Raw genomic sequence first — 144,179 nt, 5'->3', positions numbered from 1 at the left:
CCAAACAAAAACATTTTTTCACTCTTTACCAATGTGTCTGAAATTTCTTTGATGGTTACAGCTCCAAGCCTAAAGGATTTGTGGGCTTGGTACTTGTAGAACATAAGATGGGTAGACATGCTGCTTTGTTTTCTTCCCCAGCTACTCAGATGTTGAAAAAATCCTTTTATCTACCCTACACCTCTATCACTGGCTTCTATTGGACATATTTCATGGTGACATTTACATATTACTTGGAGGATCCAAGAGAAGGCCAAAATGCCCAGAATATGGCACATCTCTGTACTTCCTGGGAAACATGCAAAGGAAAAATAAAATGTGCTTCTCTGTCCACTTGTCATGCTACAGCCAGCTTGTATTTTCTGTGCACCTGATTAGCTTCTAATTTAGCTTCATTAATAAGCATCCCAATACCTGAGTTGGGGCGCTTATTAATGAAGCTAAATTAGAAGTTGATGAGCCTAATTTGGCCTGTGAATGAAAGCACAAAAAAATGCAAAACTGTACAAGTAATTTTATAAGTGCATTTGTAATCTAAACTGAACTAGATCATCACTAGTTGTAGCTTTAGTCACAATTCCAACCTTCAGATAATGAATTCTAAAGAGTTTATTGACAATTCGTTGATGCAGAGAAGGTCCTAAATGGGAAAGCAAATCAATACAAATCTAGGTCTGCTTCTGAAGGATTTAAGGATACTCCTGACTTCATGTCATAGTTTAAGCCCAGATTGAAATAAATCACACAGTGTGGGTGTTAACGTACATGAGAAATCATTGTCACTATCTGAGCAGCCAGCACATCATAAAAATCCAAATTTCACTTTCTGATTCCCCTGGGTGGTACAGGTGAATATTTAGACTGTTACACAAAAATAATATATCTCAAATATCAAATCTACAAACAGCTGCTAAAAGCTAAAAGCTGGCTATCTGAGAAAAAAATCAGCATTTTTATACAAAGAAGAAATTCAGTAACGTTTAAACTCTCCAAGATAAAACCATTTGCTCTGTGTGAGCATATACAGAAAAGGATGCCTCTAAATTAGAAAATATAGAGGGCCTCTGGAATCAGACATGTATTTGCAACAGCAATATGGTCATATTTCTGTAACAGAAAATTAACCTGAACATAGAACTAGAAGTAGCTTTATTCTATAAACCTGGAAATATACTGTGATTCTTTTTTCCTCAAATGACATTTAAAAGAGAGGATCACTGGGGTTACCTGAGTGCTGCTCTTTCAGAACTGCTTATCTGTTCTGTCTTTAAAGGTCACCAGTAAAGGGTAAAGTTCCTGGCTTTTTGCTTTTAAGAGTATTTTTTCCTTTATTTTTACTTAATGGAGGATATTTCAAGTTTCTGTATGCCAACATAATGGCATAATGCCTTACCATGGCCAGGTAAATGGCTGTCAGGTTTGCCACGTGTTTCATAGAGAGACCATGTTATCAGTGTATCATATAATTGTTGTCAGTTTCCCAAAAAGGACATATCACTGAATGCATATTTTTTTGGTTCAGCACTGGTATGTTCCATCTGTGCATCAAGCATCTCTATGGCTAGGTTGAATTAATTATCCTTTCAGGAACAAGCTTATAGAAGGGAATATTACTGAATTCCTGTGAGGCCATATGAGAACCACATTTACTTTTCAAGTAAACCTTTTCTCTAAATTTTGTTGATTTGGAATAGGAATCTAGCCTGGATAGAGAGAGAAGACAGAGTTCTTAAAACATTGCAGTGCAGTATGCAGCCATATCTGGGTATGCAAGAATGGCAATCAATTTGGGAGTATCCCAGGAAAAAGGCAAAACATGAAATGGTTCCAATAGATATTCCAAAAATTTAGGACAAGGCAATAATCTATGGCTTGAAATGAACTGGGATCATTCTGGAGGTTTATCAAGGGCAGAAACCCTCCATGTCTGTACACTTCACTCCAGTTCTTCTCTGCATGGAATCACTGCTTCCTGACCAATTAAAGCAGCTGCTTGTGACTCAAAGTTACTTTTTATTAGGACCTAGAGACTGTTGAGGTGAGAAAATACTTTGCTATCTGAGAAAAAATTAGTTGACCTCTCGGAGACCTGGGAAGGTAAATAGGAGATTTCCAAATTTTCCTTTGAAATCAAACACAACTGGAATAAATTTTGTCACTGCCACTCTCGTATCACCATCATTGCAGGCAAATGACGCAATTAGAATTTTAAAATAACAAATGATAAATTAAGTCATAAAACAACCACTAACACCTCTGCCGGTTCCTTGATCCATGGAAAATTATTCTTTTGACCATCTAGTCTATCAAGAAAGGCTGATTGATAACAGTCATTTGGTAGTTTTCCTTTTTGGAGATAGCTCACACCCAGTGAGGCCCAGATTAGCAAATGCTTATACAAAAATATAATACGTTTGTCCATTAATGAAGCAAGTAATTAATGAGCACACAACAAAGGTTCAACAGCTGTTTACTTTTTGGATGTTTTCAACATTCCAACCACAAGACACCAACAGATTCACTGAACATGTTGTATTTCAGCAATTTGCACATGTACAGCTTTAATAACTTTGCAATTTAAGGGTCATATTAAGAAGCCATTAAAAATCCAAATTCTGAATAGTAATGGTTATAACCATATAGCATGCACAAACCTTTAAAGGTACATGGAATATACACCACCAACCTTATTCATTAGGCTCAGGCACTAAGAGTCTCTGACCTGTGAACACGTAACTTGAAATTCTGTGACAAGTGGCTTTTACAGGAGCTTTGCTAGTCTGCTTCATACTTACTGGTCAAAAATTTGAAATAAAAAGGATAAAAAGTAGATGTATGTGTGGAAAGAAAAACATTATCATGGGATTCATACAATGAAGCTGCGTAGATGGTTCATGACACTTCCATTTTGTAGCTCTATTCCATTATGGTTTTCCAGAACAAAATTAACATGTCTAGAACCACAGCCTTCCCAACCTTCTAATGCAGTTGTTTAGTATGTAAGCTCATCTACTTTTCTCATAAATTCAGTATTAATGACTGCTGTTATGGAGGTCTTCTACATTCTATTGACTGCATTTTAACTTGTGTAACATTAGTAAGAAAATCTCTGTAAAAAGTGATTATCTAGAACAACACAGCAAGTCCCTCATTGTGAATATACCTTGATGCCTATATTCAAAAAGAGAACATAAAAAAAGAAAAGGAAGGAAAAATAATCCTGTGCCTGAAAGTTATTTGGACAGATTTTTGAGAGATTTATTGGAAGTCTACATAAAAGCCCAAGAATCATGTCTGCAGGAAATTAGCTATGCATTCCAAGAGACATTTTAAGTGGAAATTCGGAACTAACTCCTCTCTAATCTACTGTATGAAAATATAAGACTAGAGAAACTTCCTGTCATTCATCCTATCCACTTAAACAGAAAAGAAAAAACTTGACAAAGAACATCTTATCTAATCTTCATATGCAGTAAATGTTCTTTCAGTGTCTGTCAAAGGTCTAATCAGCAGTCTGACTGCATCTCTGTGTCTTTAAGGCAGACTTATAAAGACACTTCCTAAAGTGGTGTTACCCACCCATCAGAGATCTTTTTCTGTTTCTGAGGACAACATGAAGTGCAAAGGCTCCTGTAATGCTCAGCTGGTGTTGCAGTTCTTTGCAATAAAATCCACAAATATGTATTCTGCTTGTGTGTGTATAATGAATTGAAGGGGGCAAAACAAAATGAGAATGCAGTATGTTTAGTGAAATGCCAGCATTTGGAATATTGAAAAGGGAAAAATTTAAGGTGCCAGTTCTACCACAATTGTCCCACCATGGAACTCACTGGTACCAGCTCTCCAGGTGATTCAGAAAATCCCTGACTTGAGTCCCAGCAGCCTGCATGCTCCAGCACAGAGTAATAACAGGACACACATTGCTCACCACTTCGAGGCAGACCTCACTCCCCACTGCCTCCCTCCTTTCCCTGCCCATCCAAGTGCTGGAGAGCACCAGCTCTCTACAGCTGGGATCTCCGCTGTCTCTGGGTCAGGGAAGGGCAGTGTGTGAGGAGGGGGAGTTGTCAAAGGCAGGAAATTGTGTCTGCTGCCATGCAGCTTGGAAAAGATTTGTGGAGCAGGGCTGAACAGATTTGTAAAGGTGATTGGCAGAAAATAGCATTCTATCTGTAGCCTTCTGAAGCATCTCTCCTTCTGAAACCTCTCTCCTCTCCAGGCTATTTTCCAAAAGACTTGATATTATTGTAACAGATTATGATACTGGGATGCTTTTTTGACAATTCTGTACTGGAGAAGGCTCATTTGACACTGCATATTAATTTTGTTTATTGTCCTGCTTTAGGACAAATTAGGGGAAATCTCCAAAAGGGAGCCCCCCAAAACAAAACAAACCTCCAACCACCCCTCCCCCAACACCGGGTTCGGGAAGGAATTTCTCAGAGGAGCAAAGTGGAAAACAAAACCTATTTATTTACAAGTAACAAAAGAACACTCCCCAACACAAGAAAAGAAAAGAAAACAAAAAAACAGACTGTGTGTTGAGAGGGTGCGGCGCTTCTCTGCAAGCTTCGGATGTCCTGGACGTCTCAGGTCACGTCCGGAGCCGGTCCAGTATCTTCAGGGGAGGGTAAGAAAGAGGGAGCAAGAGAAAAGAAAAAAAACAGCACAAAAAGCAGAAAGCAAGCAAGCAAAGCGGCTAGCCAAGCCAAGCAGCAAAAGCCAAAAAGCAAAAAGTCCTGGTCAAACACTCCCCCCTCTCTTCCCCGCCCCGCCGCAGCAAGACGGCCGGGGGGGGGGGGAAGAGAGAAAAGGCACAGCTGCCAGACACAACACACGATATTGGGATAAAGGCTGTCAACCCACGACACTCCACCCCTTATCCCATATCGTGAATATACAATAAAAACTTTCATTTCACTTACTCACACCTTTGACACTTACGCATTCCTCTCATCTTACTTGCTCAGACCTTTGACACTTACAGTTTCCTTCTGTCTCACATTCAACAAACAATGACATTCATATATGAGTCTCATCCCACAATCAGGTCTCCCTGAGGTACACACCGTGTTGTTCCATCTTTCTGCATTATCCACCATGTATAACCTGGTCCTTGAGCAAAGACAATCCCACGGATGGGTTTGTCTGTACTCGAGGCAGGGTTGATCCATACTGTCTTTCCCAACAAACCTCTGACATGGGCCACTGGGGCTTTATCCCCATCTACTATATTAAGGAGCTCACACTGAGCAGGACCTGCTCGGTTGGTGGAACCTCGAGTGTTAACTAACCAGGTAGCCTTTGCCAAATGCTGCTCCCAGTTTTTAAAAGACCCCCCACCCAATGCTTTTAAGGTGGTTTTTAACAATCCATTATACCTTTCCACTTTCCCTGCAGCTGGTGCATGATAGGGGATATGGTATATCCACTCGATGCCATGTTCCCTAGCCCAAGTATTAATAAGATTGTTTTTAAAATGAGTTCCATTATCCGACTCAATTCTCTCGGGAGTACCGTGCCTCCAAAGGACCTGCTTTTCAAGGCCCAAGATAGTGTTACGGGCTGTGGCATGAGACACAGGGTAGGTTTCCAACCATCCTGTGGTGGCTTCTACCATGGTTAGTACATAGCGCTTGCCCTGGCGGGTTTGAGGCAGTGTGATGTAATCAATCTGCCAGGCCTCCCCGTATTTGTACTTAGACCACCGCCTCCCATACCAGAGGGGCTTCACCCGCTTGGCCTGCTTGATGGCAGCGCACGTCTCACAGTCACGAATAACCTGAGAGATACTGTCCATGGTTAGATCCACCCCTCGGTCTCGTGCCCACTTATAGGTGGCATCTCTACCCTGGTGGCCTGAGGCATCATGGGCCCATCGTGCTAAGAATAACTCTCCCTTATGCTCCCAGTCGAGATCTATCTTCAACTCCCCTATCTTTGCAGCCTGATGTACTTGCTGGTTGTTTTGCTGCTCTTCATTAGCTCTACTTCTGGGGACATGGGCATCTACATGGCGAATCTTCACAGGTAACTTCTCTACCCGAGTAGCGATATCTTTCCACTCTTCCGCAGCCCAAATTGGTTTTCCTCTTCGCTGCCAGTTCACCTCTTTCCATCTCTTCAGCCATCCCCATAGAGCATTGGCTGCCATCCAGGAATCGGTATACAAATAGAGCCTTGGCCACCTCTCTCTCTCTGCAATACCTAGGGCCAGTTGAATAGCTTTGATTTCAGCAAATTGACTGGATTCACCCTCTCCTTCAGTAGCCTCTGCAACCCGTCGAGTGGGACTCCACACAGCTGCTTTCCACCTCCGTTTCATCCCTATGACACGACAAGAACCATCGGTGAATAGAGCATAACGTGTTTCTTCTACTGGTAACTGATTGTATGGCGGAGCTTCCTCAGCCCGGGTCACTGGCTCTTGTTCCTCATCTGCGACACTAAAGCTTTCACCTTCAGGCCAATTTGTAATTATCTCCAGGATCCCAGGGCGATTTAACTTCCCAATTCGAGCGCGCTGCGTAATGAGGGCAATCCACTTACTCCAAGTAGCACTGGTGGCATGGTGGGTAGAGGGAACCTTTCCTCTGAACATCCATCCCAACACCGGTAGTCGGGGTGCCAAAAAGAGTTGTGCCTCTGTACCAATCACCTCCGAGGCGGCTTGGACTCCTTCATAGGCGGCCAAGATTTCCTTTTCTGTTGGAGTATAGTTATCTTCAGACCCCCTGTAGCTCCGACTCCAAAATCCCAATGGTCGGCCTCGGGTCTCGCCAGGCACCTTCTGCCAAAGGCTCCAGGACAGAGCCTGCCAAAGGCTCCCGGCTGCACAGTAGAGCACGTTCTTCACATCTGGTCCCGTCCTGACTGGACCAAGGGCTACAGCATGAGCGATCTCCTGCTTGATTTGGACAAAAGCTTGCTGCTGCTCAGGGCCCCAATGGAAGTCGTTCTTCTTGCGGGTAACCAGATAAAGGGGTCTCACAATCTGACTATACTCAGGGATGTGCATCCTCCAGAAACCTATAGCGCCTAAGAAAGCTTGTGTTTCCTTTTTATCAGTTGGTGGGGACATGGCAGTGATTTTATTAATAACATCCACAGGAATCTGACGCCGTCCGTCTTGCCACTTCACCCCCAAGAACTGAATTTCTCGGGCAGGTCCCTTGACTTTGCTCTTCTTAATGGCAAATCCAGCTTCCAAGAGAATATGAATTATCTTCTCTCCTTTCTCGAACATTTCTATTGCTGTGCTCCCCCAAACAATGATATCATCAATATATTGCAGATGTTCTGGAGCCTCACCCTCTTCTAGTGCAGCCTGGATCAGTCCATGACAGATGGTAGGACTGTGTTTCCACCCCTGGGGCAGTCGGTTCCAGGTATACTGCACTCCCCTCCATGTAAAAGCAAACTGAGGCCTGCATTCTGCTGCCAGAGGGATGGAGAAAAACGCGTTAGCAATATCGATGGTCGCGTACCACTTTGCTGCCTTAGACTCCAGCTCGTACTGCAGTTCCAGTATGTCCGGTACAGCCGCACTCAGTGGTGGAGTCACTTCATTCAAGGCACGATAGTCCACAGTCAGTCTCCATTCTCCGTCAGATTTTCACACAGGCCAGATAGGGCTGTTAAAGGGTGAGTGGGTTTTACTGACCACCCCTTGGCTCTCCAGCTCTCGGATCATTTTGTGGATGGGGATCACGGCATCTCGATTCGTCCGGTACTGCCTGCGGTGCACTATTGAGGTGGCAATTGGCACTCGCTGCTCCTCTACCTTCAGGAGTCCTACTGCAGATGGGTTCTCTGATAGTCCAGACAAGGTGTTCAATTGTTTAATACCCTCTATCTCCACTGCAGCTATTCCAAAAGCCCACCTGAATCCCTTAGGATCTTTGTAATAGCCATTCCGGAGGAAGTCTATGCCCAAAATACACGGAGCCTCTGGACCAGTCACAATCGGGTGTTCCTGCCATTCCTTCCCAGTCAAGCTCACCTCAGCTTCCAACAAAGTCAACTGTTGTGATCCTCCCGTCACTCCAGCAATGGAAACAGGTTCTGTCCCCACGTGTTCCGATGGCATTAAGGTACACTGTGATCCAGTGTCAACCAATGCTTCATAGTCTTGTGGCTCTGATGTGCCAGGCCATCTGATCCACACCTTCCAAAAAACCCGGTTCTCCCGTGCCTCTTCCTGGCTGGAGGCAGGGCTCCTCTAAGCCAGATTGTCCTTCTTTCCTTGGGCATATGCCTTAGAAGTTCCTTCAAGGGGATCGGACATGTCATCGTCATCATTATACTTAACATCTCGGCTACGAGCGACCGGAGCTGCTATCCTTTTGGTGATACTTTCTCTTTTCTTCAAATCACGCACCCGTTGTGCCAAAGCAGCGGTGGGTTTTCCATCCCATCTCCTCATGTCTTCTCCAGACTCACGCAGAAAAGCCCATAACTCAGTCCGTGGGGTGTACCTTCTCTCCCCATCAAAGGAGCGCCAGCGTTGGACACCAGGACCTCTAATTTGTACAGCTGAGATTTGAATAAGGTCCTCCTTAATCTCTTCCTGGAGTTTCTTATGATTCTTCTCAATTTTATCCTCTAGTTTCTGCAGTCGGGTTTCCACTGCTGCAATTCTGGCATGAGTTGGGCCATGCACAGCATCTGCATACGCTCGAAGCTTCTTTGCCATATCGAGCACAGTCTCATATGTATCATCCCGCTTCATTATTGCTAGGGCAGAAGCGTATTCAGGTGGCCCAAGTCGCACAAGTTTCCTCCACATTACAGGTGTGCATGGTACCAGGTCCGGATTTCTAGTTGTTGTATCATCTGAGAAAATGAGCTCTGCCACTGCCATCTCTCTCAGGCGTTGGATCCCCTGTTCTATGGTCTTCCACCGTGTCTGCTGCATATAGAGATCATCCGTACACAGGTATCTTTCTGCTACGCTTCTTAGGACCCGTTCCCAGAGGCTGTGAGGGTTAGCCCCCCTCATCATACCTTGATCGATGACAGGATCATGTGACAGGGATCCCAAATGCCTCGCTTCAGTACCATCCAAAATCGTAACCTCCCCTGCAGCATCCCAAAGGCGGACTAACCAACTAATTATAGATTCGTCAGGTTGTCGTCTGTAATCCTTTCTTAGGCCTCTGAGGTCCTTCAGAGAAAAGGAGTCAATATTAGCTCCAGATTCTGTGCCCCTTGATGTGGCCTCTGATTGTGGTGAGGGTCCTTCTCCTGCATCATCATCCTCATCATCCTCCACATTTCGATCGGTCTTGCCTTTACACTTTCCACCTCTTGTATTAGCTGCAACAGCCATGGTTTGGGGCCCACTGTCTGATGCAGCTGCTAGCCTGGAGCCTGGGATGTTAGCTGCAGCCTGGGTCACTGGGGTAGTAACTAACTTGTCTCCCTGTTCCCTTTCTGCTATCTGCTGCTCCACAGTATCTACCAGAGTACGGTAAACAAATGCCAAGGCCCAGCTCACTGCAGTAATCCTTTCTTCCTTAGTATTACCATGGCACTTCTCCCTCAAATACTTTGCCACCTCGACTGGATTCTGAATTTGATCAGATGGAAAGTCCCAGTCTATAGGATCAGAAAATTCCTTTAAAATCTGGCCCATGTCCTCCCATTTCCCACTCCAGTCAAGATTTTTCCTGCTTTGTTTTACTCCTAAGTCAGGAGTGTCTCTAACCCCTCTAGAAATCTCAGTCTTCATTTTATACACACTCCAGACAGTATAGAAAAGGCTTAATAAATTAAATGCCAGAAAGATGGTTTCTTTCAAACTCAGGGGAAATTCAGTATTTTCTAATAGAGATGTCAACAATTTGGAGGACAAGAAGGAAGACAAAGGCTGAAAAGCCCCTTCCCCTTCTTCTCCCCAAACAAACTGAGTAAACAACCATAATAACAGTCCATACATTCCTGAAATAAAGTCCAGCATTTTTATCCGACACATCATCACACATAAGACCAGCACAATGACTATTCTGGTTAGTGCCCCCCGCTTACAAAAGTTACTTATTAGGGCCAACATCGGAGCTATTTTTGGGTAAGGAAATAACCCCAGGGACCACAAAAGTATTAAAACTTCAAAAACCCCTAGGGACCAGAACGACCGGCAAGCTTCCACTCCAAATGACATTATGAATCACCGATATGCCCACAAAATAGCCAAAACCAAAATATTATTGTTATAGGTTTTTTTTCCACTGTTTTTTGGCCTCCGTCTTCCCGGCCAACGCACCAAAAAGTATATTGTCCTGGTTTAGGACAAATTAGGGGAAATCTCCAAAAGGGAGCCCCCCAAAACAAAACAAACCTCCAACCACCCCTCCCCCAACACCGGGTTCGGGAAGGAATTTCTCAGAGGAGCAAAGTGGAAAACAAAACCTATTTATTTACAAGTAACAAAAGAACACTCCCCAACACAAGAAAAGAAAAGAAAACAAAAAAACAGACTGTGTGTTGAGAGGGTGCGGCGCTTCTCTGCAAGCTTCGGATGTCCTGGACGTCTCAGGTCACGTCCGGAGCCGGTCCAGTATCTTCAGGGGAGGGTAAGAAAGAGGGAGCAAGAGAAAAGAAAAAAAACAGCACAAAAAGCAGAAAGCAAGCAAGCAAAGCGGCTAGCCAAGCCAAGCAGCAAAAGCCAAAAAGCAAAAAGTCCTGGTCAAACACTCCCCCCTCTCTTCCCCGCCCCGCCGCAGCAAGACGGCCGGGGTGGGGGGGGAAGAGAGAAAAGGCACAGCTGCCAGACACAACACACGATATTGGGATAAAGGCTGTCAACCCACGACATTTACAGACTTAACTTGGCTGCCCCTCTATAAAGTCAAATGATAACTCCAAATTATAACTGTAAGGATCAATTCAGGCTCTTACCTTGAGGACTGAGTTTTATTTCCCATAAATTTGTAAGTTTGTAAAATCTTTCTGGATTTTATTTCCCTCTTTCTCTGGGGGCAGATGCATCTTTACATCAAGTCTAGAATCATAACCCATGGATTTGGGAAGGACATTACATCTTCATGTCAACCCTATACAGGCAGTTCAGTTCCTTGGCTTACCCTGAAATCAGGGACAGGCTTGTGGCACCTCAGGTTGTACTCAGAAACAGGCATGTAGGAGATAAAAACCACTTTTTCTCTGTTTTCACATATACAAGATCTAAATACATTTGTCATGTACTATCTTGTTAATACTTCACTAACTGCTAATGGCTTTGTGTGGCACTCCTCCTAAATCCTCATTAAATAATGCACATGAAAGCACAATTGTATTACAACTAGTTTTTGAGATCCCTAGGAGATGAGAGGAATTTAGAGGAATTTAAAATCAAGTAAAGATTGTATCCAGTATATGATAATCAGACGAGTTAGTGAGTTACATTTACATTCACTGCAATTGAACTTCTCTTTATTGCATTCAAATAAACATTTTATCTGCTTTAATACTTCCCTGTTACCAGTCCCCATTAGTGCAATGGCACTGCTATAACTGAAATAAGATCAATCAAACAGCTTGCAAAGATGGTTCAGACCATTGTCCAGAACCTGTGTTCCTGTAGCAGTGCATTGGAAGCAAAAACAGTCTTTAATAAAGAAAATGTAAACTGATTGCTGCATCTGTATGAATTAAATTTTGCATCTTCCATGAGTTACTTAAGCTGGTTCGGTGTGATTTCAAGCAACTTTTATGTTCTTTTTGGCTTAATATATGTCTTGTTGAGACAGATTTTTAGTTTGTTGTAGTCATTGTCACCAGCCTTGAGAGAGGACCACAAAAGAATTAATGTAGGCTCTACAACACTCTTGGCATGACTTATTTGCCAGGGTGATGTGTGGCAGGTTAAAATCAGAAGGTTTATATTTGCTACTGAGCAAACTGACAAGTCAATTACTACTAATGAAGACCATTCCTGTTAGCAGTGAGATTCCACAGATATGTCCTGGGACACTCTGGGTGAGCTGGATGGATCCATACCTAAATGGAGCCACTAAATGGTGCTCTGGGACCTTCTCTGCAGAGCTGGCTCTTAAATGCTCACAGCACACCTGCAGTGGTGGTGTGTTATGAAGCACTAGCAGAGATGGGAAAAGGTTGGATCAGAAGGTTTATGATATAAGGCATGATTAAGTAGAGCTGGCCACCCTCCAGCTTTGTGTGTGACAGTCAGGAGCAGGCTGGAATGGCTGAGGAACAGATGGCTGGTACGGATGTTAGAAAGGTTTGTGTTTAGGCACCCCATGATAAGCCAGCTAATCTACTTCACAGATGTCCTTGCTTTTGCAGCTGTTTTCTTTAGATGTCCTTGAAAATTCAAACTCTGATCTAGGGCTACTCCTAGATACACCTGATTTGATTAGTATTTCATGCTTCTTTCAAAGAGTGATAAAGCCAGTGTTCAATTAAGTACTGCCAAGTTGTAGCATGATGATTGTCTTTGGCTGTAATCTATCACTGGTCCCATTACCTCTGCAATCAAAATTGCATCTAAGGCTATCTGACAGAGCACTTATAGGAAGTGGATTTTTTTCCTATATAAATTTAGAGAAACTGATATAATTAATTAGACTGTGAGCCTAGGAGATTTCTCGGTTCAGGCAATTGTCATGAAGTTCAGCATCCCATCAGGATGTCAGGGTTTCTGGGGGAAATGTGTGTGTTAAAGTAAGTTTATAAGGAATAAAGCAAAAATAGCTAACAGACAGATCAGCTGGCTGTTTTATGTGACAAATTGAAAATAGATAACCTTGATAGAATGGCTCTAAAACATTTCAATATTTCTAGATAAATAAAACCTTGTCCTCAAAAAGGAAAAATACAGGTTGGGATTAGCTCAGTTAGTTAGAGCGCAGTGCTGATAACACCAAGGTTGTGGGTTCAATCCTTGAATGGGCCATTCATCTGAGAGCTGGACTCAGTGATCATGTGGGTCCCCACCAACTCAGGATATTCTGTGATATCTATAGTGTCTGAAGCCTACAGGTCCAGCTAGAGCTTTAGGTGCAGGAAGGGTTGTTGTACCTGTGTTGCCAGGGACAGAGTGGTTTAGGGGAGGAGAGCCCATATAAAGTGCCATTTTAAGTTTTATTGCAACATGTGGCTGTCAAAGTGCAAAGGTATTTTTGAGAAGGGGCATGCTGGACTGCAGCTACATGCAAATATTGGCTGCTACTTATCCATATAGATACCAAAAGGCTATGGGATTGGAATTGGCACTAGTGAGTGAAATCTGCAGAGATTGTCATGTCTATTAAATTTAAGCACAGATCTGAAAACTGTGAGATTTTATGGATCCTGGATTTTCAAGGCTTTGCTTGAATAGTGGAAATATTAGACATCATCATAGTTTTTACTGTCTATTAAGTGTTATGCTGTTTTTTTCCTAGATAATCTATAGAAAGCAGGCATTTATTATATGAAATGTAGTCCAGTACTTACATCTGGGCATATCCTAAAAATATCCATCTCATTTTTCCTTTTGGAAAATCTCTAAAGAAAAAAAATCCCAAATTTTAGAATCTTGTAGGATGTGATGTCTTGACGTCCCTTTTTTTACTTCTTCTCCATGGAAAGTTGGAAATATTCATGCAGGATTTTCTAGTAAAGATAAAAAGTGTAATAAACCAGTGAATGATAGGGAAAAAATACCTTCCAGCCTGCAATTTTTACAGAAACTCCAGTGTTTCATCAGGGCTATGTGAGTGTGGCCTGCCCTGGACACCTCAAACAAAACTACCATGGGGCTTGGAATGCATTCGAGAAAGTGATTTGGACAGGAATTGAATTTTGACAAAGTGAAACACTTCCAAAAAAGACTGCATATATATATATATATATATATATATATATATATATATATATATTAGGAGGGTTCTTTTCGAGCATTGATAGTCTGTCAAATTATTTCTCTCTCTTTTTGTCTGGATAGATGATCTAGGTGAGTCCCATTTAGGACTACTGGAACAAAAGTATGTGACTGTGCTGGATTTATCTCTCACCAGAACTAAGGAACTCTGCCTGTTTTTGAGGTAGCTGAGAGAGCTACGGCTGTGCTTCCATAAATAAAAACCCAAATAAAATTCAGATTATGTGGCAAGATGTGGCTTAGAATTGTTTTGCTAAACTGTGTGCTAAGCAGAAAAGAAGCTTCTCAGCTGGAGAATAGAGAAGTAGATAAAGAAAGGACCTTCGGAAAACTACAAAGGTCTGGAGATGGTGGGTTTTGGGGTGGAGGTGCTGGCTTCAGACTAAGTGTTTGTTTCATTGTATATCCAAGAGAGAAGGATTTTCTACATTTTTTTGGCATATGTGTCAGCTCAGAACTTGGTAGGAGGCAAGGACTTCTTTTGCTGTTCCAACCACATTAGAGGTGAAACACTTCCATTACATTTGTGCTTTTCATTGCTGGAATTCAGCAGTATTGTTTCTGTTCTAACTAGAACTCCTTCAAAGATACTAGCACTGCTTCAAGTCTATTATTTTTTTCTCTTAATTGAAATATCCCAGGAATACCAGCTATTGGTTAAACACTGACTAGAAAAGCTACTGCTTCTAGCTTTATAATAAGATTTCTGCATAACCTCTTTCACCATGGGCCTAGGAAACTGCACATATCCTTGAAACACTGAGAAAAATGGGAATTATCTGAGTGTCTTTGAGTGTTTTCTTCTGTATGACTGGAGAAGGTAAATTATATTAACTTCTTATTATGAGAAATTTGGATGGAAAAATAAACTAAGTTCTAGTTTTCTGAGCCAAACCAGAAGTTATAAAAAGTAACTATTTAGCTGCTGGTCAAGATGTAGTCTTTAGCCTTAGCTTAGAAAGAGGTAGATAATAGAGTTTTGACAACTGATAAATCTTTTCCTTTCATGCGTTTATATTGTCTGTCTCACTAAACTCTTTGAAAACTCAGATGTCTTTTCTAGTCCTGCTCCCTGTTCTCAATATGGTCTCTGCAAAGAGAATTTCCTCAAAGATTTCAAGGAGCCTGGAGTGTCTTGTGATGATTCACAGTACTGTGAGCTGTAAATAAGCCAAATGAACAAATTACACCACTTATTCTGTAGAAGAATTGCATAAAATTTCTAAAATCAAGATTTATCAGAGTGACAGCTTAAAATCTTCTCTGAAAAAAGATAGTAACTATATAAGACAATCTGGAGAGATACGAAGGAACTCCTTGGGAGGAGTGACACTCAATAGTCCTCAAAAATTAATTTTGCACAGCTTTTATTTTTGCATATTTTTACCAGGGAATGATAATGTGAGTGAAGTCTTTTCACCAGGGAATAATAATGTGAGTGAGGTCTTTTCTTCAAGAAGAGATAAAAGGTCTAACGTCAAGATGAAAGGAATCTTTTCTTTCATGTTTTGTATCCAGGACCTTCATATGGCAGAAGAAGAGGATGAATGCAGCTTTCCTACCTGCTGTCTAAGGCCTCCAGCCCAAATCCATCTATTCACTCCTACATTTTTCTTGAAAGCATGGCCCTGCCAGATGCTGCTCCTTGATGCAGAGCATCACAGGCAGAGGTGGTATGGGTATTCTCACAACCTGCATAAACAGGCTGCAGACCAGGGTGAGTGGGCTTAGCCTAAAATCTCTGGAATTTTAGGGGTACACCAGAGAGAGCACAGCAAGAACAGCACTACTGGGACTTACTGACATGATGCACTGTTAACCTGCCAGGCATGAAATCCAGTTTCTTGTTAGGTGTACGTAATTCCACAAAATCCACAACAATTTTTGGTTTTAAGATCTGGAGGGACTTTGATGTTTGCAGCACAGGTTTGCTTATGATGCGCTGTGAAATTCTCCCCCCTGAGATATGTTGCTGGCAGGTATGACCTTTTGGGGAAGCTGGTAGTCTGGTTTAATGCTTTGTTTATATCTTCTTCAAAGCTAACAAGTAAGTGACACAGAAAGCTGTTTGCCTTTTCTGATGTTGGAAAAAGTTATTTTGTTTCTTCCGTATGGAGATTTATTGCAATTCTCTCAGCATTGCTCTTACCAGCAGAGATTTCATAAGGTAGGGTGGCTTGGTTTGGGTTTGTTTTTTTCTCAGTATGTGCAAACTGTGATATTTACACAGTAATTTTTTACTCACGTTAAGAATATTGAAGCCAATCTCCAGATTGCTCCCTCTTGCTGTACTTTGATGAACAATAATTCTAGGACTTCTGAAACTGGACACTTTTTGGATGAAACTAAACAATGATATGGCCCAGGAGCAGAGCTGATGAGATCCAGCCATCACTGGGGATTCAATCCACTGAAACAAACTAGAGATAGGCTGAAATAAAAGGTGTCAAAACATTTAACATGGACATCAGGTCCTCGTCACCAGATGAGGGGATCAGCTACTCAGCAGACCCACAGACCCACTCCTACCAGTCTGTGCTCTTTCCTAATGCCTGATGAGTCAATCAGTCCCTTACAAGACTCTGATGTTTCTTGAACTCACGTAAAAAACCTCAAATTCGTAACTTTTACAGAAAGAGTGGCTTGTATTTTAGTCAGATATAAGAGTGCATTTAGGACACAGAATTTGGAGTTTTGCTGAAGAATTTCACATAAAAGAAGCACAGATAAATAAATACTGAGTAACAGTACCTGATAAAAACTGTACATTAGATAGATAGGCTATAGAACACTAGAAGGGATTACACATGTATTTAACAATAAAATTTAGTTCAGATATTTCCATTGTCACTTAAGTACCTTAGGAAAGCTGTTGCACCATCAATAGAAATGGAAACACGCCGAATACCAACCTGAATTTAAAAGAGACCCTCTCCATTCCCCTGTGACTGTCATAACATTTCTGGATTAAATTACCCTAAAATATGATAAAATAGCCACACTTCTCTTTTTCCAAGACAAAACTGCATGTCTGTTAAATAATTTTGCATACTTCAAACAATAAACTTAATATTTTATCAAAAACAGTTTGTCACAGACAATAGAGATACAGAAATACAATATTTGGAACAATTATTAAATAAAAATTGGGGACTGGTATTATCATACATTTTAGTTTACACAAATGTTTCCTTGGGATCTTAGTACCTATGCAAATGTTTTCTCATTTTCCAACAAGTGTGTAAGGCTTAAAACTTCACACTATCTCAGAACTTGTCTGAAATTACAAGGCTAACATCTGTAAAGAAAAGGCCATGCTTACAAAAAATACCAACATCCTTATCCTGTCTTTAGAAAATGGCAGAGCAATAGCTGACATGAACACTACATGTAATGTATTTCCTCAACTACATGTTATGAAAAGCTAAATATATTAAAATCTAATTTGCCTTTCTTTACAGAAAAAGGTGCTTTTTATCAGCTAAGTTGTGCTTTGTGCAGAGACTATATAGGGTACTGTAATTCCTGGAGTTCCAGTAGAAATCAGGACTTCATGATTAAATAATTCCTCTCTCAGAGCCTTCAGTATAAATTCAATCTTGAAGAAAGAAATCAGTGAGCTGAAGAGATGTGCACAGGGTAACACAGAAGATCTCTTCAAGTGCCAGCTGGAATCCTGATAGTATTCTGATACACTGCAATCTTTGCTATGCATGGAGGGATTGTGGGACTATCAAAGTATTTTGACAGTAGTATGTTTTTAAAAAAGCAAGATGGCATGAAATACTATCTGTCTTAGTTTTATTTCAGGGATAGAGCTTTTACAAAGCCAACACTGCCTTCTGAAAAAAAAAAGATAAATCATTATTGAGTACCACCACTCATTCAAGATGTCCACAACTGAATTTCTGAGAACTCTTTGAGAACTGTTGGTTTTCTTCAGATCACAAAGTTTTGCTTTGAACCATATTAAAGCTAACAGAATGTAAATGAAAGCATTTATTCTAATACCTTTGGATTGACTTGGAAAACTGTTTAATTAACTCAGTGTAACTGTCTGCATAGTAGCAGCTGGAATGAACAATAATGATGTAATAACAGTAACCAGCTGAACATGGTCTAGCATTTGTCTCTCAGACACCACAACCCTATGCCCCATAAATATCTGCCTCAGTTCAATGCTCCTTAGATGTAAAAACTGTATTAAATATTCTTTAGATCTGCATTTATACTCTTCGATGTTTTTTAACATGGCAGAATTGCACTCTTTGTGTATAAAGATGAGTATTTTTCTTCTTACAGAGAGAGATTGCACTATTTGAGGTGTATCAATTGTCTCTGATGTTCTCTGAGGACAAATGATAAATTTTTCATTACTCTTGACCTCCCAAACTACTCCAGGTTATACATCCCTCTTTTTTGCCACCTTAAATAGGTTTGCTGCCTCAAAGAATTCATGTTCAGACTTGTGGGGGAATTCTATGTATACTGAGTGAGTGTTTGTGTGAATTTTTTCTGGGTACTCCGACAGAGCTGTGTCTAATCACTCAAACCACCAACAATCTACTTATCTATGTACCTATACTTTTGTCAGTGATTACCAGGCAATTTGGAAGCTGATCCTTAACTAGAAATTTATTATGATAGTATCTTCTCAGATGCTATCATAATATACACAACCATGAAATTTGTGTTTATGCGTTATCCAAGCCCAGCCAGCAATACGTGCAAAGCAAGGGATAAACTCCTAGAGCAGGGAGAACTATTCTTACTACGCAATTGACTCAGCAAATGTATCTATTTTCTCTTTTTTGAGTTACCTATTGGCCCTGCTGGATGCCTCCCAAACCCACAGAAGTGTTTCTAATAACTACTGCATACCTCTGGCATGAGAATTTCTGTAAGCACGTAATCATGACAGCTTCTCATCTCCAAAATAACTTTGCAGAAAAAATGAACATAAAGTTTTAGAGGAAATGAATATAAAGTGACTTTCAGTGCAACGGACTCCATTGCAGCCTGTATCTAACCAACTTTCCTTCCACAGATATTTATGATGTTTATTACCTACAGAATACTAAAATAGTTATACAAGGATCATCCAAAACTTACTCAAGTCTACAAGAGTAAATGGGATGTTGTGGAGTTGCAAATGTCCATGTCTACACACAGCACAGGAGAGTGCATTGGTTAATGTCTCTTGTATTGAAGTAATGCAATTAAATGTTCTTATTGTGGCCAAATCTTGCAAACCAAATTTTAAAAACAGACTTCAGAGTGGTTCTTTGACTTTTAAACCACAAAGTCTTGTTTCAATGTCACTGTCTTTATCTCAGAAGTAACACTGAACACAGTGGGCATATTTCAAAGATGTTTTAATCTTTGCCACAGTGGAAAGCTTTTTGTTTGTTGACTGAGCTAAATTCGTTACTTTGCTCACACAGTAAAAAAAGATCTGTTTTCAGGATATGGCACTAGTTTGGAGCTTAAGCTGTGACATCAAGGTGCCAGGATTTCTGCAATATGATATTGTCTTTTTTGTCTGTCTCTCCCCCATAACACCCTCTCCTTCTCTCCCCACCCTCCAGTCCCCAGAATTTCTCTCTTGTGTGAGGGGACAAGAATAATAAAAATAAATGGTAGCACATGGAAACAGTTCAACTAACCACAAATGTGGCTGATTAGAAGATTAGGGAAAAGTGTCCTACTCTCAGGGGCTTCTGTTCTTGGAAAACAGTGGGGAAGCAGGAGACTGTAGTATGTTTGTTATTCACTTATTACATTAAAATAACTGTCCCATTTTTGTTTGTGCCTCAAGTCCAAACGGATAGCAGAGTACAGAGAATGAAACATGCAACATACAATTAAATATACAAGCCAAGTTGGCCATTAATAGTTCACTCTCAAGCATCTGGATCCTGAATATACAGTTATACAAGTTGAATTAATATGGTTGTTTACTCACATGCTTCCGGAGCATTTGCAGCCATCAGCCCTTTGCAATAATATTATGCCCAGCCAGGCTGGAGTCTGGTGACTGGTTATTCCTAACCAGATCCCTGAGCAAAGTCCTGAATAAAAAGATTAAAATACAGTATTATTCCTTTTCACTTCTATCTCAGATGTAAGTAATGTAACTTAAATTCCATTTAACCTTGAGTTATCTGTGTCCTTAATAGGTATATTAAGTATACTAAAAAGTTGCCTAGCACAGCAATGATTTGAAGGTATTTTGATATTCCTTCAATTTTTAACCCCATGGACTTTTCTAAATACAGCCTGTGTTTCAAATGTTAATTTTACTTGGAAGCAAAACTGAAGCTTATTCTCCACATGTAGAACTTAATTATTTTTAACTTTCCTGGATCTTTAGAAAGTACTACTCTTATGGGGGGAATTCAGTCAAGGCAGCTTTGTCCAGCCTGAGGATTATATTTGAAAGCCCTCCACGTGCAAATTCAGCCACTGATACAGTCTGTTTTGATTCTACTGTCCATTTTTATTCCACATTTGAGAGTTTTCTCCAGGGCTGTGTTCAAGCTCTTGTTTCACTGGGCTTTTCAGCTACCATTAAAATTCCAGTTTCTGTGCTAGGAAGCCCTTACATTAAAATGTTTCACATTTCCCTGGAAGGTCCTATCATCAGAAATGAGTGCTACAATTATTTTCAAACTCAAAAGCCTCAAAATTTTCTGATTTTCTTCCAAGTGGAATTTAAATCTGAGATCCATAGAGATCATCTGAAGACCATCTATTTAAAATGTCCAAATGCCACACTATGTCATATACTGTGTCACAGTATATGCTTTGATCTATAAAAGGAGATAAAATGTTTCAATCAGCACTAAATAACAGCTGTCTTTAATGGTTTTAAAGATAGAATAGACTATTTCAGCTATTACATAGTGTCATCTTTAACATCTCAGTATGGAGGTGGTGAGCTGTGACTGTAAGATACATAGTATGGTGTGAGGTGAAGTTAAAATATTTCTCTCAATACAGAAACAAAAATAGTATTTGAGATGAAGTTTGGAGATTCTGAAAAGAATTTTTATTCTAAAATATTATTTGTGAAAACATTTTTTTAAATTTTCTCATGAAATTTCAATTTTCGAACAAAAATTATGGAAACTTCAAATTTTCTCATTACATAAAAATTCCAAACTTTGACATTATGTACTAGGAAATGTGAAAAAAGACAGCTGCATGTCAACTTTCACTCCAACATTGTATGTAAGAGAGAAGACAAAGATGTGTGGACAAAAGAATCCCAAGTTGCTATGGTGTTAGTAAGATTAGGACTACAGTGCTATAACCTTTGAGTTTATATTGGGAGACAGAGTTCAGAAAAGTTCTTCTTGTGAGGACCATAATCATAGCAATCTATCAATTTAGTTCAGAGCAGAGGTTAACAGATAAATTAGTCACATGAATCTGTGAAAATCAGGTTTTTTACATGAAGGGGATCTCCAGTACAGCTGATGAAAGCTTATCAAGGTCACATGACTGCAAGGAGAAGCACAAACAATTCAAAGATAAGGTGAAGAAACTTGTAGTTAAGACTGATTATTAGACTGGCACAATTTTGTTTTGGTGCAGTCCCAGAAATATTTAAAAATGAATTTGGAACTTGTCCTGAAAGACATTCTGCACCTTCTTGGTGCATCCTCAAACTGTACCCAAAGAACCCTGGGTACTTTGCAGGCACACTGAGAAAAGCTGAGGACAGCCTTTGCTGTTCTGCTAATCCAAAATTGTCAGGGTATTTCAGATCACTCTGGGGATACTGGAGTGATCACAGAAGGAATTTGTTTTCACAGGGGACTGGTTTGCACTATAGTTAGTCAGTGACAGCAGAAATATCATGCTCTCCCCTTGCTTTTTTCTTCAACTTTTTCTCCTAAGGAAGGGAATTTTTTTTCTCACCAGATTTGTTCACTGCTTTCTATGTCATTTATGATGAGATTAAAATTTCAGATTTTTCTCTTGAAAGCTCCCTCACACATTCCTTCACACTACACATTTTTTACAGCCCAAACACTTGCTCCCACCTTCCCTTTCTCCTGTTTCAGCTCTCCCCTTTTCTGTATGTTTTCCTTTGTACTTGAAGAACAAAACACCCCACAAAACACAAGCCTTCTTCCTGTTTGCAGCACCTTCTCCAAAGTGAAGATTATGCCAATTTCTTTTTTTCATTAATTTTTTCATGAATTGCTGCAGCTCTGCACAGCGTAATGCATTTGCTACCGAGGACAATTTCCTGAACAGAGACATACAGCAGGATTTTTTTTATGATACAGAGCATCATCCTAATGACATTTCTTCCCAGAGGGAGAGAGAGACAGAGGGAGAGAGGGAGAATTTTCTGTTTTCCTGCTTCCAGCTTTATCTACTTTGGGATCAACCATTCAATCCAAGCTTAATAAAGTAATTAGGTCAGTGCGAGGCGGTTTCCCAAGGGCAGAGCCTTTTAGAATTTTTTGTTCTTTCTTAAATGCAGAGATGTTATCCAATATAGCATGGTTCCTACAAACAATGTTGTGTAATGTACATTTAATTTGTATATATAGCACAGCACTGCAGCAAGTCATGATTACTCAAATAGAACCTGGCGACATTTCAACTCCAATTTCTCTTTCCCATTTTCTTTTTTTCTCTTATTTTTCAGGAGCCAAAGAACTTATTTTTCTTGAAAATATTTTTTTTCTGTATTGCTACCAGCAATCCATGGAATTTCTCTCAGCCCTGAAGAGACTGTATTTGAGCTCAGCTAAGTGCTTTATCACTGTCTAAATGAGCACCTTGTGGCAGCAAGTGACCATCCTCCCTACACTGTGCACAAAGTTGTATCTGTACAGGATATGACAAAGAGCTCCATATTTAACTCACAGTGCCTTTAATATGTCCTCCTGTTACTAAATCCTATACTTGTCCCATGACATTCTCACACTGCATTTTTGTTTCAACTCTGTTTTTGTTTTCTTGATATGATTAACAGTCAGCCACTGTTTCTGTACTGTTTTCTGCACAAAGTAGAAATGCTACAGTGAAAAGGATACTCCCACGTCAGTTTAGCTATAAAGATTAATTGCTGGAAAGCCATAAAATACGTCTGTGCTAGCTAATCAGTTTAAGTAGCAATAATCTCTCTGAAACTAGAAATTCATTAATCAATCATCCCAACTGTAAATGCAGTCTTGGCAGAAAAATCAATGGAAACCCCAGCTACTCTTTTAAGGTCAGATGTTATCAACCAAAACCCTGCTGTTTTACTTATGCAAGACTGCACATTTAGTTAGAGATAAGGCAACCGCTGCTAAAAAACTCTGCATATGTGATGAAGAATTTTCATAAAGACCTGGGAAAAAACATCTTAAATTTTACTGAACTTGCTTTTTACCTCACCTTCTCACACTACTGGTGTTGCATTTTGAACACACCACCAATAGCAGAGAAGTGAGTAGGATTTTCACTTAGCATAAGGGAAAAGGGCAGTTTTGATCAGTAGGGAATTTGTAGTTCTGATAGTTACTATTCTTTGGAAGGACCTGGGAGATTTTCCTAAGTATGAATATAAATTCTACTTGGTGAAAAGTTTTACATATGTTCTGAAAATTCATGAATGATTGAGCAACAAATTATTAACAGTTTTTCATAAGAAAGGATGGGGTGGGGATACTCAAAGATAATAGATGTAAAATTAGCTAAAGACATTATTTTTCACACATATGATTACAGTGTGGTACTCTGTAAGACAAGATGCACTCAGTGCTGAATCCTAAATTGCTACCAGACTTAGCTAAATCATAAAGATTTATTTTACATGAGTATTTTGAAAGAAAAATCTATCAAGGATTATGAAACATATTAAGTGTCTCAAAGACAGACATTTTACAGATACATTAGACATATATTCTTACAGTTTTCATGCATCCTTTTCATAAATATCAGCTTCAGACCTTGACAGAGGCAGGTTCTTTGACCATTAGTCTTTCTTTAGCATAAGTATTTCTTATCTCCTGCCCTAGCTTTTGTGCTGTGTGACTCACTCATCCATATTTCTGTCAGCAGATGGCATTACTCAACACAACCCATGAATGTAAACAGAACAAAAGAAGGTTGATTGCTTCAGAAAAGGAAGTCTTCATCAGAGTAAAATAACAAAGTTACCTGATATATTTTCATTTTGGAAGTTCCACTTCAAAAGTTAAGCAAAAGAGAATTAAATGGTTCTGAAATTTATTATGTTATGTAAAGCAGGAAACTAATTTTTCAGGAAAGTATGTGAATTGGAATTGCAGGATTTAAGTCAAGTCTTTCCTATAAGAGTAAATGTAACAAACCTTCTCAAATTCTATCTCTCAGGTCTGTAATAAAAGTTTCTTCGTGAAACTAATATGTATTACCAACTTAAACAATTTATTCCATTAAAAAGGTAATTTTAAAGAATCCACTTTAGCAAATTAATGACTCATTTACCACTCATTTCACAAATGCCTTTCTGTATGAATACACCAGATGAAATGCATGTGACTGCTTTTCCTTATAGTGATGTGTGTAGACTTCATTCCTTCGAAAATTCCCAAAATAACTCTGATTATAAATGGGGAATGGCCATGTGAGGTGGAGTAAATAATCTTTTGGAGGCTTTTGGTTTTTTTCAGCAATATTGACAGAGGTTTTATGAATATGTTGATTCCCAAAAAACAGACTAACTCAAAGTCCAGAAACACAATGGGAGCTGAACTGCATGAAGGATTGTGTTCAAAGCAGTGCTAAACCAGTGTGGCTCACCTCTGCCTAGACTGGCACAACAGCTTGTGGACTTTGAAAGAGAGACAAGGAAAACTGACAACCAGCCAACACCCTTTTATATAATGACCAAGTGAAGTCAGTACTCTGTTTGTGAATCATTCCCAGACATTCTGATCTCCTCTGATATGTCAGAAACCTTCTCAACAAATGTGCAAGCCACCTGCAAGTTTACAGGTTTGCATAAACTGCTTTTTTTGGAGCATAATATGTTCATAATAAGCTTAAATTTGCTTTCAATCTGTGTTTCATCTTTAGTATTGCTTTCTTGGGATATTTGCATTTGGCTGTGTTGAACACTGTCAGTGGTTAAACCATTTCAAACACCTAACAGGTACCACTGCTCATCCTGCCCCTTTTCCTCTCCCTGCCCTTTGAAAGCTTTCACACTTTTCCCTTTCACTATGAGGAGAAGAAAATCTTCTGTTTTCTGAAACACACCTAAGCTGCACACTTAAAATGAGATAATGATCATTTGCTATGAAAATATTCTCCTTTTTGTAAACAACCAGTACAGAAAAAAGCATAGCAATTGCTTTTGAAAAATACACCATTAAGAACTGACAAATCTCTCTCATATCTCAACTCTCTCTCTCTCTCTCTCTCTGGTCCCCTAAAAGAGAATTCTTTCATAGTGACAATTTTTCCAAGCAGCTTTTTTTTCCTCATAAAAAGACCTCACTGAAAATTTAATGGAAAACTTTCAAAAGGATTTACTTATTTATGTCTTTTCAAACGTTTTCGGAGAATGAGCATGTTCAACAGCACAATGCCTACAAGAATGATTTTAAAATTCCTGGGAAAAACTTTATGTGACAAATCATTAATGTGCTGTCATGTTTAAAAGCAGGAAAACTCTGATACCTTATCTTTGCTTCAAGCTGGAGTTCTGCATCTACAGATGTTATGCTGTTCATAATGCAATTTACTTTGTTGTTAAAGTACTCCTTGCACAACTGAATGCATTTAAGGCTCCAGCTGGGCAGGATAATTTCAGTCTTCATTTAAACTTCATAAAAATTTGCATAAAAATTGCATCCTTACTTTGAGAATTTCTTTTTGAAAAAGTTTTTTCATTGACTTTGTGTCTAAGAGTGAGATATATTTTTTTAGATTAGTAGAACGAAAAGAATTGCTGCTCTGCTTTTACATTTCTTAAAAAAGGGCAATTCATTCAGATGATAATTTTATGTATGTTTTGTTAAAACTGGAAACACATTGAGAACTTTTATTGCACCTACTTCTGTGCAGTTTAAGGGAAATAATTTTATAGAAATCTTTCTCATCAAGAAATAACAAAAAAAATTAATTCCATTGAAACATCTGCAGCATTTCTGCGTATTCCTAATTTGGCAGTTCTTGCAGGGGTGATTTTCATAATGTGCTTAGCACCACCCTCAGGAAATCTTTTAAGATCTCCCACATAAAACTGGAGAAATATCATATCATTACTTCCTAAAATATTTGCTTATTTCTTTCAGGGAAAGATAATTATATGTGACATATGAACGAGCATGAGAACTCATGCATATTCCAAGTTAAAAGAAATCTATAGCCTAAAAAATATATTTCCACAGTGGGTAAGATGAGCAGCAGGTGAGAAAAAGATGTATGAGGGAGAATCACATATTATAGTTACCCATAGCTAAGTGCTGTTTAGATGAAACATGTGCATCTGTTTTCAGCAATTAGTGTGGAGATCAATAGAAAACATATATATTTAATTAGACATATGGTTCATTTTACTATAATTGGAACCCCATGTCACTTCTGGCTCTCCATATTCAGTATGGTCTAAAATGTTTTCTGGGGTGTGTTTCCATCATATGGAAGGTGAAACTCAGACACTAGCTGATACTCAGACCTCATTGTCTTGTGGTGCTGTTAAATGTAGGCATTTACGGTGATTTAACCAGAGCAGAAACCAATAAAACTTCGATTTTGAATGTCATTTAACCCTTTCCCTGATGACTGACCACACTGCATGTCTTGTAACAATCACAACTGTTAACACCACATCTGTTCGCCTGTATTTTGAATTAGGCTATTTCACAAATCACCAAAAATTAAAGAAACTTTATAACTTCTGACAAACAGATGCATTCAGAATAAGGAATAACGGTCGTGGAATGATGAAATTTTACTCACCGAATATCCTTTATTCAGTGATTTCAGTCTAAACCTCAAATCAAACCAAAAGAAAAAAAATCACAAAGATCTTCAAGTAAATTTTGAATTGACAAACCTACCCCAGCTCCCCAAATATATGTATTTATATAATACTTGTTACTGTATGTCAGTCTCATATATATTAAACTGTAGATGAGGGGAAGCTTCCTCTGCAGATACAAACAGCAAACAGGAGGGAATTAGTAAAGCTTATTCTCAATGCCCATACTTCCTGTAAATGTGTGATATCATAAAATGTGTTCATAAGCATTTTGAGTGTTTAACTTGTGTTTATCCTAGACTATTTTATATGCTTAGTTAAATATTCCAGTATTGCTTACCAGATTTCTTTAATAATTTAGCAGATATAAAATGAATTAAATGGGAACAATTTAGTGAAAATCAGAGCTTTCATGTAGTTCTTGCTCAGAATGCCTCACATTGTAAACATCTGCCTGGCACAGGCTAATGGATCTATTTTAAGCAGAACTAACTAACAGACAGAGCAAGAAAACTCCCTTGGAGGGGGTAAGGGAAATGGCAAACAGAAAGTTGCATCAACAGTAGTTGACTTACATGTTAAAATTCTGTGTTAAGTCTAATAAGAGATGCAGACACCAAAAAATGCAGCAGTGAAAGTACTCTTTGAAAGACAAATGGGTATGTATGACCTGTTTAATGACCCCATATCTAAAGCATACAAACAGAAACTAAGAGCTGAAGTAAATCAGATCTTTCATCTGGATGAAAGATTTCAAAACCACATTTCAATCGAGCAATTTTGCAACCAGATATGGGATATTCTGGGTGAGGGAACTTCCTGTTTTATGCTCTGATAAAGTCAGGAAAGGATTGCAGTTTCATGTGCAGAGAAGATGAACAAAAGCATTAAAGTACTGAATCTTAACTTTGGATCCCTTATGTCTGCATTTTCTAAAGTGAAAAATTCAATATGCATAAACCACCTTTGTTTCCAAGATTATGTTTCAGGAATGAGTATCTTTGAACCCAATGTTATAAACACAGGAGTCAAAAATTAGTATTTCCACCCAATGCACTTCACTAGAATTTGACCATACGCACTAAAAATGTTACTTTTCAGTATAGCATGAGTATTAACAAACAAAGGCTTCACTTTTCCTTAATGTATTTGCCTAAAAACCTCAGCAGTTGCTATGCAGCCTTTTTATATGAGGTAGAAGATACAGATTTCACTCGCCTCAAGCTGAGGAAAAATGTTAACCTTTCTTTCCATTTTTCAGGGAAACATTCTAAACTAGTATTAGGCAACATCACCACTATTTCTGAAGTGAAATCCGGTTTTGCCAGAGGAGGTGTGGAAAATTGTTACTCTCAGGAAAATTAAATTAAAAGATCTCCCTAATTAATTTGGGGAGAAATTAGACAAAACACTCTTCAAAGCAGAGCAAGGTTGGGTTTCGAGTACCTGAAGAATGTTAAAGAGCAAAGCAGTTGTGGATGTAGAACAAGTTTATCACAAGCTTCTAGGCTTGTGCAATCTTGGGTACAGATCCTGAAACTCTGTCTATATCTCCTTTAAAAATTTAATTCCTTTTCTTTTCCTTATACACATCCCTCTTCAACTATACAAGCTCCCTAAGATATTTTTGGGCTCCCTCTTCCCTGTCTTTATTCACTCCATATTGTTAGAGGAGTCCATTTACCCAAGAAAACTTTCTTCCTAAGGCAATAGCTGTATAAATACATATTTCCAGCTAACAAAGGAGTTGCATTTTTTTTGTCAGAAAGTTGTTCTTTATCTTAATTATATAAATGGATTCAGAATAGGACAGCCAGAGAACAAGTGCTAGAAAAGCCAAGGAATATAATGTAGTTTCTTTCTCATGCATCGCTTCAAAGATCCACTTTGTCCTGCTTAATACTTTTTTCCTTCTTGACCCTTAAAAGTGAAAGTGTCCAGAACAAAAGTATTACTCTTGGAGTGATGCCTATGTATATTGCCAGTAACTGCAGGAATTAATGGGAATTTCTAAGTATTGTTGCCATTGAATAAATTGACATCATTGTCTTTGTTATATAGGGGGAAATTTCTCTCATCAGTATCTGAGTTCTTGCTTACCTCATGCTGCCTCGGATATTGGTACTGGACAGAGGCCTGGGCATGGAGTGCACCGAAGGCCAAAATAAAAAGAAAAACAAAAGAAGCAAAAAACCCACCCTGGTCCCTCTAGAAATGCATTGAAATTGAAACAGATTATGAAGTTTTGTTTTTGCAGAGTTGGCAGAAGTGTGGCTGGTTCAGCCAGGGAGCAAAGGGAGCTGTGCTGGACTCTGGTGTGATTTCTTGTCTGCAAGGGGAGGAAGGGGAGAGCTTGCATGACAGTACCAGTCCACTTTGTGAGAGATGCTAACAGCTGATTTCATCCTTCCCTGCTTTGTTCAAACTGGTTGAGTAACTCAGGACAGCATCAGACATTTTGGCTGACAAGGCCAGGTTTATTGCAGGGGACACTTGGGATGCCTTTGCACCAAGGGCATGTCCCCATGCCCAGTATTTGCTGGGCTGCCCAGCTGCATCTTGGCTGCACAGCAGAATATATCCCACAGCTGGTAGATATTATAAAAAAACATAATCAGGCCAAGATACATGAGCAAGAGTGTTCTTCCCAGACCTCAGGTGGTGACTAGCTCAGTGGATTTGATGAAAGCACTGCACTATTTTGGAAGTTGTTTCCATAGCAAGCCATTTGGCAAGGCAGAAGGGCAGTTTCTGTGTGAGCAGCACTGCCAGTGTCTCTCTGTTTTTGCCAGGAGCCTGGGCCCTCCAAAGACTGGTTCAACACCTTCTGTAGGTTACCACTCACACAGAGGTTAAGCCTCTATTCAGACTAAAGTGATTATGTTTTATCCCACACTCTGCCACAGAGTAGGTGTTGGCAATTAACTGATTTTTGTGCCTAGCCTTACTCTTAAGAATCAAAGAGAAAATAAGTCTAAATAAAAGTTTGTAACACAGTCATGATTTTTCACATTTTATGTGTGAATTATAAACTTTATAAGGAGTAATGAGCTTATCATCTTCTTTAGACTGATTTTCAAGTAATTTTGTCATCAGGAGAGTAGGTCAAGGCCAGGTGCATGTTTATGGACAGAGCTGCATTGCCTGGAGATCAGAAATCAGTGCCAGGGAATGCAAAACCCCTGCTGGCAGCTCAGTGAAAAGCCCACTGCTTGTAGCCATCTCACTAGCATCTTCTTAGCTGCTCAGTAAAGTCTTAACTGCTCCAGGGAAATGGGAAAATGCCATCCCCTCCCAGCCTGCAGTTGTTTAAATGTTCCAGTGTCAAGCAATATTATACTGCTTTTATATTTTCTCCATTAGACAGCTGCTGGATCTGCCTTTATGGGAAAGCCACCCTTGAAGTCACTTGACCTCTTGGTGCCTCAGTCAACACAGATGGAATATTGAATAACACCAGGATGTTGCTAGAAATCATATGACTCATGTGAACCAGGGAGGGAGGCATTTTTGGGAATTGTTTTTTTTTTTTCCTCCTTGGGCAAATAAGAGTTTGGCTTATCTAATTATATGCAAAGGTACACAGATTCTGTTTTGCAAGAATGTATTTTCACAGTCCAGCAGTCATCTTTAAAAGGTCAGCAGTTGTATAAGGAAAAGCAGCACACATTTTACTTTGAAGCAATATCCTGTACTTCTATTCAGATCACTGGGTCACAGGATCACTGCATGGGAAGTATTAGCATATAGATGATATCTGCTTTATGTATCAAGACTTATTTTATAAGTCTATTTAGAAGCTGAATTATTGTTACATATAAAACAATTTAAAAAATTGAAAATACAATTTTTTCTCAGAGTCAAGATGCCACAATCTACAGTGATGACTTTTTTGCTATCATGATCCAGCAGCCTCCCCAAAGAGCTGCCAGCAATTGCCTGAAGGTCATGAGCTTGTTTCCTTCCCTTTTTTTCTGGCCTTCTGCCAAAGCAGATTTGTTCAGACATCAAAACCAGCTCTACTTGCTGCTTCAATATACCAACAATACCTAATAATCATTCTGCTCTGCCAAATCATGGAGTGGATTTACTAAAGTACCATGGGAAGTAGGACTAAAGATACCATGTTGTAATGATAGTCATTCAAATCAAAAGCCCTGGCAACACAGGTGGAAGCAGTAAAGCTTGAAACCTCAAACTGGAAAAATGAGTACATTATCTATTAATCCATCAGAAGGACAGTTTATAACTGTTTTTCTCTCATCTTTTTGATTTATATCACTTAGGCATTTCATTATAAAGTACCTTACTGCAAAGCAGAGGCATTTGAATATTCAATTTATACGAAGCTGTCAAAAAGCGAGCAATCCCAGGAGGCTGAGTCTTGCATTTAGTTGTTTGCAATGCAGACTGAGAAATTTTGGAGGAGTATAACAGGAATTCTAGTACAACCTCAGTTTTATGTATCTGGAAACACAATATCTCTGCTTGCAAGCAAAGATCAAAGTGGTTTTGACTGGAATGCAACACTCTACCATTCTTCATTATTTAGACACACTGCAAGGCAGTGCATGGTCAGAAGTTTCCCTCTCAGGATGCTAAAAGTTCTTTCTTTAACTTTGGTGAAGGGAGCCTTTTCCTCACCACTCCTGATATTTTTATTTAGCTTTCACATTTAATTTCAAGATCAGCAAAGGTTACATTGAAACCGTGACATTTTTACAGCTGCACATGTCTTTTAGGACTACAAATACATTATGAAAGGTTTGTGAGCTTAATGGGTCAGTTGATGGCCCAAGTCTGTACTAACTTTTGAACAGGAATAGATCAAATGAGGATGATCTCAGGATACCAAAATATCTCTGATGCCATGGGCCTCTTAAAATTCTGACATCCATTTATTGGGAGAAATAAACTCCCTAAGAATGGTAGTAAAATAAATGTCCGCACACATACTATGAAAAAACTACATATACTGTATAACTTGAAAGTTCACAAAAGCAGCACAGAAGAAACAGATGCATCAGTAAATCAGGAAATAAAGGGCAACAGTCAATTCTAGAGGATGGGATACAAAGGCAGTTGAAAGACATGGCTGGAAGCCCAAATTATAAGAGAAAGCCTTTGTAGAAAGAGTGACATTAGTTAGCATAGCTATAAAGAAAGTAGGAGCTGTGTTTAGTCTTGGGGTCTACTGGCTTCTGCTCACAGAAGGTGTTGATGGTGTCACTGAGAAGGGACCACCCCACTAAGAGGGACAAAGAACAGGCTTGCAGCTGGTGCACACTCCAAGTTCACACCACAAGCTCTGGAGTATTGGGAAGCATTTTAATCTTGCCAAACTCCTTCAGGGAAGGTATAACTCAAGATGGAGTTGTGCCTAAGCGCAACAATTAATCTCTGTCTGAACATGACAGATAGTCTTTAAGTTAGACATGCAACACAAATTGTATGGATAAGGCTGCTTGTTATTTACAGTGTACTCCTCTGAATCCCAGCTTGTCTCAGTTAGTGATGTGTCCTGCTAAGTACCCTATTCATAAGGCAAATAAAGTTATATTGACTATGACCACGTGTTTGTTTCATAACCCATTGCCTATTGTGTAGCACTGGTAGAGCTGTGTAATCCAGAGACCTCCCTCTTGACCTACTTCAGTGATAGCTGCTTTTTGTTCCATCCTTTGATAAACATTATTTCACATCTGGAAGACAGTCCCAGATATTTTAGTATCTGTAACAGATGTTTTGTATATAATTTAAAAATAGTGCTTAAGTGAAAGTTTAAAGAGCTGCTGCATATCAGTTTTATTGTTGCTCTTATTTAAAACAAATAATTTGTAAGTTTGCTTCCTCCATCATTACAGCAATAGAAAAGTACAATGAAATTAATTTAAGTACAATAGAGTTTACCAGCCAGCAAAAGTAATTTAAATTAATTTTTTTAAATAACACTATTATTAATTAGCAATGCAAAGTCCTGCTGCAAAACTGTACCCCACACACATATTAGAAGTAACTATCTCACAATGAATCTCCTTGTAAGTTATTAAAAGCATTTGTACTGCTCACAATCTGTAGGTAACCAAAAGCAATTGTTTATTTACAAATTTCAAAAGCTGCTTAAACTCTGATGTTAATACTGTTCAGGGGTATTTTGTGTGCAGACATACACTCTGTATGTATAAAACCCTCAGTAGATTTCACCCTCCATTCTCTTTCATTTATATTGTCTCTCAATAACTTTTAAGCCCTTTTTTTGTGATTTTGCTTCAATTTGTACGAAGGTATAACAGAAATCATGCAGCAGATGATGCCAGTAGGCCTTTCTGTTTGAAATCTCGAGGATGGGGTAAGTGTGGGAACAGCAGTACTATGACAGACCTATTTGGTCTCCATAAACCACAGCTGGATCACACTAATCAGTGGCTCTGTTGCATCTGCTCTGGCTTTCGAAAAGAGTTTCAATCCTCAGTGTGCTATAGGTGACAGACATTTTGAGTGAACTTTTTAGGAAACTCATTCTCACCCAACAGTGTAAGAGTAAGAAAAAATCCTCTCTCCATGTTAGAAGCTGTTAAAATTTGTTACCAAAACACCAAATAGGTTTGTTCCCTTTATCTGCATCTCTGTCTCCACCCAAACATATGTCTGCAGAAATTTCTGCTTCATAAAGTTGCTGCATTGTTCATTGAATTAGTCAAAGTGATTCTGAACTTTATTGCTAATGGGACTGAAATATTCACAATCCAAATATTCACTTCCTCAAAAACAATGAGAAGAATAATAAAGAAAGAAATCTTAATTTTGCAACAATAACAGCATGAATATATGCTGGGAATTTTATTACACCATAAATTGCTGTTATAAAAGAGTTTTCTTTGGAACAGTTATAAAATAATTTAAAAAGATAAACAGAGTGATTCATATGTTCATGTGAACTCTGCTAAGCTACTTATGAAGTGAATGAGGATTAGTGGTTTGTAAAAAGTCTCTGCTTTCTTAGCTACGAAATTTTGGTGTTTGACAGAAGACTCTGATTGAAAATAATGACCTCATCCACTGATTTACAATTGTCCATTCTGTTATTAGGGGTATAAAGAGGCTTTCTGGTAATTATAGCTTATTTGGCCTCATTAGGTAGAGACTGACATTTCTCATACAATAAGAGGGTATGCTGGAGGCTTGTATGTCTCAGCTATAGTCTGGAATTCTGGTATCATTTGAGGACTGCAATTTTGAAAAATAACTGGAGACCTCATGGGCTGCAAAGAGGAGGAAGCAGACAGTATAAAGGCTGGGCACTGTGCCACAGTAAATACAGAAGTGTTTGCCATCCATCACACCACTGGTCTGGGCAGTACCCAGAGAAATGTCTATAGGCCAAACTCAAAATCAGGTTTTGTGGCTCTCAAAAATAGTTAACTGAAATAGGTATATTTTAACAGTTTATTGCTTATGGATCTTATATGAAATGTGTCCATACTTGAACAAAATCCCATGTACTGACTGATATTCATGTAAACTAAAGAAATTGGAGTGCAGAAAATGTTCAGATTAAGAGCTGTAGTGCTGAAAAATGGTTTTTCCTACATGTGGGAAGACAGAGTTAAAAAAGCAGAATTTGATCCTGAAATATTGCAAAGAGCCTCCTATAATCTATTACAAAAATGGTGTGAGGTTTTCATTTAATCTTCTGATTTCATAGGCTTTTTGACACACTTCCAAAAGTTCTGCAAGCCTGGTGAAGTCAGTGAAGTTTCTCAGTTAGTTAACTGCTTTTGAAATGAAATCTTTTTGAGCTTGGTCATGATTTCTCTTTTGAGAATAAACATAGACAACCATGATTATAAAAAAATTCTTGTCAAACTATTTCTATATTCAAATGTTTTTGTAATAGTTGCAAACAACTCTGTGAAGTTTTGGGCCTTCTTTACTTCTGATGTTGAGGAATGGTGCATACATAAGGTACAAATGTATCTCTCCTTCCTTGCTTCTGAGTAAAACAATGATTAACTATACATTCCTTTTCCTAACTGTGTAGAAAGAAAATCTTGGCAGATTTCCCACGTTCAAGAATTTGTATGTCTCAGAGGAGGCATGTGGTCTGAGAGCACCTTTTAATATTAATATAAGCCTTGCCATAGCAACGTGAGCGTTGCCACAAAAAGGTCACTGCAATCACTTAGAAAAATAATTTGAATTACTGTGGGGAAAATTACAGATTAAAACCAGCTTCCCAAAACTGTTGTAACACACAATTGTTGTAGTCTCACACTCTGGCTTGGTTTTGCATTCTCTGTCCATTTACAAGGAAACATGACTTGATTTTCATTAGATATAAATAGCAAGAAGTAAAATATACAGGACTCTAGATTTAGTTGTCAGTAATTCGCAGCACTAAGCAGTGATTTATACTGAACACAGATAATCAACAAGCTTTCTAGTCCCAGACCCTCAGAAGATGTTCTTTCCTGTCATGGCAGCTCTCAGGAAAGCGTCTGTAAGTGTGATTAACTTCCTCCAAGTGTTCAGGACTTTGGTGAAGGAAGGAAGGAACTCATCCCTCAGAGTGACTTCAGTCAGATGCAGAAATCAACTTGTTGCAATTGTCAGTGCATTAGGCTGATCCATCTGATCCACTGTAGGACACAGAAGACAGAATTCATAATGAATGGAAATTTATTGGGCACCAACAAATCTACCAGTGCAAAGCTGAGATTTGTGGCAGGCAACAGACAGTTTTTGAACCCTCTAAGTGTACCTGATTTTCTCCTCACATGAAAGCAGGGCACTGATCTTCTGCTATGTGAGTCTGGCCACATTTCCATTACAAAAGCAGTAATTATAGTGGAAAAGGATAGCACAGGTAGATAATGAACAGTTAACACATTTATTTTAATCTGTCCCTTCATTCACTGTCTATTCTGTAAATCACTGGCACAAGATTTTCCACCGGAAAAGCTGAGTTAATAGGCAAATTCCTTGAACTGAAGAAAATAACACTGAAATTTTCCAAACCCATCCTACACACTCCTACACACTCTGTGATACCTTAGTTCAGGCCAGGAGACAGACAGAAATACAATGAGAAACCATCTCTGGTTAGGCCACACTGTCATCCCTTCTTCAGACCACACTATTACTCCATAAGCTAAAGTAATTTCCAAGGAAATATTCACTGTGCTTTTGTCTTAAGTTTGATCATGTATTAAAAACAGGAGCAAAGGAGATATAAAAACCCATAATGCCACTCCAGCTCTACTCTGAGATGTTCTGCTCTGAGGAAACAAGACGTTTTGTGCTTTTTCTGGGAGAATCCCAAAGAAGAATGAACAAACTTGTTTTTAAATGAGAGGCACCACACAATTCATCTCTTTTTTTTAAGCTTTACAAAAACCCAAATATCTTCATAAAGATAGAAAAAAATCTGGGTTTCTCATGTACAGGGAATAAGTTTAGATAAATTATTAAGAAAAAATTCTTCACTGTGTGTGTGATGAGGCACATGAACAGGCTGCCCAGAAAAGTTGTGGATGCCCCATCCCTGGAAGAGTTCAAGTCCAGGTTGGATGGTCTTTGAGCAACCTAGCCTGGTTGAAGGTGTCTCTGCTCACAGCAGAGGAGTTGAACTTGATTTTCATGGTCCCCTTCCAAATGAAACCATTCTATGATTCTGTGAGTCTGTCCCCATTGCAGTAGTCAGCACCACGGAACAGCCAATTGTAAAAGCATTATTATCCAAGGTAATATGTGGAGACCCTCCTTTGGAGGGACCTTGGTGTTGACAATTGTCCAAAAATGACCCTCAAATAACTAAACCAAACTATCATCCTGAATCTGTTATATCACATAATCAAAGAATCACTGAATAAATTAGGTCAAAAAAGACCTCTAAGATCATCAAGCCCAACCTATGACTGAACACCACCGTGCCAACTAGATCATGGCAGAATGTCACATCAGGCTTTCCTTAAACCTCTAGGGATGGTGACTCCACCATCTCCCTAGGCAGCCCATTCCAATGTCCAATCACTCTTTCTGTGAAGAAATTCTTCCAATTATCCAGCCAAAACATCCTCTGGTGCAGCCTAATGTCCTCTTGTCCTGTTGCTGGTTACCTGGGAGAATAGATCACCCCCACCTGTCTACACCCCTTTTTCAGGCAGTTGTAGAGAGTGATAAGGTCACTCCTGAGCCTCCTTTTCTCCAGGCTAAATTGTCAGTGCTCCCTCAACTCCCTCACTGCTTGTCACCCAGCCTTGCTTCAGACCTTCCCCAGCTTCATTGCCCTTGTCTGGACATGCTGCAGCACCTCAAAGCCCTTCCTGAACTGAGGGGCCATAATCAGACTCAGCGCTCGAGGTGTGACCTTACCAGGGCCAAGTACAGGGGTAGCATCGCTTTCCCAGTCCTGCTGGCCACACTGTTCCTGGTACAAGCCAGGATGAGATTGGCCATCTTGGCCACCTGGGCACACGCTGGCTCATGCTCAGCTTCCCTCTACCAGCATCCCCAGGTCCTTCTCCACTGAGCCACTTTCCAACCGCTCTGCCCCAGCCTGTAGTGCTGCATGGGGTTACTGTGTCTCAAAGTTTTGTCCTGAAAAACAAGCAAGCTAGAAAATTACTGAGCTGTGATGTTATTAAGGACGCCAAATGAATCATGCAAAAGAACATAATGCAAAACACACACATCATCACTGAGTAGGGTAATAGGGATTTTAACTAACTAGCTTAATTGCTTCCAAGAACTGATGACTTGACAAGTGTACAGGATAGCAATGAAACAGCTCTGCTGAAGTTCAGATCCTCCAATATCTTGTCAGTTGAGACTTAGAGGCACAGAGCTGCCTGTGTGCTCCTGCTTCCACTGAGCTGGGAAATATGCTGAGGGATCCTACATAGCCACTGTGGTCCTAGGGAGTACAGGAAAAAACAAGGGAGAAAAAACCAATTCTGTCTTGACTAGAATTTAAACAGTTTAAAGTAAAAACACTGGGGACAATACACAGAAGAAACTGATTTTTATAAACCTACTTACCATTCATCCTGAGCACAGGACAGGGAAAGGGTGGTCCAGGGTCGTATCTTGATGCATAGGCACAAAAAAGCTAGATTGTTGTCACAAAGATAGCTCTTAAGTCTATTCCCTAACTTCTGAATTATCTAGCTTTAGATATTTTGGTTTTTTAAGATAGGCTGTGTATTTATAGTTTTACTACAGAGCTGCCAAAGAATGCAAATGAGCAGATCTAGCCTTTCTATAAACCTATGGAGAATTTTTCTCTTCATTGAAATGCACAAGAGTCTTTGCCATAATTGTTTGTTTGTTTGTTTCAGTGTCAGTTTCTCTCTAGAGAACATGACTAAATCAAGACATCTTTTTCTGCTGCATCTTCAATCTGGGAAAGTTTGGAGAGATTGATAAAACTTACCTTTCTGTTCATTCACCTCATACTCCTCCCTGACTTGCCTTTGATACTCACAATTTCCAGGGCATAAGTTCTTGCATATTTCTGCCTAGATGTTGACATCATAAAATGAGTCTGTAATTCACGACGAGGCTCTAGCATGTTACAGAAATATCTTGGTTTGCCTTCTCTCTCCGCTTTTAGGACCGTGGGTGATTCTTTTCAAACAAAGCACTCTGATTCAAGTCCATGCCTTCCCCTGTCATTCACCACTGAGAAATCAATGTTGGGAGGGCTTAGGCAGGGTGGAATATCCAGCTAGAGATCTTTCCTCTGTCTGATCTGTGTGTATGGGATTTAAACCTAGGTCATCTAACCACTGCAAAGCAAAGCTAGATGTGTTCAGTTCTGATATCCTCTCAGTCTCTCTTGTCCTACTGTGCAAAACCACTTAATTATTCATTGAGCTTAGAGAGAGTGTAAAAATTACTATATTTAGATCACAATCTCTGCTCATACATCTACTAATGTTTGTGTCAAGTGGATCACCTTCAACAAACACAGACTTTGCTCAGCCTATTCTAAGTGTAAGGCAGCTCTCTTGGGAGAAAAGCAATTTTATTTCAAGGTGCTGCTCTAAATCAAATTTATGGGGACTTGAATTTTAGGAGTCACTGCTTTGAATTCAGCTGGGATAACAGACTTCCTTTTTTGGCTTTTTTTAACATTGCTTTTGCATCTACCCTACTTCTGGAATTGATTTGTAGCTGTGAAGTGTATGTTAACAGAGTTCTCTGCCCCTCTATTAAAAAACCTGCAGAAGAACTACCATTTAAAAGTGAACTAAATCCTGCTCTTGCCTGGGAATCCCTGCTGGCCAGCTTAAGTTACCTCACATACATCTGGGTGTTTTTTCTGAGCCTCCTGGCTTCAGATATTTAAATGCACTCTATCAATCGCCTGGCACTAATTTAGCTGTTGAGAATTGCCCGTTTGTGCAACTGGGATCCATTTCCCTGTGTGCTCAGGCCAAACAGGAGGAAGGGTGATGGCTCCAGGGACTCTTTGAAGGTTGTGGGGACAGCAAGGGGGAAACTGCCTCCCTGGTGGGGTGGAGAGACCGGAGACTCTGGGAAAGTTCCACTGGGTCCCAGGCCAGGGGATGGGCACAGCCAACCTCTCTCTGTGACACCACCGGGGGCAGAACCCAGCCCTCAACCTTCAGGCAATTGGCAAAAGCCCAGAAGAAAACATATGGAAAGAATGAAACCAGGGAACCTTATAAAAAGGCTGCATTTAGAAAGAGGAAAACCATGGAAAACAACCTGAGAGGCTTTGCCTGAAGCAAAGGCTGTGGGTACTGCCAGCCTTTTTCTGTGCAAATAGAAACCCTTGGCAAAGATTTGAGGTATGAGGTAGTTGTTAGCAATGATATGGTTAACCAGTATCAGATTGGTACACTTGCAATATTCTCATTTTAGAAGGCTGAGTTTTAAGAAATGGAGTGAGACTTCCAGAATTTCTTGCACTTGATAAATCTAGTGAAAATAATTTGGATTCCTCAGAACTGAGGTATTAACAGTTTCCTCTCCCGTTCCCATCCTTCACATTCCCATAACAAACTGTGGTCTCCTAAATAATTTTCCATATGAAATCTTCTACTCAGCACAGGTAAACTCTGTCAGGATATTAAGTCCCTGTTTCACTTGTTATTTCTCATTCCCTTTATTTAAAGAGTGAGAGGAATGTGTCCCATGTGTCTTGCCCCAGGGAAGCTCCCCACCACAGTACAGCAGAAAGGCAGCAGTACACCTGAACCTGAATCAAGTTCTTCTCAAAACAATTTGCTGATCCATCATTTATGGCAGTGTGTCTTGCACCTTTTATGGTGATCCCTGGCAAAATAAGGGATGGCAAATGCAGTGTGCTGTTCATGGCACATGGGCAAGCACAGCCATCTCCTGTGTCCATGAATGTTTGTTCTGTGTGCTTATTGCAAATATGGGTGAGGAAGTGTCCTTCTTTGAATATGATTGTTAGTCATCCTTCAAAGCATAAAAATGTTTTGGGATGGACTAAATTGTAAGCATGCAATTAACTGATTTTATTTTTTTTTCAGCTGAGTTACTGGTGGGATTTCATCCATGCTTATATTGCACAGGCTTTCATTATTTTGCTTCCTGGTTTATCTTTGCTTTATGTTCCGTAAATATATCACAAGGAAGACTGTTGCCAAAGGATACATCAAACTAAGAATTTCTAATCAATAGCAGGTTATACCTAATCTTTCTGAGAATTTGACTTGGAACTTTTAAAGTTGCTAAATGTACAACATCAGTGAGCAAAGCTAACAATGATTCATTCTCTTCAAATAAATCCTGTTTCTCTTCCATAGGCAAATGTAAGAACTTTGCTTATATAATAAGAACTAAGAGAAATTATTTATGAAAAAAGATTAGTTTTTGATAAAATACCACACACAGATTAAACAAATGAACTCATAAATTAACATATGTTAAAGAAAATGCAGATAAATTACATACTATTAAAATTGATAATAACTTGTTCAGGCCAAAATATATTTCAGTCCTATTCTGTAGCAGACTTTAAAAGAACTGGGTAGTGTCAACATTCAACTTTCAGCTGTTGCACCTGAAATGCAGAAAAAATATTTTGCTATTATCTGTACCTGTCTGAACTTGCTGTACTTGCTACTCCAGGGCTGCTTTCCACACTACTATGTCTGATCTCTCTGCTCTGAAAGAAGCAGGCTGTGTTGTGGGAAACAAACAGGTCTGTGGCACACCTACTTAATTCTTTTGTTATGCCTGCATAATTGGAGAAGGAATGTACACATTACAACCTGTCCTGTTCTATGTTAATGTAGAGTGACTATAGAATTCTTTTTGGATTATTCTGCAATCTGCAAGAACAAGCAATTACGGTAGGTACAAAGTGTTACCTTTCAAACACCCTGTACCTATCATGTAAGCACTGAAGGCTTACATGATCGCCATATTCTCTAACTTACTTATCTAAAGCCCTGTTAAATGTTTTAAAGACCCTTTCACAGGGTTCCCCACCAATATAAAAAAAGTGAAAAATAACTTCAGCAGATGATATGTCACAGCCACAGTTTTAGCAGGACCAGGCACTGAAAAGCATGAAAGATAATGGTTTCTGAGAGAGACCTAAAACAACTCTTCAATTAAAAGCACAGTGTCCATTCTATTCACTCAATCAAACTAAAACAAAAACATTTGCATCAATAAAATAATTTAAGACATTTTTAAAAAGGCAAGTTAGCAATCTAAAATGAATGCAAGCCATCTTTGATTCTCAGTTGGACAGTTTAATTCTGATCTAAATTATACTGGGACACTTATTTTTTATACACTCTACTGTTTTTTTCAATTAATTAAAAATAGTCATTAATAATCACTTTACATGTTGAAAGCTGAGTATTTATTCTTGCTTTATAACCAAATCTTTATTCATGATAGAAGTTTACCATTTATGCTGCTGACCCTTTGTTGAATTAATACTAACTCATTATCTTTAAAATATTTCTCAAAGGGTATTTGATTATTTATAGGCTATTCCATGATTTTTCTCAGCCACCTGAGAAAAAGCAATCATTCAGCAATCATATTTTTGTCTGATAAATTGAGTTTAATTTTCCATGTGTTTGAGATACAAATAGTTTAAACACAGTGGACAGACATGGGGCATGCACAAGAGATCAGACTCATGTAAAATCACTTTTCTGCTGTCCTAGGAATTGTCAGAGCCTTTTCTACAGCATTTGTAACCCTTTAGAGCTGGGACTGAATAATCAGTATTTCTTCACACAGGTGTTTGTGCTCTGGGACTGGCAGAGGATTGGGCACAAGGAACTGAAAGATGTTCAGAGAAGAATAGAGTGAAGACAGTTTACCACATTGTCAGCAGCTGATGGAAAGCTTGATCTTGCCCAAGGAATTCTGTGTCCCCTGTAAGGTGCAGGCATAATACCAAATATAATAAAAAAATGCATAATTTTCAATGGCATATGATGCATAAAACACCTATTCTTGAGACTCCATTGCATAAAATTCTAAGATCAGCATCTCATCTTTACCTCAGATGAGATAACATCTGTCCTTCATTATCTTCACATACAGACTTCCCTCTGATGTGTTTGTGAATAGCTCTTTTTTTCTCTGATAAACCTGACATTACAGGACTCCCACTTTACATTAGAAAACAAGGGTTCTTTTTGTTGAATTACTAGTAGTGAGTCTTTCAGAGTTATGTTTTTAATGAAAGTTTCCATAGATGGTGGATTTTATTTGGATGGCATTACACTTCCATAAAAACAGTAGGTCTTTATTGTTTCCATATATACCTCTTATAGCTGTTTTTTGAGCTGGTCACAGGGAAAGCTGATGTCATGTAAAACTTCTATGAAGGGACCCTTCCAAAATTTTTTGGATCATTATCACAGAAACAGAATCAAGAACAAAAGTTTCTGAGAGGCCAGAGGAATTTTTACCAACCCACCTTCCTCGTATTGAGGTACAAGGCTCAGCTTAGCTGCTCTTGGCCATCCTTACACTCACATGAGCCACAGAAATACCAGTGAGTGTGGTGTTCTGTAGCCATGATTAATTTTAGAGCTAGGCTTTAATTTCACCTGTAGTGTCTGAAGATCTCTACACATAAAACTTCCAGTCATCTACATATAATGATTTCTAGGACAATGTGCAGCACAAACATAACAGAGACCTAAGTCCCATCAACTTCCTATTCCCTTGACTTATCCCAGCATGAGTCTCATCTGTAGCTTCAGTTGAGCACTAAGTGGGTGTCAACTCACCTCCATGTATCTGGAGAAGATATTAAAATATTTTCAAACTTTTCTGAAGATACTAAAACAGCTGCATAACATAATTTTGATGATATTAGGCAAGGATAAGAATTGTCACAACAAGGTGAAATAAATGACATGAATGAGGCAAGTAGAAATGCTGAGTATACCTTTTCCCTATCCTTGAGATGATGTTATATACATAAATAAATATGTGTATATTTCAGCAGGAGTGTTCATGGTACTTTGCAGACATAAGAGAACTCTTTGAGAATTTACCATTTACGTTTTCTTGTCATTGCTTTACATGAAACTACTAAACTTGGCAGGATCCATATTCTTTTCTAATATTGCGAGGGATAAAATAAGCAGCCAGGGATCCCATAGACTGAGTAATGCTAAAAGAAGGTGTTTTATACTGTAAATCTGGCACCCTCCACTTCTGGATCTGGATGCATCTGGTCTCAAGATGGGCTGGAGTGGAAGTGGACATCATGGTCCTGTAAAAAATTCCTCATCTCAGCTTGAGAACTTGGCCGCTCCCAAGCTGCAGGTGGTCCTCTGCTGGGGACACTGTCTCTTGCCAAGAGCCCTTAGCTGAGATGGGAGAAAGGAAAGCTCCAGAGTTTCCTGGTTGTTTGAACTGAAGTGTCAATGACCATTATTTATTAACTGACAAAGGGGCCTTTTTAAACTCTGTTTTAATTAGAAACTACAACAACTAGCTTTTCAAAGCTGAAAATACTTGAAATGATCCCAAGTAATATTCCAAAACCACTAGCCTAAAGCTGGCAGTTAGAAACCTAATGAAATCTGATCGACTGGCTGAGCCCTCCTTTTCCTACACACATACTCACATGCACACACACGTTCCCCTTGCTCCAAAAACACAAAAAAAGACCCCAGACAAGGCAAGTGCATTCCTTTTTAACAGTCATCTAAATTTGTCACACATTTGGTGGACATTTTGGGATCTGTCCATGAGAGATTACACTTACTGCTTTGAGAGGCAAAATCTCCTTCATGAAACCTCCCAGAGCAGAGTAAGAAAAGTGCATTCATTTCACAGGCTATATTTAATTTCATTTCAGGCTCATCACAGGGTTTTATAATCCTCTTCTGTGCAGAATATCTTCATGGTCTGAACTCCTCTTTAGCAGGATAGATTTAGCATTTGCTGTGGGAGGGGGGGAAATCTAAATGAAGCTGTGCTGAGTTGCAGCAGCTGCTCCACCACAGATTCTCTTCTTCCCCATTTAGCATGATCTCTATTCCAGCTCAGGCCTCTGCAGCACACACAAACACACACACCAGCTCACAAGATGTGAGGGGTTTGTCTTTTAATGGCAGAGTTTGACAGGCAGCTTGCTGCTGAGGTTCAGCCAGATACAGCTGGTCAAAGCAATGCTGCTCATTTACATCTGTCTCCCACGCACTGAATTCTGTCAGGGTTTATTTGTCATGGATGGAGTTAATTGTGAAATGCTCAAAACTGAGAGAATACGGAAGATGCAACATAAAACAAGCATCTGTTCTGTGAGAAAAATGAAATGCTGACAAAAAGCAGAGCTAAAGCTCAATCAGTTTAAATGGCTGCATAGGTCTCATGTATTTGAGGGCTCCAGGATTATTTAGTCTGTCTCATTCAGTCCCTTCCCCAGTAAGTTCTTCTGTCACATCCTGCCCACAGAAACAGCATTTGAGTCTGTATTTGCACTATTTTGCATCTCAAGGGAGATTGAACATTGTGATTGGACAGAAATAATTAAGAGTATGTCACAGGTGTATAAAGAACAACCAGTTTAGAGATGCTGCATGACTGAAATGGTTTGAGGAAGGAGGACTTGGGATGGGGAGTGGGCAGCAACTGGGGACGTGGGAGACACATCAGTAGTGCAGATGTGAAGTAGGGACTTCTTAAGTTTGGCTTGAAGAATGCCCACATCACCTCAGGCCTGTCTGGTATTGCTGGCCTGTGCTGCTTCTGCAGAGGAAGGCCTGTCTGCAAAGTGCTGATTTAAACTCATCACATCAGCTGTGTGTTGTCCACCTGTTCCTCTCCAGCAGCAGCAGGATCACTTGTTAGCTGGTCACAGAGCCTTCGTGATATATTTGCCACCAAGCAGAAACTAATGTTTAAGACTTTTCTGAAGACATTATGGTGCCCAGAAGTTTCCACTGAGAAAATATTTCATCTCTCTGAAACATGGGGAAAAAACTCTTCTCTATATATGTTCAGTCAATGACTGCCTCTAGGAAATGAAATTGTGCTGGAGTATAAAACTGACATGTGGTGCTTTTCATGCAGTATAGAAACTTTTTTCAAAAGAATAGATATTTATGAGAAATCATGTTTCATTTCCATTTGCACAATGTTTTATCATGTGTTCTCTATAGCTATGTTTGTTTACTTATTTGATGTCTCCTCCCATGAAAGCAAATCTCAAAAAATAAATTTTCAAGGATAACCCTACTCAGTATAGTTGGGATATACTTTTTCCTATGCTAGTTTTTATATAGGGACAAGAACATCAGTGTTTTCAAAATATTCACAACACATATTGCAAATGCAAAGAGATACACTCAAATCTTGTTGATTCAAGAGTGACTTCAGCATTGTAAGTTAAACACACACTTAAACTCTTTTCAAATGATGCCTCAAACACTTGCTAAAACCTCCCTTTTTCATACCAAAGGGTCATAATAACTTGGAGTTAGTGCTCCCACTCTGAGCACTTTGATCTATGCAACAAACTCTTGTTGTCTGCTGCCCATCTGTTCATCTCCTCACCCTAGTTGCGCTCCATGAAAGTCTGTGGGCTTTCTGAAGTCTAACTCATTTAGGTGGGATACAGAAGAAATTCAGTCCTGATCTACCAGGAAGGCTAAAACATTGACACTTTTGAGTCAGGAGTTAGAAACCTTACCAAATGTGAAGAGGAACAAATTGCAGCTAATTGTAGAAAACTGCTAACAACCTGTGGGAAGAGGCAGAACTCAAACAAGAAATTCTACAAATTTTGGGAACCCGAGAATTCCTCTTCCCGGGATGTCTTTACAGTTTTTCTCTAAACTCGTCCACCTATTCTTTCAATGGCCAGTTAGCTAGCCCTTTGCTCCTTTTGTGTGCATCATTCTTTGCCTTTTTTTTCACAATCCCTTTCCCATCCTCCTCGTTACCTCTAACAATATACAAACAGATAAATAAGCAGTGACTGTGACCTCTCCCTGACTTTGCTCTGCTTCCAATAGAAACATGGTGCAGGTTGATGCTTGAGCAGAATTCATGATAATTTTAATCCTTTTGAAACAAATGTTTCAATGTTTTTGTCATCCGGAGCCCTAGGGTAAACTTTGGAACAAGAATTTTCTGTCTATATTTGTTTGCAAAATTTTCAAGATCTTTATGTCTATTTGGTTTTTATTTGTATACAGTATGGTGCTCACTACCAAATAGAGACAACGGATTCTCTGTGGAGTCATAGCTATCTGTGGAAAGTCATTCAGAAATTTGGAACTGTCTTCCATGTTTAGAGAGTCAGACCACTTCAGCAGATCAGCATCACCCTCTTCCAGGCCATAAAAAGCATAATTAAACCTGTCATGATCACTAACTTTTCTAACAAGAAAAGGTTTGTCCTTTTTCTTTGAATTGTCATCATATGGAAGTCTCTATAAAGAGTAGATTTTATTTCTAAATTTTCCCATTCCTTTATGACAACTATTCTCCATCCTTTGTATTTATTTCTCTTACATCAGCAGTTCCAGAACAACAAAGTCTGCCTATTGATATGAGAAATTTTGGTTTTTCATATCAATCAAGCACTGGATACATGGTAGGTAGACAGTGTAAAGTTTCACACACAAAAACCCTGTGACTGAGCAAAAGGCTACAAATATTTCCATTCTACAGAATTCAGAACTCCATTCCAAATGCAATTAGTAACTAGTTTTGGACAATCTGCCATGTGTTTTCCAAAGGAACTTATGGATTTGCCTGGAAGAAGTGAACTGAATTGCTAGACTACATAAATTATTACTTTCTGTAACCCTGCACTGGAGTCCACATTGTGAGTCTATGCTTACAGGTTCTACTGTAAGATAAAGGAAGGCTAGGTCTCAGCTTGTCCAGCTGGTAAATGTCAGTATTTACACCTTTTTCTCTGCATTAGCAATTAATAACATTTTCATATAGAGAACTTTAATGTAGGTACCCAATATGTACTGATTTCTTTGGGTCCATAAATGCCATTTATTTTAAGAAAACAGAAGGATTAGATAAATACAAATGTATAAATATGTTTGAATTTCCCCATGCTTTAATAGTTGAAGAAAGAGCTTCAAACATGTAGTTATTTCTGGGACTTGACATACCAAGTCTGAGATTAAGCAATTTTAAATAACATAAAATTTATTGGAACCACGTTCTGCTTGTTCTTAAAAAACGATATTTTGGCTTTTTTTGTGGGAAATTAATGCTCACTGCTAATAACTAGACACCATTTCTAAGAAATCCAGGAACAGCCTTCTGATAAACAATTGAAGATCATTTGTGAATTTATCGCATGGCCCAGATTTAAATTTGATCAGGCTCTCTACTGTCTTCCTTTACATTATTGAAAGTTAATTTTAGAATTAAGGGGTTTAGTTAGTTGCAAATTTTTGAAGGACAGTGATGATGTTGATCATTGCATGAACAAAGCCTAGGATTTTTGAAGAACTTAGGGGAATTAAAGACCCAGTTTACAGTTGAATGTAGACACCTAAAGCTCATAAAGCTTATTTATATTATGACTAAAAGATGTTTTGTTACAGAGTTACCTCCTTACAGATTGTAGTGCTAACTCTTGGTTTAGTTTTGACCTGAGACCTCTGTTGTAGGCAAGAACATGAGAAGTGCATGGCTTGCATGTAGCACCGCCCTTCTGGACCTCCAGCCACCACCCATTAATAAAAAATTTCCAGGCAAGGCAATGTGAAGAAATATCCTGTTTCAGGGAAAATCTCCTTTTTTTCAAATCATGCTGTCTTAATAAATCACAGATATGAGCAGAATAAGGATATCAAAGAAGATGAAAACTCATGGTAATGGTCAGTGGCTGAACATGTCTGTTTCTGCCACCTCAGTAATGGTGTTAATAGTATCAGTTCTTAGAACTTGTACTGATATTTCTCCCATCCACCAAGAACTGCCTCAAAAAAACCTTGGGATGAGATAGAAATGAGAAAATTACTAGTTTAAACAATTAAACATGAGAGACTGTATAACAAAAAGGCCTTCAATTTTCCTTTTTCATTTGACATGGCCTTGTGAATCCTTAAGTGTTTCTTTTAGCTGAAAACATTGCACTGTGCAATCCTGTGACTTGGGTATTTTAAAAAAAAAGAAGGTGTTTTTTAATATCAATTTTAGCCAGTTTTAGTAAAGCAATCTGTGGCATTTCTGTCTAGAACATTACTGCAACAGCCTTCTGCATACGAGTTTGTGTTGCCTTTCAAAGCTCTAAAACACCATTCTCCTAAACTGTGCTGGCCAGGGCAGTGGGAGATGCAGGGTCTGGAACCTGATAATGGCTAGCAATGCATGTGGATGGACAAGACTAAAAGAATAAAGGTGTTCTTCCAGCTGCTCCTCTGACTCTTGGATAGCCAAGAAGAGACACAGTTTAGGGAAGTTCAAGGTCAGGAAACATTTCAAAATGTGGGGATCTGAAGTAGAGAGGGCAAATTACTTCCATGGGAGAATAAATTTGGTGATTGCAGGCAGGAGTGTGAGATGAGTCTTCCCACTGCCAAAACTTTTTGAGGAGGGCAAGCTGTGCAATGTATTGCTTACTGCATTAAATTTAGTGCTTAGGTTTGCTAGGGTGTCATATGTAAACTTATGGTATTACTCAGCCTACACTCTCCCATAAAAAGGGACTTTTTTAGGTGTAACTAATAATTATAGAGCATTAACTTGGAGCTCCAGATGACAAGGATCTGCTAGCAGTAGCACCTTATGATTTGGCCTGGTCTGTGTCACTGATTGAAAGAATGAATAGGCACAACCAGTGTTTTAGACACATATTTAGATCATGCTTGGAAACCCCCAAAATGGTTAACATACACACTCTCACTTCAGATTATGTTTCAAATGGAACTGACACCTCTCTCTTTCCATTTACTTTCAAAACAAGTAAATCTTACTAAATCTTTGACATCTCAAATGAGAAACTGGCTAGCCTTATTATTTTTCTTGAGATGAAAAAATCCCCACAAAACAAAACCTAATAACCAAAACAGAACTAGTTTAGTTGCAATACAATGAACTAAGTTTTTGGCTGTAAACCCTACTTGTGGTGCACTACGCCAATAACTTTCTTGGATAAGACAAAAATGTATATGGTTGTTCTGTAGCATATACACACAGATAAAGTCCCAAACCTTATTCATTTTGGCTGTATTTGTGCTTATCTAACCATAAACTATGGTTAAAACTATTTTGGCAGTGTTACAGTGCATTATATAGTTTATTGCTTTTTGTTTTGGAAACGGAAAGCTGCTAAGATATTGTGGTTTGGAAGCTGCTTGCAGAGCATATACAGTGCTTCTCCCAGGCACACACTTTCACTGTATTTTTGTTTTGTCAATGGATTACAGACATCTCATACAGTTAGGCTTTTATGTACCTTTTCAAAGACCCTTAAAAAGCATAGGTGGACTTTCCACTCAGTTTAATTTGAATCACTCCTATGGTATTAAGAGAGTTATGTGTTATAGTAAATACAATAAAAATGCATTACACCACCCCAGAAGTTGTTGGTTTTTATGGACTATTGTACCAGCTTTTGATTTCTTACTTGCTAACTTAATTTTTATTCACTTTGCCTTTCCTTAAGGATGGTTTCCTACCTATAAAAATATTTCCCTTTCTGAAACTTATTGAATAAATAAAAGAGAATGGAATTCCACAGTCTTTTTTTTTTTCCTTTTGTGTGTACTATCTGATGCCAAGACACACACAGAAGTAGTAAATAGATATGTAGGTGAATAAAGAAAAGGAATTAGAGGGGAAATTATGTCAGGGGTGTGTGATGGCTGCTGATTCTGTGGGATTGCAACAGCAACAGCAGAACTAGGTTTTATATTGAGATGGATCACAGTGTTTATGGCTTAGGTCATTTTTTGTGGACACTGAATGTACAGAGAGATATGAGGGATAGTATCAGGATAGAGGTGGTGCTTAACATTTAATTGGAATCGAATCGAGAAGTTTGTTGAGTAGCTTTTCACACAGAGACACTGGGGCCATCAGAGTTGCACCAGAGTCCTGTTTTACCTGGAGACCTGAAAGGTGGCCTGAGGCTACTACTGCAGTGTTGATGGATTGTATACACTGTTCTCACCAGTACTTTCAGCTCTTACACTTGTGTTGTAATTACCTCTCATCTTTAAATCAGGATGTTCGTGCATCCACTGTGCTGGGTGGAGAAGCAGAAACTCCTTCTCTATTTTGCTGAAAATGAAACCAAGTGTGATGAGATTGCAAGGATTATTAAGGTAAAACCAAAGTTCTTCTGTCTAAACGTTACAGCAGAGATACAAACTCTCTCAGGGGTCCATGGGCCAGATCTCTTAATTTCCCAGTATTCTCCCAGTGGTAATTCCTAACTTGGCATACATAAATTAAATTTGAGGAAAGTTTCACTGAGATTTCTGTGTTTCCTCACTTTTACAAATACAATGGTGAACTATCATTTAAGTCCATCTCAGTGACTTTTTCATCCTTTTTACCTTCCACTTGTATATCACTATGAGAGGAAGAGTAGCTTAAGCATAATTAACAGCCTCTAAAAGGGATAAAAAATTTCTTTCTTTGTTCACTTTTATCTCAGGACAGAAAAGCTGATAGAAGTACAAGGAAATAAATAACTAACTTATTAAAGAGCTTGTCAAAGAGAAGAGGTTCCATTTTGCATGGTCCAATTTCTGAGCTGAGAGGAAGTAGGGAAATATTTTACTAGTGGAAAAATACTGTCTCCAAGTAGTCATGACAGTGGGCAGAGGCTGAGTGGTGCCCAGGTTCCATCATCCTCCCACCACAGCCATGTCTCACAGGCAGCTTGCCTGGCTATGCCTGGTACTGTTCAACCCAAGCATGCTGGGGCAGGCACCCCAGATTTTGGGCTCCAGGTATGCCTGGAGCCACATCTGCAGGCACATGGCACATGGAGAGGAGTCTGGCCATGAAGAAAATCCTGATGCAAGACATGCACAGCAATTCAGAGCTAGAGGAACCAACCTGATGACACAGTTTTTTAAAGACCACAACACATGGTGAAATACAGATTGCATTTATATTTGGTGAAGTAAAGCACGTACTTTATAACATAATCAAGGAGCTATTGCAGTGATTGTACCCACAGTGGTTCTCACACTATTCATTTTTTATTGCCTTCTGTTACTTGTAACTATGCATTGACTTATAACAAAGATATGTTGGTGTAATAAATATTAGGATGCTCTCATTTATGGCATGCCACTGAAGGGAGTAAAATCAATATAGAAAGAGATAAAAAAGCAAATTAAAGGCTGAGGCTATAAATCAACATTGTGCAAAGTACTGGTCAGACTGATTTCATGCTTTTACTGTAAAAATACATAGCAATAGGAATTGGCTTGCATGGGACAGAATAGCAGGTAGGGCACACACCCACATCTTTGCTTTTGCTGCCAAGGTCTACCCCTGCCAACACAGCTGTGCTCTGACTTACTAAAGGTCTCCTTTTTTATATTAATGCATCTTCCATCACCCTGACACCTGCACCAGGGAGAGTGTCCCTGGCTGTGCGTGGGGGCCAGCAGAACCCTGTCAGACTGCAGAGAAGATGGTCTCACAGCAGTGCTTGCAGGCCATGCTGCCAGCCTGGTTCGCCCTCCATTTCTCAAGAGCCTCCTCCTCCCTGTCTCCACCATGGTGTAAATGTCCACATTCTCCAGGCCTGTACCACACACTGCTCCAGGTGAAGCCCACCTACTCCTACAATCGGTAGGGCACACATACTCCTACAACTGGGTGCAAACTTATTTCCAGCACCTTTTCCAGGAAATATAGTTTTCCTGCTGGCTTGACAGGAAAGATAAGTGTAGGTCTAGTCTGGGTTCCCAGATCCTGCAGATGACTGCTGGGGAAGCAGAGGTGCTGCCCTGCAGCTGGGGTGAGCTCTTTATCCCCTCAGCGAGCACGAGCGCACTGCCAAGGGCCCCTCTGCTGTGGCAAGGTTTGAGGGGAATTGTCAGTCACCAGGGCCTTCATCCTGCTCTGCAAATGCCTCTCCAGCCATGGGATTTAGGGGGAGGAATGCCTCCATCCTCAGCTCCCAGCTGCTCAGCTCTGTCAGAAATGGGCCCGTTCTGGCCACGTGCTGAGATGTGAGCCCTGGCCCCAGGGAACTGTGTCAAAAGAGGAAAGCAGCTCTGGTGTTTATGTGTCTGCAGCTTCTGCAGCAGCTGTGTGCTCTTATTTGGTGCCTCAGTGCCGCATTCGCCACTCAAATCCTGCTTGAGAGCCCCAGGGTGGATCCAGGGTCTGGATCAGCTCCACTTGGGGTGCATTAAGTGGCACACAGAGTAATCCCTGCTCTTTCTAAAATGGGGTTTTCTAAAATGGGTCTTTTCTTCTCTGTTTATCTTCGTTTGTCTCACCTCTTGTTGACTCCAACCCTTCACCCAGCCCCTAAACTGGCCCTCCTCTTTTGACCTGCAGGTCTGGTCCCATCCTGACAGGTCCCAGTCCAGCCTGCCAGCACCTTGTCCAAACCCAGGTTTTTCACTCAGTCACCATCTCCAGGGCCTTTCTTGGCTCTGGCCAGGCACCACACCTGTGGCTGCTCTGCCTCAGACTATTCCACAAATATCTCCAAGTTTCTCTGAGGCTGTAGTCAGGGTCCTTCCATGATCTACCAGTCCCAGTGACAACAGCTGCTCTTCACCAAAACAGTGGGGCAAACTTTAGTTTCCATAAGAAGAGGATGATTTTATGCATGAAGTGTAGATTTTTTTAAAGTATTTTTTTCCTTATTACTTCCTTCCTGAAAGTCTTCTCTGTGAAGGTGCCCACAGGTAACACACAACGGTGCATTGCATAACCTGGTGCAATAATGTGTTTGATCTGGTAAACAAACAGGGTGTAGAACCCAGGCAGTTCCCAGATTTCATACTTCCCCCAAATGTTTTCACAGGAAAGAATTCACATTTCACTTCCTCTGTTATTGCAAAGGTTCAAAGCATTCATGCTTGGCATATGGTTTTATTTTATTTAGAGCTTTATTTGTCCTTGTTTTCCCTGAGTATAGAAGCCACCATAACGAAACTGTTCTGTAATTCAAATATATGTATAACTATGTAGTGAAAAAATGAGAAGGGAATTTAAACAAAAAGGAAGTGAACTCAGAACTAAACCACAGCATATTTCCAGATGAAACCCCACAGAATCATTACATTGCCTGTGTGGTGGGATAAAAATGAAAATAACCTCCATGAATGTTTTTTAGCAAAATGACAACCACAATATAAATATATTTATAGACATATATATCAATATATAGGTGTAACATAAAATTGGCTAATATCACTTGAACTTTATCCCTCTCTAGAATATCCTTGTTTACACAGTGATCACCTTTTATTTATATCAATCAGAATGAGAAAAGGCATACCTACCACTTACAGACAGTCAGACCATCATAATCTTAAATGCAACCTCTGTAATAAGCATGTTTTCCATTAATTTTTTCTTTGTATATTGACAGCTTTACTTTGTATTTATCTCTGGATTTTTTTTTTGTTTCAAAAATTATTCTTATGTGTGAAGATTGATTGACCTAATTTCAACAGCTGTCGAAAATTTCAAAAGTAGAAGAATATTCATTATGTATTGTTTGGAAACTGTGTGTAGCACAAAAATATCCACTTCAAACAAGATCAAAATAGATAATCCCACATTTTACCTTAAATTTTAAATTTAGGGGAAATCTCTGTGTGAAGTGAACTCCATACTTTAGAAAGAGAATGCTTTTCGGTTAAAATAACACTTGACATGGGATTTATTAGTGCAGGCAGATATCAGTCACTTACCCTAGCTGTTATTACTCCTTTGAAACTAAATGCTCAATGTAGATTAATAGACTTCTTAGCGGTCACAGAAACCACCACTTTGCAACTGGAGAAGAAAATGTTAACAAAATATAGGAGTGTCATAGTTAATCTCATGGAGAACAATGAGTTCTTCAATAAAAAAAGGGAGTATCTGCACTGCAGTAATTTTATATCCCCCATTTAAAATGAAATAATGATCAAACAATTTGCTGTGCAGATGCATTCTCCTTGCATTAATTGTGGCAGGGTGAACAAGTTCTAACAATATGGTAATTAAAACTGATCATATTTCAATCCAGAGCTGGAAGGTTTCAGTAGATATGTACTGCATCTTTCATCTTTTTGTAGCTGGCTGGAGTAACCCAAAGGTTTTATTGTCCTGAATAAAGATCTGCCGGTCTGTTTTCTCGGCAAAATGAAGCAGCAGTTTCAGTTCCATGTACCAGTGCAGCTCCCACTGTCATCAGGGGCTTTGTGGCTGTCCCAACACACTAGCAGGAATTCAGCATGCAGAATGCTGAATTTAGACCTCACCCCTAGGAATATTCAACTGAAGGACAGGTTGGGAGAGCTTGCTGTGGGAATGTGTGAAGGAACAGACACTATTAAAGTCACCCAGGGTAAATTAACATGTGAAATACACAAATTTTTTCAAATACTTGTACTTTTTAAATTTGACGTGTTGACACCTGCTACAGAGCTGCTGCAGATTCGCTGAGCATCTTTAGAGGCTGCAGGAAATATGCTTACTCTAAGGCACATGGTGCATCATCTTAACATCAAACTGCAAAGCGTAGGAGGACTCTGCTTTCTCTGCATCTTCTGCACTCTTTTCATTGGTTGGTCTTTTGTAAGAGTTATATTAACACTCAGTGACAACCGTATACTGCTTGTGTCTGAATTTGAACCAGTCAGGAAAAAGTCTGTGCTATATTTAGAGGGAAAGCCTCTCTTTCTTTCTTTATTAATGTAAATGATTTTTCTCTGAGTCAGGAGCTGCCAGACTTACAGGAAATGATAAATAGGCCTCTGCTTTACATGCAGGAGAAAAAAGCAAGAGGGAAAACCCCTCTAATTTGTTTGTATGAATGATAGTATATCTCTTTTGCATAGCGCTCGAGATAGTCTCGTTAGGGAGCTGATGATCCAGTTTTGAAATGACACTGTAGTGAATCTAGGCAGATCTACAAAGATCTACAGAGCTGGTGGCAAAAAGAAGGATGGCAGTAATGCAGATCCCTGTGCAAACAGGTACAGGACTCCTGCCTCAGTAAAATATAGTCTTCCACATGGTGGACTCACTGAAACAATTTTTTCACCTGATCTTGAATTGCCCAGGGCTATGTAGATGTTATTGCTCCTACTGAGATCTTCTCTGTGGGACTGCTCAGGCAATGGCTGAGTTAATGAGTTAAATCTGGGAAACTGAAGCATATAGTCAATGCAACACAGAGAGTGCAGGTCAGACTCAGCCTGCTTCGTTGAGTAGTCTGGACAAAGACATATATAAAACCAGTTTGGTGTGAGGGGGAATTATTTTCTGATTGTTCTGCAACCAATCAGTTAAATTTTTGGGCTACATGCCTGATACTCACTTTATTCTAGCTTCAGTTTCTGTAAATATCTTCCCAAACAAAACAAGCTTGTATTCCCACAGATCTAAGGATGCTTTCAAAAAATTACTGTAAAACATCACTTGTGGAAAGAACTCTTATGACCCTCTGCCCTCCAACTTCAATTTGAATTTAACCCTGCAAGATTCTCCCATGTGCTGAGAAAATCACAATGTTCTAGAGCAGACTGCAACTTGCCCTTTTGCTTTTGTCTGTGTCACACCACACCATGTGCCCTGATGACCAAAGTGGGGCAGCTACAAAGTTAATTCTGTAAATAATATATATCTTGCAAGCATCAAACTTAGGAGCCTTAGAGACAGATTTTCACTTCTGCCCTTGAACAGTAATAAAAGAACAGTTTGGAAAAGATGATCTACTTGACTACTTTCAAAGTTCAAAATGTATTTTTGGAGAGTTGGTAAATGAATAATAATAACTCCAGGTTCAAGAAATTTAATCTTTTGGAATATAAGCAAAGCCCTGAAAGTCTTGAGAAACAAAGATGTTTAAAAGAATAAGCCAAACTGATACAGAAACATTTTTGGAAAGTTGCTTCTCGTGCTACCAAAAAAGATAAGAAAATCAGAAAGTCACTTTGCACACAAGACTATGTCACTTTCTAGCAAGAAACTGCAATTGATGAAGACTTTTCAGTCTGAAGGCAGGAGTCTGAAGATGCCTTTTTATTGTGGACACAAGAAGCTTAACCTTGGCAAGCATGAATTTGATTATAAGAAAGCTGACTAAAAGGCAATCAGAACAATTAAAAGGACACAAATTAGAACTGTTCTTGCTGCAAATGAACCACATTTTGAAACTCTAATGGATTCTGGTTTGTCCATAGTGTTGTGAGCAAGCTTGAATTGTAGTGTTTTATGTGCATGTAATGGTAGGTTAAAGTCATGCGTTTATTAAAACAAAAGCTACAAGGCTTAGCAAATATATGATCATCCTAGATAAAAGCTGATTCACTTTGGCCCAAGGGCAGAATCACTGGGCTAAATCCTACTAAGCATTAAAATCAGAAAGAATCAAAGCTACAAATCTGGCATGCAAGAGCTTTAATCTAGAAGCACTATATACACTGTGTTATAGTTTTGATTTTAATGTACTCATTGCTTGAGGAAAAACCATCTGCTTTACATTATGCCTGTGGCGCAGAGTACATTGATTTCATCACATCTCTGTACAGAATAACAATAAATGGACTGTGAACCATTCTTCAAATATCTTCTTTAAGAATATAACAACCAGTATAATATTTCAAGGTATGAAAACGCAAAGAGAATGAAACAGAATAATTGCAAAAATTCACTTTGAAAGAATGTTTCAGAATGGTCTTGTTCATGTTCCCTTTATTTTATTGTCCATTTTGACAGTTGGTCATCTTCAGCTGTCACTGAAAAGATAGATTCAAAACTTTCACTTTATTCTTGCTTTAGGGATAATAAAATAGTAAAAGAGCTCTTATATTTGGAAGATATGTTTATCTTCTGAAACATGAAAAGTGCTGGACATGTTCTGTGCTTTTTTTTCCCAAGAAAATTGTTAGTTAAAACACTAAGGAAAAAATGTACAGAACTTCAGATTTTCAAGAATAGATTAAGACAGAAAACTTTTCTAGTCTTTACAAATAGCTGGGTTTAGTAAAAATTGTCAGGCTGATTTCTGGAACGGGACTTTCATAACAAAATAAAACAATCCAAAACAAACAGAAAGCATGGTGCTCACAAGTGTTTTCTAAAAAAAGTTAGTAACCTGTTTTTACACATAAGTAAATCTATCAGGAACTGTCAGAAAAGCAGCATGGATGTGATGATGATTATAAGGCTACACAAGCAATATAGCTGTGCAAACATTATCTACAGCATAAAGTGACATACATGGTTATTATGGTCACCAGCCAGCACAAAGAAAGTTCAAAGGATGAAGCAATGAGGTGAAAGTAAATACAAGTCAGCAGTGCAGTTTTGTGCTGTTTTGGTGAAGAATGTAGACTTGCTCCATGCAGTGCAAGGCAACAGTACTACAGCAGGAACTCATCCAGAGCTGGTGTCAGGTAAGAGCCTGAAAGATCAGTAGCAGCCAAAATAGAACTGATCTGGGACTATGGGACTGCATGCTGAGAGGAGCAGGCCCTTAGGTCCTGTTGTTCCATCAGTGTGCGATCTAGATTCCCCTGCTCTGGAGGATAAGTGATCATTGCCCAATCACAATTAGGCCAGTAATTAGAAAATTTGTCCTAACTAACAGAAAAATGCAGTGGTGCTTGATAACTTTGTGTGTGGGATGACACGACCATATTCCTTTACCACCAAAGATCTAGTGCTGGTGACCTGAAAGTCCTTCTCAATTGATATCAGAGAGTTTTCTGATTACACCAGACCAGACTCCAGTGTCTGAATCACTCTCCAGACTTCACTTGACTGTAGGTTGAGTTCTTTGCTAATAATAATAATTGAAGTACTGACATTGAGCTCACAAGTAGATTCTAAAATTAGGCTAGTGCTGACTCCACACCCTTTCAGTCTGCTGTTGCACTTTTTCAACATGTGAGTCAAGATAGAGCTAAATAATGGCCATGCAGACTAGCTGGCACAGATCATTCTGATTCACCCATGAATCTGTAAATCAAAAGAAGTTTTAAATGCTCAATAAAATAGTCTCACTCATATGCTGAGGTCTGCATACATAGAATATGAAAACATTTTTTTTTAACTCAGCTTTAATTAAATGGAAGGGACGCATATTTAAGCAGGGACTCTAGAAAGGAATTGCATTTTATCACTGGGATAATCTCCCCTGCTTTGGGCCAGCCCCATTACATGACTCAGTTTTTCACAAGTGAGCAAGCAAGAATGCAGGTCTCCATTTCCATTGAGATCTAGTCACACTTATGGGAGAAGGGGAATGGATCACTTTGGAACAAAATCTGCCATTGCAAAGGCAAGGCAAGAAAACAAGTAACCTTTTCCATGGGAGCCCATTCATTGTCCATGCTCAGATCAGAAAGATCCATCTATAGCTGCTTCTATGACTGCATCTGACTGTGTCAGGGGAGACTGGACTGGAGCTCTTCTGTGAGTGCATCAAAGAAGTTACATTTCTTTGAATCTATTTTGACATATTTGCCAAGACAGAAAAAACAGGAAATACATAGCAAAAAATGAAATACAGGAAATGGGACTCCAAAGTAATTTACATTTACATTTGTTTTTTACATTTTATTTTGGTCTGGGACTGAAAATTATTTGGATGCAGGAGATCATAGAAACATATCATATCTCAGGTTGGAAGGGACCCATAAGGATTATGTTATACCCTAAGCCTTCATTTTTCCTGTTTGTGGACAACGTACACTTCTTCCACTGCAGTAAGCAGAGGAAGTGACCATACATTCTAGTTCCCTTTTTGGTACCTAAAAGAAGACTATGAAACTAAATGAAATCATGCTAGCACTTTGTCTGATGTGACATTGTGTATATTCTTCCTCAATGTAATTCAGTGGCTCTTAACATACAGCAGAATCCAATTAAACGTAATAAATCATGATAAACATAGATTCAAGTAGAAAAGGGGGCTCCCCCAAAACTAATCAAAGCAATAGAGAAAGACTACTAAATGGGTCAAGGGAATAAAGCAAAATATTATGCTAAAATTAGACTAAATATAAAGAAGATGTCAGAAGACCTGACCATACCTGGCATCTGTTGGGACTCAGCTGTCAGAACATATCTGTAACGTTCTGCAATGTTTAGAGTCTGGCACAAGTGGTCAGTGGCTCTATGACTTCAAATGACAGTCATCCCCAAGCAAAGTATGTTGTACAGGAAAAAGCCCTTAAGTAAATGACCTTTCTGGAAAAGATCATGTTGGTATTTCAGGTAAATCAGACAGTGTTTATAAAGAAAAAGGCAGTAAAACTTTATAGAATGCCTCTGCATTTGGCAAAAGCCAAAGAAAAATGCTGCACCATTGCTTTTCAGAGAAAGTGAAGTTATTATTCTCTTCATGGGTGTGGGATAATTGCTCTGCGCTTCTTTGAAGCCAAACTTTTTCATAGGCAATTTAAAGCATCAAGTAAATTGCATGTGTTTTGAAAATAAAATTCCTCTTTTATTGACAATACAGACATTTGGCCAGGAGGAAATCTATAAAATGAGCAGATTTATTGGAAGAAGCGATAGGAGGATTTTCTAAAGATTAGAACTCTATAGCATACAATTATTTGTTTTTGTTGATTCTTACTGCAACTATTCTAACAAGATTATTTCAGTGATAATTTGGTTCTTATGTATGTATGTATCTATCTATCTATCGATTTATTTAAAACTGCCTAATTCCCCTATTAGCCCAGACCTAGATAAAAGATAATTCTTGGCCCTATTCACTTCATAGTGGAGATTCTCAGTACACTCTTTGAAACCTCTCTGCTCATATTTTTAGTTTTATTTAAAGTTTTCTTTTGGATAGATAGTCTGAATTATTTAATCACTTACAACAGCTAATATAAGAGTTTACATTCTGCACATGTCCCAGGTGAGTCTTTTCACATAGTTCTCAGAATTTTTTGAGTCATAGATCAGTTAGTTTGTAAAACTGTGAAGAACTGTCCACAGAAATTTTGGCCTGGTCAGCAAGCTTGTCTTTAGCCAATTACCTCATCTGCAAACAGAAAGTCTCTTTAGAATGAGAAATAGGAGATAAGAGGGGAACAGTTATGGCACAGCTTCTATTGGAGAAGTGGATGCATCATCTGTGAAAAATATCCAGCACTGTCCCAGCTGGCTGATGCTGCCCAGAAACATGCAAGACATATTCTTAAGGGCTTGCAATCAGCTTTAAAAGACTTAGCTTGAAAAATACCTCTTAAAAAATGTTCTTCCTCCTCACCAGGCCAGAGATCTGAAGAAAAAACAGTAAGCACAGAAAAGTGAGCAGAGTGCCAGCAGTTCCAGCAGAGCTGAAGTGCTGGGATCACTGTATCTGGCTTTCATGCCTGCCTAAGGCAGCCCGTGCTGATTGCTGTAACACCCACTGGTACTGGCAGACAGCCTCATCCCTGTCACTGTGAAAGCTTTCAGCTTTCATATCACAGGGAACAGGCAAGATGCCACTGGCAGCAACAAATGGGTGATTCCCAAGGACTTCTGCTCACAGAATACTTAGAAGCAGGATGCAACCTAGCTGAATGTTTTGGGTAATTGATAGAGTGAGCTTATATCGAAGGCTGAGCTCCAGAGGCCAGAACAAACACGCTGTTGTGGAGTCATATTTGGACATGAATTCTACATTTTCTGTAGTAAGAAGAGATTGGCACTTTCTTGTACATAAAAATACATATTGCTTCTGCATTCCAGATGCTGTGGTGATACAATTAAGTCTTTCCAATTTTAAAAAGTTTTATCACAACAATATTGACCAGCTACAAGCAAAAAAGGATGGTGACCTGGGGGTGGATTAGAACTAATAAGAAATTAAATTCAGTTTTGCCCTCCTGATTTCCATGTCTATGAGATGGTTTGTAAATCAAACTGATTGCCTATTAACATGTTTAAAAAATCCACATATTGATCATGTCAGAATGAAAAAGGAATGTAACTATTTATCAGCTTTTTTTCTCCTAAGTGCTTCTCAACAACATGCAGATGCCTCAATGTGGTGGTGATTCTTATACCTGGAATAGGCACCAATCTCCCCTGGCCTACCAGCTGCTTCTGTAAAAGTCATGGAATTGCTTATGTAGATATTTTGGATAGCCCATAGCTAAAATGGCACTAGATATCTGTGTTTTAGTCCTTGAATATCTTCCAGTGAGTCATTCATTGACATGCATAGGAGATTGAATTTAAGAGTTCCGAATTTTAAGATTTGTGTAACCACTAGCTATGTATACTCTGAGTAATTAAATAGCTGATCTTGATCTTACACCGTAGTCATGCTCTTGCTATTCTGTAAAATACATCTAGCATTACATCTGGTAACAGATCTGTTCCATTTCCAACAGTGAAGTATTTCAAATAGTCACTTTCCATTACTCTGAGTTAAGAGTAAAATGGATGATGACATTATCGCTGAGCGAGGAGGAAAAGATGCATACCAGTAAGACTGTGTCAGTAGATTGCTAATTGCTGTATCAGTAGATTGCAAAGGTTTCAGTTTCTCAGTGAAGGGAAGGGATTACATTGTTTGAAACTACACAGATGCCAAGGAGAGGCTGAATAGTTGAGAAAAAATAAAATAGAAAGGAAGAACAACACAAAAGCTGATTTCCCACCTGTAGAAAAGATCATCTTCCAAAGGTGTTTAGAAAATAAACTACATTTTTGTTCTATTGCCTCAACCTCTTAAAATAGTATATAATAATTTATGAAAAACATCTGCCAATTAGTAGCAGGAATGAAATGTGGAAAGATCTCTGGTTTTGTGCTATTTTCATTATTTTCTACCTTCCCTTCTTTGATGCCAGAATAGTTGCAGCACAGGTCAGAAAACTAAGATTAAAAAAAAAAACACAGTCAATGCTTTCAAAGCTATAAATATTGATTTTTAAAATAGGCATAAGAGCTTTTCCCTGTTTTGCATGAATGACAATCATCTCCAGCTTCAGAGGCAGTAACCATTCCTGCTGGGATGGGAGGAATGGTTACTGCCATTCCTCAGTATGCAGGAGGAGACCCAGAGGTGACATTCATAGCCAGAGACTGCCAGAATTGTTTTAGGTGTATATGGACTGTTCAGTTATTTTTGCAAATATGTTCTGTATTTTTCTACATGAACAGGCAGAAGTGATCTCTATCCTGAGGCACAGAGTTCCTAAGTATGGTAGGCCACTTCTAAACTCACCTGACAACTTTAAACAAGGTAATTTTCTTACTTTGCAGACTGAACTAAATCCACTGTGACTGGGCCTCCAGGTGGGGAAGAATAGTCAGGGTATAGACACTACAGAGACAGAGGGGAAGACAGAAAGTGAGAGGGTAAATATATACTTATCTTTTTGTTTGTTTCTCCCATAGGCCAAAAGGATTCCACAAAACATTGTCAGAAATATTTAGAAGTGGCAGATACAGGATTTCCCCGCAGTTTTTGCAAACAAGCCCAGATAACTTATGCTGCAATTTGACAAGTTCCATAAGGTAAACGAATATCATGAGCAAAGAAATATGTGTGTTCAGCTGCTGTGAAAGCATCTTGATGATAGCTGAGAACACCTGCTGCAGGCTGAGATATGACACACAAAGGCTGTCAGCTAGGGAGTAAACACTTTCCTTTTCCAATTCTTCTGGATGGATTTTGAAATATTTGTGTGAGTCATTTCCAAAGGTTCTGTAAGAATTTCAAAAACACATGCAACCAAAATGAAAACTCAGTTTGGCAGGCAGCTATGGGCCCTTTAAAAGCACACGAGCGAGCATCCACTCTTGAGCTGTGCACACATGTTTCTCCCACAGAATGAAAGGCCCCAGTCATTGACCAAGCAGAGTCATGAATAAAAGATGGGAGAAATCCAGTAAGTTATATAAATTGTTTGCAGAGTACAAGCTAGCTCAGTCTAGATCTGAGTGTCTGACACAATGGCACGTCGAACTAACCCCCAAGGGCTGGATGTCCTATTACTCCCAAAGCTTCCTTAATATTTTGGTCTTTCTTCCACAGTGTTATCTAGCAGCTCCCTGTTGCATCCTCTTCAGTTAGAAAAGATCTCCCTTTTAATCTCATTTTTTGGGAAATGCAGACTGGCAAGTCTTTCAAAGTATGAATAAAACAAGGAATTCTTAGTGATGGAAAAAGAGACATTGGATAGGTATTTGACATGAGTTTTCAACATAATGTTTAGCAAAATCAAACCAATGTAAATATAGCATGCAGAAGGAATTATCTCATACAAAAAGGAGGCAAGAGATTTTCCCATATATGTATGCCTCTAATATAATAAACAATAAATTCAACTATTGTCTCTTTGTCCAGCGCTGACATAATGGACTACATTCACTTTGAGAAAAAAATAAAAACAAAACCCCCAACCCCCCTGAAAACCCAGCTTGTTGAAAGAAAAGGACTTCAAAACACAATAAAAACAACGGGTTTGTGTTACAAAGGGAGGTTTTTATTGAAGAATTACCTTGCCAAGAAAAAAATAATAGCCAGTGACCCACCACTTCTGCTGGATCATTCTATTTCTTTTTTAATTTTCTCTTCATACAAATTATTTTATAGCATGGTATATGGAAATACCAGTCCCTGAATACAAACTGTTCCAGTTGACTAAGGGTGATCATCAAGAACTATTTCGTTGTGAGCCTCTCTGGAAGGCACCTTCTTGAGATAACTGTATAAAGACTAGAAGGAAGAAATAAAGAGGAGAAAAATTGAGGATAAATGAAGGGAAATCCTTCTCACAGGGAGAGCTTTTACAGGCCTACTGAGATCTTGCATGAACAGGATGTACCACAATCACCCTAATCAGACAGATGAAGCTCTTCTACAACAATGAGGAACCCTGTTCTGTCAGTGTGAGGAGAGAGATGACGTAAGAGACCTTTGCATCATTCTGTGATCCATTGGTAATGTTTCTGTTTACTGATGCAGCTGATTGAAGTTAGTCAGATGATGTACTTCTACTACAAGCTCTGCAGTGAAGTAGCCATTTTGAAGGTTCCTGACTGATAAGCAGAGATTGAACAGTTTGGTCACAAGCTATGGAAAACTCTAGGTTCATAGCTGTTTATGCAGCTCCCCAGGAAACACTCAGCAGAATGATGACATGACTTTTCATGAGCAGGGGAAAGAGCATAATATAGCTGTAATTCACAGCACTAGACTATTTTTAGTTTCTAGTGCTTAAAAAGCAGGCTTTGAGACATTAAGAATCAAAAAATCAGAACAGGATGCAATTTATCCTGCAAGGCCAAAAATGTTAGCCTAAAGATCTCTTTAATGTGATCTTAATGGCACTGTACTGACATTCATCTGATGTGAATGATTTTATTTAGGCAGACTAACAAAAAAAATCTTGAAAGCCACAGAGCCTTCACTGTGGTTACAAATGAATATGATCCCAGAAGCAGATAAGTAGCTGATTTGCTCCCAAATGTGCAGGATCTCAAAATACATTAATGGTGTGTGAGACTTTTTTAATCTCCAGCCAAGAGTTACTATTTTTTCTCCTTCTGCTACCAGGCAAAATGTGCCTGGACATTTTACAGTGTGTCATAAATTAAAGAACACCAAAGGGACTTTTTTTTCTTTATTATAGCAATCTACAAGAAAACCACAGTCAGATTTTTTATTGTAAATAGAACAACATATCTGGTTTCTAATTCCAGCAAGCTGAGCAGCTAGTTGTTAATGTGGCACTGAAAAAGCATTTCATGCATGATTTAAGAAGCTGAGTGTAGGTAATTGTATCTGAAATTATACCACTAAAAATATAGTATGGTAAATGAAAGGTCAAATACTAGCTCTTGAAGGATGGAAGAAGGCTCCTTCATCATTTATTGCATGCAATTTTTAAAGAAGTGTTTCTCAAGTTTTAGGTTACAACTAGGAAGTTATAAAAGGCTCCAAAGACATAATGGGAGGAAGAAGTATGTACAAGTTCTATTCCTCTAATGTGGGGAGTGACAAGGGAACATGAGTGGGCTGTAATACCTGGCTGGGTATGTTTATCTTAGCCAGGGAACTGCTACCTACCTCTCACTGCTGGCAGTGGCTTGATTTCCCTGGGCAGGAGAAATGACTCAGGGCTGCATGAAGATTGACAGCCCAAAATGTTGAGAAAGATTGCTTTGAGGGAAGATGTGACTCAGAAGAAACTGGAAAAGAGAGAGCAGAACTACTGCCATGTTCTTAGCATGCAGGGGGCAGAGGAGGAAGAGTGATGACAAGGGACAATCCCAAGACAGGTATCCTACTTGCCAAGTCTGCTGTAAGACAGATGGTCAAGGCCTAAAAAAATAAAAATCAATCTCTCCACTAAAGCAGAATAGAGGACTGACATGAAACATTTCCCGTCCTGCTGCAAAGCAGGAAAAGCTGTTTAAGCTAACACACAAAAACATGTATGTTAGTTATGTGTGTTATTTTCAGGGCTCTGAGCTGTTGTAGCAGGAACCACTCACTAATGTGCCATGGGTAAAGACAGCAGCCAGAGCAAGGAACAGAGAGCAATGAGAAGTTGCAAAGAATGGTAGCAAAGAGGTTTGGAGAAACTACAAAAAGCAGATAAGCAACTTAACAGCTGTTCAAATTGGGTCATGTTACCCAACAGATTTTATCAATTGAGGGCCGCTGCTTAAGTTGTACCTCAAAGTGGACGAGAGCTGACCTAGCAGTTGCCACATCAGAGGAAAACAGATTCTAAAATAGTGTGGTATTTGCTTTAGGCATTAGGTGTTATAAATCATCCTGTTTAACCAACCTGTTGGAATTTTCTTTCTCACCTCCCCTCCCCCTTCCCCCTTAAATAACAACGGCTTGGTGATCTGAGTCTGCCAGCATGGGAGTCAGCTCATTTGGAGCAGCGAATAATTCCCATGAGTTATTCCAAGTTCCTGGGTGGAAGCTCAGCTGGTGTATTAGTTGTGAGGATCCACATTTGCATGCAGTCCTTCCTGCTGCCAGTTGGGCCCTGGCAGAAGGCTCATCCCAGAACGACAAGGCTGTTGCATAAGAAGGAGTCACCAGTCAGACAAGTCTGGTCTAGGAGCTTACAGTTGGCTCTGGGCCCTGTAGTGTGAAGAGCACTTAGCACTGCAGATCTCCCTGCAGTGCCTGTACAGGAGTTAAGAGTCTTGGCAGCAATTCTGAGCCGTATTTGTCCTTTGTATATCCTATTAGTAACTTCAGCTACTGTGCAGTGCTGCTGCAGGAGTCTGGATACCTTGTTCTCTGACGAAACAGGCAACTGCTCCAGCCATGAAGCAACTGTTCTTGCTCTACAGACTCCCACAGGCTATGTTCTTCACCTGCCTCTGCCATCTGTCAAAGTGATTTCAAGAGTATATTTCAGCCCTTACTGCAAAAGCTACACAGTTGTCTTTCTTCAGAACCAGCAGCAACTAAAAACTACTATCTATATCTAAATAATATCTAAACAATAAAATCAAATCAGTCTCATTCTACTGGTATCTGTTGGAGCAGGTTCTGTAAGATTTATATGACCCCTGAGAGTGGGTAGGTGTGTCCATTAATACAAAAATACTCTAGTTCTAAAAATAAATAAAAGCAATGAAAATGTTCCAGTGGTAAATCTACTCAGATCTGAATCTTTTGCCACATATTTTACTTTTGTCCAGATTCTAGCAATGGGCATGCTGACTTCAAAGCACTTTGAACTTCCACAAGTTTTGAAGTCACAGCTGAGTCAGAAAATCTGTGTATTTCTCATCTGTAGCAAAAAACATTTTAAATGCTGGTTTTAGATATCTGCAAAAAAAGGAAGGACTGGAACAAACTTGACAAAGTCACTTCAGAGTTATATTTGAGGGAAAAAGCCAGAGCTTAGAAGCATTTGATGAGGTTTATCTACATTCTTTAAACTGATCATTTCCACATTTTTGCTGCTTAATAATAATATTCTTGGTCTGAAGGTCTACGATTGTTATTTTACTTTGCAATATTAAAATTGAAATACAAAGTTAGCAAAACTTTTCTTTGCCTAAGAACTTCCTTTTATTTATTTTATTAAGAACTATTGAGGGACTGAAAGTAGACTTGAGCTACAAAGCTAAGTACATAAAAGCTTATGTACTGATTATAAGTCTAGGTCTGAAGTTTAACACAGATCCTTCTTTATACTGAACGAGGTGTCACAGGCTCTTATTAGCCTTTCAAGTTCTGATTAGATGCCAGTATAATTAAAACATTCCTTGGCACATGATCATGTGCCTTCACGATCACAGGCTGCTCTGCGTGCATGCATGTGCACGTTACACAGCGCTGCTGCCACCACCCACCAGGGACTCACAAATGCTGCACCGTTCTGTTCCGCAATTTTGGGCACTTCTGCCAGCAAAGGACTGCTCTATTTTTTATAGCGATTGGCAGTGCTGTGAAGTCCTGACCAGCTCTTGGCACCGTATTTGGAGCTCCACTGGCAGAAAATCATTCTGCACTTACTCTACAGCTCCATTTATAACTTGGAAGAGCAACTTGCACGTTCTTTAAAAAAATCTTCTGGGAGACAGTTATGATCATAATGCTGAAGAGAACTTTCAATATTTGTGCTTTAAAAAACATGTATGTCAGGATGGACAGCTAAAATCAAAGAGAATAAACTCTCCAATGAGGCCATTTGTAACATATTTCAGTTGCAGAGATCCTTCATCTACTGCAGATGTAAAACCAAGTATGAAGATGGGATTTTTTGTTTGCAGGCTTTTATGTCTAAACCTCCATCCAAAATTGATTACATTTCTCCCCTCAAGAGAATGAAAAAGATGTTGATGAAGAGCTGAATGAATGTCCTAATTGCTGGGCCACAGACTATCCTGGGAATCTAGCATCTCCTCCTGAGGAATCCAATTGTCTTAAGTGCATGTCCTAGATGCTAGACCAAAGGATACATCCCTTGCTCTCTCACTCTCTCCATTATTCATGAACTACTTGTTCCAAGTGGAAGACTTTAAAGGAGAGACTTTTTCATTTCAGAATATCCTACAAACCACTGTGGCGACCATTTGTTCCACATCCAAACTCCAAACAAGGTAGATGACGAAGCTAACATTCATGTTTGGTTGCACATTAGCTCCTTTTGACAGATTTTCTGGCTGCTTTCTGTTGGACCATTTTTCTCAGTATGTTCTGAAAACACGTACTGGTTTGGGCCCCACAGAGATGCAGGAAACACCTGATGTGCAACTTTGAGGGCTTGGTAGCCAAGTATCTTGGTATTGCGAGTATTTGAGCAGTTATGGAATAATCAAGGCAGCCAAGTAAGGACGCTGAAGATTTAGATTTTGCTGTTTAATAAAGCATGGATTATCATTTAGAAAGTAGAAAAGAATACAAATACCTTCAAACATCTTTTAAGTCCACTGAGAATGACACCATCCTTTCTCCTCCTAAACCTCCCCCTCAAAACTTTAATGACAAGTATCATTAATTAATTTCATAGTTTCTTCTAATTTAGCTCTGACTTTTACAAACAAGGAGCTGAGTTCTTCAAGTTGTTCATACCAGGTACCAACAGATGCCCAGTATTGTGTGTTGTCTGAATGTCCATAACCAGGAAAAATGAGAAAGTTTGATCAAAAATTTTCATTCTGTAAAAATGGGAGGAACTTTTACATTTATTACTTCTGTTATGCAGCATGAAGGATTCCCATTAGTCCAAACATCCCTCAGGCATCCTCTACTGTTTTTATGATTTTTTTTTCAATACTGAAACTTCTCAAACTTACTTTTTATAGATTTCAGACATCCAGATGATTATGATCATATACAGCCTTCAAATGTGTTAAAATATATGTTGAAGTTATTAATTTTTAAGTTAATTTAGTAATTAATAAAAGCTATAAGCAACATTGCTTATACTTTTATTTTCATCCAGGCCAGATTCAAATGAAGATAACAGTCTGTTACCTTCAGCATAAATCATAAAAAAGTTTAAGTTTGAGGGAGCTCTCCTTTTCTCAAAGACTGCCTACTTTGGAAACTAAGTGTATACATCTTTACTTAATACTAATAACATTGTGTGTTGGACATCAAACAGAAAAGTCAGATTATTAAGAAGAAAACTCATTATCTCACAAGACCCATCACATCTTTGATTTCACATATTTGGTTGGATCTTCAAAATTTTTCCACTTAGATACTGATGCCTTACTACTGTAGTTCTTCTTCACTTGTCAGGAAGACAAACTTCAAGAGATAAGAGGATTTATAGAATGTGGGTTTACCAGAAAAATCAATGCACCAGAACTTACTAGACTGAAAGAATGGATGTCTGTCTGCAGGCTTGGCTCAGATTCATTGACAAGCAATCAAAGCGAGCATTGCTTCCTGAACGGAGCAGGAATGAAATGGGTGAAACTGAACAGAGCCCCACACTGGAAATTACATGTTGAGATTGTTAAAAGTATACAATGGGGGGAATTTAATTTTTAGTTTTAGATGTCAACATACATTTTGGATGTCTAAAGATGTTTTGGTCTTGTATTACTTAGTTGGAACTACAAGTGTCAGCTAGTAGGGAAGAATGCCTGGGCAGAGATGAAAGAAGGCAGGAAGATAATTTGCTAAATTAATCAATGACAGAAGAAAAATTTTAGAGGTAGAATCGGGCTCTTACTCTAGCTAGTAGAATTAACTCTACTTAAAAGGCCAGTTCTCAGATAAACAAAACCACCCGAGAATAAAACAGCTCTCAGATTAAGTGAGTGAGTGGGAAACATGGTTCCTCACCAGGAAGATCTCCAAAATAGCTATTTGGAAAAGCTCTCCTCTGACAGAGCCTTGAGTAAGATTATGACTTCTATCAACAAATTGCCTGAGCTTTCAATGCAGTGCCCTACTGCTGGTTTGGTATACCATGGTTGTTAACTTTCGTGCTGATTACAGCAAAGAAAAAACTTCATAAATCTTTAAGAAAATGGCTTTCTCCAGAAGAAAGTATCTCTCCTTCCTTCAAACAAAAGGACAGTAAGGTCCTATGCTGCTGGGACCAGGTTGATATGTGGATTGAAGATGTACTTTTAACAAATGCAACAGACTACAAAGAAAAGTATAATCAGTGTTCCTTATATTATTGCTTGATTATTTCCAGATGTTACCTTATAGATTTGCAGTCTTGTTGAATTATACTTGTACCTTAGCATGTCTCTTTGTGCAGTGCAAGAAAAGTCAACAATAGTACTGACATACAGAGTTCATAGCCTCGTATTGATTCCGGATAAGACATTTGTCTTAATACACTTTACAAGACAATGGTGTAGTTCCAGCCAATTAAATTATTGCCCATCATGTCACTAAACTGAAAAACTATCGTAAATTTGGTAAACTGCATAGGGAATTACAGTGAAACATTTGCTTTAGCATTACAAACAATTTAAAAGATTATCATGCAAAGCCAAAAGAGCACACAGGAAACAGTAATATTAGCAAATATTATTAGAAATAAACAAATTGTTTTCTTAACTTAATGTCATTTTGAACTAGCAATAATCAGTAAATACCAGTGTAATGTAAGTACCAATGGCCATCTCCAGAATCACAAAAAAGAACACGCTTCTTTACAGCAGCATCAATGCAGAAATCTGTTCCTGCCTCAGTACTGTTCAACTGTGAATTTACTGTGAGTAAGCAATGAATATAAGAACCTTCCAACTACTAATTGTGGCTTGCTATTTACAAACTTTATTTATAAACTCATTTTCATGCAAGTATAAAATACTAGTTCCATGGACAAATACACATTTGTTCACCACTCTAAATTATATACATTGTATTTGCATCTAATATTCAGAGAAGTGCAAAGTCCACAGTGACGTAAAGAACAAGTTTTGTAAACTATTTTAGATGACAAGCTCTCAAAAGATATTAGTAACCATACGATAAGGTATTTTTGTATACTGCTGAAATCAAACATTTTTGTAGTAAAAGAACATACATTTCAGCTACATTCAAGTGAATATTTTATTACCATGTATTATGTCTTACAAACTTCAGTGGAGATGAGCAAGAGCGCTACAGAATCATACCTTAACGCAAGAGGTGTATTGCATGGTATGTGCAGGCATAGCCAAGGAGAGAGGAGAACTGGAAAGGAAAACAAGGTAAGAAAACTTGTACAAAAATGGACAGTAATACTGACTAACACTGGGTTATAATCTTACTTATAACAGACCTGAAGGGCTAATAGAGATCCAATTCAGAAACACCTGTGCACTGTAGGTACAGTTGGGTGCAGATCAAGAGTGCACTAATACAGTCAACGTTGTACGCATAAGATAATGCACAAAATACGCTGATATGCATATAAACAACTAACTTGTTTATATTAAGTAGGGCAGCACTGTTGTAGTACTTCATCCTTGGCACTTAGTGATAGGACAACATGTATTTGGTTTAACTAAATTCATAAACAGGATATATAATGGTTTGTAAGATGGAACACATATATTATCCCTTTCAACCTTCTGGTTTTACAGCATTTTTCTAATTTTCCAGTTCAAATGCAAACATGACACACTAGCTAGATATGGAAGACATTTCAGATGTTGGCTTAAAACATCACCTTCAATTAAAAAAATACAAAATCAAGGATTAATTCAAATTATAGAAAGTGAATTTTTTACTATTGTCTTGTGCAGAAGACAAAATTGGAAACATGGGGGGAAAAAAGTGACCTTATAATAAAACCCGCAATGTCTTTATGGGCTTCTCCTGAATAGTAACTTCTTCCTTAATGTCCCTTTCACATATGCTAATTTCTCTTAAAAGAACTGCTGAATTTATTAATCTGAAAAGTTGTAACTGAGATAGAAGTTTGGCATCATGTATCACATCACACAGAATGGAAGAAAATATGCTCTTCTTCAAAGAAAGCATGTTTCAGCTAGGAAAGGATTCCAATTTTAAGTGATTGTCCTTTATTAAACAATATTAACAACTATCTGGAGGGAGTCAATTTACTTTTACCTGTTTCAAACAAACTGGCTAAATTGCCATTTTACATTATATATAACAAAAGTAATAAAATTGTTCTTAACATATAACGATGTAATACTTTAAAATTAGCTGTTTAAAATATTTTACAAAAACATTTTATTATATATGAACTATACAACACACAAAAGTATGACATATTTTGAACATATACACATTTCTGTATTTTTCACATAGATTATTATTTTGCACCAAACATTGGTGTCTGCAATTTTACAGTCCTCAGTTAAAAGCAAAACAAAACCCCAGAATGTTTAGTGGATATGTTTAGTTTGGGTTTTTCTCCTGAAAATAAAACCTATTGCAAGGAGAATTTCTCTAACGATTTTTTTCTTTCCCCAATTTCATAGTTTACACAAAGCTTTCCAAATGGATCAACATACACAAGAAGAATAACCTCTCTGTTCTTTGCAGTGCAATTTGCCAGGGATAAAACTGAAACCAAACTGACCCTTTCCCCACTATCAACATTGAAAATTGCAGTCAAAATATATGTCAATGCCAATCACTATTGAGACTCCCTTACCCCTTTTATTGAAAATGCAATCCTTTTCAATATCCATTTTAATGAAAATATTTGCATAGAGCAGTCTTGTATTATTTCTAAAGAACATTATGAGCGTTTTAACACAAGATAAGGCACATGTTTTTCAGCATTAATAATCTAAAACTAATCCTGAGGATCTGCTCCTCCCCCTCAGCAAAATCTGCTTTTTTAATATACCCTGTATTACCTGAAGAAAGCAGAAAAGCAGTATAGAATAAACTCAAATTCTTTAGCTGAACTAAATTCAGAACATTAACAACTCCTGATAATAGTGTAAGAAATCCACAGATGAATTAAGTCACTTTCTAAACAAATAATTTTTAGAGGGAAAGAAAAAAAGATGCAGCCAGTTGCACTGTTGATGTTAGCTAAAAGTTCACATACTAGAGATGAAATTTATAGTGAGTTTTGCTAAAATAAGCTCCCATCAGAAACAAGGTAGCTAAATTGTGAGGCACTTAAGGTTGACATGAAAAGGAGGAATGCAAAGGGTCTGTTTCACAGGAAACCTGAAGTTGCATATCATATCCTTGTATTAAGCCTTCTATTAAAGTGCTAGAAATGGAGACTTAAAACAAAAGGATTCAAATATAAAATAAGTGATTACAGAGCTTAGTATGCATTAAAATTAAGTGCTTTTGATTCTCATGAATTTAGAGCTTTTTAATAGTTTTTAAAAAATAAAGTCTGGAAATAATCCACATGTGAATCACCTTCCTTGTGCCATCAATGCTATTTGTAAAGTGCCCAATTATTTTCTAAACAACAAAACCATTTGCCTTATCTTATGTTGTATAGCATGACATAGTCTGTAGTATGTATGTAATCCATACTGCAAGGACACAGTCAGCCTGATGGAAAACAGCACATGCATACTTTAAATCAGAAGATTTAATTCCACCTGTCATTCTAAGAAGCCAGGTCTTGAATTACATATCCACCCGTATATAGTGCAACCAACCTCATATTCTTAAAATGTAATTTAGCTGTTCAAGTCTGACACTCAAAGAGAGACATATCAAGCTTTTCCTCAGAGCAACCTGATGCCCAGACAAAATCACAGATGGAGCTCTAGGTCTGAATCACATAAATCCACTAGATGCCAAATCTGAGAAGGATCTGGGTTCTTTTGGATGATGAAGAGGCTGAAGATGTGTGGCAGTCTGTGCATTACTGATCACATCTAACTGAGAGGGATATGATTCATTTACATTTCCTCCATTGAAACCATTTTGGAACTGGCAGGAAAAAAAGAGAATATAAATGGTTAGTATAGGAAACTAATTTATTAATAAGTATTTAAAAATCCTCCTAAAGACACACTGGATGAAATAATCTTTAAATATATTGATTCGCTTTGTTTTTTTAATGATGATTAGTGATAATATCATTTGCATTAAAATAGGGACTGAATCATCAGTGAACTTTATGCATGTTGAAGTCAATGGGAGCCCTACTTCTGGCTAAGCAAAGAAATAATTCTATTATCTAAAGTGCAATAGAGTTTCTATTTCTAGAAACTACAGTTTGAGAACTCCTCATTGTCACATCCAGCTGTTACACTTTAAAAGCAACCTATTTACATCTTTCTGTGCCTGCAGTGGGATCCAGACATAACAGCTCCTCCAGGAATGCACATGCAGTCCCATCCATAAGCTGAAGCACACTGTGTGCAATCCACTGGCTGAAATGTTGCAGGGTGGGCTTTATGACAGTCTTCATATTGACAGTGCCAAGTAAGAGCAATGAATGGCTTTCATCGGTCTTAACATAATTGTTCATAGGATTATTTTAATCACCTAATGTAATGCTTCCTGTCATGCTGTGGACTTCATCTACAAAATACTCCATTCGGTCATGCAAAGAAAATACAACAAAGAATTTTAAACATTTCCATCATCTCTTTGGGAGTAGCTTATATCATAAGTACTCATTCCTTCAAGGTTTGTCTTTAAGAACATCTCTTATACATTCATTCATCCATTCATCTATCAAATTATGCTGGGTATTAGCTCTTTTTTCCTTCTATGCAAGCATTGAAATTTGACTAACTGTGCACGATTCTTCTAACTTTTTAACAACAAGGCTATAGCCATGTGAATTATGTTTTTAATCAAAGCTGACATACTTTTAAGAGTACACACAAGGATTGTTTCTGACAGAAGCAGGTTATTTCAGTATTTTTCATTAATAAGATGATCATACTCATAAATATTTTTAAGAATTAAAAATATAGAATCTAGAACATAGATCTAACTATACAACAATAGAATCTAACTCCCATTGATTTCTCCATGAAAACACTATGGAATTAGAATAATAAGATGACCATAGTACTTACTTAGGAAGGTTTCTTCTGCTTAATAAAGGAATACTGATTCTAAACAAGCAGCCAAATGATCACAGGCCTTTCTGTTGTTCTCCATCACTGAAAGTGATTTCAGACTGCACTGGCTATGCTCCTACCACAATTACATGATAGGCAGAAAGTCAAGGCACATGAACACAACAGAACCCTCTGACTTTCTAATTCTATAGTCTTTTCATAGAGAAATCAATGGGAGTTAGAAGTCTGAAAAGATAACAGTCAAGGCTTGCATAGTCACATCTGTCTTCTCTCTGGACTCCAGCCACTGACAGGGATGTGAGTGTGCTAAACCCAGCCACCAAGGCTGCCCTGCTTTGGTTTGTCTGTGTGAATGTGGGCTCAGACAGCAGTATCCTATCGGCTTAGTCACATGAGGCTTCTGCTCATGCAGTGGTACTCAGCCCCATGGAGCACAGGAACCTAACAAGAGGGGCTGAATTTGCCTCTGAACAGCTTAAGTAAGCACAATATTTCCACAAAGTGGCCTTTGATAATTTTTCTTTACAACAAACTAAAAGTCCTATTATTATTGCAGCACAGCATTCTAGTAAATAGGAAGTAATAGACATCATTTTTTCAGAGGTGCTGTCTTAGTCATTAAACTTTGTATAGATAGATGTGAAGTAAATGCAGGGAAGAATATAAAAAAAAATTATTAAGGAAGTGTAACAACAAAATAATCTGCAAAATAAATGCATTTGAAACCAGCCATTAAAAATAAAAAAAATGGAATTGCAAATGTAATGGCTGTTCAAAACTGATGCATCGCATTAGCACAGCTTTTGCTTGGATGGCCCTGGAGCTGCTCTGCAGCCCTATTAAGAAGCACTGTGAAAGACTAAACATTGAGCACAGCCAGGCAAGGCACAGCCAAGTCGTGCTCTAGTTTGCACATTGCAGTTTCTCAAAGTCACTTCATGCAATTTCAGCCTCAGGAAGAATCCATTCATCATGCTGAACTGTGCTATAATTTAGGTAAATTTCTGCAATTGCATTATTTTCAGCAGTGAAGCAGTTTTAAAAAGGGAATGTTTCATACTTGTATAAAGCATGTAAAAATGGATATGCTCTAATTGCATTCCTCACCTTTGTCTTGCATAGGTTAAATGCCACTTTAATACTTTAATTCTGTAAATGCTTATGCATGTGCATAAGCATTTGCATGATCAGTACTTCAGAACATTAACTCATTGAGATACAACAACAAAAAATAAGAATTGTGCATCTGTACTGTAGAAGCTTAACAGAAATAAAGGGTACAACAAAAAGTACTGCAACAAAGATTATTCAGAATCAGGAACTAGCAATTGAATTTTGTTTCTAAGTTCATTTTACCAATGAAGAACAGTGATTACAACTGTAGTCTGCACTACAGCCAGGATCCTCTCTTCTATGACTTTTATTGTGCATTCTCCTTGGTGAAAAAGGACCAGATTATTTTACTGCAGCTGTAACTTTTTCTTATTTCTTCTGCAGTTAATTTAGACAGCAGCTTCAGGAACAAGCTGGCTTTCACTCATAGCAATATATAAAAACTTGATTTTGCAGTAACATTGTGTATAGGAGTGAAACAGTTCATATTTCAGGCCATTTTTATGATATTATAATCTAATGCTTTCACTAATCCTAAAATCATTGAGGAATCTGAGTAGCTAGACAATATTCACATTTCAAAACCTTTTTTTTTTTTTTGATCCTTACAACATATTTAATGAAAATGAAATGAAATAAGCAAACTCAATTCCTCTATAAAGGGTTTATTAGCAAATTCCAAGACTTGGAATTTGCTAATATATTGGCTCCTATCAGGAAAATTACTGGTATAGTACCACAGACTAGTTAATTCATTCTTGATTAATACTGCTAAACAGAGTTATCAGACTGCAGGTATACATATATATAAACTTGACCAAATGCACTTCTCTTCACTCTAATGAACAAATAAAGCAAAGACATCCACACACTGCTAAGCCATCCATATCAAACTCAGCAATTCAGTCAAACCAACTCTGCCCCCCAGCAGTCACCCAAAACAATATAAACTCGATTCAAAGTGCAAGCAGTGCAGCAGTGCTGTTTACCATACCTTGTTCCCCAAGGCTTGTTGCTGTTGATTTGTCATCACAGGATCATACTGCATTTGATCCACGCAGCCGGGCTGTGTCTCCTGCGTGCACGGGTACATGGACACGGCGCCTGCATAGCAGGTTTGAGGAGTCAGCATAACCGACTCAGAGTTTACCCCACACTCAAGGCTTTCAGGGACTTGCTGCAAACGACTGAGAAAATCCTCAAAGTTGGAAGAAGCAGAATAGGTCGATCCATCAAAACCTGCTGCAGGAAAATCCATTTGAGAAAAATTAGAGAGCTGTGGCATCATCGCTGTGGGTTGCTTGTAAGGAACAAAGTCTTGCCTACACTCATAAGGGGAAGTGTTAACTTCTGACTTGTAAGAGAACTCAGATGTACTGGCATGCATGCCAGGGAACATGTATTGCTGGGGCTGCTGCTGTGAGCAGCTAAGAGGCATGCCAGAGCTCCAATTTGTGAACATCCCATTGACTTGCATATGTTTCATCTTTTGACACAGCTGCTGCTGCTGCTGCTGTTGTTGCTGTTCCACAAGCTGCTTCTGGTGGTGATGAAGTTGATGTGGACCTAAGTCTTGCTGTACCATGCAACCTTCATTCTGGACCAAGGGCTGCTGCTGGTTACAGTCTGAATATAAGAAGTCAGATTTATTTAAGGAATCCTGAACATAAGTCAGGATTTCATCAGTTATGTTGATGTCCCCAATATCATCCACATCAGATAATTCAGTTTTAAAAAACTCCTCATCCTGCTGAATACACTTTAGATCTTCAAAGTCAATACCCAGATTTTTCATGATACTGTACAAATCACTGGTTTTGTTATCCTGAAAGAGTGCTGCACTGTCTTCAGGAAGTGGAACAGTACTGTCCTGGGAACACTCCATCAGCTCCCGTTTGAGAATGTTGTGATTTCCAGCAGGTAGGAGATTGTCTGTCCAGCCACCGCTAACAACACCACCCAGCTCATCCCTACTGTCTGCAAAGAAGTTCCGCTCAAAAGAAAGTTTATGTGAGGCTGGAGGGCAGAGATAAACAGACTCGTCTTGCCTTAACATGACACCTAGGAGGGAGTTTGGATCCACAGAGTCATCGTGTAGCGTTGCTTTGGCTCCTTTTCCCACTGTGCTTTTACTCTTCGGTTGAGAGGGGTCCATAAGGCTTGACATAGGGAAAGATACCTCATACAACACAGCCTCGCCCGTGGCAAACATGAAGGGCAACTTCATGTTACGCTTCCGTAGATGTTCTGCCCCTTCTTCATCTCTGAAAATAAATCAGATATGTAGCATGGTACTGCAGTAATAAACAGTTATTCTAATCTTTTTGTCCCATGGAATTAACATAAAAAATGAACTATTCTATTTGTAGGCATTTTTCGAATTCCTACCTATTCCAGCTCAACTTGGTTGAGTTAAACCAAGAGGCAGATTATGAAATAAGGAGCTTATGACTGTAATACCACATTTACATATTACATTTGTAATTAAATCTAGACAGTATATACCATTTTCTGTGCATTATGGGCTGAAATGAAAACAAGTGGGCTTTGTTCCATGCATTAAGCTTTTCTTGGTATAGAAAGTAAATCAATACTTGAAGTATCAGTTTTTCTCCACTTTACAGACTCCTTAGCAAAAATTATTTAATCTATTTAACAAGGCTGAATTCCATATTATGCAGAGCTTTGTTCAGTACTAAAATTCAGGACTAAATTTGTTATTTGTTACTCCCTCTACACAACCGCAGTTGGATTTCTCAAGTTTTGCTCATTGGGATTGAATATAGTGCATAGAATAACTTCATGCTTAGACCTTTTTCTTTCTAAGAAATATATTTGTCTGAAGTTTTATGCAAAAGAACTATGCCACAAGTTCTGAGATACCAGAATTTCCTACATGTTTGTTAGCAAGAAAGAATTTGGGGAATTTGGAATATAAAGGGTAACAATTTAAAACCAGAAGTTCCTTTGTAAATATAAACAGCCTCAAACCACTTTTCATTTTGGAAGTGTACTACTTTATGAGCTGGTGACTTACGTAAGAGGTCTTTGCGTGGCAATGATGTAATCTGGTCTTCCATTTTTGTAGACAAGCCGTGCATTTGCCTGCACCCAGGCCCATCGATTTTCTTTGGTTAGAAGCCTAAATACAGTCATTCCACTCTCACCTGTCTTCATCACTAAAGAGTAAGCATACTGTTTACTGTCCAGCAAATAAATCATGAAAACATGCATGTCATGAAAGAAATCTCATTTATAGAAAAATTTTACAAATCTCATGTCCTCAATCGCCCAACCTGGTGTGGCACTAATGCAGCCCCAGTGAATCAGGATGACTGATCACTTCAAGATGTCTAATGTACTCATAAAATAGAAGTCAAAATTGCAAGATATCTGCTGCAGATTGGCAGCATTCTATATGGGGCTTTGCCCATTATTTCTTCAATAACAGAAATTAATAAATACTAGAACATATAAATGACAAAAGCCCAAGTCTCTTCACCTTCATAAAGCAGCTATTACTTTAACATTTAGAAAACACATTACTTCTGAATGCAATCTTTTCACATTTTAACTGGTTTGTGCAGAGGTACTTAAAAACCTTTTATTTCATTCCCACTACCACTAGCAATGCTTCATAAACACACTCAATTTTCACAGTACATTTCTGTATTGGGTTTGTGTGGCCAGGTTTTGGTAGTGACAGGGAGGGCTACAGGGATGGCCTCTGTAAAAAGCTGCTAGAAGCTTCCTCCATTTCCAGCAGAGCAAATCCCTAGCGGATCCAAGGTGGACAGGCTGCTGGGCAAGTCTGGGACAATTAGAAATTGTGATAATGCCCCATTATCCTGCTCTTTTGTTAGTAATCAATTAAATTAATATGCCCAGATGAAGTCTGTTCTGCCTGTAACAGTATTTGGTGAGTGATCTCTCCTGTTCCTTATCTCAATCCATGAACCCTTCATTATATTTTCTCTCCCTTGTCCAGTTGTGATGGGCTGAGATGGAGAGGCTTTGGTGGGTGCCTGGCATGCAGCCAGGGTCAACCCACTAAAGTAATTTTGGTGCCAAAACCCAGGATCATGAGGATGCTGAGATATGGAGGGTAACCAGGAGAGGTAAAAGGCAAAACAAGTACTGAACAATCTGAGAGAGTAAAATTATCATGGGGAAGTTTTGTTGCAATTGTGGTGAAGGGACAGGGGCAGATTTTGTGCAAATTTTCAAATATTGTTCTGTGTTGTGATGAAGTTATCTTGGTTTTTGTGTGGGGAGCTTTAGTTTATTTTGGTTGGTTTTTTTGTTTTAAGTGAAGGTTGTGTGATGAATGTGAATTTTAAAGGTAATTCTTAAATATGTGATTCACAGAGGCAAGGGGTGGAAGTAATACAATTGCTCAAAAACCCTGCACTTCTAGACAGAAAAACTAAATAAAATGTATTAGGAAAGTCTAAGAATATAACCAAAAATCCTTCCTACAAAACCTATTTTCTTTATTTTAATCTTAGCATAAAAAATGTAGCAAAACCAGTTTTAAGAGAAAGTTTCAAACCATTCAAGTTTCATCCCCTTCTAATCTGGAACCATCTCTTTTTCTTTATGAAAGAAACAGAACCACTGATAAGCAACAGTGACTGAGCTACACCTGAAGCAGAAAACATGTTTAAATAGGCTGAGAACAACCTGCTGAGAGGCATTATCCAATTGTCTATGAGGAGATAAGAGAAAAAAATTTGAACTTTTTAAGAGAAGTAAGTGGAAAGAAGTACCATAATATTCTGAAGATGATTCTGTAAGTTCCAAAGATAACTCTGTTATAACTAACAGCAAAAGTAAAAAACAGAGTCCCCTAAATAGTTATACATCAGATAGCTGTTATTTCCTCAACACTATACTTCTCTCCATAATTGTTACTTAAACCAGATCAAGCTGCCAAGAATCAAACCCGGAAATGTTTGGAAGCTAGGATGTTAAATCAGAGATCAATTTGTGGTAAAAATCTTACACTAGTATCAAAAGAAAATGCTTTATTTATCTTGTTAACAGGAAAGCTATCCTTGGTACTCCCCTTACCCAAAGAAAGTTTTTGAAATAGCAGAAGTTGAGTTGAGCAGAGAAGCAAGAAAGAAGAGTAAGATGTGACAGAGACTAGAATATTTATCCCAAAAGAGTCTAAAAAGGAATATTAAACATTTCTTTACTCAGTGTAAGTTTTTAGAAGGACAAGTAGAACATATGAAATGAACAGTGTTCTTTTTGTTAAAAACCTCTTTTTTTTTTCTGTAATATTGCATTCATACCAAAAAAATCCTCCATGCTTTGATTTTACAGCCTTTTTTAGGGAATGAAACTTACTTCGGATGTGATTTTCAGCACAATAGAGCATGTCAGCTGCATGAATAAACTGGTATCCTGTTCCTCTCATACACAGCTCTGCTTCAGTGTATCCCAGGACAATTTTTCCTCTGGAAGATAAAACCAAAAAATTGCAACACAGCTGATGAAGCAACTCACAGAATGAAAATCAGCAAGTTAATTATGGCTAGAGTATTTCAGATGCAAACTACAGTTTGTGGCTATATCAATTGTACACGGAAGCAGAACAGCTCCAATAAAACACAGAGTCAACAAATCATAAAACTTTAACTAGTCTGCCAGGTTGCCTTCAGTGACTAGGAGTGGGTTCACAAAACCATTAGATCATAAAAAAGAGTGGATGCCTACAGCCAGACTCTCAGTTCCATACTACTGAACATATTCACTCCTAGCAGGCAGCTCCCGTTACTTCCAAAGAAAGACACTGTTTTCTTAGCCCTGCTTCTTATCATTTACCTATAGGTGCTTGTGTGCAGAATTAAATAGGGGTTTAATTTCAGTCATCTAAAATTTCTTGTCTAAATTGGAATTTTTAGTAGCTTAATGTATCTCAGAGCTACATCCCCTTTGCTATTGAGTGGTATGAGACCCCTGTGTTTGCATTAAACAAGATATGACTCAGAGGTCATGATTGACCCTGCAGCTAAAATCAGAGTACTTTACTAGAGGCCAGGGAGATGAGACACTTAACAGAATTCATGTGATCGCTGTGCGATATCTGATAAAAAGACATGGTCAAAGAGAGACTTAAACAGGATTTGAAACAAAGACATGGAGATGCAAAGACAAAAGGTAAAAAAAGGGGGAAAGTAGAGATGGGAAACAATATACATAAAAGTATTTTTTTCAAGAGAATAAAAACATCAGAGAAAAGAAACACTTGTGTAAACATTTTGTTGTTTTTTACTTGTATCAGCTTAGAGAAATAAAACATTTTGGTCTCTCAGTAGACAAAACACCAATTCTGTCCTGTAAGTAGGTATGGAAACCCATGTGAGAGACTCCACTGAAAATCAAAGCATTTTCAGTCAAAAGCAGGAGGGAGAGGAGAAGGAAGGAGGCCAGAGGCTCTTATTTTGATAAAAAAAGCATCCTAATGGGCTTCTTGCTGTGTTGAAACAATATTTTGATCTAGTACTGCAGTAGTGTTTCCAAATTTTACATAGGGAAAAGAATGGTTTGGAAGTGGGTAAAATCATACTATAAAAAAGTATTTAAATTCTGTTGAAGGAAAATACATTTCCATTGTATTTTACAGGTATTTGAACTGAAGGAGAAATGTGGAATGAAATTAAACACTTGCTCTATCAGTTCTAAGACCAAATTTCAAACCAGATTTAATATGAAAATTTTCTTCTTCCCTAATTCATTAGTATGCCGTCTTTCAGTTTTTTATTTTGCATTGGTTTTGCAGGTATTTGCTTTGTTTTTCTAAAAACTGAGAGTCAGAGAGCAGCATGCCATTCCAAGGAAATAGACTATGGCAAACCCATTTCTCTTTACCTGATAGCAGGGCTGGAGAGAAAAACTTCAACAGCTTCTAAACTGCCATCACTGAAACAGTTTATATAACAAAAGAGTAGCCTGCCTTATATTTCAAATACCTACCTGAAACCTATTTCATCAGCAAATTATTAGACAATTACAGAGAACAATTTACACCTACTTTGCATCACAGCCAGTGGGTGTGAAATCCAGTTTGTGTTTAGTTCTGAAGATGAAGTTTTTGGTTCGTATCTCAAGGATGGATGGTGGCTGCAGGGGAGTAGCTACTGCAAACAGTGCAAGCTGAGGAGACAAAGCAGCACCATCCTTCCCTTTCTTGTTTTGCCCATGGAGAAACTTCAATCGTCCTTGAAAATTCATAGCCTTAGGATCAGGAAAAAAGTAATTATTACATGCTGGAGGTATTTAAAAGCAAGATATTTTTGTTATGATGTAAATATGTATTTTTCATTTTTTTAAGATCCATCAGATTCATTCATCCATTTTATAGGATGGCATACATAAAAGTCAGCTAACAAGTACAGAACACTGTTGTTAGACCCCTGACCATGTCACTTCAATATCTACTAATAAAGATACTGAAAAGTTAATTAATGGGAAGACTATTCTGTAAAAAAAACGAAAAAAAATAAACATATAGTATCACATATCAACAGGGGCTTCTAATATTCTAATGAACATACATGCATATAATTATATCATTATTTCTCTTGCAAATTTGTATGTTCAATTTTGCAATTCTAAAGAATTCTATTTTATAAGATACGACATAGGGGGTGATAAACCCTTACTTGTTTTAAAATATAAATAATTTACTAACAAAAAAATGCATTAAAAAGAGCAAGCACAAACTTTTCCAAATAAGGAAAAACTATGGTCCTCTTAATTATCATAATTTATTGCAACTCAAGATACTCAACTTGCTACAAGAAAATACTCCTGTGATGCATTTTAATCACACAGCATTTTACAAAAGCAGTTGCTTATTTGCATTTAATTGGGGAAACTTGGCCATGAGAGAGAACTTGCACCTGGTTGTGACAACAGTCTTGAAAGGGGAGACATTCACTTCACTAACTGAAACACTGTGGTTCAAGCAGCCCAGATAGCTTTGGAGACTTACAAATAAACTAAGTTGCTGCACCTCTTGTTAAGAGGTGCAGATTTCCAACTTTTAAGCATATGTGGAGGTTTTTATGGAACTCCATACTCACCAGGAATCCAGATGAATTATCCAGGAGGCATCGTAACCTGCAGATGAAATTCCTTTCCATAAAGGAAGAATTCTCTGGAGGAAGTTGGTCTGGGTTATAATAGGTTGCTGGCTGTGAAAAGCCATTATCTCCTGCAGGAAAGGATTATTTATAAGGATTATTTTTAGAAGAACACCTAGAGAAGGCTATCCATAACAAACGATCTTCCTTCTCATAAACAATGCGTTAGGTCGTGACCTGAGCAAGAACAATGTAAACTGGAAACATCCTCAGAACCTATTATTATTGTAACACTGAGGTTAAACACCAATTCTTCGGATGGGATTATGTTTTACAGGCTATGGGATTTGAAAACTGAATGTAATTTCAGGTTTTGGGGTTTTTTTTTACATTGGGGCTTTTGTTTGTTTGGGTTTTTAATTCATTCATTATTTTATCCACAGCCTAGATTCTGGATCAGTCGCAAAGAGCAGAGTTCTCAGCAGAGAACACACCAGTGTTTCTACAATGGTAGGATCTCCAAAAAGGCACAGCAACTGCAGGAACTGAGTATTCAAAAACTCAGTATCAAACTGTGAAACTTACTTTCCAGACAGCCAGGTGAAAGCAGAAGTAATAAATAAAAATCAGCAACTTTAGGAAAATGAGCCTACTAAATAGTGAAAATATTTCTGCGTTCTGTTGATCAAAACACCATAGTTTCAACTGCAAAACACAAGTATTCCAGGTGTACCTCTCCAGGTACACCTGGAATACTTGTGTTTTGCAGTTGTTTGTTTTACAAAATACTCAAAACCATGATTGTAAACTAGGATACCAACATGGTATCCTTCCACCTTGTCAGGACAAGCATTTGCTGCTAAGTGGTATTTACAAAACAGACTTAAACATTTGGAATATAAAGTAAAAACAGAAGGTAAATCAATAAACCTCTGATAAAATACATATGTACTACATGAGACTACATATACAGAGATACCAGAGCATGACTACTCACAGCAAATTTAGCAAAGCAATCTTGTTTGCAATACATATAAAAAAACAGTCATACCCTAGGAATTCATACATGCAGAAAATTGAGAAAAATCCAGCTTAAAAAGACATTTTATAATAAAATAATCTTTAATTAAAAAAAAAATACTCCATGTACTCTTAGAGACCGGATTATCAAGTATGGACAAAAATAATACTACAGATTTTAACAACCCATATTGACTTTCCAGACATGGAGATGAGGACAGGGAGAGCATGTCACTTAATAACACACCACATTATATTTTCTGGAATATAATTCTGTCTCATGAACAGCTGGAAAAACTTACAGATAGGCTCAGAGGTTAGTACACTAGCAAAACAAACCCAAAGGTAAACAAATCATTACCAAAAGCCAGTTCTATTTAATCTCCTATGAATTCAAGGGACTGAATTGGAGCCAAATGAAATTGCTGATATCTTACCAATAGGCCTTCCAACCTAAGGCCATCTAAATCCTACAAGTATGCTGAGTTATCTAGCTTTTCAGATAAAATGAGGAGATATCTTTTTTTTTTTTTCTTAAAAGAACTGCTATGCAAGGTCAATTTTTGCGGAATAAACTTCAAGGTATGGAGAAAAAGAAACCTTTTTCTGTCCTAGATGGTAGTGTGATGAAAAGGGATAATCTGAAATTACAGCCATGTAAAGAACTGTATTGGCCAGTCACCATTATGAGCAGATCCCACAGGCAGATAAACTCAGGTACTTGTAGTCCAAGACAGTAACCATATAACTTTGAAATTAAAAAATAAGAAATTCCCACACCTGTCATATGGACAGTTCTCAACAGACAAAGCAAACTTCCTTACTTGCTACAGCTGCAGTTTTTTTATTATTATAAATTGCTTAACTGACAGTGAGAATTTTCAACACTTCTGAGATGGTCCTTCTCTAGGAAGCTCTCTGAAGAAGCACTGATTAGGAAGAAAGAGCATCAAGGAAACAGTATGCAAATCCTACATAATATTTCAAAGATGCCAACCCTGACTGGGTGTAGATGTAGTATCCAATAAGCAGTGCCAGGGTTTCTGCTGGCATCCTCAGCACTGTTAGTTGTGTCCTTCAGCCTTTCTGCCACAGGAGAATCTCAGTGTTATTCTTTGGGTAAGTATAGAGCTGAAATTTGAAGGTTCAGCAAATCCAGCTGGATGCTGTGGGGTTTGTCTAGTTCCACAGTAAAATGCACAGTTCTCAGGAGTGAGCAAAGCTGTTGTGAAAGAAGTGGCTCCCAACAGGAAGGGGAACAGAACTCAAAACAGGAGGCAGTGGGCTTCAAAACTGAGCCTCCTACACTTGTGAAAGCAACCCTGCTGCACTTTTCCAGGCAGACAGAAGGCAGGAAGGTTTTACTGCCAGGATCTTGAAGTGACTCACTGTAAGAAGCCAAAGAATCTTACAGAGCACCTACAATCCCTAGAGCATAACTACCAGTTAACACTACAGAAGCCATATCCCTCACAAAGCTCCCACTAGATCTCATCAGTTCCATGGAGCAATGTGCAGAACATGCAGTGCATTAAGTGCTTGCCTTTAAACTCAAGACCATGTGGTTGCAAAACACACCAAGTTCAAAAGATAATCCAGACTTAATGCCCCAAAGCAGATATTTGGGACTGAAAAAATCAGAATTTTGCAAACTTCTCTGGGAACAAGTCAAGGACCAGGAGGCATGTCTGGGTAAACCAGTGGTCTAGGAGCATACCAGAGTACTGAGTGAGAAATAACTAGCCCGGGCTAACTGAAGCAGAATCAGTTCCCAGACTCAGGATGGAATCTGTGCCTGAGTCTGAGATATCTATAAATATCTACATAATGCCAGTTGAATGTATTAAAAAAGAAATGGATTGAATTAGCAAAAATGGAGGGGATCCTTATGGTCATAGCATTATCCTTTGCTATAATTCTGAATTCAGTTTAAAATCCTCAACATCCAAACATTTTATGCCACTTGAGGCTCAAAAGTCATCATTGAATCATAGAATGGTTTGGGATAGAAGAGACCTTGGAGATCACCTAATTCCAACCCCCCTGCCATGGACAGGGACACTTTTAGCTAGACCAGGTTGCTCAAAGACCCATCCACCCAGTCCTTGGATGCTTCCAGGAATGGGGCACAGTTAGCAGCTTTTAGCAACCTAGAAACACTACATACAAAACAAAAAATTGTTTGTAATCCTGCTCAGCACATCCTAATGTTCAGTCAAATCTGAGGCCAATTCAACCTGGTGTCATTCTTTTCAAATAACTTTTTCTGAATTCATAGGCACTTGCTTAAGGTCCATAGAACATAATTTCATTCTGAAGTAAGCAGGATGAAAATTTGGTTTCTGAGAACTGCACTCTTTGCTGTACTGAACTCTGCTATTACCTAGCTGTGCAGCAGACCTGTGGAGATTGATCTAGAGATGATGGAACAACGTTGACTGCTAAATGAAAAACTGAAATATACTGAGGTGTGTTACAAACACAGTAATCTTTCTGTACTAAATCATGGCATTTCCATACTCTTTTTTTCAATTATTTAAAGATTTATTTTAAAAAACGGACTTTTTATGGATTAATAAATGCCCTATAATCATGTCACAGTAACAGAAGATTTTACCTATGTGTTTAAACAACTGTTGTGCAAAGGGAGCATTAAAATGGAGCAGTTGTCTCAATGGCTTTGTTGTCACTGTGATGCAGGCACATGCTTCCTGGATTACACATTACCTGCACCTACACATCTTTGCTCTGACACACATGCAATATGTTTCACCTTAGCTGTTTCTCAATATAGCAGCTCCCTTAAGCATCAGCCAGTAACATGTGACAACTCTGCTCTAACATGCACACTTCTTGATCTTAAAGGCTCATCTATTTCATTTTTTTATTTCTCTTCCCCTTTTATCTCCAAGAGAAGTGCTGCTCTATGTGGCAATGAATGCACTATTCCCTATAGTAACACTGTAATTAGAATATCCTTGGACTGATCAATCTAAGAAACATTGTCACTTATACTCCAAATTAAAGTCTTCCAATTTAAACTATAATTAGTACTTTAATGCTATGAATAACAGTGCATATTTAAAGTGCAAAAAATAGTAATTGTCACTGTTGACTAAATGCGCCCATAAAATTAAAATAAATTTGAAAGATGCTATTTCTTCCGTTATTAATCGAAAATTATCTTTTTTTTTAATAACAAATTTAAAAAGCTCAAAAGCAAACAACTAATCTGACAGGCAAACAATAAAATCTGTTCTCACCTTGTACACTTGGTCCAGAATCTCCTGACTGGGCAGGATTTAATGCCCAATGTAGCTGTCGTTGAAACTCAGGTCGGTCTTCTGTGTGAATCAATTCAAATACACTCTGGTGTATAATATCTGACTGTGAACAAAAGGACAAAGGTGAGAGAGAACAACAATAAGAAAATTATATCACAATATGGTACAAGTTGTCTCATTGACAACACTGTTATGGATACAGCAAAATCCATTTTTCTCAGGGATAAATACATACAACCATATGAAGGTGGCAAAGCTTCATGAAACAATTTATAGCAGCACAGAGAACAGCTCAATTACACACATGACTATAAGCATGGGAAACAATAATAAAAAATATTGCCTTAGAAAAAGAAGTTCCATTATGTCAACTATTTCTTTACCTGCTTCTACCTAAGAAGGCCTGGAAATCCTATGCTTAGGTTGTGCTTAAGTTATTTAACTTCATATACTGGTAAATAAAATATTTACCACGTAGTATTTGACTTGACCCACTATAGGTGCTACAGGAATACAAAAGGAGCTAAAGACCCTGAACCAAACTCCCAAAACTAAGCCAAGCAGATTATAAACAGTGAATTTGCCTGAAAGCTTTGTCCCTTCTTAAGGATGCGTTCAAACATGTAATTATAAAGCCCTTATTCCAATACCAATTGTGTGGTTAGGAATATGATCTAAATGGCAAAGGCTCAAGAGCAAGGATTAGTGCTTAAAGGAATTTAAGGAGAAAAAAACCCATCCAAAATAGTCAAGAAAAGACTCAGTTGACTGACAAGAGTTAAGATCCGGTTTCTTGGCAAGTTTCAAAAACTCAACCATTATATAAGCAGAAAATACTTAAATAAAACATAGATCTAATGTAATTGAGATGAACTGGCAGAAGCAGAAGCCTAGGTCAAATTTTGCTATGACAAATTTCATAAAACAATCAGTATTTTCCAGAATAAATTGCCAGAAATGCTAATTTTTGTAACTTTAAGACTTTACTTCTATATCATGCACTTGATTTACTAGCATTACCTCATGAATGTTACGACCAATTTGTTTTCCAAGCTTTTTTCTTTTTTTTATTCCCCAGCACTGAAGTAATATGTAAACCCAGGAATAAAAATGGGGTTTTTTGAAATATTTTCTTTTACACAAACTTTCCCCAATCTCTTATCAGTTACGTGAAATTGAGGACCAAGCAAGGTTTCTTGCTAGGTTTAGACAGCAGCTGAATCTATCAATATGCAGTATTCATGGATATACTTGGAGAACTATAACTACCATCTTCATTCTATCATCTTCACATAAAGTAATCCCAGGAGTTTTCTAACAAAGGCAGAATTTGCCTTCTATGCCTGTCTTTAGTACTTTGGCACCTGGTTTTCAAGCCCAGTGAAGTTGGCCATATGTAATCTGCACCATAAATAGTAAAAAACAAATGCTTATCTTGAAATTAATAATTGAATAAATAAACATGAGCAAGAGAACAAATTCCAAAAATACCAAAATCTGTCACTTGATATTTATAAATCTCAAGGCATATGGAAATAATTTTTCATGAAAGGATTCTATTAAAATAATTACCTTCCCATTGAATTATGTCTCACTCAGCATCATAAACTGGGTAACACCACAGTATAAATTTCAAACAGTTGTTCCAGTAAAGAATAATTAAGTGTGAAAATTTCCTATCTTGCCTAACTCAACTTTGGAAATTATATTCCTGTTGTGCTTGGCCTGACATCCTGGCTATGGAAGCGGATAGAAAATGTGGTTTCAGAAAATATGGTTTAAAAGTAATTCAACCTAAAGTACCTAACTGAGAGTTTTATTACAAAAAAATTTTAAGGCCCTAAATATGAACACTGATGTTCCCTGAAATTAGGCAAAACTTTTGAAAAAAATAGAAGAAAAACATAAACTTACTTGTTGGAATCCCAAGTAGTCTTGGATAGTGGAAGAGACGTAAAACACCAGAGCATCTGCTGTAACGACTAACACAAATCCATTTAATGCCTGGGGAAGAAACACAGCAATCTGTCAGCTTCAGAGATAAAATTCCAGACAATTATTGTGTCTCTAGGTCTACCAATAAAATGTGAAGCATGCAAAAGCACATCATTATCTGACAGCACAAACAGGATTCCTCATTGCATCTCTCTATAGTGTAAGTGTTAAAATGAAGAAAACTGGATCTAACAAAAAAACCCCAAACTTTATTTAAAATTCAGTGGAGAAGATAATCCGTGTTGATGACTTTTCAATACCCTTGATTGAAGAAAACAAGGGACATATATGAAGAACTATAAGTTTATCTAACATCAACCACATTTCACAATGTTTGTGTGCCTCAAGGCTTGGATACCCCCAGTGCCCACAGCACAAACGAGAGCCATGTCACAAACCCAGTCCCAAAATCCATTCTATTCATAGTGCAGACAGGCCACTGAGGACAGGAAATCAAGCTATCAAGATCCCCTATATAGTCCAAGAAAACATTTTATAGTTTACTTAAAATAGAAAACCTCTGCAAAAGCAGACTGTTGCAAGTAAACAATGTTTTTGAAGAGATTTCCCCCTCGGTGGAGCAGCAGACCAGGCGGCTCCACACTCAAAGTCACGCAAAGGGCATTTATCTGCACTCCAATCAATAGGGTCCATGGCAATTGTTGTGATAGCAAACAGTACATTTGTGACTTGGCAGCTCATCTGAAGGGTGCCGATTCACTTCTATGGATCTCAGTCAAGATTTAACAAAAGGCAGTCTCTAGGGGCTGGATTCAGTATATTGTGCCACTTAATTTCCTCAGCTGCATTCAAAGGCAAATTTGGCCAGCATACTCAACACTATTTTTTTTAAAAAACCTCTTTATTTATGCAGAATTTTTGTACTTAGAAAATGCAAAGTAGGTGAAGGATATCATATATCCTACTGCAACAAAGTAATAATATATAAATGAAATATCTTGTTAAATGACTGGTCTTTAAATGCTGTGAACCACTCCAATTTTATGTGTAGATATTATTTATTCTGCTCTCATAAACAATTGTTAGCTCAACAAAAACTCCTTATAAGTTTAGTAAATTTTACACGAATAAAGAATGAGATAAAAAATCAAAAATAATCTGGAATGAAACAGCATGGCCAATCCAAGAAATGTTGAGTGGCTACACAGAATCCTTGGTTTTGATGAAGCTCACAGTAATTCCATGGTTGCAGGATGCCGCAGTGGCAGGTGTCCTCTGCTGACCTGTTCTGCAGGGCATTTCACCTCAGCTGCTTGACACAAAACATCTGCAAGCTGCACAGCATCTAACTTTGTCTCAAATGTTAAAATTGGTTATTCTGGTCCGTTTCATACAGAGCTACCTACACTTTCTGTGCCTGGAATTCAATCATATTTTGCACTGGCCCTGGTACACAGGTCATCTCGAACCAGGATTGTTACTAAGATAGCAATAAGCATTATTTAAGCCAAAAATTCTGTAAAATGCATATATCTGGATAGACCAATAAGTGGGAGAAGAGTTCTGATGGAGATTTTTGCAATATGCAATCCAAAAATAATTATCTGAAAAGACATAATGAAATTTCGCAGTGAGTTCACTATTCTGGAGAACTGAAGAGGATATTTGTGCCTCTAAAAATACTCTCAATGCTCCTAATAAAGAGGTAATTACAAAATTGTTCATTACTTTTGAGAATTAAGTTTTTAAAATTTCTTAAAGGTCATAATTTTTCTTTCACTTTTTTTAAATAAACTTGTTTGGGCTGTAATGGATTTTGTATTTAAAATAAGAATTTGAAATAATTTAGATAATTTTAAAGGAAATTTAGCTTGCTTTTAAGAAAGACAGATTTATGTATTTGATCTTTGTTTCCACAATATATTGAATTGGTAAGACAGTTTCTATGTTGGAAATTAAAGACAATTTTCTGTTTGTTAAGAAGCAAGCAAGAACAACTGATGAACAAACAAAAGCAAATACAAACAATAGGGTGTTTATTCATATCACCTTGAAAAAACCAAAAAAGTAGGGAGATAATAAAAGGAAAACATTCATCATCAGTTATCATTTATTCACCTGTGTAACGCAAAACACTTCTGAGCATAAGTGGAAGGGAAGGACTTTGCCAATATTTACAACTTACTGCTTCCACTATCTTCTGGAAAATTCCCAATTTCATCACACTCATGACTTGTTACATAACCTAATAAAACTCTATCTACATATTCATTCTCATAAATTTTTTCACATATATAAAATATTCACAAAACAAATTCATTTAAGAAATTCGGTTCATTTACTTCCCAAGAGGGGCAGAATTTTCAGTAATAACCATATCACCCACTTAATTTTCATACTGGAAAAGAGTTTCCTCATATCACTTCCAGTCAGAAGTCATAATCCCCCCCCCACACCATTTCAGATTAAATAGATGTCTCCAATATAAACCATATATTTCAGCTTTTTAGGTTTTTTATGTTTAAAAAGAAACTGGTCACTGGCAGTAACTCCACAACAGTTCTTTGTCATACTCTATTAAGGCTAGAAATAAATGTCCTAGTTTTTTAAGTTGGTTAGGAAAAAAATTCAATTAGCAGCAACTTAAAATAATTGTTTTGTGGGATTCTAAGAACCTGTTTTCATTTTTGGTCTTTGTACACTGAAATTCATTTTGTTTGAAGGAAACAATTGGCTATGACTGAACAATTTTTCACTTCTGGTAGATACATCAGTGAGGAACCTGTGTAGAAGACAGACTAACAACACATTTCAAATGGAGCTGCAGGTCTCCATAAAATCCATTCTGTGAAACTAGTTAGAACATAGTAATACCTATATTTGTAATTTTTTGAGTTTAATCTGGACTTGGTAGTATAGAATTATCCATAAGCTTTGACACTCCAGGATATTAAAACAGGCTAGACAATTAAAAGAAAAAACTACAGTTTTTAAATAAATATTTTCAATTAGTTCATATAAAAGCTATTCAAAGCATTTTAAAATTTGTCCTGAATCTACACTCTGTATGCTGAGTTCTTTCAAACCACTGAGAAAGCAAGAACTTTTGGCAAGCCCAAGGTCTTTGAAGTTAAAAATTGTTTCTTTCAGACAATTAGTCACCAAATTTACAGTAAATCAGTAACTTATCTGTCCCTTATAAAAACTGTTCCTTTATATTAATATCTTTATTAACAACAGATGCAAAGAGATGGGAAACCCCCCAATAAACTACTTAGAATCACTGAAGAGGAGCCCATATTCTAACACACACTCTAAAAGTCTCTGCTACCAAAAAAAAAAGCAAGATAATATTACCCTAAAGAAAATGAGGAAAGAATTTCACAATAAGAAAACTTCTTCTATCTTATCACTGAGTATCTAGTATGCTAAATACAGGTGTTTGGTTTTATAAAATTTAAATCTTTGAAAAATATGTCTATTGCAAAACATACCTGCAAGAGGAGTTCTCCTTCCAGGATCTGCATCCCTTCTCCACACTTTCCTGTTCTAGAGGTTTCCTGAATGCCATTTCTTTCTGGTCTGGTAGAGCTAGATGATTTCAATGCAACTAGAACAAAGAAAATTAAAAAAATTGAGTGATCTTTGAAAGGCTCTATAGAAATTTAGGTAATGATCTGCTATTTTGTGTAAAAAAAAAATGGATTTAAATATATGCATTTTTATAAATTATAAATACAATCTAATGAAAGATTTTTGTTTCCATATCAAACTTTTTCCTTACCTTAAGAGTGAGCCCTCCAATTTTGTCATCTTTCTCTTTTCTATATATAATACTTTCACAACAAAATCATTATTCTTACAAATCAACCCAAGCGTCATAATTTTATACCTTTTCTCCTCCTTGTCTTTCTCTTTACTATAAGACTCACTTCTAGTTTGTCACTCTTGTGATAAATAAAGGACATTTTTGTTTTCATAGACCATCCTCCCATGACGGCAACAACTCTGTGTTAAGGTAGGGAAATCTTATCCCACCTAATTTCAGACATCAAACTATGGTTCATCAGACAGGTAAAGCCTGCTCTAGACCTAAGGCTCTCTTCAGGGTAAGGAACCAAAGAAACATGAACCCTAAATTCATGGCACATAGTAAAAAATCCCAACAAAACAAAGAAAGGTATTTAAAACAAAAAGATGTGGGTATTTTCTGTCATAGTTAAATTTCAACCTTTTAAACAACTCTTTCCAACTGCAGATAAAATACTATAACAATGAATCATCATTATTCAGATCACAAATATATCTAATTGAAAGAAAAAAATACCCAATGACTAAGAAATGAAGAATCAGATCATATTGCTGTGAAGTTTCCAAAAGACATTCCCATCTCTGCATCCTTCTAATAAAAAGGATTCTGTCAAATAAAGCTACATATTCAAAGATCATCCATAACTCAGAATTTCCCTACTCTTCAATGCTCCAAAAGAGAGGAGGAAAAGAAAGAAGTCTTCAAATTAGTCTGAGTGGGTCTGCAGTGTCTAAACAGCTTCAAATTACTTGAGCAATTGTACCTTAAACCTTTACCATAAAATCAAAGGCCACCACCTCCCAGCCCCAGAATGCCTGTGATGCAAAGCAAAGGGAAATTTATAATAGAATAAAACTTATAGAAACAACCACACTTCTGTAAAATACAAGTTTCTCACAATGATGGGATATTCAGCCTAAATTTCAAATTATTTTTGAATCTGCCGAAAACCTTCATTTTTCCATTGTTCAGAACTTTATTCAAGAATCCTGAAGAACTTCTGTTCACTCACTTTTAAATTACATTAAATTATATTTTACCCTATATATATTGCCTGAAAGATAAATGATGCCTTTCCCGTTTTTTGAAGCTATCATGGTAGCTAAGAACTTTCAAGCCAGATAGTTTTCATTAAAATATACCTCAAAGGCACCACAGAGGAAAAATGTGCTTTAAAGAGACATTAACTGATTAATCATATTAGAAGGTATCTAAAGGTTTGCTTTGAAATGAAAACCCTAATGCTGTTTTTCCTACAAGGTAGTCAAAATGTCCTGCAACAGGCCACAGGGAGGTATAGTCACAGCAAATTCATGTGAATACATTACAAAGCCAATTTTTTTTCTAGCACTATTGCAAAAGTATATATATAGAATATTCACTAAACATCCCTGAAGCCAACAAGCAGTAGAAGAAAACGTTTCAAAATGTATCTTATATGATTATTGAACAAGTCCAAATTCAGCTGTGAAAGCTGCAAGTAAAGATGCCTAATCACCCTTGCCATTCTTCAAAATACTATATGTAATTAAATACAAGTGAGTTTTTTCTTTTATAATGTCTAATAGGGTTAAATACTGTCTGAGAGATAAAATCTGTCAGGGTTCCTGACTCAAACATAGCCAATGCATTGGTGGCTATATTCCTCCTAACTTTCAAGGTGCACAAGAGGTAAGTGTCATTTTAAACATTTTCCAGAATTGGTATCTACACCTTTTGCAGAAATCAGAATGTGCATGGAATCAAGCTGTTCCCAACTAAGGCACATGGAAAATCGCCAATAATTGAGATTAGAGAAAATGGAAGATACAGTGGAAATTAGAGCTGTATATCCATAGTTTGGTATGCAATTCATGTAAAAAAAATGAAACAAATCCAAATTTTCCCTTTTCTGCCAGATAACTCACAGGCCTGTCAGTGCCAAGTCCCTGACACTGAACAATCCCAGATACCAGGATGCACACTTGTAATGTGTGCTTTTACACTGTCAAAATGAAGGCCACCAGAAACAAGGAGCCTTATATCATGGGAGGAGCACCTTGCTAAGCAGCAGTTCAGAACAGACTTATCTAGACAATCAGGTGGTCTCAGAAATACCAGCTAGAGATATACTAATAGGTAATGGAAAGGAGAACTAAATCTTACAAAGCATAACTCATCAAAAAGTAATATTACAGTCAACATCACACAAGTTAAAACCAGCCATGTGTGTTCTGCTAGTTCTCATAGTCTGTCTTACTCATGTCATCAGACAAAATAATCTCAGTAGTTCATTACTTTATAGTCTTTGAACATCTGAATTAAATAGAATGCATTGTGTGCTATCCTTGCTTAATTTTCCTACACAGGAAATTAAAACATGAATACCCCACAGAGTAAAGAGGAAAAATCTGTACACATACTCTAGATTATATTCACCATCAAATTACTTCTCAGAATTTCCCACTAATAATTTCAAAGCATCAAAAATACAGCAAATTTGCTTATACTTGTAGAAAAACTCAAAACCAAATGACCAAACAAACAAAAAACCCCAAATCAAAAAATATCTGTTAAACAGCTTGAGCAGGAGGGTTGCATTGTAAGCACCTCCTTTCCAAGTAGGTTAATGATTGTCATTTAATCCTATGTCCTGCAATAAGTATTATTTCCATTGCCTAGACTTCCCTGATTTGAAGTACAAGTTAAATCTCAAAGACAACTAGATAGTGACATTTAATGGATGTTTCTAGACATAAATATATATATATTCTGATACATTTGTTTTATGATTGTGAAATGCTTTAGAACACAAGCCAGCAAATGTAAAAGACAGTTGCTTTTAACTTACATCTACAAAGATAAATTCAATAATAATGGTTACATCAGTATTTGCCAGCTTCTTATCTCTGACTTTAACCGTTACATTCAGGTGATAAGAGACTTATATGGAGATGCAGTGTACTTTATTAGACTAACAGTATGGAGTGGGGGGAAAAAATATTTGACATACATCTACTTCTTCAGGTCTGAAACAGTTCTAGCAATTGAGTTCTAACTGCTGACAAAAGCCATCTTTCATTTTAAAACCATAAAAGTACTCATTAAAAAATCATTTACATAAGGAGAACAGGTATTAGGTGGCCTCCCTTCTTTCCAAGGACCAATAGTCAGTATGAGAAACTGCATGAGTTATAAGCAGTTTGCTGAATCAACTAATAATTCATGATAGATTAATTTCATTAAATATCGGCTAAGATATTTAGAAAGTAATCTGAGGAAAATGATTTTAAAAATAATTCTATCTACTGTCTCATTTAATTTCTATGCTCTTCTTAAAGACTGCCTGTAGTCCAAGATGAAAAATGTCTTTTTCACCTTCAAATACCTGATCTCTAGTGTTTATATTTGGTAGGTATGCTAGGTATGCTCTCCTCAAGCTCCAACCCACAACCAACATCCTCTTCCTTCCAGGCTGTCCCTCCTGCTCTCAATAAGAGCCCCTGCCACGAGTTCCTCACTTGACAGGCTGCTGCCCTGAACTCCCAGCTCCATTATTGCACCCACTTCAGTGACCAGGCAGCCATCTGTAGCTTACAGAGCACCTTCAACAGGAATCCCTTAAATGATGATTCCATATTCTCTTACCAGAAGTTAACAACAGCAGAGAATTGCAAAATTGTCACAGAGCAAGTGCAAATAGACTCTAATTGATGTAGTTGAGAGGGCCTTACTTGTGCTAATTGTTGCAAAGTTAGTAAAGTAAGTGGAGATGCAGAGAATTCATCATAAGGTATAAGGCATCGTGTTAGCAATTTTATAATTATTAAGTTTCTGAAAAACATTTATGCAGAAGGTTGATTTAAGACATACATACTTGAAATTGTTGAATTTACTATTACTTTAAGAATACAGTTTAGATAGTTAAATTACTTAAAGACAAAGGATTCAAAAACTCTTCCACTTTCCCCATTCATAAAAGAAGGGAAAACCTACAGCACTTATACAAATATTCAAAAGAAATATCAATAACAACAAAATCTAATAAAAATACCTTTCACCTCAATGTAACTAATATTTTATGTAATAATCAGTTGCCTGACCATAAAACAACATAACAGTATCCATCCAACATAGTGGGTATGAGGACACTGTCATTACTCAACTTGGCCAAACCAAGTTTATTATACTGTTTTCCTCAAATCTAGAAACTACTAAATTGGGTAAAAGGTACTCTTTTTTTTCCAAGTACTAAGTAAATAAGAACTGAGTAAATAAGAAAAATAACTAGAAGTTCTTTTTTTCTGTTTTGAGTGAATAAAGAAGCTTTTCTGACACAAATACACATTTGCTGGTGTTCAGCTGTGAAGTCTGGAGATATTTTTCTCCACTGAAACCTGAGCATTCGCACACCAAATGTCTCCTATTCGATTATCAAAGGAGTGAAAAAATGTATGATTAAGCTTTCCATCTCAAAATTCATCTAATCCAGCCACGTGTTATTAGAGTGCTGAATAAAACCATTTCAGCAACTGCTGGCTGAAAAGCTTTATGGAAACCATACCCCAGTACAATGTGTTTAGAACATTTTCCTACCTTTTTTTCCCCAAAGTAAAAGCATAGCAAATTGTTTTGGAGGAGCAGGGGTAGCTCACTACTGAGAGGTGTAAAGAACAGAATATCAAGATGCCAAATTTTAAACAGACCTTTTAAAATCATACTGAGAGTCAACAAATTTCTTTGAATCAGACTTGAGATAATTTTTACTTTTAGGTGAATGATCTGTACAAGGCTAAACATGTATTGAAGCAACACTTGTCTAATATTGAAAGTATATCACTAGCACATCAGTGATGCAGTGCTGGAATTTAATCTTAAAGAGCTTCCCAGAAGTGCTTTAAATCAAATTTTGGCACGGCTTCCAAAATCCGGCCAAACAGGTCAAAGTTTGCAGTCAAAGCCAACTGAGACCGTTTCATAACCTTTTCAGCAGATTTATAAATTCTCCTTGTCTGTTCTAGATTACTGTACAAAAACAACAGTTCTCTTGAGGGGGGTGGTCTTGCTCCAGCAACAAATGCTGAGCTTCGACACGAAGGCCACCAGCTAACACAAGACAAGGAGGGCACTACTGAGAAAACAGTAGTTTAATATTAAACTCTTGCCTAAATCATTAACATAAGCTAAACTGTTTATACTGGTGAAAGATCCATTTTAAGTGGGAGAAAGTATTATATATACACACCCATGTATCTACATGCAACTTTATCTATTTCCATTACTTAAGATATATAAAACATTTTGCACCTGCCACCTCTGACACTGTCAAGGCAAAAATGTTTATGAAAGTTAAGTAACACAAGGAAAAAATGCAACTAATTATTTTTCTAGGAAGATAAAAGATGCATTGACTGCATATTTTGTAAATAGCTACACTTTTAGATAGCAAAACCTATAAATTTTAGTAATAAAATTTGTGAAGGATTGCTCTGTATTCAGAGATACAAGAGAAAATAAATATCATAACTAGTTCTAAAGTCAGTTATATTACATGAGGCAAGATTGACTTCTGTGTAGCTCCATTTACAAGCAAAACACATTACATATAGGGGAGAAAAAGTCTTCACTGTGCTTTGCATCCTTAAATTTTCCATTTTTTACCTTTTCATTTATGATTCTGAATAATTGTCAAGATAGATTTACAGTGGGTCTTCTTGCTTACATGTCTGAAGATGAAATAATTTAAGAGCAGTCTTCCTGGTAAATGTATTAAAAAATACAGGTCAGCCTCTAAATTACAGTAAACTGCGCAATGTATAACAACTTGTGTTCTCCATTGCTACTGATACACCAAAATGTAATAAATACATTAATAAAAATGTAAAAAATACATAACTTTTCTGATGTGCAGAGCGACATCAGAAGATTTCAAAGCAATATCAGAAGAAAACAACTTACAAAAGTAGTTATGGAAGTTGAGTAACCAGATTTTGTAAATATAAGCAAAATGAGGATGAAATTGTACATTTGGTGGTAATAACAAAGGATACATTTTTTACCCCCTAAGCATCAACGAATGAACCTAATTATGACAATACTGAAACTGCTTTCAAATAATATATTTTAAAGCAGAAAAATTACCAATAACACATAGGAGCTGCCTTTACTTTCTAGAAAAAAGCCCAATATAGTTTAAAAACTAGTTACAACCAACCTTCAGCCTCAGAAGCCATGGTACATTGATTCATAAGCATATTTTCAGCTAATGTGGAAGCATATAAATATGTTTACATATTTAGGAAAAGCTACTGAAAGAACCAATAAGCTACAGAAGACAGGTATTCTTGGTTTGGCCTCAAAGAAATTATTCATGGTTCAAGAGAGAGAAAATGCCATGAAGCAGCTATCACAAGAGGATAAATCATACCACCATGAATACTTTAAAGAAACGTTAGTAGGTTATGGTTGGTGAAAGAAGAAAAAAAGAGTCTCAGAGGAAGTAAAACTTTAATAAAAAGTTTTAACTGAAAAATTATTTCCACTACTTAGAAAAGGAGAACGGTATGTGGGTACGTGGTCAGGTTCTGGGCATTTCCTGGGCTTTTGAGAGTCAATCACTTATCTGTTGCACAGATACAGATTGCTTAATGATGTTACAAATCCCTAGAAATCAAACATTTCCAGGTGTGCATATTTTGTGACTGCAACCAGAGCCCAGCAGTGCCACAGATGCACTGGATGCACTACAAGCTCTGTGCATGTGCACCCCTCCATTTCCAATCATCCAGTACTTCCTTTCTAGCCCAAATTCAAACCAAACAAAATGCACACTCATCAGCCATACAATCAGACACAGCAGAGAGCACAAGTCTACCCATCTGTGACAATGCTCAAGTATAAAACAAACTTTATTTAAGGGAGGAAGAAATGTAGGGCTTGCCCAAAAATGCTTAGGCTAAGAACAGGAAAAGGAAATTTTCATCTCCAAAGCAGATGATTCCAAAGGTTAAAAGTTCCTTAATACAAAACTTTTCAATAGAAATTATTGGGAACCTATAGTGGCTGTCACCAAAGCACCTACTGCAATATAGCCATATGTATTTGCTAGACTATGGGGAAATATTTATACTTTTGGCATAATCAAGATAAAGCAATTTCAATATTAAGTTTCTAGTAAGAATCCTACTTGAACATTTCAGAGAACATGGATAAAAGCAGACCTAGAAACCAAAAATAAACCAGTAAATATTTTGTCAGCATTGGACTGAAATTATTCAAGGTACAGCTCCAGAAGGCTTCCCAAGGGCCCTGCTGTACTTACACTTCAGACATGTCTTCATATATATTTTACACTCAACAAGAGAAAAGTGCAGAAGTGGTACACATTACTTGAATTGCTGCAGGAGTCTAAAATAGTCTCTTCATTGCAATCAATATATAACAAATATACACGAAGAATAAAAGCAGCATGCAACATTTTTCTCAGTACCAAATGCCACAATTTTTGAGCGTGTGATATTTCAGACTGACCTAACAAAACCCATCTAAATTTAAAATGACCTTGTGTTTGCCCTACCATACAAAAAAGGTCCAAAGTGAAAAATACTATTTGTCATTTATCTGTGATCAACTAATACACTTAAATAATTTAGCGTGAAATCTATTTTTGGCATGAGGAAGTCTGTTGCTTGCCCTTTCAAAATTGACATGTCTGGAGTTCAGATCAGTTCTACTTGGTTTCCAGGTCTATGGCAAGGATACGTTTCCAATGTTCAGAGTTATAAATCATAAAACTGACAAAAACTTGGCAGGAGTGTCACCTTTTTTCCTACCTAAACTTCAATCAAATTTCATTGGCCAAGACTCAAAGGGAGCCACAAATTTGCCAGAAATTACATTTCTGAATCACAAGATTATTTATAAGATAGTAAATGAGTACACTCATTTGTTCTACCGGGGAAAAAAAGAAACAATCTTTTCTCTGAATCTAATTTTGCTACTCAGTAAAATTTACCAACACTAACAACAAACAAAAGCAGAAAAAACCTTTAAAAAGTTTCAAAATTCTACAGCTTTTGCTGATAAACCACCATATCCTAGAAATACTGTACTGTAGTATTTTAATTCCCCTTACTTGATGATATTTTATACTTGAACATACTATTAAAATATGTATATTTTAGTGAATAGGATTTTGATTTAAATTTGCAGGTATTTTTCATTTTAATAATTATTAAACTACATACATATAAAAAATAATACAAGGCCATATCAGCTACTTTTCAAAATATCTTGTAGTTACAAATGGTGAACTAGCAAGTTGGTAACTTATCTGCTGTTTTACAAGTTGTGGGTTTAGTGGACCACAATTTAAATCCTAAAACTCATTTATAATAAAACAAGGAGATATATTTTAAGAGTTGGTTGTACTGAAAAGTTATGTTCTGCTAAATGCATGACTGCATGTGTAAATTCTAAACAGGAGGAAGAAAACCATAAACTTTTCCTTTCTAGCACCTGAAATATGGGAAAGCCTGTATGAAAAATTTCTAACTCTTCCTGGCATTATTTTTATACCACCAAAAAGCCTCTTAGAAGAAATTAACTCTAACCTCAGTCTCCTATGGAAAGCTGAATAGGTAACAGCAGGTAACCAGGACAGGAATTAGATCTTACCTAATGAGTTTATTTATGATGGGCTAAATGTGTAGCAACTTCCTGAGCCAGAATTTGGACAAGATATTGGGTCTCCACTGTTATTTTGGAAAAAATATCCAAAACCTCATCTTAATATCCTAAAAGAATGATGATTTAATGCAACAGCCTGCAAAAGCGGCAGCTGTCTTTCTCCATGGCTTCAATCACGGCAGCACTTTAAGACAGCAGAAGTTTACATCCAAAAATGAGGAAGGCAATAAAAAGTGCAGAATCTCTGGCTTAGGTATATTTTTCAAACAGTACCAGCCACTATTATACTTCTCAAGCAAATACATAATTATATTATACACTACAGCATATACATGGGGCAGGCTGGGTGGTAGGCAGGCAAAAAAGAAAAAGACTGAGAGGCTGAAGACAATGAGGAAGTTATCAAAAATATGCCTAAAAGTTGAGAGGAGGAATGGTTTTGTGGTTCTGACATCACCTTCCTGTGCGTCGTGGTGGAAATCATACAGGCACTGTACACTTTATTTCCTTAACCATGAAACCAGAACAGGAGCACTTCAGCTCCACCAGCACTGCAAGGATAAATGCAGTAAAGATTTGGAAGTTCAGATTCTCTAACTGGGAGAGATTTCAGTGCTCCATGTAAAAATCACATTAGATGACACAAGGCTTAAAGCTTATAATTGCACAGTATTTCAATATCATCTTTCCTGACAATTTTGGTTTGCTATGTCAAACTACAAAGTTTATGAATTAAAGACCTATGAATGGTTATAGTCTCCATATAACTAACAAGGTAAACTTTTCAATGGCTTCCTATAAAGAAAGAACAAAAAGGGAAAAAAGGTCAGACTGGATTTTTTCCCAGACACTTTTATTGAAGACTGTGCTTAGGAGGTCGCACAGGACAGAGGTCTGTGTTTCTGATCTAGCAGAAATACAGAAATAGCAACAGCGAGCGTTATATAACTTATGTTGCTAAGGGTTAGGCTGTGACGCAAAGGAAAACTATATTTTATTCATTACAGCCCCAAAGAGGAGGCAAATAGAAAGGCAAGGAATGCTGCAAAGAAGGGGAACTGGAGCACACAGACAAACTCTGGTAGAAGAGGACTTGGGTAACAGGAACCTCTGACTCTGTCATCTGCTCTGCCCCACAGGGATCCATTTCACAGAGGGTCTGTTCCAGTCTGTCCATAAGTAAACTTGATAGAAACAGTCTGATAAAACCACAGAAAAACCATGGTGTAAGTTTGCAAAGCTTATTCCAATAATTCCAGCCTGGCAGGATTTTATATAATAAATACTTTAAATATTTAAAACTCTAAATATTAAAATACACCCTAGATACAACAAGCATTAACAAAAACTTACTACTGGAACAATTTATTTATTCATCTTTCAGAAACAACTGCTCAATTCAGTCAGATGTGTATAACAGTAAATCTAAAGCAAAACAATATTTTCATTAATATTTTACTATGTATGTCTACAAGCTTTCATAGACAGAACCTTTTCTTCAATACCATAAAATATTTTAACATATTTTATGGTTTTAAGATTCTAAAATTAATATAGAAAATTTTACTTATTGTTGTAAAAAAGCACTCTAGTAAAGGTTCTATTCCCAACAATACTAAATACAGAAATGATATGTCCCCTCCATAGCACAAGCTTTTAGTAAACCAAAAGGTAGGCAAAATTTTCTTAATATTTTAATGCTTTCATTCTACTTTTAATAAACTGCTTCAGAAATCAAGACAGATACTTAAATGCTATTCATTAGACATCACCACTTAATTTTACCCACAGATACCTATAAACACAGAAAGCTCCTGCTTGATGAGATTGCCCTGGAGGGCAACCACATGCACAAAGAAAGATGAGTGATAATACCGTATCAAGATTTCAGTTTCTTGTTGCTTGTTCAGTTTCTTTTTCAGTTTCATACTTTAGAAGAACTATGTGGCTTGTGTGGACTGGCAGAATTTTTTTCAGTTCGGGAGGAGAGGGGTTGGGGGTCTTGAGAGTTTTGGGGTTTTTGTTTTCTGTTTATGCTGTGGAGAAATTTTGTTTGTTTTGCAACTGTCTAGAAATACAAAGATTGTTCTGAGAATCTGACAGCAAAAGGGACCGCTCTGGAGCTGTGGCATTACCTGGCCACGGAGCTCAGAGACACCCAAGGTGTGATGCTGCAGTATCTTGTATCTCTGTACTCAACAACACTACAGCAAATTTAAAAGGGATTTCCATCTGCTTCCACATAACTTAGTTCCACAGCTTTACAGTAAACATGAGACTTTGCTAGATGCTCAGAAAAAACAGCTCCTTTGACTGACTCTTCATTTCACATGCATTCCTTTCTTGTTTGGGAATTCCACAAATTCTTATTTCTAAAGAAAATACAACATTGGAAAGGCTGTACATAAGTAATTACCATTTCCTCACGAAATGCTCAACTTTCACTGCACCTAAAATGCCATTTAAAAGGTAAGTTGGAAGATGCAATGTCTTAAAGGGGACAAAGCAACACTTTAAGGCAATAACTGCTGCTACACTGCATCACCACAGCAAATATTTAGTTAAATCTGAATAATACTTACTTCTTCCCCTTTTTTTTTTCTCTTTCTCCCCTCACTGACATTCTAGTAAGGTTTTCTTTGCTTATTTTACTAGAAATCCTCTAATCACCAGCGACCATTTTATCATGTCCAGCTTATATCCTCCTGTGATAACACTGCCCATTACCTTCAACAGTTCTTCTCCCTTTTTTCTATTACCCTACTTGGTACATCCACAGACAGCAATCATAACCCCTAGCCTGCATTCTGCCATGCTAAACATGACAAATACAGTCATCTCCTCTAATGCGTACTCTCTAGGGCTTCTTTGTTCCTGTTCCTGTGATATTTGTAAGACCCTAACTTGATTTGACAAACTGAATGACAATCTCAGATGTTCTGGAGAACCTCAGTTGTTTTAAATTCTTTGATAAATGAAGTAACCTTGTTCTGCAGGACTGTACCCTTCGATACTACCTCCAAGACTGCTCCAAGAGAATCTACCAAAATCTTCAGAAGGGAGATACAAAAGACAGCTAAGTCCAGCTTAATAAAAAGTCTTCCACATCACTTGTTTTAGTCCCACCAGAAAAGCTGGGACTTTAAGAACGACTACAAGTTTACAAAAATACTTATCAGTATTTATTAACTGCAGCTACTGAAGTGAAAAACATTCTCAGCATTTTAGTTTGGACAGTTATTGCCTGGCTCCCAGACTTCTGAAAACAGTCATATAACAGGAAACATTATTTTAACGTGGACAATTGCAGCAGAGATGGATATGGCTATAGGCCAGAGTACTGCACAACTCCAGAAGGCCAGATCCACATAAAGGACATGATACACGAAATCTGGGGTTCTATACCCAACATACTATTTAGAAAACTCCCAATTTAAATACCATATGTACTTCAGTTTCCTAAGTTCCACTGTAACCTCACCATGCACAGCTGCTGCACCTCCCTCTGGATGGGTAAGAATGGCTTGGCACTCATGTCACCCTGACCCCTAAGCATGGTGCAGAAATGGATTTCTCCTGACTGTTCCCCAATATGGCACAAATCCAGCTTCTTCTGGCAGCTGGCAGTCACTGATTCTTTTACAGGTCTGAAGAAAATTACATAGCTCTTTTTTTCAATGTCAGGATATAAACCCAGGTGTAATTCACTCCTCTGCTACAGGTGGTTCCCACTCCTCCCTCTTCCACTGCAGAAGAGGTCTGAAAGCTGGGGGTACAGGTAATACTTACTCTTCCTGCTGAAAAATATCTACCATACATAAAAGAAAAACAGTTTCTCAAGTCTGAAATATCCAATCAGAAAGCATATTCCATCTGGGAAACTGACAAAAAAGGGCAAGATTAATCTCTGACCCAGTCCCCATTGGAAAGGGACCACTCTGTTATGGGATGAGTGTTTCATGGGAAATGCATAATCTAGTCCACACAATTCCGTTTTCAAAAGACTTTAGATCCAGTAAGGTAATAAAGAAAAATCAGAAGCCAAGTAAATAAGAACATACTGAATTAATCTTGACAGAACATTTTTTATGTTGTAAAAAGTGTTTTTTATAGGGTAGGCTACAATATTATTAAGGCTACCTGCCCACAGAGTGGACATTGCAATGGAGAATTGGCAATCACTGATATTGGCCTTCCCATAGAAAAGAGAAACAGAAATAAGCTTAAAGCCAAAATTTGATTGCAGTTTTATTTATAATAAAAGGAATAATGTGCACATATTTTCTTGTGAACACCTGCATGATATTAAATTTGTTTTTACAGTTACACAGATTGTTCATGTTCTTACCAAGATAAATGTACTTTACTTCAAAATTTTAGTTTCAAGTTTGTGCCATGCCTTTATCAAGCATATTCAGATTCATATTAGAGTAAGCACAAATCAACTCATATTTTAATGGTGCCATCTGTCAAATTTTTTTGTATTCTACTGCCAAAGCAGCGAAAGATCAAATGAAGTAAAACCTAAACATGAGGTTTCATTTACCCTGCCACAAGAAATAATTTTCAAGGTGGCAAAGACAGATCTGCTTGATAATTACGTATTTTCTGCTAAATTGTTCCATATGCTTAGAATATTTGGGATTTAGCCAAGAAGAAAAGCAAAATCACTTCTCATAGTTGAGCAGTTCCTCCCCAAAATACACATCAAGTTATCCTTTTGCAGTTGATTCTTAGGTAAAAAAATTTACATTAGCAATTTATTTCACTATGTTCATCAGAAAAAACACAACACAAAGTTACAGAAATATATGCGTTTAGTTTAACAATTTAAAATGCAAGCTAAAATAGTGCAAAAATACTTTGAAGCACTCTAGTGACAATTTCACTCAATTGACTCCATCTGCTCTACTAAGCCATTTGAATTATTCATAACACCACTTACAAATATGTTCCTTTGACAGCTGTCATTAAAGACAAATATATTTGTATATAAAATAATCCAGTTGCAACTATTCACCATATTTCTTTAATCTTTAAATAGAAACTAAATTTCGCTTCCACATTTACTTCAGTTCTAAAATTAATCGAATAAAAGCTTTGATAAACCAGAATGAGAATCTATTATTAGTTTTAATGTGTTAGTGAGGGACATGCATATAGGACAGATGAAAAGATGACACAGAACTCTCTGCAGGATTCAGATGGTGGCTGTTAGTGAGACAAACCCCACTTCCTTCCTGCATCCCAGCCCTTTGTGCAGCAGGATGCTGAACTCACCAAGAGTGTTTTAATTTGAGTTTATAAATTACGGCATATTCTGATAATAACTTTTTTTTTTTTTCAAATATACTGCTGCTATGAATTGTTTTGTGGAAATAAGTCCAGACTGATTCCAGGCACAACTTCATATAATTTCCCTGACCTTACAGCACAAAAGAAGGAAGAGCAATACGAGCATTCTTGGCAAAAGCTGTACACAAACTCCCTCACTGCCTTGCACATCACCATTTTTGTAACATTACTGCAAATCATAATTGAAGGATTTCATTTTGCCATTACATTTAATACATAAATTTATGAAAGGACATAGATGTTTCAATTTCTAAGCAGTTTTCATCTCTGTTTGGTGAAGAGCTTGCAAAGAAGCACATCCTGGATATAGTTTATTAATTCTGCAGCTCAGCTTCAGATATCTGCATTCCAAATGAACACAAAGTTGAGTGACCCTCATTCTTGCAGCAAAACACAAGTAATAAAATGGCAAGAAATGTAATGGTTTGAAGAACAGAAGACTTTGATTTAGAAAGGTGAGCCAGCCCTCAAAGACTTTCCCCCAGCTTACCTTCCAGCCCAAGAGAGGACACGGTTCACTCCACAGCTTGGATGAGTTACCACAGCTCACAGCATACAGTAAAACAAACCAGTAACTCCTCTTCCACACAGTGAGCAGTAAATCACCACAGCTCAACATTCACCACCACCAGCTTCAGCCAGGGCTGCCAAGCTCAACAGCTAAAACAAACCTGGAGCCCAAGTAAAGTTTAGTGGAACATATATGATAACACATATAGCTGCAACCTCACCATTTTATGAGTCTCCTTTGCATACATCAAATATTTTCAAATGTGATGGCCAATTATTAAACGTCACTGAATCTAACATTACATTTAACAGAGTAGAAAACTATCACTACTATCTTTTCCCTGCAAGTTTTAACATTCCATATCCAGTTCTTAACTCTTTCTGACCCAAATATTCCACTAAAACAACAAGGCTGTGCAAGACTATTGGAAAAGTTTGATTTATGTTATTTTACCATTATAGGAAAAGTGAAATGAGTCTGTACTGTTTCAGCTCTGCGGTACATATGCATGAGCTACTCAGCAAAATAAAATAAAATTCACCCTGCTAAAAGCATAACTGGTTTCTCAGGCATGTTTAAACTGAAAAAACTCAAGTGCAAAAGGAAATTTAAAAGGCATATTACTGGTGACGACTATACTAATGTATGAGCAGAGGAATGTACTGACCTGTACAAAGATAAAAAGACAGGTGGGATAGACATGGTCTGTTTTGCACAAAGTATATACACCACTTCTGGGATTTAACTGATCTTGTTCAGTCTCACAAAAAGACTGAAACCAAATTGCCAGGCATTCCTTCTTTAGGACAGCTTGGCTTTGCAGAGAAGATAAAAAGTTAATATTTCTATGAGCTTTCCTATTCTATTTCTAGCTCTAGCAACAAAATAAATTATTAAAAAAGTAGTAGTAAATGTATCAGATTTATTTTCCTGCTCTACATGCAGGCTGTGAAAACTATTGATATTCATCTCTCTCCTCAAGCATAACTGGAATAATTTAGGGGTGAATTAAAAATAAACTATATGTAATTCAGTAATGTAGCTCTCATGGAAGAAACTATGGATGTTTAGTCCAGTTAGGACTGTAGTAATTTACAGTTTTTTGCTTTTATGTACCAAATGGCATTTCCATCCTTAGATCCTAGTGCCAACAAAAATCTACTATTTCATTCCAAACATTTAGTAGTATTACACTTTACATACATATATATATAGCTGTCAGTCTCACAGAATAAATTCAAGTAACAAATATTTTACATTCAATCTGGAATCAACTCACTCTGCAAGAAAAACACCAAAAGCTTCTGCTATAAGCAATTGATCCTGCTCATAAAATACCCAAAAGAACCAGAAGGTATTGTAACTTTCACTGTTGCTTGGCATAAAAATACAAAAAATAACCAGCTTCTATAAAATTATTTATTATCTGGATTTCTTAATTCCATTTATCTTATGCATGTAACTTTTTATACAGAACCTTTAAGTGGGGTGACAATCTCTAAATTCGAGTAACCTGTAGTCTATTATCACATTCTGAAAGTAGACAGCAACATTTATTTGTACATAGAAAAGGTGACCTTGCAGCAACGTTATATTTGAACTTACTGTATCAACTAACAATTTACAGGCTGAGATTAATTTTTGAGTTACTAGAAATTACACAATTATCATTTAAGCGTGAATTTCTCAAGGCTATTATCAATATCTTAAGAGGAAGAAATTTCGGTGGCCTTAATATAATCTAAATGAAGCAGATATCCCATTAGATGGACTTTTTTAAACTACTACTTCCTAGGTTGTTTTTACAAAAGCAAGTGGCATTTTGGGAAACTTGTTAGTGGTTTGGCTCCTATTGATTACAATGTTCAATATCAGAAAGAAAACCTTGAAGCTATGGAATACAGAATTGATTCCCTAAACATCTCTCAGGGGCTGCCACATGAGCTACAACCTATTAAGCATTAAGTTTCTAATTAGAGGAGATTAAATTGTCCGGTGTGGTATCTTGGAAAGTGATAATCTTGACTACATGTCTTCCAGAGAACCTTCCAATACATGTAAGCCTGAAGTACATCTGTGCACATTAAATAGTATTTTGCACATTTTAAAAGTTCCTTGAATGCAGAGCTCAAATTTTTGGTGCAAAGAAGGTTCATAACAGCACCCACTGGGTTCTTCCATCAGAGAAGGCAAACAAAGGAGAGAATTTGGTCATGACATATAAAAGTCAGTAAACACCTCTACAAAGGCAGGGATTCCCACCAGGGATTCCTCGAAGGATCCCTGTAAGAATCACATAGCTGAGCAGACAGTGCCTTCATGAAACCTTGAGTCAGAATATCTGAAAATATTCAAAATCTAAGTGCATTCTCACTTTAGTATCTTCATTTAAAAAAGTGAAAGAAATTGAAGCAATTTCTCCAAACGTCCCTTGCATTGAAGTTATCTTGTCTCTACTTTGACATTTACTTTAATACAGCCATAGAGTGTGGTTAGCTAATGCAGATAAAGAATCTTCAGAATGTTTTAAAGATACCTCAAGTATGAAAATATTTATATACACTGTAAATTCCTGTGTTTTATTTTCATCTTGAATGAACACATGACCCACTTCATGAACACAAGCAACTGTAGGCTTGGGGGGCATTACCAAATCCAAAGAGAGACAAATCTTTTCCTGTATGATTTCACCCATACAAGACTTAAAAGCAGCACATGGCTTTGGACAGCACTGAAAGAATCTACACAAGTAATTTCCTCCCAGATGGGTTTAGAGCAGTAGTCTTTTCTGAACAGTTACACCACCTAATAGTGTATCATCAAGATCCGTCCCCTTCCACTTGATCTTGCCTTCCCTCCCCATTCATTTATGTTTCTTACTCAGACAAATCCTCTCCAAGAGATTATAAAATAATTTACATATGGATTTCCTGGGAGAGAAGAGGCAAAAATGAACGTGGTTACATTATTTTCTAGGACACTTAGGAGCTTAAAATAAGGCAAAGGGTTAAAACTGAAGGACAGTCTCAGCTATTTAGGTTAGTCTGACCATCTTAGTCACCAACAGCCAGGTATCCTCAGTTAGAGGAAGGCACAGAGGACAGCAGATAGTTTTCTGTTGTAGTAGGCTATTTGTCTTGGTGCAGGGAAGGCTTGAGACTTTTAATGAGTGTTCAGCAAGCTCTGTTTATTGAAGAGAGCATTAAACATTTATACAGCAAGTAATAAGCTCATGAATATTCTGTAACAAACTATTTATTAGTTACACTACAACATTAGCTCTTCTCTATTCTTTAAGAGTTACATCTCTCTTTTCTTATGTCTCTAGTCTCTCAACTACAGCACTTTGTTATAGCAACACAGCTATGCTCAGTGTCCTTACAAGTGCAACACTTAGAATTAACCACAGCCTTGTACTTTTCTAATTCCTAGCTACTCTCTCAACAGTTTTCTGCCTTTTAATGGAGAGAGACATTGTCTTAATGGACAGAGACACTATTTGAAGTGCAAGGGTGGGAGTCCTTCCAAAAACATGCCATTGTACATAGAAGCAGAGACTCACTTAGGCCATAGTATTCCAGAGAGAAGATGCATTTCACAGCATTAGCTGCCCCTCAGCACTGCTACTTGACCCCATGAATGGAAATGTAAGTAAATATGTGCACAAGAAACACAAGTCCTTTGCATTATACAAACACAAACTGGCATGGATGTTACAGGTGACGTGAAATGATGGCTAAGTAATTTGAAGTTGCAAGGCATGGAATGAAAACACTTGCTAAGGTTCCTCTCAAACACAGCCATGGTTTCTTGATTTTGCACAAGTTTTTGTTGTATTCTTCTGTTTTGATCTTATTCAGATGGATTCAAACTCTGCAAGAAACTAGCTTGTAAGACTGGACCAGCATTCTTGCACACAACAGGTGGAACCTAATTCTGTCATTAGTATCTCTAATGCTTTCTTCTCTAGTTACAAGAGGCACTGTAAGACCCATTACATTTTTCTCATTGTCCATTACATTCTTTTGATTGTTAGTAATCCAATCCTTTGCTCGAATTATTTTTTCCTATATAGTTTATAATGTTTATTACAATATTTCACTGTTTCCCAGGCTTCCTTATTGCTTAGTGTAAAATGTTCTTCTTTGTTATTTTAACTTTGCTTTTAAGCTTCTCATTTTTGCCCATTGCTTTTATAGCTTTCTCTCTCTTTTATGAGATGTGCGTCTTATTTAATTCTCTGATGCGGATTCTAAGGATTTTGTAAGTGTTCTCTATTTCCATCCAGTCTTGCATGCAATTCCATGTTTTTTAAACTCTATTTTATTGGGAAAAAAAAATTAGGAAGAGGTCAAAAATACAACTGATCCATATCATGCATTCATCACTTTTTTAAAGTTTGCCACAACTTTTGATTTCGAACCTATCCTAAACCACACATTATGATGAGTTGGCAACTCGGAACCATTTGGTGAAGGGTGATGTGCTTGCACACAGAGGCCCACTCAGAATTTTTTTGTTTGGGTTTTTTTTAAACTATCAAGCTTTTTTTATTGCTTTCAAAAGTTAGCCTAAGTACTTCATCTGTCCAGCAAAACCAGATTTTCTTTTTTAAGCCTATTCTCATTACAGCAAGCACTTTTAATTAAGTAAGCAGAAGTTGTGTCTGAGAAGGAAACCACCTAGCACAGCATAATGCTCATAAGTCCAGACAATTAACCACCTTTGTTTTTCCCAGCATTTTCTCAATCTGTATTTCTTTCTATATCACTAATGCAAAAACATTAAAACAGCAACAGAAACACACAACCTTATCTTGAGCTGAAACTGCCTAGCAACCTTTTCTTCCAGTAGGGTTTCAGAGAAGCAAATGTCTATTTTGCTATTGAATTCTGACGTGAGTTAAATATGTAAGCAGTGGTTATAAAATGTTTTCAAAATGTACAAATCAGACTACATGCAATTGTAAATCTTGTCAAGAGTGTTCTGCTGAACTACTCCTAATTCAGCTCAAACATGCAAATCTCATAACATAAGCAGTTTATCCTCAAAAAATTTCTTAATTAAGATCTCTTGACTTTTCAAGTAGTAGAAATGTCATGTCTGAAAGACCACATTCTAGTGCTAGACCCACTAAAATGGAAAGCTGGCATGAACAGCAGTAGTTTCATGCCTGATCTCTTAATGTCCTATTTTTCCTCCCATTCCAAAAAATGCACAAATTGTTGGCTAAATCTCACTCCTCAATTCACAGTCCTTATTGCCCATAAAATTTACTACTAACAGTAAATTTGCATTGCCAACTACAGAAAAATTATGGGGAAAAAAAGCTTGCTGCATGCTTAGAGCAAAATGTTGTGCAAAATATTTGTCGTACAGTAATTGAACCCTTTTCCCTACAATATCATACCCATGCAGAACATATTTCTTTTAAAAGCATTGACAGTAGCTATGACACTCTGAAATTTGGCTGAAGTAGTAACATTGAAGCAATGCACTTACTGGTTTTAGAAACATTTTACCAAATGAAGACATTAGAATTTACTAGATTGGCCTAACATATATACCATACTCTGTTTTAAAACATTCAACTAAACCAAGAACTTGAGAATTAACCAGATTGTGTGTGGGATGATTTTCCACAGCTTTCACAATATACTTTCTTTTGAGTCATTCCCAAAATATAGCTCAGCAAGCCCTAAAATGCTTGTTGAACTAGATTAGTGTTTCTCTTAAGACCAATAAAAGATTAAAATAAACAAAATATCTGATTTTAAAGAGCTGAAAAAACATTATACAGCACAGAATTGCTCACAACACTGATTAAAACCAACCCAAGTCTGCTACACAGGTCAGCTGAACTCAGGTTTTTATATGTTTTTAGCCTTTTTAATGTTGCTTTTTAAAGAAAGAGTTAACAGCATTATTAAGGGTGGAATGTTAAGTGTTTATGCAGTAGTCTCCCTTAAAGGGAGGACATATCCTCAGTCCTACAAAGTGGTACTTAACACAAGTCTGTTTTCTTAAGTAGAAGGTAAAACCAACAACTAAGCTGTGTGTATTTTTTTTTCCTTAAGTGACTGATACTGAACTTATTTCACAGTGTGATAATTAATCAGTCCAGAAACCCCACACTAAGTCAACATGCACCAGCCTATAAAAATGAGAGTTCAGTCACTGCATTTGGAAGACTCAAGCCTTCGCCCATACAGTTGCACTTCGTGTAACAGATGCTCCCAAACTGTGCTATGCATTAGGAGCCATTGCTCCTGATCTGGGTGTGAGAATGAAGACAAAATAAAAAAGAATAGAAAAATAAAAATGGAGTCATAAATAGTTGCAACCACTATGGAATAAATGCTCATTCCCTTAAAAGCATGTGTGTGCATCTGGCTAAAAATACCCTGTCAGCCTCCCAGATTCAGAGAAGGTAAACGGAGGGCAAAATGGGATTTCTATGGGAGATGAAAGGCAGTTTGCCATTTCTGAGAGCAAGAAGTGAGCAGGTTACAGGACCTTGTAAGTGTAGGATCAGGAGTAAACTATTATGTCTTTGTCAGAGGGGGTCAAAACTGGGTGGGAATTTCTAAGCTTTTAAGGCATCAGTGGTAGTTCTCAACTTAAAGTTGAGAAAAAAACAAGCCTCAAGAATGACTGCATGTGAATATGTATAATGCAACAGGAACAGAAATAAGTGTGCAGTGCTTTTATGGTTAGCCAGTTGCACCTAGTCACCTGATAAAATTTTAGTTCAGATTTTTTTTTTAAACATACACAAGGAATAAAGCTTCACTTTTGCTTTTATCTGGTACTTAAAAACTGAAAAGTAAATCTCAGGAAGCATACAGTTGCTCAAATTTGTAATCTCTCACTTGGGCTTTGAAGCTTAGCAACCACATAACAAGCTGTATACTACTTGTGGTTTCAAGACTTAGAGGCAATGAACTCTTGTTCCCTAACTATCACAGAGGTGACAGTCACCAGCTGAATCACCAAAACCATATCCTGGCATACACACATTTCTTCTGAGCTATTTCCCATTTAGTTGCTTCTCTTGGTACATCTCCTTCGCTTCTTCAGAAAAAAAAGGTCAGCAAGAGGTGCATGGTGGTAAATTGTAACTTATCATCAGACCTATTGAAATGAATTTTGTGGCTTTAGCCACAAAAAGGGATGGAAAAAGGGCTTCCTAATTTTTTTGAGGCGAGGCATAAAAAATCAAAGATGAAAGTGAAGTAATTTAATTCCTTGTGGAATGGGATCTGTGGGAAGTTGAACCTAGATTAATAGTTTCCTACTTCTGAGCCTTTGGTTCCTAAAATCAGAGTTTTCTCTTCCTATAACAATTTTTCAATATGTTAGAACAAAGCAAAAGCTAATCAAATATTACATATTGTTTAAACTGCCATTTTTTAGGCTTTTGGTTTGTAGAAAAGAAGACAAGTTAATAACAACTAGAAAATTACAATCTACTACCATAGATTTTTATTTTTTAATAAATCACTAGTTCTGAAATGGTTAAACTCTTTCTTAAGAAAAAAATCATATTGAAATAACTGTTCCATTTTATACATCAGTATTAATTTTTATTATAAAGCCTAGGAATCAAAAGTGGTTTTTAAATTCCCTTTACAGTTCCCATTATTTTCTCATCCATTAGTTTTATTAGGGAACTCACTTCACGCAAACTTGCTTGGACCTAGTACTCAAACATTAATTCAATTTTTTTTTTTCCCCTAATGAAACCGTGTCTTAACTTTGCCATCACTGAACTGATGGCTCAACAGCAACTTCATAGGATTTTTGCCTAGGGAATTACTCTACCATTTTAATTGATAAAACAGAAACTGTCAATTATATTCCATACATGAGGGAGGACAGTTTATTCTACTGGTAAAAGGCAATGTTGAGTTTTGCAACTACTGCATTAAAAGGATATGGAAGTGAGTTTGGAAGATTTCTTTACAAGACCATTCAATTACAAACCTTGCTATATAAAAATATTAGTGAATAGGCCCTTTCTAACAGAAATATCTCTTATTTGAGAGAAGAAGAGATGCATTTCAGGAAAAGAGATGAAGTTGTATTTTTATACCAATCCATAACTTCCCAGCAATTTAGCAGAAGGCTTTCGGAAATGACTGAATTATAGCAAGGGAATCAAGTGGGCTTTTGGAGGATTGCTTCCTTTCCAGACCAAGACTGTCTTTTCTCTTCTTGGGATATGGGAGTCACTCACAGCTTATTCCACTGCCAGAGCCTATGGGCTTATCTTGTTAAAAGCTACCTACATGTCCTTGATCTGGTAAAAGTAAATCAAACAAAAATTGTATAAGCAAGGAGGAAACAGGGGGCTATCCTTATTTTTTCCTCTAAATAAGTAAAATACAACATGCTAAAAAATGCAGCATAAAGAAAAGCATCAATAAAGGAAAGACATTCTTCAGTTTGTTGCTCAGATGGAGGCACCAAGAGGAAAAAGGGAATTCATTCACAAAGTCTTGTGTGGCCCCACAGGAATTGTACTGCTGAATATGTGACAACAGAGTTTGATGGGGCAGTCAGATTATTTGACCAGTCAGGCAGTGGATGTACTCCAGTAATCCCTACTTTATGCAATCAGTTAGAACTTGTCTTGGGGGGCCAAGGATGTATATATTTCAGCTCATTAGATGTTATACAATGCCATGCACAAAGTGTGCAGTACTGTGCAATTCAAAAAGCACATGGGTTGAATTTCAAGAGGCAATTATTCAGTGGAAAAAAATGAGCATCTCTTTGTTCAATTAAAACCAGAGTTTAGCATGCATCACTAAGGACAACTAATTCCTATTTGTAGGTCCCTTTTAATGTTCACAGCTGGCAGGCAGTAAACCTACATTTTCTTAAGGAGTTTCAGATAAATGAACTAAACTGTAAGAACTAGAATGAGCAGTTAAGTTTCTAGAATAACTATAGTTAAGTTTTATCATTAACATAATACCTTCTTAAACATGCACAGATTGGACACAGCACTGATGAGCAGGAACTCCTGAGAGACTTTTCCCAGGAAACATTTATCAACACATTACCTGAAACTTTGAAGAGCACATTTGAAATTCATTATTTTTCACCTCTTTAAAAAGAGGTAAATCATTTAATGTATTATTTTTTATAATAAATTAATAAATTAAACAATTACAATGACCAAGGTCTGGTAAATAGAATTAGCTTCTAGCTGGATCTCCAAGACCATTCACAAAGCAACCATTCTTTAAGGGAGTAGTTTATGAAAGCTTGTACGCAGCAGAAACTGTTCAAACAGAGGTAAAGCTTTTGTTTACTCAGGAAAAACAAACAGCGTTAGAACTAGCTAGAGCTGTAAACATCTACAGAACTCAATCATGCATGTCTTATTTCCTGTTGGACTGTATCTCTATTCTGATATGGCAAAACTAGGCATTTCTCCCATTGGCAAACACACAGCAGGAGGAAAACTGCTGAGTCACAAAGAGCACAGACAGCAGCAAAAACCATTCCAGTATTAACAGATTATTTGTACACGTTTTTAATTTGTATTCATACTGAAGCCTTAAATAACTAGGACATATTTCTAAGGTCATTGTCAAGCAAACCATACTTCTACAAATTCAGATGGATGAATCATGAAGCCCATGGAAGACAGATGTTGAGAGCCCAGTGCAAGCTCCAGTTATAATTCTTCACTTAAACTGTCCTTGGAGGAGGGAGCAACAGTTGTGGTGATTTGTATTACAAAACCAAAAAGCTCCAAATCCCTTTATCTTTAGGTGCTACAGTACAACAATAACATTAGCAAACATTACAAGACTTAAAATACACAAGGCCAGAGAAGCAGTGGTACTTCCTCAGGCTAGATATTTTATCTTGCTACCTGCTCTAGGTTTCACTGTCATACAACAGTGTCAATCTCCAGAACACTGATGTTGCTAGAACAGGATAAATTATATTTTAGGCTCTGACCTTGCAAACAGGAGTTGGGAATCCTGAGTAAAACCCAGAACAGTATGCTTAAAACTAATCTCCCTATTAACAAGGCCTACAGAGAAATAACAAATGCTCTGCATACTGGGACAGGGTTTTTAAGTAATTTTACAACAGCTTTGTGGAACATAAGAGGCTCCTAGAGTGACTTTTCATATGCCTTTGATTAAATAGTACACATAGGGCAGAGAAGAAGAGATAACCTTTCATTTCTCTTCCTTGCAAAGGGAGTTCTAACAATGATTAACATCAATCACTGAAATACCAGAATGTAATAGGAAAATAAAATCCAAAAAATTTATTAACTGTTAGCACTTGTATCTGGTTTCTCCTCTTATACTACAAATACACTAACATTTTAAGTTCTTTGTTATATAAACAGAATTTTCAATCTTAGATGTTCTGTTTGGGTTATATTAAATTGCATCAATCCACGGGGGTATCTGATGCTGCACAGCTGCATCAGATGCTCAGTGACACAGCACTCCTAAAAATAAAAGCCAAGATTGTGGAAACATACATATTTTGAGATTTAGAATGATGTCACAGCTACATAGTTCTAATCATCATTTTTGAAGATCAGAATTTAGGACTTCAAAGCTTAAATCCCTACTTATCATCTGTTACGTAAAATACAGGCTAAAATAGTCTGTAGCAGATAGTCCCAAATAGTCAGTGTGAATCTCAGGGGATTGGAGGGAAAGGGGAAGGTTTGGAGGAGGAAAAAAAAAAATAAAGAGACAAGCAGTGAAAGAAGAAGCATGAATTAGGAAATAACATGAATGGTATGGTAGCCTGATTCTGAAATAACTATAAAATTCCAAGGTTCACATTTTGTATTAATTTTGTATTTGGGCCAGGGGAAAGACAGTACAAAAGGAAACAAGAGTTGGTTTGTTTGGGTTGGGGGTTTTTCTCCCCAATATTTTTTTCCTCCAACTCTCAGAGGAGATTCAAAGAATTGCATTCAAAACTGTGAAAATTACTTAATGTGCGTGGTATAAAATACCAGATACAGAAAAGTAATTAGAGAACAACCAAACTATGGGGTATTTTCTACCTTGGGTGTAGAAAAACAGCTCAAGATAGTCATGAATAAAGTAATACCAGCCAGACCCACTAGAAGCTGCAGGCAGCAGCAAATTCCTACACAACATCCACATAAACACTCCAAAGCAGTAAGTGCAGCCTAACTCCACTGCTCTACAGGGCTGTAGCTTTTCCTGGTGTGGAGATCAATTATCTATGTATGCAACAACAGGAGCAGGGAAAGGAGGTATAACATGAAAGGGAAGTCACACCTTCAAATAATACACGAGGAAAACTGCATTAGACACACACAGCAGGCAAAGATAGTAAATGTCTAAAATACAAGCAAGAAAGGACAGAACTACTGTATTATCCTGGTCTGACTGGGCTGCATTTTAATCATTTTTGTGCTTTCAGGTTTCTGTTCCAGACCACTATCTGACACTTGGTAGAAGGGCTATCTAATATCTGCTAGACTGGCAAAATGTTGCTGCCCTTCTCAGTGTGACAGAATAAACATAGTCTCCCACTCTGCCTGTCTTTCCCATTTCTGCATCTCAGCCATACGCTCCAGAACAGGAACCACATGCAGTCTGTTCTCTCCAGCACATAGCATGATAGAACAGTGGGCATGACAGGAAAAATACATTATCAAAAAATATATTCTATGTGATGACAACGGCTGCACTGCAAGTTTAAGCCATACGATGCCAAGGAATGTGTGTTAATTATATTACAAAGTTAAAGAAAAAAGGCAATGCAAACTTAGTGGAAAAAATAAATCTTAATTATTTTGTTATTGCTGTTCTTGCCAGAATCCCTAGTATCCCACATAAGAAACCAATTCTAAACTAATTTTGAGCGGAAACTTTCTTCTATAAATGCAAAATACTGCCCAATAAGCAAGAGAGGGAAAAAACCCCAAATACTTTAAACCACAGGAATTCTTAGTGAAATGGATGAAAGGACAATTAATAAGCAACATGTTGAATTTTGCTTCTAAGGTATTGATATGCACACATAGCACAACTACTTCATTTTAGATTCTGCAAGCCTCTCCTTTATTCTCAGTACACCTTTAAAAAGAAAAATCATGCCCCTAACATTAAAAAAGTGATCAGTCATATAAACTCTACTTTTAACCCTTTAATCTGTTCAACCAAAATCCCAAGAACAATTAAGAATGCTTTTCCTTACCACAGTAGAGTACTTTAATGATTATCAATTAATCATATAACCAACAACCAAAGCTAGAGGCAAAAGGGCTTTTTCCTCTAGTATGCATGGGGAACACAGGCTATGCTTAAATGATTTTCCAGTTGTGCTCCAGATGCTGAGCTCACACTAACCTGCATCCACACAAAGAGCTGTTGTCCCACATTCTACTTTATATTTTCCACTGCTGAATGCACACATGCATGGGCACTTAACAGCAAAATGAACTGAAATAATACCAGGACAACACACAAAGGCTTTAGTGATTGTCAGCAGACACCTGCCTGTTTCATCCCAGTCTCTTATATATAAAAAGCTTGCCTTAAGCCACTTTCAGAAAGTATCTTACATGCACAAAATAAACACTCCAGCAGTGATTTAAGCTAACCTGCTTGACTTTGAGGACTGCTAATCCACTTCAGCACAGGAGGTAGAAGTGCACAGCTGAGAAGTGACACTACCTTAAACCATTTTTTAGCTTTGACTTGCCACACAAGACTTTATAAAGAAACAGACTTGAGACTCACTATTTTAATCCACTATTACAATTTCCTCCTTGAGTAAGGTCAAATCTGTACATATAAAAGCGTGCCTGACATGGGCATACAGAAAGCCTGCTGACATCATGTGGACTTGAAACTACCCCGATCACACCAAACTATAGTGTATGTAAAGAGTCACTTAGCAGCACAATAACTTCATTAACAAAAAAACAAGAATCAAAAGCCACTGCTCCAACAGAATACAATCACCAACACTAAGATCATTTGCGGTTGTGGAAGAGTAAAATGCATGCAACTATTTCCTACAACCTGAAATACTGCAAGCATGCAGAGGTCTAACATATTTCAGTAGACACTATAGAAAAACTCACCTGTCTCTAGCTCCAGAGAACATTCTGTACCACTCTACCATCTTAATAACTAGGGGAAATGAAACCCCTACTCATTTATTATATATATATATATATATATATATATATATATATATATATATCAACACATTTAGCTTTTAAGTAACACCAGAAAACTCTGTAGATATTTAAGTGAGGCACATTTATTCAAATTGATGTAACTCTTTGAGATGTCTTTCACAAAACAGTTCTTTTTCTCCCCACAGACTTCCGCCTTCAGAAAACAGACATTCACTGTAGATTATTTAAACTTGGAAAAATGCAAGTGTTTTCTTTGAAAAAAATATCTATTGTTACAGCAAAACCTTGGGTTTCCTTTCAAGCAAGATCATATGATTACGCGTTTATATTTTACTTTCCGCAGGAATTTACACACCCCCCATTTGCATCCTGTTATTCATTTAGCGTTTCCCTTCACTTCAGCATGCTGCGTTAATAAAGTGGAGCCTTGGCTCAGCCTGGGCACTCAAGGTGACAATCAGTGCTTCCTCCTACATTTGTCACATTTATTCTACAGGGTTTTCCACGTATATCCAACCACACAAAATGCTCTTTCAAAAAAATCATTCTGAGAAGCACGGCACAGAGAGAGCATGAAAATCAAACCTGCGGCTTTTCAGGGCTTTTTTGCTAATTCTGTTCTTCAAAGTAGTAATTTTTCTTTTGGAAGGTGAATTTTACTGAAATAGATTCCATTTTATTTAAGACAACTAAAAGAGTATAAACATCTTAATTTTCACTCTTCTGTCTGTCAGTCACAAATTGATTGCTTTTGTTTATCTTCACTAAAGTCATCAATGTTAGTCTTTAAATACCTTCAGATGGAGACTGATACTAACCTGATTTGTAGTCCTACAACACAAAGATCTGAAAAGAAGTAGCAAAAAGACTTTCTGCTAATAAAACCATTTAAGACAGCTTCTACTGAAGGTATCAATTTTTTTTTCCCCCTGTAGAGAAATCATAGCCTTAAGCTCTAAATCATAGCCTTAAGCTTTTTTCCAGGACTTTCAAGTGCAAACTGGGGGGAAGAAGCAGGAAGAATAAAAATCAAGCAGTCCCATTCCACAGGAAATTGGAATGAGAAATTAAGATTTACTATTATCACTCCCTCCCAAGTAAGACAAAAACTTGCAATTTTGGAATTATTTCAGAAAACATCACTAAAGCAACCACAACAAAACACATTTCATTGAGATGAGAACTTCTTCAATTCACCAAGAGAACACAGACAAGTAAAATAATTGCTTTTACAGCAGTCTACCTGAGACAACCTCTTGCAAAGATTTTCATGAAACTGAGGTGCCAAGAGAACTCTCATTTGATGGGAGAAAATATTTGCATTTGAAAAAAGCACAGCTAGAAATATTTGGCCAGCTCTAGCTTTAGAGGTTAGACTTCATACTAAGAATTGTCCTGAACAATCACAGAAATCAAGACACTTGGATATATTCTTCAAACAATAAAACAGAATATAAATTCATATGCACTAATAAACTGAAGCCAGTTGACACAATAAATGAAAACAAACATTCTGTATTTCTGCAAGAAAATGGGGAACTATTTCAGACAGGTTTCTAGAATCCTTTTATCCATATTTTGGAGGCTGAGACAATCTTAAACTGAAGAGGACAGAGGTTATTTTACTGTCTAAGAAAACTTGAAATTTATTATCAACTTCATTGCAATCAAGATTCTTTAGCTCCAGCTGATCAATAAGATTTCATCTTCAATATTATAACTGTAAAATCTCAGTGACTGATAAAAGAAAAGGACAATTAATTAAATACAAGCTCCTTGCTTTATTCCTGCAATGAATAGGATCAGACTACTCCTGCCTTTTAAGATACAGGCACGAAGCCAAGCAGTGCATCCCACCAGACAGAGCAGCTCAGGTAGTGAAGGAGAGAGAGGGATAGGACTCCTTGGCCAGCTCAGAGGTGACCAAGGACACACACTGCTGACCCCATGACTACTCTGAGTGCTGCTGTATTGCCCTGGCCAGGACTGGGGTCAGTGCACACCTGCCCACATAACTGCAGAACCTTAGCTGTCGCTTTAATGCCTCATGTCCTGCATTAATCAGGGCTTGGACATGGGAAAGATTTTGTCTCTATCCTTTACAAGTCACCTTTGCAATAAACTGTAGGAAGGGGCACTATCAATTACTCTGTATCAAAGCAAAGTCATTTTTGATGAATCATTAAGCAAAATACAGCTGGATGGGAAATCCTATGACATATTTTGAAACAGTAATAGTTTTACTAAGGCAATTTTCAGAGGGGGAAAAGAGAAATCTCTTGGGTATCTTTGACAGTCTGATGAAAAGGATTGAAGGACTCATTAAGGGCAATATTATTTCCAAATGCAAAGCTTTGAATGACTGGTGACCTAAGTGAAACGTAAGTAGTTACATTTGGTTTCAAGAAAGTGGAAAGCTTACTTTACACAGTTACATTGTATATATTCATGCAACTGGAGGTTCCATTAAAATGCAGATAAATTTAACAGTTTTAAGCACTTAAACAGCTGAAATCAACATACAGTATAAACCGAATTTTACAAGCAGTTCAAACCCAAATAAATTCCCAATGCTTACCATCAAAAAAGCTTTTTGCTCTCAGGTAGCTGACGCTAAGCCTAAGCACAGAGAGCTTGTCCAGCTTGGCGATGACATCCTGCGGGAAAGGCAGCAGGCTCGCCAGGCGGTCCAGCTCCGCGTTCAGGCGGTCCCTGTGTCTCTTGGAGGGATTGGATTTGGCTCCTTCAGCTGGGGATGGCTTCACACTGCGGCAGAAAAACAAACACGATGTAAACGCCCGCTCCTCTCCAAAATGAAGGCAAATATTTGCTGTGCCTAATGTTACATATTGTCTCAAACTGTAACAACCAAAATGGTTTCCCGAGCGACTTTAACCATTTTAGGTTATTTTTTTTTTCCCAATGGGAAACAATCTCCCCTCCAACACACAGTGAAGCAGTTTGACTACAATGTCTATTTCAACTTTTTAATAAACATTCAAAACCTTTTAGATTCAACAATTTTTATAAAAATCTTCCTATGCTTTCAGTCATGTATCACTTGAGTTCTCCCGAATGTCAAATTCCAAATATACTGATAACTTTCATTGGTATTTGTGTACAAATAAATTTGGCAGTATACACTTTTTCACTTCAATAACAATTTCTCACGGATGTCCTTAATTTTTATCAGTTTGTAACAGGCTAGTATTAATTGAATATAACAAAAGTTTTAGTAACTTCCTAGGCCTCCAAAATTATACTAAAAACCATGAGATATAGCTCAGCCAGCAGGCAAAATTTTTGCAGGAAACACTGTGAGCTCATCCCTTAAATCATCTTGCAGTTGAAGGCACTTCATTTGAGTACAGCACGGGAAAAGCATGCCTTTGTACAGTACAAAGAACAATTTAAAAATCTTTGTGTTATGAATTACATAATGAAGTTTTTGTAAACTTGCTATTTTCCACTCACATCCACCCTGAGCTCCAATTCCAGATACTTAGATATTCACTCCTTCCCACATACCAGAAGTCTGGGAAAAGTTTTAAACCCCTGCTAATTTAAATTACTACTAGTCATTACAAGTCAATACTGAAAACAGCAATTTATCTGCCTAAGCCATAGTACATTTTATGTTCTTTATTAAACAGTCTTCTAATTAGAGAGTGAGTCATTGTCACTTTTTCAGTACTGCAGTTCTACGTGAGATCTACAGCAGTTATCAATTTGTGCTGCTCTCACAGAAACTTTGGTTCTGGAAGAGGCATCACTCAAAAATACTGAGCAGAAAGACATTCAGCAGCTAATTTCTTCAGTGTTTCATTTAATCTGCTCCCAACTGTCATCCTTATATCAATTACATGATGAGCAATTGCAAAACTCCAAAAGTTATTTTTGCCACTGCTTGAAGTAAACCATACAGAAAAGTAATTTCATCTTGTATTTTCAGTCAAATGAGTACTGATAGAGTGGATACTCTTATTTTTAGCTTGCTTTTACTTTATGTTTCAATTACACCTCTTGTTAATTTAAATCTAAGACCTTCTTTTTACAGCCATGGCTTATTCAATTGTCACTTGTCAAAAACTTGCACTTCAGCCTGGCTGCCTGCTCCCCAGCACTACAACTGCCCTTTTCCACATCAAAGGAGCTTTATGTGGAGCCTGGAAATGAAAAGATGCTATAATGCAAAATGTTGATAACAGAGAAATATAAAGTATCAGCAGAAATTACTTCCCAGATGGATAAAGTTAAACTTGCTGCAGAATAAATATTGTAAATTAGTAGTACTTTAGCCTAAAAAACATTTGAAAAGTGGGCAAAACAGTTGAACCAAGAATTAGGAAAATTCTTTCTCTTAAAAAAAACCATAGGTTCATCATCATTGTCAATGGATGATTCACTACTTGGTTAGATGGATGCTTCGGTCACACATCACGACTTTGACACCAGCAGTTCACCATATTCCCAAGTGAACATTAAATAATTTAGCAAGGTTTCCTTCATATTCTCTTATGCTGGCAGAAAATTAATTTGTACAAGCCATATAATTAGCAAAACTTACATATAACCCTAAAAAAATAAAGTTAAAAATCATTAAACATTAGCAGCAATATTAAAGGGTATTTCTTAAATATTTTTATGTATTAGACTGTTTCTAAATGTAGAAACAAAATAACAAAATTCAAACATTCAGCATTTAACAGTTGTATAACAACCAGTGAACAACTAGCTACTACCAAATCAAAGTGGTCTGCTTATTAAAAGCAGAGGACCTCATAGAAACCATTTAAGACATGCAAAATTTACAAAACATATCAGCACTAAGTAACAGGCTTTTCTATCCTAACAACTGTCCCCTGCTTTGCTTTAAACTTGCAAATTGACAAAGCAGCTAAAACTATGTTCAACTTGCAGTCATCTCATCAGATTGTCAGTTAGATGTGATTGTTTTTCTACTTTTCATTTACTTTCTAAAGATTTATCTTACTTTAATCTAGCTGAAAGCATTTCTGACTACTAAGTTACCCATATTTGCATCATAAATCTTGCCATATTCTCTCCCCCAAATCAAACACCGATTATCCCTAATTTTCCCCTTTGTCACCCAACTAAAACTCATTATATAAAAATGGATCCTTCAGTGACAAAGGGAAGGAGGGCAGAAATGCTGGGGGCATAAGCAGCAACTTAAACATTTTCCATCCATTTATATAAGCCCTTGATGCTAAAGGCAGCCCAGATTCAATGCAGAAAATTGTCTTCAGGGCAAATTATGTACTATGTCAAGATTAAATCCATGCATGTGCTTTATTTAAAAGAAAAAAAGAAGAAAAAAAAGACTAAAAGAAGGAATGTATTTAAGCTGATCTTTCCATTCTTAATCTTCTACCTCTCATAGAAAATCTGTATTCTCTAACAAAGGCCAGAGGTCTCTGTACACTCCGTGCCTCTGGACTTATCTACAACCCTTGTCACCCAAGAGCTGCAAGGCAAGCAAGAACACTTAATTTTTTGATTTAACAATTTTAAAGCATTTCCATCACAACACCAGCTGACTGCTGTTTTCACAGGTCTGCTACAGCATAATTAATTAGAAGTTTTCACTACACATGCTCATCATGTGCACCTTCATAGGCATTAACCTCAAATGTTTAAAAAGTGCACAATTACGTGAGTCTTAATTATTATCAAAAGGCAAAATTAAGTTTCAGTATTTACATGCTCATTTGTATTATTTTAGAGGGAAATTTTAGTAGTTTCTGAGAAAATGCAAAGAGAGAACAAGTTTTTATTCCTAACAACCTAAAACACTGGGGGAAAAAAGTAGAAAAGCCAAACATTGAAAAGCATGATACCTTAATAACAAGACTGAAGTGTGAAATGAAATCAGAGAACAAATGAATATGCAAGAAGAACACTACAGAGAGAGACACATTTTAAAAAGACTAATTTATTAAAAACCCCTAATTATTAGTTCATTAGAACTATCTTATTCCTTAGGAAAGAAGGATATAAGGAAAAACATACAAGCCACCTAACTAATAGATTTCATCTTCTCAGCTTTGAATATTTTTCATCTCATACTTAATAGTACATGCAATAACATATCTGTTTCCTATGCACAGGTTTTCACTCAGTGGAGGCCAGGTATATAAAATCAGTTGTGAAACTAAGCAAGTAATAGAATCCTAAAAAATATATCTTTATTTACTTTAGCAACTAAAAAATACTTCTAAGGATTTCGTTTTATTTCCCACACTGAATTCACAATTGCTGAAAATTCAGGTGATGGTTCCTTTGGAAACAACAGATAAGAATTACAGATTATCAACCTGTTAAAGTTATTGTCAACCAATCTTAAAAGAGCAGAGACCCTTTCCATGGCTCTTTCAGCAGAGACTGAAACCAGTCAAGATTCAAACTGATGAAGATATAAAGTTGTTTTATTAAAAAAAACTCAGTGACATGCTACTCATCTGGTGCTGGGCTACTATTTTTCATCCAGTAGCAAATAGTTCAGGTTGGTTTGGTGCATTAAGGATTGAACCAGAGTGATAGAAACATCCAGAACACCAATCAAGGATGAAAGTCTGACACTCAGTTTTAACATATTTCACAACTTTCTAAGATAACAAGCCAGCATTTATTGGGGAAAACAAACAAAAAATTATGTTCCTGCCTACTGACCACGTTACTTATACATGTACATGTATACCTCCATTTGATGTAGATTCTCTTTCTAAAAAGCATTCTTTTGGAAGAAACATTAACCAAAACCAACCAATCAAAAAACCCCAAAAACCTTAAAACAAGAGACTTTTAACATGTAACACAGAGTTACCTCAAGACTGACAAATATATATACATATAAGAAGTTTATTCTATGTAAGACAACAGTCTTACTACCTCCAATTCAAATAAGAGGTGCAGACTGCTTTGTGACAGATACTTCTTTACACAAAGCAACATTTTAATGATTATTTTTCTTTTCTGATGAATTTCCTTTTTGAAAGCTTATTCCGGCACTTTTTGTTTGTTTGCCTTGAATGAACACATAAATAGTTCCAATTTTTTTAATGAAAATGTGTTTTCTGCTTTCTAATACTATTATGACTACTCATTACTAAATATCAATCAGTCACAACTCTGGAGTACTTAATGTCCCAAATACATTTAAGATAACAAAGAAGAAAACCCTATCATATTTTTTTTAATTTGATCTTCTAGATAAACAAATCATTATGCTTTTTGCCTCTGCATAGCATGAAACATTTAGAACTCCCCGCCCCATTCCTTGTCTATTACATTCATCCAGTTATACAAAACAATTCTTATCTAAACACTGAAAAAAAAGAAAAACAAACTAAATCAGAGCTAGTAGGCAGAAAGATATAAAAACTGCAAGTTGGAGCTGTACTTATATAATACCTTTCATCTCACATTAGAATCTATCTTCAGTAAACCCCACTTCCATAAAACTTGCATTTTTTCCCTCCAACTACAATGCTACTATATTAGTTCACGTTTAATCACTAGACAAAAGAAGGTGAAGACTTGGAAAAAAAGACAAAAACAGAAAGCAGGGGCCACGCATTGCCCCCAAGCCTCAGTGGGGAGTGGAACACCCCCCAGCCCTGCTGCCACCAGGGGGACTCACAGGGTTTAAACCTTAAAGAGGGAGGAAATTGAAAGACTCCAAGGTAGTGAGAAAGTGATTTCTGTAGCATATCACAAGCAATTGCAGTGCACGTGTTTAGCATCTTTTTCTTCTCTCCCCTTACATGACAAGATAACAAGATGAATTGCAGGAACAACTGCCTATTATGTTCCCCCACAACTGTGTTTCTTTTTCAGCTGCAGTACTGTAATTCCCAACTGAATCAAAAAAAGGACATTTCAACACTTGGCACAGTCAGACAACAGCCTGTGATTCCCTCTCAAATTCAGCTCTCTGCAGGGCAATAGTAGAACCTGGGAGCTGAGTTGTAAGGAGGAAGTTTCTTAAATTGTTATAGAGTTATGACCATGGCTTTCATGAGTTATTTGTACCTGAAACAAGAACTATTTCTTCTGTTTAATTTTTTTCCCATGGCAACTGTGGCATAGTTAGACCTTCTTCCATTTCTATAAGCTGTCTACACATCTTACTAATTATTATGCTCCATTAAGATGTACATATATGACAAATAAAACATTAGAACTATCAACAGATATAATTTCTTCTACAAAAGATATTAGTCCTAGTAATGTATCACCTCTACCTTTTTCTGTTCTCTTTTTTTCTTTTTTTTTTTTTCTGAATAACTGAATTCTATTAAGGGGAGGAAAAATTGAATTCAAACAGATTAAAATGACAGTAGTGTCAAACCTTTATTAGCCAGCACCAAGTACATCTTTTCTCTCTCCTGCAATCAGTTAAAAAAGGTTTATTGCCTGTCTCACTTTTTTTTTTTTTTTTTTTTTTGGCCTAAAGGAGTGGTCTGTATGTAGTTATTTGATAAATCAAAGCCCTCTGACTCACTAGCAACATTCTCCAAGGCTGGCCCAGCAGAAGCAGCAACCAAAGAGCACAAGGTATTTTGAGAGTAAAAAAACCACATGATCCTGATAAATGTGTTAAAAGCAAGATAAATGTCTTACATAAAAATAATTTCCAGTAACCCAAGCAAGGTGGGTTAATAATTAGCCTCCACTTCAATAACAGGTGAACAAACTGTTTCAATATGAATGCGTTTATTTTGAGAAGAAATTTCTCCCTGTGATCCTAAGGCCAATAGATAAATAGTTCCCATTAGTAATAAAGCTACAAGTTCAACTAATCACAGCAGTTCAGCCAACTTACATAACAAGAAGATACAGGGAAAAGGACTACTTACGTAGACACTACAGTAAGGTAAAACAAAAAGGCTTTACATCCTCTATCTCAAGGCTAACTAATATTTAATAATAAGGAGATCTTACCAGCAAGGCAGAACACCTCACCATTCACAATCAGTACCACTTGCCTATAGCTATTAGTAAGCTACAAATGCCACCAGTACATTTCATTTCCTCATGAACAAACACTGATTTCATTCTTAAAAATCAAAAACTACATTGTCAATTTAAATAGGTACCTCTACATTTTTTATTTGGAAATGAATAGTCAAAAGAGCAGGCACTGATGTTTTCATAATTAATGCATTTTCTAGCAGGGGAATTATATGCATATACACACACATGTATATACACATATATACACACCCACACATTTTTAGGCTTTTTTTCCTAATTTGTGGGTAAAAACCCAAGCTATGTACATGCATTCATTCTAACAACTCCAAACATAAAGAAGCAAGCACTCAAGCTAATTCCCTTCACCCCGAGACTGAGTTGTCTGCTGTGAATCTAAAAACATATCATTCACAACACAATTTCATCAAATATTTTCCATTCTCTCCTTCTATGCTTTTGTAGACCTTGCAGTTATTTTACACCTACAGAAGTAGCCCAGAAAATGCACTTGGATTTTTTGAGCTTTGCTTATTTTTCTTGCAACTTGGTAGTTTACCTTTGCTACTTTCTATGACCTAAAGATTCTTGACTTTCAGTTGAAAGTGCAAGTTAAGCATCTCTTCTAGCCTAAAAATTCCCCTCTCCCGAGAGCAACGTTTCAGTGAATCATATAAAACCTAGCATGCCAACCTAAAGCAGGTGCAGCAAACAAAATTACTCGGCCACTAAACTGCTCCCACAGTTTCAAAATTATAAATTAATAAACAAAAAGCCACTATATAGCCAGGGTGTTTTTTTTTTTCCTTTTCCGACTGGTCTACAGCACTTGGGTTTCTTTGACTCTGCACAAATAAGCGCATCTCACGCGGTACCGGAGGGTTCAAGAGGAGGGCTCAAGCCGGGGGTTCAGCCCTCCCAGGCAGGCCCTAAACCGGGGATGGGAACCGGCCAAGCCTTTCCCGACTCCGACCCGCGTTCTCCGCAGAGACACCTGAGCGGTGCGGGGCGGTGCGGGGGGAGCGCGGCCCTCGCCCACGGCGGCCCCGCGCGGAGCCGTCACCTCAGATGCCTCCCAATGTAGGTCAGCCGGCTGCGCCGCGCTGCCGGCACCGCTCCCTCCTTCCGCCGCCCCGACCCTCCGCGCCCCGACACTCCCGTCTTCTTCTTCATCGGGGTGGGGGGAAAAATCCCTAAAAGCAGTAAGAGTCCTGCCGGCACCCGAAGCAGCAGCAGCAGCGCTCCCGGCGCCCTTGTCCCGCACCGCCCCCGCCGGGCCCCGCGGCGCGGTGCGGGGCAGGACGGCGCGGCCGCGGGAAGCCCGGCGCTCGCTCTGCCCTCCTCGCCTCGCCCCTCGCCCGCCTCTGGCGCCGCTTACATTTTCTGCACAGGTTTCCGCCGCTTGCGACTGGCGTAGGTGACATTGGGGTTCATCCTGCCGCGGGCGCCGCCGGCCGGGGGCCGCCGCCCCTGCTGCCCGCCTGGCCCCGGCTGCCGGGAGCGGGCGAGCCCCACCGGCGCCGCAGCCCTCGCCTCGCTCCGCCCGCGGGCCCCGCTCCTGCTGCCCGCGGCCGCCCGGAGCTCGCTCGCTCGCTGTGGCGGTGGCGCCTTCCCCGGGCGGGCGAGGACGGGAGGCGGAGGCGCTGCGGGGCGGGTTCCCAGGTGATCGGCGGCGGCTACACCCACTCGCCGCCCCCGGAGGGCACAGGTATGGGGGCGGTCGGGGCTTTCCAGCGCCGCTCGCGCCGCGTCTCCCCGCCGAGGCGACGCCGTCTCCCCGTCGGCTCCTCTGCGGCGGTGGGAGGGTGCGCGGCGGGCTCTGCACCCCGGCGCGGCCGCCGTCTGCCGGCCGAGCGCCTGTCAGAGTGCGCGGCGCCGGGACCGCCCCGCAGCGCCCGGCCCGGCCCCGCGCCCGCGCCCGGCCGGGTCCCGCCCCGCCCGCTGACAGCCGCCACCGCCCCCTCGCCGGGGAGGCCCCTCGCGGCGGCGGCGGGCGCAGGAGCAGGGGCGGCCGCGCCGCCATGTTGGGAAGGTCACGCCGGGAGAGGCAGGACCGGCCCGGCGGCGGGAGCGCTCCGGGCTGGGCATGGGGATGGGAGACGGAAAAACTCCGAGCCTCTGGTAGCCGGGGAGCGATGCGAGGGGGGCTCCCGCGGCCAGTGGGAGGAAAGGTCAGCTCCGAGCGGTCATGTAGCCCCGATAACAAAATAATCGGGGGAGGGAAGGGGAGGGAGGGAGAATCACAGCGTTAAGGTTGAAAGACAAATGACACCATCTCAGTGCCACCGTGATGTCCGTGTCTGTCACTCCACGTCCCCCGTTCTCCCCCTCTTCCAGCCTCCGCCGGACTGACACCGTCACAGCCGCAGGTCGCCCCAGCAGAGAAGCCCAGAATAACAGGCGACCACCCAAAATAGGGAGTTATTGGGGGAGAAGCGGAAAGGCACCGGGCTCCACCGAGGACAAGGACAGCAGGACACCTGGGGATAGAACAGGAATCACTGGGGGCAAGGTTGTCGCTCGCCAAGCACCGGGAGGACCGGCGCGTCTCGGTGACCGGGGACGCGGCTCATGTCCCATTAGGTGACGAATCTCTGAGACATTGCGCTGATATTTTCGGCTAAACATTAGTTTCAAATGAAACGAGCTGCATGGGAAAGTTACTGCCAAATTGCTGACGAGTAAAACTGTCCGAGGAGACCCCGGTGCCGGTCTGACCCGCCGTCGCTTCGCCCGCCCGTTCTCTCCCTCCGGTCCCTTTCACCGCCGCTGCCGCAGGCATCGGAGCTCTTCCCTCCCCTATAATAACTGCAATAAATTTTGTCCCAGCGCTAAACTTGAGAGCCCCAGGAGTCGCCCTGTGTAAACACAGGTTGTTCGCGGTCAGGCTGAGAAGACAGTCGGGAAGAGCACCCTTTTCTCCCTTGCCGAGGCACCCGCGCCCCGTGGGGACGGCCCTGCCCCGCCGCCGGAGCGGCACCGCAGCTGCCGGTTCGGCCCCGGCCCCGCGGCGCGGTCCCGCAGCCGGCGCTCCGCTGGCGGGAGGCCGAGGCAGTGTCCGTGGTGCTGCTCTGGCTGCCCGTCCTCAGGGCCGGCCGGACTGACGGCATCGCTCCCCGGCGCGGGGCTCGCCCCTTCCTCCGCCGCTTATACGGAGAGGAGCCCCGCTTGCACGGTGTTTCCGCTGCGCCCTGCCCACGGAGGAGATAGCGGTGGTCCCGGTGTTACCGTACGGCAAAAACCTGGGACAGAGCGCAGCGCCCGCCCCGCGGCCCAGCGGCCTCCCCGGGGCGGTGCTGTCGGGCCCGCGGGTCCCTCCGGGCCGGGCCGGGCCCCGCGGGTCCCTCCGCGGGCGGCGGGCATTAGGCGCACTTGGTTATCAGTTAATTGCTCGGGTTTAGCTCCCTGCCATCCTGTGCCAGGGGCAAAGTGCACTGAAGCCACAACAGGCAGATAAAATTAATTTGACTAAACCTTAACGATGCTAGTGGGCATGTCAGATGCCAGGGATTTGTCAAATTATGTTTTGAAAAAATAAGTCTTCAGAATACAACATTTTTGGAAAAATACAGAAAGAGGACCTTACGCCTTATGAGGTCAATTCCTTGCAGTCGCAGTCCGGCCAACTTTCTGACCTAACATTTTTGCAGAGGACGCCAACTTTTTGATAGCTTCATTCCTCTGTCCCTTTCCTCGTCACTCTCATCTCTCTTCACAAGATCATACCAGCATCCTAGAAAAAAACAAGTGGATAATGCTGTATGTTTCTTACAACCTTCTATTTTCCAGCCCCTTTAGTCTTTTGATTTTAGAGCTGAAACTGAAATTCATGCACATTCTTCACTCCAAACATATCCACCTATGGAAGCACTCAGTTTCTTCCAGCCCAAACTTCCCAGTCCCTTTCAGCCTGAGCATCTTCCTATTCACTGGTTTATTTCTCTGTCAACACAAGTGGGCTGTGATGACTCCATACAACATAAATTGCTGCTCTGCTTTCATTCTTCACTTACATTATCTTTGTGTTGAACAGTTACTGTCATTGTTCATGGCTCCTCTTCTTCTAATTCTTAATAAATTGCTTTCAGTCCTTTATTTATTCACTTTGAGATTGAACAAAGATTTCTTATTCTCCGCTGGCCTCAAGATCACAATGCTGGATCTCTTGTGCTACCTAGGTAGCAGAGAGATGCTCGTGCTGTCTCATATGCTACCTCCAAATCTCTGGGCATTACAAGAAGAAGGAAGTGGCCTCCCATGATGGGCTGTATCTCCCAATTCCCTTCTGAGGCCATGGGAATTGCCATAGCACTAGTGGGGTACTGTGGGTACTATTAGCTCCCTAATTTGGAAATAGAGAGTAAGGGAAATTCATGTTGCTAGGCAGAAGTTGCATCTTCTGTACATTTGCAGTCAAATCCACTGCCTATTGCTACAAATCCTCTCCAATAAAGGAGACAACTATTTAACAGCAAATATGAAATTTCAGATGTTCAGCACACAGAGAATTGCAGAATGCATGGAGAATGTCCTTATACATCACTGGGGCCTTTTAGGCACTTAACTAAACACTTTTAAAAATTACCCACAACTTCTGCAAATCATTTATCATCTGATGTTCTTATTATCTCTTTCCTTAATGCACCATCTCAGTATTTTCTTTTCTATTTGATAATTTGGGTGCAGTAGAGATGTTGCCTCATATTGAGTGTAGAACAAGAAAAACTATACAACTGTGATTCAGCAGTCTTAGATACACTGCTTTATAGTGTATTATTTTTGTTGGACTTTTTATTATTTTTCTTTTTGAACTTGTATTTTGTCATGTTTAACAGCAGGTTTGGTCTTGCAAAGGATGACTGTGGTTAATGTCATGTGGACTATTAAAAAAGGTTTAGTTCCTATGGAGATCACATTCATGCATATAGTACTCTCATCTCTTCTCGTTTTATCTTTAGGCTACTACCCAGGTGTTTCACTAGTTCTAAACTAAGGAACAAATTTTCCTGGAATAAATTCTCTCAAACAACTAGTAATCACTTTTCTTCTCCTACTCAAAGCTAGCATTTTTGCCCTTATAGATATGACTTGTCATGCCAATCAGTGATGAGATTTTTAAGAGAAATATGTTTGTGCATGTAGTGAGCTGCGCCTTTCCCCATCCCCAGCATGTGTGAGGTCCAGTATCCAGTAAACTTTGCAGCTATCATCCTCTAGAACTTCCAGAGCTCTCACTTGTCAGCAGTCACACCTGTTGCCCTAGCTCCAAAATAAGCTCTGTAGTTTTGTTCCACACAATTCCACATTCCGCCCCATTTCTGCATCTCCTGCCTGAACAGTTCCCTCCTAAGCTCTGTCTCCTGGCCCCTCACTCATTTCATAGGGTAGGGGCTATTTGGAAGAGAGGACTTTTACTAAACAGACAGAAATTCCTGAGTGAGCTGGAGATTCACAGGGTCCCTCTGAGACCAACAAAAATCTTGTCATTTGGGAGGAATTTATAAGAACTATAAACACTGCTTGTTATCTTAGGGTCATCTCTGACTCATTTCTAGCTTTTACCCTACTCTTTCTGTTCGTGGCCAAAATTTCACTTCCGTCAGCTTAATTCTGTGTGCTGACTTGTTCTGGCTGTTTGCAGTGTAAATAGCACAGAAGAAATCTAGTCTTGGTATCTGTGATTTCTTCTCTCCTTCCCTGGAGACATGGAAAGAAGACTGGGATTTAAAATTGTGATTTATGCATCCCAGGTTTTGTTGGTATACAGAACTGTTGCTGATTTAGCTGTTATTTTCTGTGTTCTGCTGAGAAGGATATCTATGCCAACTCAGATAATTCTTGTCCTACTCATTTTAGGGAAGTAATCATCTGTGGAAGTTGAATGAGAGTTAGTGAATTGCCTATATATATAGGCAATGATTATTTGATGATTGGAAGGGACATACAAACCTATTACTGCAAGAAACGAGAATTGTTGGCAGAGATTCTACCCCACTTTTAAAAACTTTAACAGAAGTAATTACATAGAGAACAAAGTCAGTATCAGGATTAATACTACAAAAGCCTCACTTTCAGGTACTTATTGAACTGTCTACAGTTTTAATGAGAAAATGGGATTGACAATAAACTTCTCCCTCCCCCACCCTGCTATTTATATTTTTGTCAACATAAGACAGAAATACCACATTCTTCTTTTTTGCTCCCATCCAGACCTGCCTCCCCACTCCCACTACCCTTGCAGGTGCTTCTGACGTGTTAGTGTTTAAAATCACACCCAGTTTCTATTGAATGTTTAATTTGGGGAGCATTTCCAGAAGTTGAAGTGCCATATGAAGGATGAAAAATATGAAATATAATTATTTGGGAAAGGAGAATATAATCCTCACATACAGGTTCCTGCTGATAGGTCTTGGTTAACAATTAAAATAATTAAAATATTTAATTATTTTAAATTCATTGACTTGCACTAATCCAATGTAATCTGTAATCTTAATTGTTCCAACAGAGCCCCCAAAAATTATTGAGTAGATGAAAAACACATTTAAAGACTGTGTTCAAGATTTTTCAACTTGGAAAAAGTTTGGGAAATTAGTAAGAATCATCTTTAAGGCAGGATCATGATTCTACTCAGACCCTATGGTATGTAAACCAAAAAAGCATATTGCACTTCTTAGTACAGGGATAAAGGAACAATATTAGTATAAAATAAGTATAAAAGTCTTAATATTCTCAGGGTTTTTTCTCCTATGCAGAAACAAGTAGAAGAGAAAAAAATTTATACAGAAACTGCCTCTTTGCTCAAGATAACTCTTTTTTAATCTGAAACCAAGAGGTTCTGGAGAGCTATAGATATATAGCAAGCAACTTAAATGAAAGTTGCCTGCCTAAAACATTCATCAATCCTCTTTTTCCCACAAGCATTGAAAGTAAATTCTATATTATAGCTAAATATTCTTCCATTATTATGGCCAAGGACCTTTGTTTTTGTCCAGAAAAGTAAATAGCCACTCATTTTCATCAACATAATCCACTCCCAAGCAAGTACAGGAAGACATAAAGCAATCAGTGATAAAAAGTCATCCTTTCCCAATGGCAAGTCAGGATGACCCCAGAGAACCTCTTAAGCAAGGCACCAGCAGTTAGACACCAGTATGACTGACAGCCACTCCTTCCTCCTCCCCTCCTTCCTCGTTGATGGAGTAAGTTTATTTTTGTTGCATGAATATACAAAGAGTTAGGTCTGCAACTACAAACCTAGAAAGAGAAAAATACTGGGTTTGCACATATTATATTAAGTTTCCTGCAGTCAAAACACCATGATCAGCAAATACATTATGTTCCCAAGATCGTTCCCTGCCACTGAGGCTCTCTGGCACAAAAGGAATCAGATCCAGACTATTATATTTTCTTAGTTTCCAGATTAGGGTGATTGCATGCAAACTGCAAACTGCCTGTGCTAACCCGTGGACTGCCCCTGGGAATCATGTGGGAACATGTTGAAGCTGTATAAATGATGATTCTAACAATTTAAATCTACCAGTGATTGTTTTAGCATCCTGGAAGTTCCACAACACTTGTTAAATTTACTTGTACAGATTGAGCCTCAGAAAACACTTGCGATGCTTTTGGCCATGAATGTTCCAAATAGCCTAAAACCACCAGGATCCAGGAGCAGGAAAGTTTTGGTCACAACAATAAATCACCATGACAATCAGCAAATCTGGGCAGCATATGATCCAGCTGCACTACAAATACAATCTTGTTGCACCGAGACCTTCTGTTCTTACACACACCACAAATACAAGAAGAGCTGATCATTTACTTCTACTTTACAAACACTACTGCACTCTGTTCATTAAAAGGGCTTTGTTGCTAAATTGGCTTATAATTTTAACAAAACCTGTGGTTTGAGAGGTCCTAAAACAAGCTTACAGTTATGATGGCTGACTCAGTAGGCTGCAAATTCTCTTTCTACTCTCATTAAGAGGAAAGGAAAGACTAATGAGTAAAAAATTTATCTAAATTAGACATGACAATGCTGTTTCTATGCCAGAGTTTTATTTCTCTGAAAAGAAACTTGAGCTAACTTTAATAAATACATTTAGGTGTCATGCATTTTAATTTAACCTTATAAAACCATGACTACGATGAGCTACAGGTATTGTATCAATGGCAATTGTATTATTTCTCATTCTGGGGGACTTCCTGTTGAATCTAGTGGGTATACAAAAAAAAGAATATAACGAAAATAGCAAATAGATACACAGATATCTAAATGCCAAAGACCAAGGCTAAAACTAATATGAGATCTGTATAATTACACAGAGATTTCCATAAACATACTGTATAATTAATAACAGACAAGAACAAACAAACAAGAAAGCCCAAACACAGTGATTTTAATACCTGCTCAGGAAATAGCCTGCCTGAGAATAAAACTGTGGTCTGTGTTAGTTTCATTCAAATTATTTTCATTGACATGATACAAAATGCAGTCATTTCTTGAGTCCATAGTTCTCTAAAGCACAGTGAGCTGAATCTGTGTCATCCCAATCAGTTAACTGCCCTACCCCTTATTTACTGCCTTCTGTCACAAGGGCACTGCAGCCTCCCCAGCTGACATGCTCAGGGCATACTCCTAGAGACTTTTTCTCATTGAGCAATTCCCTTTTTATAGGCTTTCTAATTTAGACACCTAACTACTTTCCCATCCAGAGTGACTACAGTTTTCTGTTATTCCAGCAATATTTTTGTTTTTTACTTTCATCTCTGACTGAGCCACCTGAGGAAGTGAAGAGAGAAGACAATGCATCTTGTTAGGGCAGGAAAGTAGGGAAACAACTGCCTTTGAAGAATTAAAGCCAGCATGGATCCTGAGAGCTACCACATTACATAGAACAAACAATAACACTGGAGAAAGGGTAACAGGAGCAGGTATCTTTGCTTAGCTTTCTTTGCTGTGCTTTCCACATTCAAGTGGGAAAAACTTGAATGCTTTTATTCTGCAAATAGTAGTCATGGCTTGTTATTTCTTCTCAGCATTAATGGAGAACGTGCATGTACTGAAAACTGCCCACAAACCATTTGATGTATTTGCTTTATCCTTTCTATTTTTTCCACGTTTATCCTGTTAAGTGTCCTAACCAGACTGTGTTTACATGTATCCCTAAGCAAGCCACAACTGTTGCTAGCTACATATCATCTTTATAGTCTCATTATCTCTGGTTCTCTGAATTCTGTCTGGCTCACAGACTAACTTTAATATTTAACACTTGCTTGTAATGAGTCTTCTCAAAGCCTTCCAAATCAGTGTGCCCTGCATGCAAGATAAATGTTTAGCTCCTCAGTTAAAATGACCTGCATGTTCATTTTCCCAACTAGCTATCTAGCATCAGCTTCAGAGTAGAGCCTCGGGTGTTGTCTGAAAAGTAAGATTTTAACAATCTCAGCTATGCAGAAGCTGTCTCTTAAATATTTTTAATGTTATACACATGCAAAAGCACCACAGACCAATGTCTAGTGTGTTCTTTTGCAGTTCAGAGCATTCTTTAAGTATTTTTCTGTTTACAAAAATAAAGATACTGAATAATGAACATACTGAATTAGAAAACTATCTGTCCAGTCGAAAAAAGAAAGCTGTTCTGTTTCTTCTAAGGAATGCTGCCTCATTTATAATTTGTATTTTGGATTATATATATATATATAAAACATTGTAAATAAATGACAAAATACTGGAGTGGATAAGAGATATCATGGGCATTCTTTTCAATAAAAGGTCTTTTAAAGAGAAGTGCTTGTTTTTAGTCTACGTATTTAATCTTCTAAAAAACGCTAGATTAAACCAACTTTGAAACCTGCTCTTTACCAGTTTATGTCAGTTTTCTTAGCAATTGTGATGATCTCAGCACAATAGTGTCAGAACTGTTTCTTCAGTGTTTTGCACAAATATTTTTATTATCCTGGCACTACAATACATTGTGTCATCAAGATACCATGAAGTTTTAGAAGTTCACCGTTTTCCCTTAATAGTCAATGGATCTGTTATCTAAACTATCTGCCAGAGATTAAAAGTTCCTCATTTCAGAGATATAAAATACTTGTTATTACTGAGGGTGTATACCAGAGCCAGTTCACAGCTTCTTTCATAAGGAAAACTCACCAAAAGGGATGTCATAGAAGCAGCAAAACTCCAGCAAACATTAATTTTTCATCCAGGATTCCTTTCATAGGAATTCCCTGAGTCCATACTTGGTAAGTTTGAATCTGGGCTCTTTCATCCTACGAAGTTAGGGGTGAGGTTTCCCTCGTAGTGTGCAGCATGATAGATGATCCTTCAAAAGTCGTTGACAATCCTTTCAAGGCACATATGACAATATTTTGGGTAGAGTAGGGTTTGAAAAGAAACCAAACAGTAAGCACAGAAATAGGGTGAGGTGATCTCGTCAATGTTAAGAAAGACAAGCAGCTGCATGTTAGTGTGTCTGAGCCTTTCAGCTGGCCTTCAGGCCGGCCTTAAGGTGGCTTGTGGTCTGCATAATGTCTCAAGGCCAGTGTGATATGTTTTAAGTGAGTTTCCAAAGATGAAAGAAGTAATTCTTGTATTTGTTTCTACCTCAAGCCAAAAGAATCAGGAGTTGCAGCTGAAGGTTACTTCAGTTATTGAAGTTATCTTATTGAATGAAATGCAGCAACTGTCAAATTTTCTATTTTCTGTTTTGTTTGCTTTTTTTCCTGGTAAATATTCCTACTATATCTACTAAAAATATGAATAGTTATAATAATATGAAGTGAATTGAGTCTATGTTGCCTTCAGTTCCCTAATTCCATCAGATCAGGATATCTGGCATAGTGTTTTGCATGCTAAATAATAAGACAACACTGTGTTCTTGGTGCATTTATTCATTCCTCATCTGATAGAAGTAATTAAGCATCTATATACAATTTTGAGATGTTTAATAACAAAAAGTCTTGGGACAATTTATCAAAGTCACAGAAATGTTTCAGTCTCACTTTCTGAAGGTGGGATTCCTACAGTACTTTTCTAGAAACCCAACCAGAATAGAACAGGAAGGTAAAATTGATGAAAAGCAAAGAGAATAAGTACAGCAAATAAGGAAAATCCAGAAATAACAATAAGCCAGTAGTTAAAAAGGTGGGTATTGAAGAGAAAACTGAAAATGTATAGGGAGCCACTTGAGATCAAAATGAAGACATTAAAAAAATCTGAAAAAAGAGACAAAAGAGAATATTTTTGAGTTCCACTAGTACCTCATAGAAGCATGGAAGCTATTATTTTGTAATAGCTCATTTAGAAAAGTCGCTGTAACTGATCAATGTGTTGTTACATTACAAATAAATTTCTTAGAGCTTTTATGCCAGTAGTTACAGTGGCAGAAAACCATACGAGGAATTCTACAAATTTAACAGACTATGTATGTCTGAGCAGCAGTGTCTGGGTCATTGCCAACATCTAAACTCTATTTAATTTCCTAGGTATTTTGCCTTTCACACTCATGTTCTAGAATTAGCCAGTCCAAAAAAATGAACAAAGAAAGGGAATGATATGGGAATAATTTTCAGCTTGTCCCCATAGAATCTTCTTTTGCCTTTTGGCTCCATAGAGCATATTGTGGATTTGCAATTATTCTTCCTCTGTGAAGCCCTCAGGGAAAGGCACACACAGGGAAACCTCTGCATTCCCCATCACATGATCCTTCTGCAATAAACTGAAAAAAGAAAGCCTTTCTAAAAGGAGACCTGAAAACAAATTTCTTTGGTATATTAGTCTTCCTGTCAGAACGTCTCCCCAGTAAAAATTGTTTCAGCAATCCATGTGCCAGAATGTTATGGCTAGATAGTATTTGTTAAAGATGTATTGCTACCCTTGTATAAAATATTTATTTTATTGCCATAACATTCTCAATAAGTAGCAAATGTATATTTCTTGGTCTCCATTTTTTCAGGCCAAAATTTGAAGCAAAGTCATGACAACATTTAGAATAGACACAATGAGGCAAATATCTTGATCAGGGCAGAACCTGGTAGATACCTGTGTGTGTTTTCCCCTTGTTTTCCTTCTCTCTGTAACTATACAGATGGAAGAATCACAGCTCAGTGGGGTTTTTTTCCCTTCATTTCAATTTTTTCTATTGTAGGCAGATAAGAATAAAGAAAACTGCCATTTTAGGATTTTAAGCCTGAAACAGTACAGTTCCTGATAATTGGAAATAAGGTTACCTTAAAATCATGACTGCAGGTCACTTGAACTGCATTTATAAAAATGAAAATAACAAGAATTTCAGGTATATTTGTGTCATTTTACTCCTGTTGTGGTAATTGATGCTCTGACAAGGCTGAGTTTGTCCCTTTAACACCTATGTGCATTCTATCCACAAGCAGCTAAATAGTTGCTTAGTTGCTTCCCTTACATAACTCACACAGAATGGCATTAAACCTGAAGATGATGTTCTGGATTGTTTAGGCTTGTGGTGGCTAGAACCACCTTCTGTGATCCTCTCCAAGCTTATTACAGCTGCATTATATATATATATATATATATATATATACATCAAACTATCATACAATTATTTATATGTACCTAGTCAGATAAAATAATAATTTCTTACACCAAGCTATTGCAAACCCAGAGCAGAATTTTACATATATTAATAACCACTTCTGGTTTAAACCACAGTGTGTCATGGGGGAAAGAAAGGAAATATTATTATATCCTTTTTGCT

At 38.0% G+C, this 144,179-nt stretch overlaps 1 protein-coding gene across 1 annotated transcript; it reads right to left on the bottom strand.

Annotated features, from left to right (window-relative positions):
- Positions 1-70,610: 70,610 nt before the first annotated feature.
- On the bottom strand, positions 70,611-133,026 carry AHR (aryl hydrocarbon receptor). Its single transcript, XM_058807566.1, has 11 exons — positions 132,818-133,026; positions 125,021-125,208; positions 94,413-94,528; positions 90,877-90,966; positions 88,942-89,065; positions 84,659-84,789; positions 83,605-83,807; positions 81,918-82,027; positions 79,600-79,741; positions 77,557-78,826; positions 70,611-74,340 (listed from the first exon to the last, which is right to left on the bottom strand). The coding sequence occupies exons 1-11, from the start codon at positions 132,871-132,873 to the stop codon at positions 74,185-74,187; spliced, it is 2,586 nt and encodes an 861-aa protein (XP_058663549.1). The 5' UTR covers positions 132,874-133,026; the 3' UTR covers positions 70,611-74,184.
- Between the last annotated feature and the right edge of the window lie 11,153 nt (positions 133,027-144,179).

This window comes from Ammospiza caudacuta, chromosome 1 (genome assembly GCF_027887145.1).
Source record: "Ammospiza caudacuta isolate bAmmCau1 chromosome 1, bAmmCau1.pri, whole genome shotgun sequence".
NCBI classification, from domain to species: Eukaryota; Metazoa; Chordata; class Aves; order Passeriformes; family Passerellidae; genus Ammospiza; species Ammospiza caudacuta.
Note: the sequence above shows the minus strand (reverse complement) of the source record. Positions and strands in the feature narration are given on the sequence as shown.

What these genes read in the sequence shown, in the direction of transcription:
- AHR (XM_058807566.1), bottom strand. Translation starts at nt 132,873, where the DNA reads ATGAACCCCAATGTCACCTACGCCAGTCGCAAGCGGCGGAAACCTGTG. An exon ending in AGCAAAAAGCTTTTTTGATG is followed by an intron (nt 94,529 to 125,020) that starts GTAAGCATTGGG and finishes TCTTTGTTCTAG; the next exon opens with TTGCATTGAAATCATCTAGC. An exon ending in GCCACGCAAAGACCTCTTAC is followed by an intron (nt 78,827 to 79,599) that starts GTAAGTCACCAG and finishes ATTTATTTTCAG; the next exon opens with AGATGAAGAAGGGGCAGAAC.